Consider the following 144,179-nt stretch of genomic DNA (forward strand, 5'->3'; position numbering starts at 1 on the left):
TTGCGTTGAAATGATAATGAATACCTATTTTTCAATAATAATGTGATGCAAGTAAATAGACACAAGGGTGCTTCTAAAGTTATTTTTTGAGATACAGGAAATTGTTACCATATAGGGTGCTAGTTACGAATAGACATCCATTAACACATTAGATACTCGAATTTTAGAACCGGATATACTATCCATACTCGTAATGTTTACCATATATCGACAATACTAAACTATTAGACTATTTACTAGTTCATGATGGGTCGGAAATGTTTTAGGGTGTCTCAGTACTAATGAACGCCTAAAAGGAATCAGAATGGGTTCGGAATTATAAACATTATTGATAGTTATTAAACAAAGATCTCAAAATTTGTGAAAATAAAACGTTCACATACAAAACAATGTATGTCATTAAAGAGAACTCCAGTGACATTACGAAATGCAGTATCCTTGAAATGAGACGTCTTGAAAAAGTCTGTGACCAAGAATAATAAAAAGAACGGTTTCAAGTTGAACTTTGTTCTAATAAGCCAGTATTGTTAGGCGTCGTCAGAGACATTTCAGCACAGCTGGTTCTTAAATCCGAGATGTATAAATATAGAAGCGATACCGCTCTATCTTACTGCTTGTTTAAAATATAAATTTCTGTAAATTTTATTATTCAGATATAAAATTGAGCATAGTTGGATAACATATTTTTATCACATTCACTTATTTATTTCGCAGACTTCGTAATAAATATTCAACTAATTGCTATATTTATCAGTGGTTTTACAAAACATGCTAAAGAAGCAATATTATTTAATCACAAAGGTTCTTGCTCCATCAGGACTCGAACTTGGATCTCTCTCCTGCTGGGCGAGGCAAGTATGCTAACACTACACCACAGACCCCTTACATTTTCCTATTGAAATATTTTGTATTTCAGCATTTCTTTCACCAATCGTAAAAAGTAAACGCTCTGTGGTGTAGTGGTAGCACACTCGCCCGGCAAGTGAGAAATCCCGGTTCATAAGTGTAAGGATATTTTGTAATTCAATCTTTATTAAAATGAAATAAGACTATTGCTGTTCTTACAAATTTAATGAATGTTAAAAGTCGTTTTATAGGTATTTGCTTTTCCAATCTTATATTATTTGGATAATTGAAATACATGTGTGACAGAAACGGCCAAATACAATATAAATGAATCATAAAAGTAAGGGCTCTTTGGTGTAACGGTTTCTGCTCGTCCCGAAAGTAAGAACATTCGATTCAATCTTTATCGAAATTAAATAAGGCTGTTACTAATAATATAAACGTAATTAACAATATAACGCTATAGACGATGGAGGGTTTCATTATTGTAGCAGATTACAAATGTATCAATGGTACGTTACATCTCAGAATGTATAATTCATGTTTAATGATACACATGACGGACTCAAACATTAATTAATGACAGGTATGGCTGGTGTCGTATTAACGCATTGGTTTCTACATGATTAATGCTCCGATACGTCAGTGAGGAGGTCATATGTCTTGCTTTGTCAGACATTAAATCAATCACCACCGTCTCGTAATCACCGCTGTTGATAATCACTAATTATATTTTAACACATTTCAACAATGGTAATCACTTCAAGCTATGCTGTTTAATAAATTATAAAAATATACTAACTAATCTGTTAGTTAGAGATAACCGAAAATACAAAGAGATAATGTTCACAAGCTATGCATAGTGATGTATGATATACATGAGACTTACTTTGCTTATGTTACTCATTACTGAGCTGTAACTTGTCATAGCCAATAAATATCCGTGATTAGAAAAAAAGGTTTCATTATTATAACAAATAAATAATAAAAAAAGTAACAAATATTTTCAATAAATACTAAATTCATTAAATTTGTTTAAAAGGAAAAGTAACCTATAAGTTATTTTGAAGAAAACTTTAATCACAAAATCACTTGCAACACAGGAACTCGAACCAAGATCTATAACTTGTCATAGCCAATAAAGATCCGTGATTAGAAAAAGGTTTCATGGTTGGAACAAATAAATAATAAAAAAGTAACAAATATTTTCAATAAATACTAAATTTATTAAATTTGTTTAAAAGGAAAAAGTAGCCTATAAGTTATTTTGAAGAAAACTTTAATCACAAAATCACTTGCAACACAAGAACTCGAACCAAGATCTGTTACTTGCCGGGGAAGCATGCTACCACTACTATTAGGTTTAAGAAAATGTATACAAATTCAAAGAATGTTAAAAGACGTTTGATAAATATTATGATCGTATTTTAGTTTGGTTATTTAGAACATATGTGTCAGAAACGGTAAAAAACAAAATTGAAAAATCGTAAAAAAGTAAGAATTCTCTATTGTAGTACTAGCATGGTCTCCCAAAAAGTAAGACATAAGATTTCGAGTCACGATGGAGAAAAGGTTTTTTTTTATTCAATCTTTATCAAAATTACATATGGCTGTTGCCGATAATACATGTTCGTCAGGTAAATGAGTGATCGAGGTTCGATTCCCGGTGGAGCAAGCAGTTTTTGTGATTCAATCTTTATTTAATGCAATATAATATCAATAACGTCATTTAATCGGGAGAGGAGCCCTTGTTACATGTAATCTAACAATCACAGTTCTATGATGAAGTTTGTTCCATTCCTTGCAGTATCCTTCCGCATATTAGGGGCTTAATACACCACTGACTAGATCGTAAGTGCTATCGTGGTGTTTTAGTGTTGTTCCTTTAGAGATGCATCTAAATTGGAGAAGATTTGCATCCTGCATGAGTTGTCCGCTGATGTATATTTCACCGACTACGCGCAGGGCTCTCTGCGCATGTCTTTGAGAGCATGATGATAACGGTGTGCTCTCTGTTGTGGAAAAATTTTACAAATCACTACAGGCATAATGGGTTTTATTTCCATATTTACCATATTTACCATACCGATACCATATTTACCAAAGTTAAGATATTCGAAGAAGATCCTTTCACTTCTTATCTGGAGAGTTATTGCGTATTCCATAATTGGTTTGGATTACCTTGTTGAAATTAAGTCTTTTTCCGTCCGTTCACCCATTCGTGCGGGCTCTAGAAAGGTCCTCCAGTGTTGAAACTTTGTACAAAGATTTCTGTTGGTCCAACAAAGAACTCGATCAGTTTTGGGGTCTTGGAGTCAAAATCCAGTCACTGTGTCCATTTCACTGTCCTGCAATCCGTGCAAAAACCCTCGATAGAAATGTCCTAGATACTTGAAGTATATATTGGTCCAAGGAAGAAGCCAAGGAATTATGGACTTAAAGAGTTCTTCCCATGAAGGTCATTTCGTCTGTTTTTGTCCAACTGTGAGACTTATTCATTGTATTCTGCCTAATCCTTCGATACTCTCTCATATCGATTTATTTCAAAAAAAGTAATCTATAACAGGATAGAATCGATAATCCTATATCACCCTGAATTCGTGAGGAATGTAAATCAATAGACTTTTTTAATTTAAAAAGCTTGATATTCTATTGCAATAGAATGTTCAAGAATTTTTACGGATTTGCAATAACAAACTAAAAGATCATTAAAAAATAGCCCCCACACTGCTCTTAATACTAGGACGAGTCAACAGAACTCGCTAGTTGGCTTCTATCCAGCAAATGGTAATTATAGGTCTGACCGAAGGCTGGCGCTGTGATCTGTGTTACTGGAAGACTTTTGTGTTCAAATATTGAAATTATTACCATTAATACACTGGTGCAATTACTTTTCAGTTATCATACGAATTTATTCTAAATCGTATATATCTAGTCTTTTTATTCGCTGAGTGACAGCAAAACCTAATACTCTAGTGAATGGAATATTTCATTTCTATCTGTCTTACGAACTATGGACTTTATTTTATATGGGCAACATTGAATTTGACGATAGTGCATGTCCATCATAAAATTTGGCTGAGGGTCATTGAAGGCAGACACAGTGGGTTGACATTATTTCTCGTTTGGCTATCGAGAATGTCTTAGTTTCCATTCTGTTTGATTGTCTCTGGTACATCTTGTGAATGAAATTAGCTATAGATTTGACATTTTTCTTTCAACCTCAGTGAAACCTGTCAATCAACGCGTGTGGCGTACCTTGTTTTACAAAACTACAAATAATGTTATTTTCATAAACGTATGACTGGGAAATGTTTTTATGCGATGATTTTCAGAAAACATTATACTTCACTTTACTAACTCGTTCCAACACCTGTAAACCAAAGACTGTAACAGTCACTGAGTAACCATTTTGCAAAAGAACAAGTTCCCAAAGGAATCGGTTGCCAAACATTATCTATTAATTAAACTAAGAAATCGGTTACCCAATATTATACTTTAAATGCTACATATTTTAGTGATTCATTTGGAAAATCGAACATAAATTTAGGAAATGTTAGATATAAATACACAACCACGATATCTTGTTTATGCTTATTTTGACTTCGAGTATTGTGTAGCAGTGAAAGATTTCACTGACATTCTCTAGGTTATCTCTGGGTAGTAAAAGATTTTCTTTAACATGCATATTTGTAATTTATACATGAATACCAAAATCAAAATAAATAGTTGCATGACCTTTTATGTAATAGTTGTTATGTACCATGTATGTATGCTTATCTTTACATTATAGATTTATGATGTACATAAACATATTCATGTTTATATACATCATGTACATAAACATATGTACATGTTTACATATTCACCATAGTTATAATACAAAATTATCATAAAATTGTTATGTCATCGTGTAATTAGGATATACAGTAATGTTATCTTGAAATTCCTATTATTGTACAGCTGTCCTAATGTTGTAATATATTTTAATGCACAGGTTTCTTAACATAGATATATCATATATACAATCCACAATTCACAAGAAGCGTATGTTTTTTAGACCTTTATGCATAACAGAAATATTGATTGGCGGAAAACATTCTATAGACTCTAGTAACTTTACTTATAACAATTTCACGCTTTTTACTCAATTTACTGTGCAGGTTAGTTAAATTTTCATAAAGAGCCAATATAATTTTATTGAATGCAGATTTACGTTCAGATAATACATTGTTGAGTTGGGTACAAATTCACTTTATATAATATTTGAGCATGTCTTTCCCATAATTATGGCAATTAATTCAAGTTTCGTTTGTTTTTAAACTTTTTTGTATCAAAATTGGCTGTCCATAGCGTGATTCATACCCCCCACCTGACGAAGACCTTAGATTCTATTCCTCGAAACGTTGTGTTATACCTTTTGTCACATATAACGGTGACAAATATCCGAAGTTTTGTTGTTAGTTCAAACCTTCTATCACCAATAACAAACTTTAAACAAAGAAGAGGCGTGACTCAGTTGTGTTGGAGAAAATTGTGCGTAATAGAATGTCTAATATACGACACAATGCAAGAGAAACTTGTGTTAGTATACGACACCCCTTGTCTTGTGTGTAAGTTTCTCAACAGAGAAAGTTGAGAGAGTGAAACATATTGTTGAACCTCCACTTGCCAAGTTTCATTTACTGCCATGTTGTTGTTTCTGTACTTACCTTAGTCTAATTTGTCTTTATTAACTGTAACTTTTAGGCCTCAGTAAATGTACTCCTGTAAGGAAAATCGAACCGTGTAAGAAATGTTAAAGATTGAGTAACCGATTTAGTGTAAAATAAGAGTTACGCCGCTTACATAAAGTACTATTTATAAATATAACAGATATATACTGGTTTAGTTTATTTTTAACGACTGTATATTTTTAAACTGTTGGAGTTGAAATATTTAATTGTGAAATGAAATACCTTAATGTGTGCATACTAGATTATTTTCATTGTGTTTAAATTAAATAGAATTCAATTATTACTGGAACATTCTTGTAAATGTTCATAGCAATCATTAGTATTTCTTTATTTTTCTTTGAAATTGGCCATTTTAAAATTACAAATGTTTATAAATGATGGAAAACAAGTGAGCTTACAGGGATAAATATGTTAATAAAAAACATTTTGTTTCTTAGCTAATTTAATAGTACAGATCTATCTATAATAGTGTTATCTAAAAGGAGTAGTTTTTAGATTCTTTTTTAAGACAAAATAACGCACTTTTTATAAATATTTTTATATAGATATGCAAGAGTGATGTGGACGAACTGCTGACTATTGTTAATTAAAACGCGTGTTTCCCAAAAACTGAAAATTTTCAATGTTTTTTAACAATTTTCTTAGGAACTAATCACCATGGGACCAAACAGTTATTTCAGATAATAGTGTTCAGTATACTTTAACAGTAGGAAATTGCAATAAAAAGTATATAAAATAATAGTTTGATACGAACATGTTTTTTTACTATTAAAAACGTGTATTTGTGAAAGTTACTTTTTTGAAAATTTGTGTTAAAAACATATATTAAATATACATAACTTACATTCAAAATTAAAAAAAATCAAGTCTATATAAATATACTTTATGTACTTTTATATATATATATATATATATATATATGAATCCTAAGAAAAGTGCAATTTTGTCAAAATTACCTATATAAAATCCGTGACTCCGTTAAAAGCAATGCATTACTACCAATGGTCGATAATATTCGGCAACAAAGAATCATGTATTGTATGTACTTGAGTCAATGGAAAAAAATTTGGAAGGTGTTTTATCAACGCTGCGTTGAAGAAGAAAAGACTAAGTCCTGTGCGGGAGATGGGTTTTATTCGATTTCTTACTCATCCCAACCTCCGCTACGAGATTTCTTTATGGGGTACGGTCTCATTTTCAATGATTGGATAGACTGTAATGATTCCTCGTAAAGAGTCAAGATTTAGAGTGTAGTTCAGTTAGAAATAAATTAATGCTATTTAGGTAGCAAACCTATAATGAACTAGCTGTTTCTCGTACCTTCGCACGCTTTTCATAAGCTTTGCCTGTGTATGAGCACGTCTTGTCTAAGTGAATAATAATTCCAACACCGTTGTAGAGTTTACCTTGTTGCCACGATTAAGAAAATCTGTCAAAAGTGTTTTTTATAGCCAATGTACACTTACATGTACTTTATTAGAAAGTGGTCTAACACTCAAGCTTTAGGTTCAACCAGACATTTATTTTAAAGACAAATATACATAATAACTTAGCGCCTTCAAAGAGCGTTTGGCTATATAATATACGTAATTGTCTCGTAACTGCAGTTTATAATGATCAGGCGCTTTGATAAATTTTATATTTTCCAGCGTCGCCTGGTGGCGAGTTACATCAATGGGCATAGCGTGTAAACCTTCTATGAGGAAACATAGATATAAATACAAATTTTCATAATAATTGGTCAAGTAGTTTCTGAGTCTATAAATTACATACAGACAAACATTCATTTATATACATATACGTCTAAATACAGTTTATACCGGCGATGGGGTACAAATATTCAGAAAGTTTAGTCTATAATAACTCAGTAATTGATTGTACTTTTCAGAAGCATGCCCGATAAACTCCAAGTTATTTTAAGTAATACCCCCTCTCCACCACTATTTTCGGAGTAGTAGTCACTTTATATCGACCTATCGCAGCCTTTTATGTGCTTGGTTATTTCGCTTAACCAATGTTGGAATAATATAGAAATCAATGTCGTTTTAAATAAGAGAATAGTACTTTAGTGTGTGCATGTGTGAGTCTGGTTTTGTAATACGCCTGATTATTGATTAACTTCTAATATGTATCATTTTAATGATGATGCTATGTAAACACGTGCTGTATCCTAAATCAGAAACAGATTTTGATTGCTTGGACAAGTTAATTCAGCGCGATTGAAAGAACACAAACAGATAATTAATTTTCTTGTGTACCCTATTACAGTGTTGAACGTCCGCTTTGTAAGAGAAGATAAAACAAAATACCGGATCTGTTTTCTCTAGAGATGTCTGGCATGTCGGATAGACTCTTGATCAAGTACTCAAAGATTCTATCTGAGAGTTAATTAAAGAAGACAAGGCAGCTGTCACTGACTGATAAAAAATCACTGGAGAGTTTCGGCCAACCCTTCTCTAGAGTTTCTCCCTTTACAAGCTTAACAAATTCAGTAAATGTCCTGAATTATTTAATTAAGAACATCTTCGATTGGTAACCGTGGTGTTAATTATTATTATAACATCCTTTATATCATACTAAATTAATATTCATTGTTTTGTACTTTTATTAAAATCAAATTATTTATGATTATTGAAATTGCAAAATGCATATACGAACATAAATTTTAATAATTTAAGTTTAGAGAAGGATTTAAATAGATTATATTTGAGATATTTTAATAATAAAAAATAGTCAAATATACGGTAATGAGGGGGTACTGCGTCTGGACTTTTTTCCTCAATAATGATTATTGATAAAATGCTGTATCGTAGAAAAAACCCTTTTTAGAACACGAGTTATCTATAAGCTTAACTCAAGCCTGAGCTGGCTGGCATCGAATATTCTAAACTATTTTGAATTACAATTAGATAGATGAATATTTATACTACACTATGAATGTTTAGTACTATACTATAAATGAATATTTGGCAGCACAATAATATTATGTTTTCCTTTCAGTTTTAGTTCAGTACGTAAAAACGAACATTAATATAATACAACGGAACAAGTAATGGTACTATTAAATTTAAAATAGAATTAATTAAGTGAATCAATTTTATCGTTTAGACCTTTCGTAAAACCTCAATTAGGGGCCGAATTAAAATTTATAATTCAAATCAGACACCATAAGTATATAACAAAATAAAATATTCTACACAATTTTGAGTTACTTTTGTCTCATAGTTATTGGTTAACAAGTGCCCAAAATATAACAATATTTCAAACCCAGTTAAACTCACATAGGTGTTCATTTTAATATCGTAGTTTACTAGTTATATGTCAGGCTAGCCTTTATGAAGTGACAACTTCTTTGTGCGGACTGTGGATTTTTGACAGACAAAAAACGTCACACGTGTTTATCCTTTCCATTCAAAAAAGTAACCCCACCGTTATATAAACATATGATCTGAAACCAACACGCCGTTTAAAAGCATGTTTTACTAAAACCATCCAGCAGTCAAAAACTGCGCAAGGACAATTGTCTCGTATAAATAAATAAATAAATATATATATATATGTATATATATATATATATATATATATATATATATATATATAAGTAGATATGAATATGCCGATTCTAGACCACTTTTGGGACAGACAGAAAATCAAGGGAAAATACTGTTTAAAAGGACAATAAACGAATCTGTAAAATCAAACAGTAAGGGGTTCCTAGACCACTTTTGGGACAGACAGAAAATCAAGGGAAAATACTGTTTAAAAGGACAATAAACGAATCTGTAAAATCAAACAGTAAGGGGTTCCCTAGACCACTTTTGGGACAGCCCCAAAAATCAATACAAATACTGTTCAATACACCATAAATATGTAAAAACAATTCACAATACAATTTACTTAAATAAACTATGGTTAAACTGTATTTCAAGCAATTTTTCATGACAGTATGACAACATAAATTGTGGAATTTATAATACTCGAATGTTGAATTTAGAATATGTTGGCATTACCGTTGAGCGAGAAATGTTGGTAGCACTGCGCGGCACACAGGAGAACTTAGTTAAAAGATTTTTTCTATAATAAATAGAACAATCTGAAAACATTTGACCAGAAATTGTGCTGATTTTGTGTCAAGTTGTCACAAAAATCACCACTTCTCAAAATTTTAGTTTACAAATTTTTGCTCTTTAAATATGGAGCGGAAAAAGATAGAGTGCCCATACTGCAAAAAAGACATTTTTGAACATCACTATACTCGTCATTACAATTCGAAAAATCATTTGAAGAACAAAGATATTTATGAAAAAGAACTAAATTATTTGAGGACTTGGGCTAAAGAGAATCAAATCGATGGTCACGAAAAGATGTACAATATAGAAAAATTGCGTGAATTAAAGAAAAAGCTTTAAGGAAGATAAAAAAGATCTCAATCTATTTAATGATGAAAAAATTCAATCAATCGCTGAAAAAATTGTCCATAGAAACAAACGATAAAACTAAGTCTGAAATGATCGAAGAAATTGATAAAAACTCTTAACGAAAAAACCTGAAAATATCATAGATGTAGAAGTTTTATCCTCAATACACGGTCTTTTCAAGCAATACATTTTAACAAACTTGAACGACAATTCCATGTCAATTTACAAATATCTATCAATTATGAGGCCAGAAATTAAAAGTTTAATAGAAAAATTTCAAGAGAATGTTAAAAATATGAAGGGTTATCTCTCGTTGGAATGTGAATATGAAAGAACTTTAGTGAACGGTGAAACACAAACGTGTCCAATGTACTTTACTATAAAAGCAGATGAAATCTTCGATGTAAATGATTTTATCACCAAACAATTTAATAAATTAACACATCGTGAACAAACAAATCATCCAAATAAGGGTTTCTGGATGGACATTTAAAAGCTGCAAACAACTAGTTTTGAGCATTAATAAACACGAAATGATGAACGCAGGATCATATATCGATTTACCAAAGAAAATCAAAGATAAAAAAGCTTGTATAAATATCAAAAATAAAGATGATTTCTGTTTTATTTTATTCTATCCGATGTGCTATTGAAAAACCAGAAACTCATGTAGACAGAGCAAAACAATATGAAAAATTTGTAAATGACGAGATATTTTTCAGGTTTCGAGTATCCAATGTCCTTAAAAGATATACAATCATTTGAAAAACGAAGTTACAATTCCAAGTAATAAGTATCCTAAAATGTCTATCAATGTCTACAGTTTTGATGAAAATATTAAGGTTGTTCCGTTACAAATTTCTGAAAAATATGATGCCGAGTTAGAAATCGATTTATTGTATGTTAAACAAGAAGACAAATCTCATTATGTTTTGATCACGGATTTAAGTAGGTTAGTGAGTTCTCAAACATCCAAACATGGACATAAAAATTTTCTATGTAGAAGATGTTTAAGCCATTTCTACAAATCTGGAGATTTAACAGATCATTTAGAAATTTGCAAGCAACATGAAGTTTGTAAGCCAATTATGCCGTTTCCAGGTCAAACAACAACATTTACTAATTATCAAAAGAAATTTTCTCATCCTTACGTTATTTATATGGATTTTGAAAGCATATTAGAGAAGATTCCCACATGCAAAAACAATCCACAAAGATCGACTACAACCAAGGTTCAGAAGCATATTTCCTTATGGTTTTACTCTATATTTAGTTTCGAATGTGACCAATCGTATGTACAAGCCGATATGTTATCGAGCAAAAAATGAAGAAGATTTGCCAAATGTTCCTGCAAAATTGTTTGAAGAACTCAATAAATTATCGAAGTACATAGCTAAAAAATATAATTCAAAGAACATGAAGCCCATGAAATTGACTGACGAAGAAGAAATTTCGTATCAAAATTCAAATCTTTGCCACATTTGTGAAGAAATATCGTATCAAGACACTGAAAAAACTTTAGGGTTTTTTACCAGATAATTGGAGTTCTGCTTATGATGCATTCAAAAAATGCAGAGATCATTGTCATTTAACCGGCAAAGTTTCGAGGCGCAGCTCATGCATGTTGCAATCTAAATTTGAAATTTCCTCAGAATATTCCCGTTTTCTGCCACAATATGTCAAATTACGATACTCATTTGTACATAAAAGAATTGGCAAAACAATACGGTAATGTTGATTTGATTGCAAACACCGATGAAAAATATATAAATTATTCTGTAAATTCTGGGATATGGCTATGAATTCGAAGGTGATAAGCCAAGAAAATTCATCAAGTTTTCGTTTGTAGACACGTTCAGATTCATGGCCTCGTCTATAGAAAAGTTAGCTAAAAATCTAAAGAGAGAAGACTTCAAACATACAAATCATTTTATACAAGATGGACTGAATGAGATAATAGAAAGACAACCAAATGACGAAGAAGAAATCTTTAAAATTCTATCTGGGAAAGGTATATTTCCTTACGAATTTATCGATAGTATTGAAAAACTTGATTACACAGAAGAATTGAGAATTCAAGATTTCTATTCACTTTTGACAGATGAGAGCATATCTGAGAAAGATTTTCAACAACTACTTGAGTGTATAGAACAAATTAAAAGAGAAAAATCTAGGAAATTACTCTGATTTGTACAACATTCAAGATGTTTTATTGCTCGCTGATATCTTTGAAAATTTTAGGAATATTTGTTTGAATTGCTATAAGCTTGATCCAGCACACTATCTGACTGCTCCTAGTCTTTGCTTGGGATGCTATGTTAAAATTAACGAAAATTGAGCTTCAGCTAATTAACGATTATAACATGTATTTAATGATTGAAAAAGTATTCGCGGAGGCATTTTCTCAATGTATTAAACGATATGTGAAAGCAAATAACAAATATTTAAAAGATTTTGATAAGACAAAGCCCGAAAACTATTTACTCTATCTCGATGCTAATAACCTTTATGGGTATGGCCTAATGCAAAGTTTACCATACGGCGATATCAAGTGGATGGATCCTAAAACGTATACAAAAGAAGAGTGGCAAGAAACAATTTTAGAACTCACTGGCGACGAAGATTATGGCTATATTCTCGAAGTTGATCTTGGATATCCAACGAATTTAACACGAAACATCACAAGGATTTACCTCTTGCTCCAGAACATTTTAAAAACAAACTTTGCACAACTCTACTGGATAAAACTGAATACGTTGTTCATTCGAGAAATTTGAAATTCTATCTCGAAACAAGGAATGGTGTTAAAACATGTGAATAGAGTTATTGCATTCGATCAGAAGCCTTTTATGAAAAAGTACATTGATTTTAACACAAACATGAGAAACCAAAGCTACAAGTGACTTTGAAAAGGACTTTTATAAGCTGATGAACAACTCAGTTTTTGGAAAATCTATGGAAAATGTGAGAAACAGATGTGATATTAGACTAGGAAATGAAGAATTTTCAATGAAACAAGCTAAGAAAACGAATTTCAAATGTTTCAATATCTTTGACGACAACTGTATAGCGAGTCACATGTACAAACAAAAGGTTAAATTTAACAAACCGATTTACATAGGATTTTCAGTTCTCGACCTCTCAAAATTGCTAATGTACGAGTTTTATTACGATAAATTAAAGAAGTTTGATCCAGATTTGAATCTGTGTTACATGGATACAGACAGTTATTTCCTAGAATTGAAACGAGATCCCTTTAAAATTATTAAAGAAAATATAGATGATTTCGATACGAGCGACTATCCAAAAGATCATGAATGTTTCACTACTAAAAATAAGAAGGTAATAGGGAAATTCAAAGACGAAATTGAACGGCGAGATATTAGAAGAATTTTGTGGATTGAGATCAAAGATGTACTCGTACAAATATCTAGACAAAAATCCAGTAAGATGTAAAGGAATTAAGAGAAGCGTTGTAAATAAAACAATAAATATCGAAAACTTGAAGAAATGTTTGTTCGAAGATAAAGAAGAATTTAGGGAGATGACAGTAATCAAAAGCTATAAACATGATTTGTATACCATCACCATAAACAAGCTGGCACTGAACGCTAAAGATGATAAGAGAAATGTCCTAGAAAATAAGATCGATACAGTACCGTATGGCTATAAAGGCGAAGCAAAATCTGATATATTAGACGAATTAAATAAACTTGGAAACTTTGAAAATTGAGAAATAACCGGAAGTTTTTACGAATATGAATTGAAAAAGTCAAAGCTGTAATTTTTTCTATATAAATGGAGGCCCAAAAAAAATGTATAAAGTGTCAAGAATTTAAAGATTTGTCGAAGTTTTTTCAAGATAAGACTAGAAAAGATGGATTATGCTATTATTGTAAGGATTGTAATAAGAAATATAGAAAAGAATTATATGATAAAATGGAAAAAATTAACTTTAGAAGAGAAAGAGTGCACACGGTGTAAAAAGGTTAAGAATATTTCAGAATTTTATAATCTCCATTATAGTAAAGACAACAAACAAGCATATTGTAAAGATTGTGCTAAACAAATCTTTGCTAGACCAGTTCTTTGCGTATGCGGAAGAGAAATTCAACATTTCTATAGTCTTAAAAGACATTTACAAACAAACTATCATAATTCGAATGTTTAACATTTTCATCGTGTAATTTAGATATTCTATAAATCAGTCGAGATTCTGCCATATTTGTAGTAAAATGATTTCCGTTGTATAAAATAATTCAAAGATTCTTTCATTTGGTTATACAGATTGATAGAATTTGGTTCGTCATCAATGAACAAAATCTCTAATTCAGGATAATTTATTTTTAGATGTTTTAATCTTTTCGGTATTTCTCTCTTTTGAGCTCTGATAACGTAATAAGGATATTCCCACATGTGATTCTTCTTAATTAACACAAAAACATGGTGTTTTTTCTTATCAAAATCTTTACATACCATATCTCTCTTCATTAATTCCATTCGCAATTCTTGATTCTCTATTTTCAAGGATTTCATTTGACCTGAAATTTGTAACTGTTTTATTTCATCTTTTAACTGCTTATTTTCGTTTTTGAGTTTGTACTCACCATATTTTCTAATGGAAGGTAATACTTCTTCTAAAACCCAATTTTGAAAACGTTTCTGCAATCTTCATTTTAGATTTCAGTATTAAAGAATATATGCCTGGTTCATTGATGAAAATAGTGTCTGGATGTAATTTTTGTAAGAGTCGCGATTCGATACCCTTGTCAGAATCTATGTTTTCAAAGCTTTTTTGTATTTTTCTTTAACATGATCTATGATAGCTTGTCTCGTATTTTTAAATTCCAATATTTCTGCAACATCTTTAGCCTTAAACCAAAATTCATTATTTTCGTCAACAATTGTAAAGATATGTTTGCTTTTAAATCTAAGTTGATTATTGAGTAGGTCTACAACTGACTCCATTTAGATAGAAAAGAAATTTAACTAGTAATTTTTATTTTGAGAATGAAGGCCAGATTCATTGATTAAAAACAGTGTCAGGATGAAGATTGTTAAGGGGCCATTCGAATAGCCCCTTGTTTTTTAAGTAAAAATATTGAATTTTTGTCATCATCATCAACTCATTTTTATTCCTTTTGCAATCTTAAATATATTGTTGTTTTACTCTCATTATTTAATAGATTTCCTTCAGAGTCTTGAATAGTCAGAACGATTTTTTGAATTCTTTTAATATTTTGTCTAATTGGAATATAATCGATTTCATTCGGTTTTTTCACTGATTTTTGATCCATAAGCAACATTTGGGAAAAATGTGTACAAAATTTCAGATTCTTTGTGTAAATGTTCGGTATGATTTTCAAAACTAGGTTTCAACGAGATTACAATGTACTTCAATTACATCGAACGGTCTAAATTTTGGCGTTTTATTTCCTAAATATACCTGATTTGGCTCAATAGTTTCTTGAACAAACCCTAACAAATCTACAATAATTGCTGAAAACATTATTCTTACTGTGATTTTATTTGAATTTTATTAGAGAGATAATTTTTTTGCATTTCAAACTTGTTTTCGTCAAAGTTTAAAGATTTATCTGATTGTTTGAATGTTTTTCAGATAATTTTTAAGGGAATTTTTTATTTGATCGAAAGTATAATATCCTTTGTTTAAACCATAGTATTTTGTTATGTTCTTCTCACTAAATCCTATACAATAAGGAGAACTTTTCACTAATATTTATTACAAAATTGTCAGAATAAAAACCGCTTAAACCGATAAAATAATTTGATTCTTCCTCTAAGTGTATAGGATGTTCCAAGTTTAAAAATAATTGAGAGCTTTCTGAAGTCAACTTGAACAGCTTCATTTACGCAAGCGTTGCTTCAAGATGAAAATCTTCTATTTAAATGGAGAAATTTTTAAAGCAAAAAAGATCAGATATAAAACTTCAAACGTTTGAAGAAAATAAGAAAGATCAACCAATCAGATTGTTAATTGTTGGTTCAAGTGGATGTGGAAAAAAACAACTTTATTATTGAATTTTATCATACAATAGGTTGATTCCTTATTCCAATTTGTATGTTTTTAGTAAATCTTTAGAACAGGACGCCTATAAAAAATTACAAGAAAGATTTGAAAATATTGAGAAAAACTTAAACAAAAAAAATATCACATTTTTTATAATGCTTCCGAGGACATAGTTCCGTTAAGCGAAATGTAAACCCAATTCGTTAATCGTTTTTGATGATTGTATTTTAGAAAATCAAGACGTTATTAAGGAATAATTTCGTAATGTCTCGTCACAAAAACATATCTTGTATCTATCTTTCCCAATGCTTTTCAAAGGTTGATAAACAAGTTATTAGAAATAATTTGAATATGTTGTGTGTTTTTTAAGCAAGACGATCACTATTCGAGAAAGATTTTACAACAATTATGTGGGATCTGATATGAGTTTTAACCACTTTAATGAATTGTGTGATAAAATTTGGAAAGAAGACTATGGATTTTTAACTATTAATCTAACTTTGAAGCCTAAAAATGGTAAATATTTGAATAAATTTTCCAATATAAACGTGTGATAATCTAGTTGTTTTCATGTTTTTTACGTTTCACGTTTTACGTTTTCGTGTTCTCGTTTCGTGTTCACGTTTCCACGTTCCACGTTCACGTTCTCGTTTCGGTTTTACGTTTCCACGTTCCACGTTCCACGTTTACGTTTCAAAATTTTCCTAAATAAATGGCGAACGTAACTTCAGAAGAAGCAAAAAAAAACTTGATCAAAATAGAAAAGAAATTAATCAAAGAATTTAAAGAACAGATTCGAATTGATGAAAAAGAACAAGAATTTATTTCAAAAAATTAATCAACCTGTTAAAACATCTGCAAATAAAAAAATGTTGAGGGCAAAATTGAAAATGTTTTTAAGCGATAATCAAAATTTGATGAATTTGGTTCCAGTTGTACGACAATTTGCCGATATTTCGATACCAGAATCTGAGTTTGAATTGCCAAAATTACCATCTTCAACACCATTTAGACCTCGAATCATTGAAGACTTAGCTACCAATAGTTGAACCAATAAGTACCTGGAACAACGGATATATAATTAATTGGTGAAATTGGTTAAAAAATTTCTTCCTAGAGCAAAGGATGATAAATTTGGTTTGTATTGGGACAGAAAAAAGAAAAGTTTTATGATTGGAAATTTTGCCCGTGAATTTTGAGCATAATGATATCATTATTAATGAAAAAACATATGAAGGAACTCAGGGTTTATGGAGATTATTAACAGGCACTGATATTCCAAAAGACGGTTTATATTCTGAAGAAGACTTGAAAAAAAGTATACAGAAAATTTTATGGAAATCTGATTCAATTTACAAAAATAATGATCCATCAACTAAGAAACCAAAGTCAAGTAAAGGTAAAACAAAAATATCTCAATTTGATTAAACCAATTTGGGGAAAAACGAATCGAAGGATCTGGTATAAGAAAATACAGTGATAATAAGATTGAGTACAGATATATCGACGATTTGACAAAACTCGATGGAATTATAAATTATATTTATGCTCAAGAGAAGGCTGGAAATAACAATTTTTTGAATGAAAAGAAAGCAATTAAAGATTTTATTTCGAACAAACTTGACGAAATGATTGAAAAACCTGATGGAATTTAAATATTTAAAACGAATTTTGCCGACAATAAGTTCATCTATGATTGAGGGTAGTGGACTTTTGAATGATTTTATCAACAATTTACCTTTTGAATTACACGTACCAACTTATCAGTATCTGGGGCCTGGCACAAAACTCGAAAAAAGGCTAAAAAGAGGAGATCCTGGTGTGAATAAATTAGATCAAGCTGCTATGGAACACGATAGTTTTTTATGCAAAACATAGAGACACAAATTCCAGACATATAGCAGATAAAGTTTTGCAAGATAAAGCAATGGATAGATTTTTATCAAAAGATGCTAGTTTATAGGTGAAAGATTTGTTGCGCTTTCCAACAGCTGGAGCAATGTTTTTGGAAGTGAGAAAACTAGGAAATGGGAATCGAAGAGAGAACTTGAAATTTTAACTATATAAATGGAGGTGAGACGTAAACTTCAGCAAAAATCAGAAAGAAAAAATAAAATCCGCTTTTAAGAAGAGAATACCCGGTTAGTATTCAATTTTAAAATAGATCAACTAAAAAAATGGCGAAGATAAAGATATTTTTAACAAATAGACAATACAATAAACTCGAAAAACATAAGAAAAACAATAAAGGAACCAGAATAGAATTTTCTTATAATCAGTTAGAAAGAACTTAAAAATGGTGGGACTTTTGAAAGATTTATTAGATTTTGGAGAAAAATATTCCAGTTGTTAAAAATGTTGTTCCTTATGTTCGTAAAGCCTGCTCCAATCGTTAAAAAGGATGTGATTCCTATTGTTCGAAACATTTTAAATTGGTTAGATAAAGAGTTGGAAGATGTTACAGGATCTGGATTAGATGAAAAAACTTTGAATTACGTGAAAATCAAACATTGAAAAAAAAAAAATGTTAAAACCTTTAACATTCGGGGAATTGGAAGAAATCTGCAAAAATATTAAACATTTTAGAGGAATCTTCATGAGAGATACATTACCTGAAAAAGTTAAGAAATTTGAATGTGGAATTGTGAATTTAGACTCGATTATGGGAAGTGGAAACGCATTGGGTTTGTTATTATAAAAATTGATAAGAATGCCTGTTATTTTGATTCGTATGGAAGAATTGAGGACAAACCACCTATAGAATTGATTAAATATTTGAAAAAATCAAGCGTCTACTACAATGATTCTCAGATTCAAGACTATAAAGATTCCCCTCAATTTTGTGGTCATTTATGTGTTTTTTTTGTTTTGAATGAACTGAGTACTGGTAAAGATTTTAAAGAAGTTGTTAACAAATTATTACTTAATAAATATGGATTCACAAAATATTTTTGAGACGTATTTGGAACACAGAAATTTATTCAAAATGTAGATAATAGTTTGAATTTCGATAGTTTGAGAAATGAGTTTGATAACAAGTCTAGAAAATTTATTACAAAACCTTCCAGATTCAGATATGTTTGCTGTCGAGATTGAAGATTTTTAAAGCAGAATATGATAACAAACTTGCAAATTTCATGAGTTCAAATGAAGTTGCTGATAAAATAAAAACATTGGAAAAAGAAGTTGATGATGGTGTAAAAAAATTATATTTACCAATTTAATGTCTCATATCGAAAAAGCTGATAAAATTACTGAAGCGATCAAAGTTGAAAAGAATTATGTTAGTTTGGCTAATAAAAAAAAGAATTGTCGGTGTTCGACCTGTAGGTATTGACAAACATGATGTTGTTGTTAAAGAACAAAAATTTTAAAACCTCTAAAATTTATCAGAAAAACATCGATATTGTTGATTTACATGATCCGAATGTTAAAAATGCCTTAGATTTTAAAGGAAAAAGAATTAGCGGTGTTAGTAAAGGAATTAATCCATTTGATGTTGTTGTAATGATTCAATTAGAAGATCCCTATTAAAATGTTTAATGAACTAAAACAAAATTATGAGAATCATAAACAGCATGTTAAAGAGATTTTTACAACAGAAGTCTATGAAAAACTTGATGAAAGAAGTAAAAAGATCAGTAGACGATGTTGGTGAATTACTTGATAAAGTAAATAAACTAGAAGAAAACTTTAATACATATAAAAAATAGTGGTTTAATGTATTAGTTGGTGAAGTAATTAACAAAATTCTGGAAGATTTTGATACACATTTCAATGAGAAATAAACTTTTTTGAAGATTTTGGTACACGTTTAAATGAGGCAAATAACACATAATAATGAATTACTTAAAAGTATAGATGATCGATACTCTTTATATCTCGATAAAGTAAATAAACTAGAAGAAAACTTTAATAAATTTAAAGAAGATGTTAATAAAACTTTTGAAAATATTGATAACAGATTTAATGGAGTAGGCGGCTATGATGACTAATTTTCCTTATATAAATGGCGCTCATATACTGTGTGAGGTGCAAAGAGAAAAACTGCCACCAAACGATATAAAATACTATGCGAACATTAACGGAGTTAAGAGAATTTCTGGAAAATGTGCTGAATGTAACGCTAAAAAGAGCCAATTTATAAAAAACTTGAAATTTTTCCCTAATAAATAGAGATGGCGGGACATTACAGTGCTTTCGATCTTTTTATAATGCAACACGAAAGAGATTTGAAAAAGGAACATTGGGACGATATTTCTCAAAAATATGAACTATCCGAAGATATGATGCGATTATACGTAAACAAATTGAATTGGTATAACATTGCCAAATATCAAACTTTATCATCAGAGTTCATTCAAGAAAATATACATTATCAATTAAAAGATCATATGTCTGTTCTTTGTCTCTATCAACACTTGAGTATAAAGTTTTTGGATGAAAATAAAGATACAGTTGATTGGAACAATATTATAGATAGCGGTTACTATCCTGTGCAAATTTATTGAAATATGTGACCGAGATCGCAAAATTTAAGGAAGAGAATCCTGAATATGACGAAGTAGATCATTAAAAATATGACTCTAATCTTTTTAATTATTTTACTAAAATTTATATATCTTTTCTTATAAAAACGTACATTAGATCGATGAAAAAAATGATATCTTTCTTATACATGATGTTTAAAATTTGTCTTATTAAATGGCGGACTACAGAAAATATGCTAGTGATATTGAAAGGGCGGAGTTTAAAAATTTCTATCCAATTAGTAAACAACATTTGAATGAACCGAATAAAAAGAACTGAGTTTTAATATTGATTTTTGGAGATAACTTTTGCTCGTCTAACTTCCAGTTTTATATTTCTGGAACTTTAACAAACAACAGATGGTCAAGCATATCTTGGAACTGATAATGTTAGATTAATCGATAATTTTATACCGTTTTTTATTTTCTAAGATTGAGGTAAGAAAACACAATAAATTGATAGAAGAAGTCGAAAACTGTGGCCAATTAAGCACTATTAAAGGAACTATTTCGTATTCAAAAAGTGATGTTATTTCTCAAACTTCTAATGGCTTTGAATCAGATTTTAAATTTGGTGTTTTTGAAGCAGCTGGAAATTTATCTCATTTTGGATTAGGATTTTTTGAAAATGTTACTATTCCGATCTATAAAGGAGGATTTTATCTAAGTTTTTATAAGAGCAGAAGACGATGATGTGATTCTGAAGACTGCAACTGGAAATGTTATGCCTGTTGATGGAAAAATAACAATTACAGATTTTTTTATTAGAGTTCCAATGATTGATTATAAAACCACGAGTAAAATTAGGTCGATTGATGAAATTACAAAAAGTCAAAACATTATGTTTAATTTTCTAGATTGGCAATGTATTGAACAAAAAGGTATTTCCGGAACAACTTATTCGTTCGATATTACAAATATTTATAGAAATATCTTCAATCCCAAGTTCGTTATCATTGGTTTTCAAACAGGTAGACAGAATAATCAAGAAAAAAATCCTTCAAAGTTTGATAGTTTGGATGTAAAAAATATCAGAGTAAAATTGAACGGTTCTTATTATCTCCAGATGAATTACAAAATTTAAACATTTCAGGAGGTCTTTTCAGAATCATGTATCAGATGTATCAAGATTTTAAGAAAGTTTACTGTAATAATAAGGAAATGTATTACAATCCTAAAGAATTTTTAGCGAATAGACCTGTTTATGTAATTGATACAACGAAGAGTTTGACAAATATTTCTGGTTCAAAGAACGATATAATTATCAATATGGATTTTCAAAAATGCTATTACTAACTCGACATGTTATGTGGTTGTGGTTTCTGAGAAGAAATTTTTAGCCTATGATGTGATTAAGAACGATATTAGAGAAATTCAGTAAAATTTTTTGAAAAAATCGTCTTATTGCTCTATATTATTCATTGGATAATTCTACAACTTTACAGAATTGTTAAAGACATTGATATAAGTATTCATTTTTAATTTCAAAAGAATATCTTAAAAAATGGGGATGATATTAACAAAAAATTATTCCAAGGTCATCTTAAGGGTTGGACCGGAAGTTATTGATTTTAAAAAAATACTTTAATATTTACTGATCCTATATACCAAAATTTCAGCAAAAAAGCTCCAATAGTTCTCGAGATATAAGAGTATTAAGATAAGGGATGATTGGGGTAGATTTTGAAAATTTTGTTCTTTTCATGAAATTTTAAGTTGAACTCGCTTGTTTTTGTAAGTTTTCACATTTTTCCTGATTATTTTTATTTTATATTTTTTTATGAATATTAAGAAAATAGGGGATGATTTCACCCTCATGGATAAGTTAAGTCGAAAGAGTTACGTATTTACTATATGTGTACCAAATTTCATTAAAATCGGTTGAGTGGTTTTTGAAATATAAAATTATTAATAAATTTGTAAACTAGCACTCCTAATTGAACAACTTATATAGCAGAGATATAGCTTATAACTTTCGAGACTCTCCGTAGCTCAGTTGGTAAGACGCTTTCCTTCAAAGCCTGAGGTTCCTGGGTTCAAATCCCAGAGCTTCAGGCGCGCTTTTTATTGAGGAAGACATGGTTGTCGTTCCAGTGGTTGGGGACAAGTCTTTACACGAGTGGCCATAGTGTAATGACTATAGAACAAGCCGATTAATGACAACTGTGGATTGGCGCGCGCCATTTGCTTCCTCACCTTTCCACTTCATTCCTTAATTCCTTCTCTTCCTTAATTCGGTTCATTACATTCATCATTCAACATCGTTCATTAATACAACATTTACACTTACAAAACCACCCAACACAAATTCCCTAATTGTATCTCTCCATCAACTTCTACACACAGTAGTTACCAAAGAAAATTGAGACTTGGGAACAAAAAAATTCCAGAGTCTAAGACCCGAATTACAGCTCCTAGCCATTAACTTGGTTGGACAGTAGCAGTGCAGGGCCAAGTCTCTAAACAATAGACACCGTAGAAGTTGAATGTGATGTGATTCCCCATAGCGCAAACACGCACACTAAACAACACTACACCAAAGACACAATCATTCATTTTGTATGTCTTTCATTATATCGTAATGAATTGCTGAATGGCAAACGTTTCTCTTTTCTTCGTCAGAACCACACACACCACAATATATCTGTTTCGTAAATGTTTTTTTCCATATAATTTATCCCAATCTACAACAAAAGCGTGATCTCTTATAAATTCCTTTGATAAATCTTGTTGTTTTACAAAGACTTGTTAAAAAACTAGCTGTATGCATATTTCTTGTCCAGTATGGATATTGTCTTCTCAACATTTCAACAAATAAGCAATGAAATTTAGCATAAAAGCGATGAAAAATGTCAGATTGTTGGTGTTTTAGTTTATTTTGTAAAAATCGGAATATTTTTCTTATTTTTCTATTATTTAATTTAAAAATCTCCTATTACATTTAACATATTTATACTATCATAAGTTGTCTGTAATAAATTGCATTGAACACTTTTTAGTACTTAAAAGTTCTGCTGAATTCGTTTTCATTTAAGGATTCGTTTTCACTTAAGGAAAATATCAACATTTGTTTTAACATATTTAGGTAATTCAAAGAAGTCTTTATAACTATTTTCCTGTGGTAAGTTCTTTAAATGCTAGAAACTGAAGTGATTTTGGAGAGTTCATGTTGTTTGATGACTATTTAGTAGAATAGATTTTTTATTTAAGAAAAATAATTTGCTTAAATTCATATTATTTTCTTTCATTCCTTCGCCCTAATACTTCAATAAAATATACTCTCTCGCTGCGCTGAAAAAATCTCGATTTCTTCCGTAATAAATCTTTGTAATCATAGACAAAATATCCTAAATAGTTTGTACAATAGAATGAAATTATTTCTATTTATCTCTGTTGTAGAAATGTAAACATAAACATTTGTGCTGAAAAATTTATATCTTGGTAGACTTAGTTCCATAATCTCCATTTATAAAAAAATCTTTTTTGTTTTTTAAAATGGAAAGAGTACAATGCCAACTGTTACAAGTGTTATAATAGAGGAGAAAATTAATGATAAAAAATATTTAGTTTGTAGAGATTGTAATTTAATTTTGTACGAAAGACCTAAACCTAAGAAATTACGAAATAAACTAACACATTTGAATAATCTGCTTATAAAATTGCAATATGGAGACAAGAAGCAAACAAAATTTGTTACAGAATTTAGAAAACAGAATAAAAATTTTTACTTATCTCTTGGAACCATTGACAAAAATTATTTTCCTTTTCAAAGAAATACATTAGGTTTGTAGGTATCGATACACACGTTTATTATGAAAAGATATTACCTGTATTTTTTTTCATTATCTGGATGTTGAATTTGTCTACGATTTTAAGCCAGAAATCCTCGATGATTTTATAGTACATTTGGAGAAAGTAAATGAAGAACCCTCGTCAAACAATGAAGATGTTGGCAATTCCCTCGACTTCTCGAGTGATTGTTAGCAAAATTTCATTTTTTCCGTCTTTGAATTTTTTCTATTTAAATGGAGTTTCTTGAAAGAGTTAAATGGATATTGGAGAATGTAAGTTTAAAGAGTATAAGAAGTTAAATGAAATTGGAAGAAAATAAGAAATACAAAATTTTGAATTTGGAGAAAATGAAGGATAAATTCGGGTTTACAATAATTGCCGAGTTGGAAGATTATAAAGTAACACTTACCGAACAGACTTTTGAATGTTTTTGGATGAAACCCCCACCCCCCCCCCCCCCCACCCCCCCCCCCCCCCACCCCCCCCCCCCCCCACCCCCCCCCCCCCCCACCCCCCCCCCCCCCCACCCCCCCCCCCCCCAATGGTGTAATACCCTAAAATATGCTATGATATGGCTCTGGTGTTTGTGGTCCTGTGATAATTTTGAAATTTAGTTTATCTGCATTCGTCGACCAACCACTTACGACGATGGCACATGAACGATGGCAAATGTCTGGAAAAATCCTGTTTTTCTTTAAAATAGACTGCTGACACGTGTTTTCAATGCATGGTCTCATTGAAATAGGCCGCTGCTTCACATTTGCAGTCTGTGTTTCATTAAAATAGACTGCTGACAAGTATTTCAAATGCATGGTCTCATTAAAATAGAATGTCTCTGCACATTTGAAGCGTGTGTCTCATTAAAATAGATTGCTGGTATGTATTTCCAATGCATGGTCTCATTAAAAGACTGCTGCTGCACATTTTCAGCATGTGTCTCATTAAAATAGATTGCTGACACATATTTCCAATGCATGGTCACATTAAACTGGTGCTGCACATTTTGCAGTGTGTGATTTCGTTAAAGTAAACTGATGACACATATTTCTAATGCTTGGTCTCATTGGCTGCTACCACACATTTGCAATGCGTAATCTCTTTAAAATAGGTTGCCACCGCACATTTGCAGTACATGATCTTATTAAAATAAGCTGATACTGTACATTTGCAGTGCATGTTCGAATTAAAATATGTTGCTGCTGCACACTTGCAGTGCGCTACGATTGTTACCAAAAGTTACACGAGCATTGTGTGGTATGTGTGCCAAAACTAGACAATTTGCCGCTCTGTAGTTAAAATTTATATAAAAGACAACTAAAATAATAATGGTGTCTTAAGGGTTAATACTAATTTTATATCATGATATTAAAGACAACAGTTTATTTTATAATGTATTTTGAAAGAAATAGAAAGACAAATTGTTTAAAAATATTATAAACCTTTAAAAAAGTTATAATTATAGTTGTAATTTAATAATAACGCTACATGAACCTACAGTAGACTCCCCCTACTCCGGGTCCTTGATTGGACTATAAAATGGCCGGAATAACCGAAGGTATTCTGTAAATGTATAATAGCACTCTATAATCATAAGTCACTGTTCACTTACAAACTCTCAATTTAAATCCAGGACATAATGAAGAATTAACCAAACTATGATGTTTGTTGACCATGTTAACTGGAAGCTACATAGACAGGTTGAATCCTGTCAGTTTTTACGTTGTGGACCATCACGTGAGCGAAGTCTTATTTTCGTCGTTGAGTTATCCAAAGGCCGAACGAATGGGAGTCTACTGAATTAGAAATTTGTCAGACAGGCAATATTTGTGTCATCAAAGGGTCAAAGTACATGTTTAACTTGCTCACTGCCGTTGGCATATGTCCCTGGCAATCTCAAATTCGGCTCATCTTTACCTAACATGATACAATGTCCGGTGTGGAAAATTTATTTATGAATACGAACGCTGTAACATAGTGTCAAGTGAATGTGCTTAGATGGCTCAAGTTGTGAATCGTCTGCAGATCTCCCGGGCCGATGGAGGATCTGAGGAACAAACTACTGTCCTGCGGCGGGGAGAACGAACAGTACAAACTGATTCCTCCTGGTGGACTCAGGCAAGTACTGTGTATATTGTAAGTTTTGTGTTGGTGGGATTCGTATCTTAGAGAACTTGCCCAGATGGTGTGGCACCATCCACAGCTCTACGATCTTTTCATTCACCTCTGGCAACTATATATGTTGTAACTCTCACACATATAACAAGATTCTTGTCTTGTTTTACCCGCCAGACCCCCCTCTCCTCTTCCTACCAACCCTCCTCTTCCTAATAGCCCACCTCCACTTCCTACCAGCCCTCCTCTTCCTAACAGCCTCCCCTCCACTTCCTACCAGCCCCCGGTTTCCTAACAGCCTCCCCTCCACTTCCTACCAGCCCCCGTTTTCCTAAAAGCCTCCCCTCCTCTTCCTACCAGCCCCCTTTTTCCTAACAGCCTCCTCTCCACTTCCTACCAGCCCCCGTTTTCCTAAAAGCCTCCCCTCATCTTCCTACCAGCCCCCGTTTTCCTGACAGCCTCCCCTCCACTTCCTATTCAAAGTTACCTTTTCCAGATTGAAAAAGGACTTAACAATGTTTTCATTTTTGAAATTTATATTTTAACTAAATGTCCATGAAGCAAATAAAAATTCTCAGTTTTTGTCTACATTTTTGCTCTTTTTCCAATGATCAAATAATAGATAATTTTTCCTTGTGTTTTTTATTTTGTAAACTTTGAAATACTCTACAAGTCAATTTCGTATATACAGTATTTGTATTTGGAGCAAATGTAAGATTTAATGTACCCTTGCATTCTTTAGAACTTTTTGCGAACTATGAAATGCTTTACAAGTCAGTTTTTTCATTTAGTATATACAGTATTTGTATTTGGAGTGACATGTTTGTCTACCGCACACAAAGTGTTGATTGGGAAGTATCATTTTATATTGTTAAAAGATCCTATAATTCAGAAATGCTCTGTAAGTTTGCTTTGTCTATCTGGAACTGTTCATAAATTAGCAGAGAGGTAGAAGTTTTTATGTAGGCTGTATGTTGTACAAAACAAAAGAATTTCCATCTCATACTCTTAAACATTTAAGGGAAATATCAACTAGTTTTTAGATTATACACAGCTCTATCGTTTTATGGGTTTTAATTATAGCTATTGATGTTTTATTGCAGCCTGAGACAGTATTCATGCCATGGAAACTGCCGTCATGACAACACTGAAGAGGACTCTGACAGTTCCGATAGTGATGTGCAAATTTTGGAAATCAAACAAGGATCTTCGAACCTAAGGTTTTTTGAAGAACAAAAGTGAACCAAAGAGGCGAAAGGACAGGTTAAATTTGAAGAAGCGACTCCCAAGTTGACCCCACGGACATTGTTCTAAGTGCAGAAAAGACTCTTGATCCTAGAGACATTCCAAAGGAAGTGAAAACTTAACTTACACCTAAGAATTGGTTTATCGTGTGAAAATTTAGTATGTTAAGATTACAATAATAACTGTGTTCCTGTTCTTATTTAAGAGGCTAAATTTTGTTTTCAAAAATAATCTTGTGAGCTAAACAAGATCAGCCTGATAGACTCTTTGCTTATGTTTTAGTTGTTTTTGTTAGTGATACATTCTTTGTAAACAGGTGGCAGAAGGTCAGAAAGTGGCAAACAAATTGAAGCACAAACAAAAAATTTTTATAAATGTATCCTCAAAAAGTGTTTAATGTAACTACGAGTAATAAGAATACACCTTGAACACTTTTGTATTTTTTATTGGTACGATGTACATTTAGGATTCGAAGAATCCATCTTCAGTTACTTGTATTGGTTAAGGTAATAAGAGAAATAATATAAATAATTAGACCTAATTGACATATGTTTTAACTACGTAGGTGGCTAAATTTTGTCTTTAATTTGTATAGTTTAAAAGTCTATCAAATAATACATTTTTTGTTATGAAATCTTTGTCATTTAATAACACATTAGGGTTAATTTTGGCCCTTTTGTAAATTTCAAAATATTCTAAAGTTGACTATAGGGGACTTTTTTTGCATGTGTGTAAAATTTAAGATTGTTTTCGACGTTTGTGTATGTATGGCCGGTGTTATTGAAGTGGTCAGAATATTTTGAATTTGATGTCTTCAATGCTTTTATATGTTCATTAAATCTAATTTTGAAGGATCGGACTATATTAGACAAACCGGCCGATCCTTATTAGTTGAATAAAATCATATTGGTTTTTAATAATAACTTTGTTTTTGGATGTCTTCGAATGAACATGACAAGATTTCAGGAGTCAAATCTAAAACAGCATCCGATCCCAGACGATGCACTAAGAGGAAGGTGAACTAGAGTTAACTCAACATTTACATGAAATAAAGCCTTTCCACTGTGTAAAGCTACTTTATGTGTAGAAAACTTTATTTAGTTTGCTCAATAGCAGTAGTACAGTACCTCATTTATACTGATAATTGGGTCTACAACTGAAAATTCATTAAAAACACAATAAATTAGAGATAATTAGGAGTTTATTTTGTAAATACAACATTAAAAGAGAGCAAATTTGTTATTTTGTTTTACAAAGATCAACTATATAGAAAACAAATTAAATAACAAATGCAAAGAAATGTTGCTTATTATTTCATCAAAATCAAAACTCAGACAGTGTTTTTGTTTGACGTTGGTACACTGCTTCTAGGAATTCATCATCATCATCATCATCATCATCATCGTCAGACGTTTCCGTTCTCACGGGTCGTCATACACAGCCTCCTCCACTTTAGTCTATCGTTCCAGGTCTCCTCTTCATCCACCTGTATTTTCTGTAGTCCCCTTCTCTCTATGTCTTTCCACACTTGGTCCTCCCATCTTCCTCTCGGTCTTCCTCTTGGTCTTCTTCCTCCTTCCTCCTTCTCCAGTGCTATTCTAGGCATTCTATTATCTCCCATCCTCTTCACATGCCCCATCCACTGTATTCTTCTTCCTTCCAATTCCTTGCTTCTAGGAATTGCCACTCAAAATAAACCGGTCTGCCTATACCGTTACATCAGAATAAGTCATGATGTCTTCCTGTTGCTTCTTATAATTGTTTTCATTCTCCTTTATTACCGTACAAGAACATACTGCCAATACAAATTCTGTAGTGATCATCGGAACAATGCTGTTGTCGTTCTGAAGCCAATCATTTACATCTTACAAATTAACAGTCGTAAAGATTGGCCTATTACAAAAAACATTGTTCATTTGTTATTATATTGTACGCATTATTCTTATCACCAGGCAGAAAAAAATCTAAGTTAGAAATCCAACAAAAATAGTTTAATCTTAAAACAATGTATTTTTGCCACTCTGCAAAATTGATCCAGGTAACTTGATGATCCGGATAAATGAAGTTATACTGTACTTCTTATTTGGTTTTTGGCTGATTTTACTAATTATTTTTGTTTAACAGCGATTGTAAAATTTTCTCCATTTCACATAATTGTCTTCCGCCTTCCTATTGATTCTGCTAAACAACTTATTTTTGCCTTTCCCCACATGAGAATTGTATTTGCACCATTGATTCTTATCACTGTCTGCTCATTCGTTTTTTAAGTGGTACTCTTTGGTGATAGAATAAGAAATAAACACATAACTCTTATAGGAATCAAAGTAGAACATGTTTTGTTTTTCCATACAGTCACAAACTTATGTATAAATAATTGAGTTGTGGTATCAGCTTTTGTGTAAGAACTCAACAACCTTTCCTTTATTCATTCACGATTCGCTTTAAGCAAGAAAATCCTTAAACCTTCTCCTACGATACTGATAATTTGTAATACTTAATACCACCAGATTTTACAAATCATCTATTGTCTTGTATCCTGTAAAATAATATTGTGTGAAGTAGTTACTACACTTCTTAAAAGTCATAATCATAATAGTTTTTAAGATCATAAACCTTAAGACTGTACCAACCTCTAAATAAATCTGTAAATTTTGTTGTAAGTTACTAATTAATGTATTGGATTATTTAATTGCATTAAGTAGCACGCTTGATGAAATGACTATTCCATGTATATAATTTGTTTGAATGTAAATAGAAAAATGTTTTGGAAATAAAAATCTTGGCATTTATCTCTGTTTAGATTGTGCTCTTAACCTAGATTCTTCACTTTACTCGTGGATGTTTTGCTAAAACATCAAACACTGTTTTGATAAGAAATATTACAATCTTGTGTGTAGGCCAGAAATAGACCTAAAATAATAAAAAAATACATTATTGAATTTATAAATAATTTTAATGTTCATATTGCATACAGTTTGTTTTTTAAAAAAAAGAACTAGTTTAAGTTTTTTTATTAATTGGCTAAAAAAAGTGTTGGAAGTGTCACATGTCATCATATCTACTGCTGGATCTAGTTGATAATTGTAGTAATTTGTAATTATCCACAGTAATTAATACAGTGAGGCATCGTCCTTGTTTTTATGTCAACTTATCTCTGAAAAATAGCTACAAGTAAGATATAAAGTAAAAGATACCTGTAATTTACCAAAAAGAAATACTGCGATACAACGGAGTATCAAAGGACACAACAGAAAGTAACAAAGTGTTACCAACCAATCCAACACAGTAACTTCATCACGTGTGTTGCTCTCACATGATAAGAGCGTTATGTGATTGTACTCAGTTTGTTAACAAAATTTGTTTATTCTGTGAATTTATTGCTGCCATAATGGTTGCTATAAAACCAAGGTAAACCTAAGATAAAAACTTAAATTCAGCTACATTCACCCTGAGGTGCCTTTCTACATTTTCCTCAGAACAAGTTCTTAAACTGGGTTACTTAGGCTTATTTGAGTCAAAGTTGAGGCACGGAATAATATTTTTTGGGATTTTCTAGTGTCATCAACTTTAATAGAGTATTCACTCTTCAAAAGAGAGCATTGAGGGTCGTCTGGGGAATGAGATCAGATGAGAGCTGTAGAGAGCGTTTCCGATCTAGTGGGATCCTTACCTTGGCCTCCCTTCTCATTTTTCATTTGACAATGTTTGTTTATCAAAATAAAAATCATTTTCCAAATTTAAATCATGATCATAACACACGGCACAAAAATTACCTAATTTCAGACCGTTTCAGACTCAACCTTTTCAAAAACTCAATTTTTTATTTTGGTCCTAAACTGTACAATTTACTTCCAAATGTAATCAAAATTCAAACAAATTTAAACAGTTTCAAAAATTATTTAAAGACTTAATTGATCGGGAAGGCTTTCTCAGTCTCCACGAGGCTCTCATGATACCCATGTCTTGACTAGACCGATTTTTTTTGCAGTAGGAATAACTTAAAAATGTTACAAGAATTTATTGTTTTTTACCTTTAAATTGTATGCTGTTCTGTTGTTTTTTTAAACTTACTTTTGATACTGATGTTTTGACTTGCGCAGAAAACCTTTGAGTTCTATTGTGTGAATAAATTATTCTTATTCTTAGAATTTTATTTTTACATTTTTACTTCATGACCCCAAAAATCAGTTGAGGACCAAGAGAAACCGGTTTCAAGTCTGTGGGACCTGTGAAGAGGTGTCACTCAGACAGACAGACTGACAGACAAGACACAATTTTAAGAAAGCTGTGTTGTGTTCTTAATAAAGTACGATTTATTTTTAAATATTTCATTATTTTTTAAATAAAAAAATACATACACAGGTGTTTCACTCATCACATCATCGTAGTAAATTTAACAGTTTTTATATTAAAAGTTGACTGCATTTCATGTTTTGAGCATTCCGAAATGACGTTTCATCTCACAGTTGATAGAAGAGTGGACTTAAAACATTTTAAACTATTAAAATTCATAATAAATGTAATCTACTGATGTGCAAAGTAACGAATGTTAGCCACTATAATATAGAATCATTGGACAATAACAACATCGGGGTATGGTACTTTCCAAAATATACGTTTTAATTGTACTTGTCTTAAAAAAAAATTAAAATATTTTTGAAGATTTAAGTTACCTTATGTGTACTAATGCTCTAACTTTTCAAACACTAAAGGGTCTTTTAAAATTCTCCACAATATTTCTACAATAAAATTTAATAAATAAAAATGTGTTGTCTTAAATTCGACATGTAAAAATGTAACAAAAAACTGATTCATATTTTTCTCTTGAGTAATTAATTTTATTCTGATAGTAGGTTGATTTGATATTTTTTTCTTGAGTAATTAATTTTATTCTGATAGTAGGTTGATTAATAAGTAAGTAGTAACTAATTGTGTATTCCATATTTTTATTAAGACGGTTGACTTGAGTTAGCATTTTCAAATCTCCTATTGGAATGTTACGTTGTAAATTTAGTACCACACATTTATAAAGAACTCCAGTTTAATTCTTAAGTGTGGTACGATTTGGTAAATTTTACTCTGTCAGTACGGTCTTCAGGATGTACAAAAAACAGTAAGTATTTTTTAAATATTACTCCATGTCATGTTCCATTAATGCGTATAATATGTATTGTAGTTATAACGTATTTATTTGATTTTTGTCTTGTTAATGTTTGCTCTTGTTATTATTTCTTAAAAGCTAAGATTTATTCACTGGCACTTTACACTGTATACAGTACGTGGTGTTGAACTGATGTACAGATGTGCAGTAGGTAGGTACGTTTGTCTAATTATTTTACGTCATCTCGTTGTTACATCACATTATAAATTATTTATTGCTACAGTAACTGAAATGGCGAGGAATGGAGGAATGGCACGGCAAGAATGATGATGATGATGATGATGTCATGGCTAAAATAGTTATGGAAAACAATCCAGCAGATGTGAAGCATCAAATATTCTTTCCACTGTACAAATGCATGCTGAGTATATTTTACCCTCCTTATGCTACCAGACTCATACTCTAACCAGTTTTTTCAGAAAATTTTACTAGGGTCCGGGACCTCAGGAGACCTAGACCGGGCCTCGCTAAACCTCTGTTTGAAGGGACTATGTTGACGAACGGCGTGTCACGGTGACGGTGGCGGGGCCTGGCCAAATAACTTTTCCAGAGTCCGCCCACTGTATTATTTTTATATTTATGCGCAATTAATGTGTTTTACAATAGTATAAAATATAAAATTAAAATAAATGTTTTCGTGTAAAATATATATTGCACTCTATTTTCCTAATACAATGTAGATAACACCACCTACTTATAGATACCTGTAATTAATAAACTTTTACAAATTTAGAATCAGTTAGGCTCAACATTTTCATCATACTATTTGTTTGGTCAAATAGAATACCAGATATGTAGCGGTTAACTTTGAGTCTATTGTACTTTAATTACACATTAATTACTTTTGGCATGTCTATGTTTTAATGTAAGGGCTGCTTGTGGTATAGAAGGTAAAAATATTGTGATTCATGTAAACCCTTATTTTAATTGTACCTCAGTAATGCCTCTTAACAGCATGGCTTGTCTTTAATTCAGTTGCTTAGTTTTAAGGGTATAAACTTAAGAGATAATCTTTAAAAAATTTGTTTTACTACCTGACAAAATTCTGTAAAGCTAATTTTTGTATGGATTGTTGTATCTAGTTTACAGTTAAAAGTTATAAATATTGAATGGTGCTGTTTGTTTCCTGTAGTGCTGTGGTAACTGTTGTTTTTGTTTCCTGTTCATTATGTATTTTAATTGTGTGCACGCATAAATGTTCATGTTTGAACACGTTAATCCTCAGCAAGCTTACAATCGTGTTAAGATCAATAATAGTGGCCTACTTTATTTATTAAAGCCCCAAATTCAAAACTGGGTCTTTTTGGAATCGCAGTTAAGTTGGGAGATGACAATCTCTCATTTCTAAAAAATGTCATTTACTTCATGATGTTCGATTGCTACCGAATTGTCAGACAGTAGCTGAAGAGTTTCAGAATCTACTAGCAGAATGATCAGACACAGCTTGTATAGACAATGGCTCTCATCATTTTTCATTACTGCTGCTGTGCTTGCATGTAGAGAACAAAGTTTCTTTTTAAGAGTAACTTTACCTAGTAAAGAATCTACTAAAATGTTTGCTAAGAAAGCTCCCCAAATTTAATTTCAGAGTTGTTCCTTGTCATTATGATAAGATCTCCAACTTGGTAAGCCAAGAATATTAAGAGATGTACTTTAAACCAGAGTTAAAATATATTCATAATTTCTCTACATTTACCATTAACATGGTTGACATATGTGAGCAAAATTGCTAATACCGTGTTAAATGTTCTCCAGATATAAAGACAAGTGTCCCAGAAACGCTTAATTTGTTTTCAGTATATAGACCAACAAATTGTATTTCCAACATTGGATGGAATGGATCTTTTCCTGTGTTGGATCTTTTGCTGAAATGTGTTTTTGTTTATAGGGACTTCTGGTGAAGTAGTAGTTTGTTGGTCTATGGACAAAGGTCTTGTATTTTACATCTGTCTGTGAAACTGGCATTGAATGTTAATAAGAACATGTTAATGGTTAAAAGATGTTTCTGTACATATACATTCATGATTTAATTTTGTTGTAGAGACATGTGGCCTGAAACATTGGAAGATGGAAAAGGAGGAGAAACCGTTGTTGAAAATATTGGTCTTGCAACAGTATACAACAATGATCAAAGTACTTTGTATCAATCAAATTCAGGACTTCACTCGTCCACCTCTTATTTGGCTAATGGTATCGGAAGTGACAAAGAACTTCCTGAAGAATCTCCAGTAGATATTGCTAATGGTACCCTGACTATAGATTTCAATGCCAAGGATTCTGAAATTGATCATTTTTCTCCAACAGTTCATTTGATTGACAACAACGAACCAACTGGAAAAAATATCTCTGTCAAATTGAGTGGAAGAGATTCAAAGAGCACTTCACAAAGTGATTCGTACAATCCATCTGAAACAAGATGGGATGTTGTTAACCATTCCCAACCCATATCCTACGGTGGCATGACGGGACCACACCCTCAACCCATGGACTATAACGTTGGAGTCCAGCAATTTCATTATGGTGCTCCGATGGGCCCACATCCCCAACCTGTAGACTATATGTACCCTCAACCTCAACCGGGTAACTTTGTGCCTTTCTACCCACAGGGAATGTTAGGTCCCGCGGTTCAGGAGATGTCTTTTGGTCCTCCGCCTTTGTATATACCACCACCTCTCCCAATGCATGGAGATCTTCAAGAGATGCCATTACAATTTGGTCCACAGCCTTCTTCAATGGTACAATCGCAAATGCAAACGACAAACTTGTCTATTCAGGAAAACTTACCGGTACCCCCAGGTCTCACTCCAGTTGATGTCTATCAATCACCTGAGATTAGTAATAAAGAATCAGCTACATCTCAAAGAGATTCAAGGGATGAGTTGACCCACCAGAAAAGATCTGATAGTCAAGATTTGGCAAAGGACGACTCACGAAAGAAGATATCCGATGAAAAAACAGCTCACAAAACATCTCCAGGGAAAAGTCATCGAAGAGAATCATTAAAAGGAGGGAATAGGAAGGAATCACCTGTAGGGAATAGGACAGGCAGAGGTCGTCAAAGATCACCAGTAAGGAGAGATGTTAGAAGATTTTCGCCTGAAAGAGATCGCCGGAGAGTATCACCCAGAAGAAGAAGCTTCTCTCCGGAAAGACGTAGATCACCAGACAGAATGAGAGAAAGGAGATCTTTTAGATCTAGAGAGTCTCCAGTTAGAGAAAGATGTTCTGAATTTTCAAGAGACAGACAAGATGATTATCATAGGCAGAGAAGAAGGTCCATTTCAAGATCCCCAAGGAGATCACCATTACCTTACCGTAAGTAATTAGAGAAATTTATTTTCTTTGTCTTCTATCTTAATAATTTTACGTTAGATTACTTGGAAGGTAGCATAATTGTAATGAACTAACATTGCAAAAATTTTACGTTCAGTTCTGAAAAGATAACTCTAAACTTTCTTTTAGTCCTTAGGAAGTTTAACCCATTGGCCTACTAGTTTTTCTGGTGCTGCATGGACCTTAACTAGCAATTAATTTTGCTGAAAGTATAAAGGTTTCGTATAATTTTTATAGAAAACCTAACTAATTAAGTTATTACCATGGTTATTTTACCATCATGTTTCTAAGAAACTAGGCTACATTTTACAATTATAAAATTAATTTTTATTTAGTTTTAAATTTACTAATAATGTTAAATATAACAAAAATGTTGGGTTTTTATGTAAAAAAACTTTAGTTCTAATTTTTTCACTATTAAAATGATTTATTGTCTAAAAACTGAATATATATTATTGTTCAGTAACTCTTTGTTCATGAAAAAAAAACTATATTCAAATTTGTATTTGAACATTTATTATTTAAAAAAATTATATTTGAGTACTCATCAAGTGCAGTTTTCCCATCAGTTTGCACAGGTTGCAGATTTTGTAGCATTCACACACAATTTGCATATAAAAACACAGAACTACACTAAAAAATACACTGTAAAAAAAAAAAATAAAATAAAAAAAAAAAAAATAAATAAAAAAAAAATAAAACTTCACAAACAAACGGCAAACAACGTTGTTTCTATTTTGCAGGCTAGCCTTTAGCCTTGCAACAAAACAAAATTTTACAGAATATCACAAATAAATATTTAAATGGATTTTATAAAACTACTGTAATAAACTTTCGATAATATTGTCTGAAGTGCTAGCTGTAATTTTAGACGTAACATAATCCTAGTATCAACACAAAATAAGCAAGGTAATACATTACAATTATTGAAAAAAGTAATATTTTTCTGCCATAGTTGGCACACCTGAACTCACCAACAACTCAAAAGGTCTGCAGAAAGCGTATTGGCATACCATTTAACGGAAAAACTGTAAATACTTTAAATAGTACATCACAACTTCACCAGATCGTGCTGCGCACGTGAGTCCAGGTTTGGTCCGTGCATCACTGCACGTGGTATATACGTGAGTCTAGGCCAATGGGTTAAGAGTCTCAAGTTTTCGGATTCAGTGTAAAATATTTGAAATAGTGTTTCCACCAGGATATTTCAAATCAATTTCAGTGGGTTTATTTAACTCATAGACTAGCATTTAAATAGGGTTTTAACTCATATAATAGTCTGCTACTACTTTTTTTATCTATGGGGTGAGGAAATTTCTACCAGATTCTTATGGAGGGGGTGGGGGTGGGGGTGGTCACAAGCCCTTTGTGACTTCCACAGGCATGTAGGGCCCACTAAAACTTTTCCCCATGTTCCTATTGGCCAAAACTGGGACTGACTTTATTGCATTACTTCAGCATTACTGTATTTTTCCTGCTGATTTTTGTTACATTCTTTCTTCCTCTGTTATCCTTTTAAAGATCTCCAACACCATCTTTGTCATATCTCAGTGGCATTTTCCCTCCAGCATTCTATAAACTATATTGTTCCTTGTGAGATTCCAATAGCTGAAAACATTGTCTCCTAACTTCACCCAATATCTTTATCAGAAAAGCTATACAGAATGCTCAGGTGTGTCTTCCTCATGGCAGAAAATACATTCTGCTGTTTCTGCCTTCTGTATTTTGAACACGTATTTTTGAAATGCTCCATACTCCGATATAAACATGTGAGACTAACTTTTATAAGAGTTTCCAGTTGGGTGAAAGTCTTTATGGTTAGTACCCTATTAAATTCTATTGCTGAGTATTTTTTATTAAATTTTAATAATGCATGTTTAAACTAGCTCTTTTTAATTATTTGTGTGGTGTTATTATTGTTAATTTATTACTCTTGTAATCTTGTTATTTATTTACTTTACTTATTTATTGTATGTAATTTTAACCATACTTATAGTTTAATATTTTTAATGCAAATTTACTTATCTAGTCTAATTATCGTAGCACCTTACAATAGTTTTTATTATTGTATTCTACATTTGACGAGACTCATTGCATGTATTGTGTATGGTCAATAAATAATCTTGGATCTATACTTTCTTTAATTTTTAAACTTTGTGCTTGTTAACCTTTTTTTATACCAGTAGACGAGGATAAGTCTCAATCCTCAAAATGTAATGTTCTTCTATATTTGTAACATACCCTCATCAAAATCATCAGTTGATCCTTCTTTTTTTGCTTCCCTACCATACTGTCTTATTAATATCATCAAGCGAATTCACTCTTCTCCTTTGGAATGAGAAAGTCCCACAGTCATATAACTTTGGGATTTTAACTTTACCTTCTCCTCTTCAGCATTTTCTGTCGTGGTGGACTTGGCAGCATTTTGTATTCCTGCTGTTGTAGAAAGTAGCTGTTTGTTGTCGTCCCCCCTCCCCAGAATTCAAGGGGCAATCCTCGGAAAATATAGGGTGAGATACCCCAAAGGCATGTTTGGTTTGAAGTGAAGTTATCTCCCTTATCCCAATTATTAGTGTTTTATAACAAAGAGAATTTTTTTTCTTTTTCCTGAGAGAAAGAGCCGATTGTCCCCGCACTTAGTCCTCAAAGGACCTTTGCGCCTCCCTTACTTATATTTGTATCCTCAGAATCTGAGACTTTACAGAAGCTGATCAGATTTGAGGGCTCCTGTTCTCTGATGTCTTTGGGGCTGAGGAGATATGCGCCTAGGAGTCTTTTCCGAATTTTAGATATGGCAGGACAATTTAGCCAAATATGCTCCGCTGATTCCTCTTCTTCTCCGCAGAGTCTGCATCCTCATAAAATATAGGGTGAGATAACCCGAAGGCATGTTTGGTTTGAAGTTATCTCCCTTATCCCAAGTAGTAGTGTTTATGACAAGGAGAGAATACTTCAGGCCTCTTCTCCATTCCTCCTGACCGTGGTGGGGATAATAGTCTGTTACTGTAAACTCTTGTGTTAATCGTGTTAAATTATAGAAGGCCTGCTAATAATTGCTCAGCATGGGGAATTAAACCTGAACATTTTGGCACAACCATTGATCAATAATGCTTTATTTGAACTGAAGTTTAGACATTTTTAAGATAGACAGTAAAAGTGCCTTTAATCCGACAGAAGATATGTTTTGATCAGGTTAAAATTGTATAGGTTAAAGATTTTTATTTGGGATATTGTAAGGAATGCCTTTAAACAGTTTTGTATTTGAAGTCAATATTTTTTAAAGAGATTATTTCTGTTTTTACAATGCTGAAAATAAAAACTTCAGGTTTATTTCAACAGGCGCTGTACTTTTAGATAGAAATTTTCTAAGTGAAATATCCTCATGAGAAGTTTAACACACTATGATATATTGATATATTTTAAATTAAACCATTGGTATTTTTTAATCATATTTTATTGTTAACCTGGTAATTGTTATTGTCTGCTAAACAATATATACTTGTAACTGTTAGAGAGTATGAACACAATAAATACAAGCCTGTCATTTTTCCTGTTTGTGTTTAAAAACAATAAAACTTCTTGATTCTTGATTCCAGGTGATGAAATGCACGTACAACGCAGCATAAGTCCAACCCCGTACTTCCGAGATCTGTGGCAGAATATCGGTGGACTTGGCATGAACATCGTCATGTTCAGGTATGTTCGGCGGAATAGTAAGGTGGAGACTGACCCCATTGCCTTGTTGAATGCCACCCGTGCCCTCGACTTTGCTATCGACTTTGACTTCATCGTTGAGCAGATATCAATGTGAGTACCTCATTTTGTTGCTATAGTCAAACATTAGATCTCTGGTTTGGACTACTTTTACGGGTTAGTTTTGAAAAATTGAACATCAGTTTAACACTTTTTACCTTGGGCACTTATCCCTTCACAGTTTGTGATGTAATATTACATTCATAGATATATTATTACTAAACTAATCCTGTGTAAAGTAATAGCTGTAATTACTTATAACGATAATGATTGGCGTGCTCGATATATAATAATATCATTTGTGTGTTATTTTGATTGCGAATTAAATCCTAAGTACTTCTAACACCATTTAAAATATATTTGGATACAATAAGAATTAACAAAGATATGATGGTTTTAGTAAACTAATGTTTATTTATGCCTGATCAGGGGTTTCAGTACTTAAAGGGTTAGAGAATTAAATACTTCTACTTTGGCAATGAATATTTATTGTTGCCAATACAAATAGATCTTTGGTGACAAGATCCATGGATCGTTTCATGCCAGCCATAGAGTTAAATTCTAGCCTTAAAAGTATTTGTGCACAATTATAATTTCCATTATATTTAATGGAGTGAATATTAAATTTACTCTTGAGTTTTTGTCTTAAGAAATTTTGAGATTTAAATTAATTGTGAACATTTAGACAGTGGTTCTGCAAAGGGAATTTTTACTTTTGTCAATTTTTTTTGAGTAATGAACATTTTCTAAAGATCAGTCTGCGATAGTTCACTGATTCTAAACTTAGTAGAGAGAGTTGAAACCTTTTCCTTTATACAAGTTGTAGATGTATTTTGAAACCACTTACCATACCAAGCATCCGGGAGTTATTGTAGATTTTGACCTCTCTTGGAAGAACCATGTCGAAACCCCCTGTAAAAAACTCAGCAGTTCATTGTATGCAATGATTTTGACAATGGTTTCTCGCTATGTCCTGGCAGTGAGTTCGTCTTTTTATAGAAATGGACTTCAAAGACTTGCTGCTGTCAACCAAGACAATACCAGATTTGCAAATAACCACAATCTTCCACTCCAATGCACATCATTGTACACCAAGAAACCAGCATATGCCGGTGCCAAGTTTTACAACCTTGTCCCAGATGAGTTGAGGAACAACCATGATCTCAGATTCTGTTTCAAAAATAGCTTGTTAACGACCATTCTACACAGTACATGAGTTCTTGTCCTGGAGAAACTTTGACAAATACATTTAATTGTAGTAATAATACTTGTTTATTTAACCCATTGCGCTCGAAAGGCCAGCAGCACTGGCCACATCAAGGTTGCAGACAGCTTGTGTTAGTTTTGCTGTAGTTTGTCCTCACAACTCGTATGGCCAGTACAGATGGCTGCACTACTTTAACTGACAGCTTGGGGACCATATTAAATTTGTTGTTTACATCCCCAGATCGGAATTATTTTTCAATTTCCTCTGCGTTATTTGTATAGTGATTTACAATGTTTAAAGAAGAAATGAAAAATAATTTAAATCTCATTTTTAATGAATCTTTCTAATAAAAAGATAAACATACATTTGAGAAATTTAACTTTTATGCATATGTTGTTCACAAAGATATGTAAATAAAATGTTATAAGGTAGGCCATTACAGTTATGTTATACTCAGACATGAGCTATTTTACATTTTTATCAGTCTTTACATTTTTTTTACGGAATAAGATTTTTTTTAAATACATACCTATGTGCAGTCAAGAATAGTTAGCACATGTCTTCTAGTAAAGTGTTGTAGGTTTCTATCCCTTCTATCACTTCAGTGTATAGGCCCACTATGTGTCATTCGTCTTATTTGCACAGTCAATGTTTAGGGAAGAATTATAGGCTAATTAAAAATTTACTGCTTTACTTAAAAATTATGTTAAAATATAGGTGGTTGATAGGTTTCAGCGCCCACCATTCATTATAAAACAAAGTCAATATTAGAAAATAACTGCTATGTTTAGTGGTCAGTGGTGCTGGTTTCACGAGCTATGGACTTATTGTATCTTGGCCAGTACAGCTAGACATATGAGCTGAGGTAACATTACGGCAAATATTAATCTGCGCTTCCAACAAAATGGCGGCGGCCAGTACAGCTGGCCATATGAGCTCCAAGGACAAATTATAAATGCTGCCTTCGAGTGCTTAGGGTTAATATATTAATTGTAATAATATAACTTTGTTCATGTAAAAATGTGAAATGTAATGTAGCTTTTTTGACGTCTTTCAAATCATAATGATTTAGAATAAAGTTATTCTCTCTCTCACAATGAATCTGGTGTGGACAGAAAGGCGGCTTAGATTGGTGTTGAGAATTGTATTTATTCCAGAGACGAGTGGGGTGTGTCGGTCTATCTGATGACGGACACTGGCAGGCCACAGATCCTGGTGGGAGAAGGACGGGGAGTGACAGCACAAGAGGCCAGGATGAGAGCAGCCCACCACGCTGTAGACACAGTACAGAAGGCCTGCTATGTCATTGAGGTGAGTTTACTTACGATATAGTAACCTAATCTAAGTGGAAGAGGAAGTGAGTCATACGGCAGTGGCACTTTCAAGCATTTCACGGAAACAGCTGTAAGATTGCGTCTTCTGTGCAGTGGCGAACAAACATCAACTTGTTGAGTTAGCCGTTAGACTCTCGGGAAAAGTTCGTGGATAACCGAAACCTGCGGATACGGAGGGATCACTTTATTTTACATAGTGTAGACGATTTGTTGGATCAGTGTTTTTGAGTACTCAGATTTATATTAAGGATTTTTAAATTTATAAACAATGTTTAATTATTTTGAGATTGAAATGAAATGAAATGAAAGGAAATGAAATGAAATGAAAAATGCCTTTATTTACAGAGGCGAAGTTAGGACTTAAAAGTCCTCTCTACCACTTAACCTCCAAAAAAAAAAAACAAAACAAAGTAAAATATTATCATACCTATTACAACATTGTAATTGACACTTAAAACTAAATCACTTTAATAATTAATTACATAATTGGATGTAACATAATAATGTATATATATAAATTATAATTAAAATTAACCATTTAGATTAAACTCTAACATAAATCTCTTTACAGGCAACTAATAAAACTATCCTATCCTCATCAGCTTTCATTCCCCATCCACACAACTCACATACAGTTACCACAAGTGTGACCACAAGAACCACCAACAGTCACTCCCGCCGAGTCCGCAGCAGAAAGGCCCGAACCTCCGCCCCAAAGCGATCGCGCTTGTCAATAGTTCTGATGTTGTCTGGGAGAGCGTTCCACAATCGACATGCGGAAACAGTGAAAGATTTATTATATAAGGTTGTCCTATGAATTGGAGTTGATAATAAAGATGCACCCCTACGAGTTCTACGTGCACTAATATCAGACATAAAAACGAAACTTTGGGCCAAATAACTTGGACAACCATTGTGGATTAGTGCGTGCAACAGACTAAGTACATGAAGATCTCTAAGTTCTTTGGATTTTAATAGGGATAATTGCTCAAAAATAAGGAGATACGTGATCATCACGTCGTAAGTTGAAAATAAACCGAATACAATAATTCTGTGCACGCTGAATTTTACTAGAAAGGTCAACAGTCATGTCATTGATCACCACGTCACAGTAATTGAAGTGAGGTAAAACTAGAGTTTTCACCAACATCACTCTAACATCCAACGGCAAGTATTGTGCAAATCGCTTGAGGCCATGTATACAGGCAAAAACCCTATTACAAATTTGTGACACCTGATCAGCCCATCCCAGGTTTTTGTTGATAGTTATTCCCAGGTTTTTTACTTTTTCATTGTAAACTATTTCTTTATTGTTCAGTATCAGTCTTGGAGGCAGTATTAATGTCAATTTTAGTAATAAGCCTTTTATAGCCTATTAAAATACAGTTAGTCTTGGTTTCATTAAGTTTCAGTCCATGTCTGCAAGTCCTGTAAGCTATTGAATCAATATCAGAGTTCATTACCTGTACACAAGTGTCCATCTCATTAGGTGAAAAGTGGCGGTAAAATTTGTAAATCGTCAGCGTACAGATGGAACTTTGAGTGTCGGATGCTAGTAGTTATGTCATTAATGTAGAGTGTAAAAAGAAGTGGTCCAAGTACAGAACCCTGAGGCACCCCTCGGGTGACAGGTTTCCACTCGGAGCACCCATTGGTCAGTCTTGACACGCTGCTGTCGCTCGGAGAGGATATGACCCCACCCACCTGACACAACCATCAGAGAAACCATACCTCATCAATTTGATCAGTAAAAGAGGGTGATACACGCAGTCGAAGGCCTTGGAAAAAATCGAATAGAGTCAAAATTGTAGCTTGTCGCTTGTCCATAGCAAGTCTTATATCTTCTGTGATTTTTTAAAAGGGCTGTGGCAGTACTGTGGTGAGGGCGAAACCCAGATTGAAATACCGACAAAATATTGCCACTGTCAATAAAACGGGAGAAATTGTTGGTGGGACTATTCTTTCTAAACACTTGGATAGCGCAGGCAGTATACTAATAGGTCTTAAATCAGATGGAGCTTTAGGGGAAGAACACTTATTTAAGGGACGGATTTGAGCTCTCTTCCATATATCTGGAAAAGTTGAGGACATTAAAGATTTATTAAATATTGCAGTAATAACTGGGAGGGGTGACTGCAGAGTGCTCTTAATGAACTTGATTGGAATGTTGTCGGCCCCGACTGCATGGCTAGACATCCTCAATGACCGCCCTGAACACCTCAGCCTCAGTCACCGGAGTGAAAGAAAACTGATGAACAGGTCTGTCAAGCGGAGAAGAAGGCCTCTAGCTCTATGACATAATCACGAGCACGGGACAGATCAATGGGGACGTTAGCAAAAAAGTTATTGATTATATTTGGATTTAAATGGGTTTTGTTGGTCACCATCAGATTTGCCCACTCCCAGCTCTTTCAGTTTCGTCCATAGGGTTTTAGTTGTTTGTTTCTGAGAAAGAGAATTGTAGTAAAATCTAATTTTAGAATTTCTAATTTGTTGCTGTGTCTGATTTCTCAGTCTTTTATATCTAAGCTCCAATCGTGCTGATTCTTTGTTCGCTTAGCCTTGCGGAAAGCAGTGTCTCTCTGTCTTTGCAGATGGCGAATAAAGTCAGTAATCCAGGGAGCAGGCTTTTTTTGTTACACGTTTGAAGACTATTGGAGCATGTTAATCAAACAATTGAAGAATTAGGAAATTAAATTGAAAAAACCATATCATTCACGTCATCAGAAAATAGTATTTCATGCCAAGAAATATTGGAAGTATCGAAAAGCAGAAGGTCAAGATCAATGTTTTTGTAGTTTCTGTTATTTAATAAACTTTGGTTTGGGTTTGGGGAGAAGAAGTTTGTAGATGCAAAAATATCAAATCATGTTTTGAAAGTCCAGGGGCAGGCAGTTGTCCATGGTGCGCAATGAGGGTCGGGTCACCGACAGCAATTATGTCCAGCCAGGTGTCGGCAGCGGCAGTATGGTGAGTGGCATGAAGTGGTAGTATAGTCATGTTACAAGAAAAAAACAAGTCGGATAAAAAGGTTTGATCGTAGGTAACTGGTCCAAGTAAATCAGTGTTAAAGTCCCCCATCACAATAACATGACTGCAGCGAGCCAAGAGGTTTAAGAAGTTCATGTTCGAATTCAGCAAGATAGCCAAGGTTAGGAGCTCTGTAACAGACGGCAACTAAGATGTGTGATCTGTTAACACTGACATCTAGAAACATATATTCTGGGGCGTCCAGCTCTGGATGTGTCCAGATGATAGAAGAATAGAAGCAGGAAGGTGAGACTTGACATAAACGGCGACACACCTCCGCCACCCTTATGTAGACGGTCATTCCTGAACAAGGAGTATCCGTCAACTCAACAGCCCTGTCACTCAAAGAAGGTTTGAGCCAAGTCTCAGAAACTAGAATTAAATCAAAACTGTGAAGAGCAAAATATAGTTCTGAAATCGTCAATATGACAAAAAAGCGATTGAGCATTAACGTGATGCTGCCTTAAGAAAATTATCGTAGGGAGAAAGTGTTCGGCAGATAATTTGTGAGAGAGGGAGAGCGCTATCGCCCGGGGGCGGGACCATCAGCCGGGGACCCCAGCCCGACAGCGCGGGCAGTGAGCGGCAGGCGACTCCGACAGACACGAAATTGTGGGTAACCCTAGCATACAATATACATTCTCACATACATTCGTAAAACATTGTAAATTTACACAAGATGCACACTTAAACTTACGGCTAATCATGACACTGACAAGGTATCGGCAAGATACTTACTTGAATAACATATTAAATTTTGAAACAAATAAGCAATATGTAAACATAAAAATTTATTTCTACTTATAATAAAAAAAATTAAATAATAATAATCAGAACTGTAAAATATTTGAAGAAGAAATATACACATACCTACTCACATATACATACATACACATATATACACATATACATAAACACACATACGTACATGTGCACATAAACCTAAACTACAATATGTAGTAAAAGGAATTATGAAACACTTGTTTTCAAAAGAAACATGAAATGTACAATTATTTGCTAAAAAAGTAATAATAATAATAATTATTAAACAGCACTATGCTGTGTTTTATACGAAACTAAAAATATATATCTGAGCTTAAAACAAACTAAATTAAATCATTGGTAAATTAGTAATTGGAATATAAAACTGCATATTTAAGTAAATGATCATAAACAATATATAATATATATACACACACACACACACATACATATATACACATACATACATACACATACACATGTGCGCGCGCATACATACATCATAAAGTGTTGTAAATTGACAAAATAAGTGTATTACTATACTGTAGCTTGAATAAAATACTTGAGTATGGAATTTGTTTAAAGTAAGATAAAATTAGAAACTTTAGATTTAAATTGTAGTGCAAGCATTATTGGTGAAAAATTTATATTTACAGTCAAAGAACCTGAATTTAAGGCATTTAACATTAAAAAATAAAGATATATATAAATATTTATGTATACCTATGCTTTGTGAAAAAATAATAAACTGGAAAAAAATAAATAGTAATTTAGCATTTGTAACTAAAACTAAAACTTTATTGCCAAATTATAAATAAAAGCGGAAAAAGAAATAAAACTTACAACTAGTTAACGCTGGCGAGACGCCTGCGCCGAGGTCAGCTCTGCCAATCTTGTCGCCGCGCCTTTGTTGCCGTGTCGGTCGACCCACAGAACTCTCCCCGTCCAGGGTCCAAGTACTCCTCGGTCCATGTTGTGTGACTGCTGCTGGCCCTATAGACCTCCATCCGGCGCGCGCAGTCAGGTCTTCTCGGATGGAGATACCGGACCCTTTAAGGTTCTTCTTGGCCGAGAATGCTCGTTGACGCTGACGATAGCTGGTGAACCGCACTATGATAGGGCGGTGCCGTTTCACTCCGTCAGCCGCTGGACGGGGTTGCTGACCGACGCGGTGGCTTCTGCTGATGGACTCCGGTGGCAGCTCAACCCCCAACTTGTCCCGACACAACTCCTCCACCAACTTGTCCGTGTCCTCACCAACAGTCTCCTCGATTCCGAAAATCCGCAGGTTGTCGCGCCGCTGGTATTGTTCCAGATCGTCCGTCCTTTCCCCCCAACCTACTGTCCAGCTCAGTTACCACAGCTGTCAAGTTGGTCACCTCATCTCGCAGTTTTCTCACTTCTTCATTGACGGCCGTAAGGGCTTGCACGCACCGCCACTTCAACAACGGTCCTTATTTCTTCGGACATCCGCGAGACAAGTTTGCCGATAATATCCTCGCCCGACAGAAAGTTGTTTACACAACGCTCAACAAGCGCCGGGTCAAGCAGTTGGGTCGTCTTATCAGCTGGCATTGTTGGTGTGTTGACAGGACTAGATGCAGAACGACGTGTGGACAGCGATCGTTGGAGAACTGGCTTCCTATCAGATGTAGATAGCGCGACCGCCTTGCCCTTTGATCCCGATCGTAACTGCGGTGGAGACCGGAACATTAACCTTAAAATTAAACTGAACTAAAAAGGATATGATATTGAAAGTTAATAAATGCTGAATTGAAAGAAACTATTATGAACTGGATGAATATTGATTAAAATACCTCAAACTGATAAATTTTATATCTGATTAATTAAACAATACCAACTGAAATTAGACAAAACTAAGGAGCCGATCAAACGCGTGTGTTATCCTGTCAGTGTCATCCCCTCTTCCTGAGTGAGTAAGTAGCAGTGTGTAAATAAAAAAAATTCTTACAGTTTTAAAGAAACTCATATATAAAGAAACTCACTTAGTATATGTAAAAATACACTATTAAATATATAAGTTATACGTTTTCATTTGAATTGTTAATGTGTTTCAGCCAAATTATCGATACTTTGCTGAAGGAGATGTGCCCGAGTTCATATCAAGGAAATATCCTTTGAAAACTCATATATACGAGTAAGTAGTACGATACAATTAGAATACATGTATACTATTATGTAAAAATCTAATGGTATCTCTATGTGTGCTAGTGTGTGTGTTACTCAGTCATGTAAAAACTTTTAGACTGATTGTACTGAAATTTTACATGGACATTCTTAGGGTCTCTGGCTTATTCCAGGTAGGCTTATTCCTATTTCGAAAATTCCTTAGGGTTACATCCCACTGGTCTCTAAAGTTGAAAAAATCTCATAAAAGATACATAATAGCAAAAAAAATTGAAAGTCTGTTAAATGTAATTAACTGTTATGTTTAAACCTTGTTTTAAGACAGCACAACTATGTGTTCAATTAATTTCACTATTATTATAAATTTGTTTATATTTACTGTCTTGAAAGCAAAGAGTAGGTACGATAGTAACAAAACTTTATTTCTAGAATTCTGTTGAGCACAGTTTATCCAGATAAGAAAATTTTAGGTTTTAGGAAATATATACTTTCAACTGCAAGTTTTGGCAAATATTAAGAATGTAATGCTATTTCAGTACTGTAATTCAGTTATAAAAGACAAAGTTACAAACTTTTACTATAAATCTATAGAATATTATAAACCCCATTTTGGTTGTCTTTTGACAGGTGTAGGCTTCTTAGTCCTCTCAAGAATGTAGGCAGGAAAAAAAATTTTGTTGGGGGGGGGAGGTCCAGACAACTGACATTTTCCTACAGTGGACAGAGAGTAAAGCCCCATTTTGTTCCATAAAAAGTTCTTGACCCTCTTCTTTGTTGAGAACTATCTTTCAGCAGTACATGTTAGTACAGAAACAATTGAAAATTGGTGGGGGGGGGGGGGTCAGAACCCCTTCATAGACACTTCTCGCTTTGAAGTAGGCTTCTCAGACTGATATATTTATATATGTTTTCTTGATCGGGGAAACAAGGTAAAATAAAAAATGGTACAACAAAAATTCTCAGACCGGAGTAAATTGTACTGGCCATAAATATACACTTTTTGACAAATTTTCTTGATCGTGGCAACAAAGACTAGCATTGCGTGTGACGCCACGAGTAACTGAAACTTTTTATTAATTAATTTAATGCAACAGTTTCTTTTGGTAAAGTGAGGAAGTTCTATTTCAAAATTCTTAACCCTTTGGGAAAGACACTCCCATTGGTTATGTACCGAGCTGTCCCAGTCTGCCGAGCCACGTGCTGGTTAAGTCTTTCTACGTAGTTTCCTCTACTAAGAAGATAAATACATTTCAGTTTTTTTTTTTGTTACTGGCTGCACTAAATTGATCACCTGTATGTCGGAATGTTTTATCATGGTTTTCATTTGTCAGCTTCTAAATGCGAGAAGGTATATTTGTTTAGTTGTGAGATTGATCACAATGGATGTAAAAGACTGTGGGATTATGTTGTTGCTTTTTTATTAGACAGTGATGATGAGTGCAACTCTGATATCAGTGATAGTGGTGGAAGTGTGGAAGATGTAATTATTTTCCGTGATCAAAAATCATTTGCGGTTTGTGGGTGGAATGAGAACTTGAACATCAAGATGGAGGTTATTATTTGGATTACTTTCCAATTGTACAGTATATATAACTAAATGTAATGTACTTGTATGTACTGTTAATAAAATAATACAGAATTTCTTAGTAAACAAGGAGTTTCAGTAAATGTCCTTCAAAATTATAAAAATACATTCATTAATCATAATGTTTTTCTGTATTTTATTTTTGAGTTTATTATTGTAGATACATGCATGAAAATTGTTATTTATGTATCAAACATTGTCACATGTTAAAGTTAGTAAAAAGTAACTAAAAAATAATAAATGTTTTAAAAAATATAACAAATTTACTAAATTAAAAATGTTTTTAATTAATAATTTTATTAAAAATACGGCCTCTGGTATATTCAATGAAGATTTTAGTGCAAACAGTGGTAAAAAAATTAATACTCTATCTTTTATGAATTTTGTTTTAGAAAATTCTCACCAGTCTTTCACTTTTGTCCAATTTAATTTCTGCTATCGTTACTGCAGAGGCCTCAATAAATTGTTTTGTAATTGGTTATTATCTGGTATACAAAAAATTTTAATTCAAAGTTTACGTTAGGAATAATTTGCCTGATGATCTGCATGCTCCAGTTTTAGGACGTGGCTTCAACAGCTGTTCTGAGTGTTCTTTATGTCTTGCAGGATAATCCAGAACTTGGACCACAGTAAGTCATTGAACAGGTCTACGGTCCATTTGATTATGCGCATGTTTCGTTCGTCAGACTTGGAGGACATTTTCTTCCTTGCCACCGACTTCTCCTATAGAGAGAGAGCTCTTGTTATCGAGTAAGTTATGTTAGTGATCTGTAAGTACTCTGAAATAACGATTCTCAGGAGGAAACCCAGTTAGTTTTTGTAAATTTAAAGTTAGCCTGTACCCTCTTAACCTTATTTTGATGTAAAGCATGTGTATTAAAAGTATTGAAAATTCTTGTTGTAATAATTGATTTAATTTATTTGTTTAAATGTCATATATAGTAAATATGCTGTGAAACTAGTACAACTTCTTGCTCATAATGAGAGCTGTCTATATACTCATTTTATGATTCAAACTTCGAATCGTCTTAAATGTCAATGCATACCTCCAGTTTTTACGAGTTGATAAATATTGCAATTAAGAATTGGGTGCTGTTTTTGCTGAGAATTGAACCAAAGAAAAGTAGAATCAAGTAATGAATAAGTAGGGATAAAATAAATATTGAATTGAACTAGCATTGATGAATGATTTTTTTATAAAAAGTGATACTGGAGTAGCGAGAATGTATTATTAACATGTTCACGACGACGTGTACTCCAAAGGGTATACAGGATCTTTCACAACTGCCGTTGTGTACCCGATCTGGTACACACCAGGTTTTTGTAAAGTTATGCACGCGATGGAGTAGACAATAGACAATAGACAAATTCTTTATTAACATAACATCGAGAAATGCAATGGCGTCAATTTTATATAGGTATTTTCCTTCAGTGAATGTGTTCTTCATTCTTCCTCCAGTCCAGGAACTCATCAATGGAGTAAAATGGTCGGTCGATGAGCCAGTTGGTCAGGGCTGTCTTCAACTTCTTCACGTTCAGCATCTTTAGATCTTCTGGTAGGAGGTTAAAGAGTTTCCTCCCCATGTAGGATGGTTTCCTCTCATATGATGCAGTGTGATGTAGAGGGAGGTGAAAGTTTGATGCATGACGAGTGTTGTGTGTGTGTATATCAAGGCCTCGTTGAAGCTGTTCGATCGTTACATACAATATGACTTCTTTTATGTATAGGCCGATGATTGTTAACACATTTGTAGTTTTGAAGACCTTTCTGCAGCTCTCCCTTGGGCCAAGGCCGGCCATAATCCTGATTGCTCTCTTCTGGAGAAGTAGAATTCGATTAAGGTTTCCTGCTGTTGTGCCTCCCCAAACCGCAAGGCCATATCGTAAGTGAGACTCGAACAATGCATGGTAGGCAGTTTTTGTTGTGGCATCGTCACTGGCGAGGTTAACTCTTTTTAAAATGTACAAGCAGGAGTTCAATTTTTTGGAGAGTGCGTCAACATGATTGTTCCAGGATAGTGCATTGTCGATAGTCATTCCTAGGAATTTGGTCTGGCTTTCTATTGATACTTCTGGTAGTTCTGGGACTTCCTCCTGTCTTCTCCCAAAAGTACACGTTGCTATGCATTTCATTATTGCGTTTACTATTGTGTATCCCGTCAGGCACACAACTGCTTACTTTTTAAGGTTAATACATTTTTTTAGGTACCCCTCGGGGTGCACAGAGAAAAATTGAAAAAATCATAATGAAATAATTGTTTTTTGTAAAAATTGCAACCCCTACATACCTTTCTCGTCATACTTGTAAATCGTTGATGTGTAAAAACTGATTACGATTTTTTGCCATTACTATTAAAAAATTCAAAGGCAAATAAAAAATTCCGGAAAAAACGCTGACGTTGTGAACGTGTTAATTAATCCTATATCAGAATAATTTAGTATACTTTCAGGTAATTTAAGTCTCCATTTACAATGGTAGAATTATAATCGTAACAGGACCGTTAGAGGTTTTTGTTATTATTAAGTGCAACAGAATGTTTTTTATTTGCAATATGTTTTCCTCCAGAGAAAGAAACTGGAAATGTATAATAATAATTGAGTAGTATAAGAATATAAATTCTAATTTTGTTCTCAAAATTTTAATCTATAAATATTTATTAGTCAATTGAATTAATGGATAACTTATTAGCTGAGTGTTAGTAAAACCTGTCACTCTAAAGGCTGTGAAAATTTTATTTCAGCTATCTGTCTGTCTGCATGAAATCTCGAGAATAAATAACGTATAGACATGAAATCGTGCATGAAGCTTCATTTCTACATGAGCACATGAACAACATCATGTTCGATAATGGTGAATTTCACTCACTCCAGCAAAAAAAAAAAAAAAAAAAAAAAACATAAATATATTTGGGCATATATGGGTGGGTTTTTTTTTGGCTTTTTGGGGGTTAGGGGCAGGGGATTTCTGAATATTACCCATGCTTATCCATGGTCCTCATGGGTAATCATGATGGCAATGAAAATATTTGAGAGTAAATATAAATACTTTTAAAACAAACTGAGTACAAGAATATGAGATTTTATCATGTCTGTGATGTATTATTTTAAGAGGGAAAGAGACAAGAGTGTCCGTACGTAGTCCTGAAAGGACCTTGGCGCCTCCCTTACTTAATATTTAGGCCCTCAGAATCTAAGGCTTTTACAGGAGCCTGTAAGATTTGGGAGCTCCTGATCTCTAATATCCTTACAGCTGAGAAGATAAGCCCCTAGGAAGTCCCTCCTGATTTTTCATATGGCAGGGCAGGTTAGCCATACATGTTCCGCTAATTCTTCTGCTTCTCCTCGGAGTGTGCATTCATCAGTCTGGCTTAGACCCACCTTCATCAGATGTTTCTTAAGAGGGCCATGTCCTGTCAACATCCCTAATACTAGTCATATACCCTCTTTACTTTGTTCAAGGAGTGCTGACCATCCTTTTGCATAAGGATAGATACAAATTTTGGATTGCCTAAGTCTTGAGTCCTTTCTCCAGGTTAAGGATCTAATCCTCTGTTCCCAATCTTTTACTGGAGCTTTCCTGTAGGAGAAGGCTACTCCACTTATTATCTTCCCATTATTATCGATCAGGCTGTTTTGAACTTATTGGATCATTTATTACTCACTCAATTTCTTTTGAATCTACCTTTACCCATCAGGATAATCTCCTCTCATAAACCTGACTTAGTGATGGGATTATTGACTAGTGACTAGTCGACTATCTTCAAACATCGACTAGACTAGTTGTAAAAACTAGTCAACTAGTTTTGACATGCAATATTTTGTAAGAAGTCTGATATCTTGAATAAAACAAAACAGTCAGTCATCTGTTCCTTTTGATAGACTTTTTTCCTATTATTTAGCGAGTAACAAATGAAAGAAAAAGTAGACTTTTCCCAGAAAATGTTAATAACATCTTGTTTTTACATATTAATGTGAACTCAAATCTAATTCAAGCTAGAGAAGTGAGTAGTCCACTGGAATTGTTTTTAACTTTAAACTCACATTAAATATGTGTTCCTTAGTATATTGAAATAGTCTAGTTTTCTTTAAGTTACCAACTGTATAACTACATATTAGCTAAATAATATATTGCAAACTTATTAACAAAACATGATACTGAATTGAATTAAATTGAAAATCTCTTTATTCATTGAATATACATTTTGTGTACATTGAAAAGCGTCATAAAAATTACTTAACTAATATACCTTTAAACTAAGAGGTTATAATATAATAAAATACTCTAATCCTATAGTCAATCTAATTAAAAATGGCCCAATAATTGCAGTTTTAGCCATAACACAGGTTAATTAAAAAAAAAATACCTAAAAAATTGTTAACAATATTAAAAAAAAATTAAAAAGAGACATTTTAAAACTATGGAAATTTAACAATAACAATTAATAATAGTATATTTCAGTAATCAACAATAAGTTAGCAACAATAATTTAAATAAATAGACAAAACAATTCAAACAAATACATAAACAAAAATTGATATGTTGATGCAGTCGATTTGCGTAACAAGCACGTAGTAATTTTATGGGATGCTATGACGGTTTTTATGAATGAATACAATCACTATTAGCCAGTAATCAAGTTACTAGTTTTGTATATGGAATGTATAAATGACTAGTTGTCAATCAACTAATTTCAATACTTATCTTTTTATTACACTGTAATAGAGGAAAATAGTAAAATACTACTTTGCAAATCCGAAATCAACACACTAGCCAATCTATTACATTACTACGACTAGTCAAATCGACCGACTAGTCGACTACCTTGCATTAGACGAATAAACTAACTATTCGACTAGCCGATTATCCCATGACCAACCTGACTTCTACCGTACTTGATTTATTTCCCCCTGCTTTCATAGAAACACATATAGCCTAAAGAAATGAGCTGTATACTTAATATTTTACCTGGATCCTCTGTGAAGCCTGTCACACAGCACGTGATCTGGCGTACTCCTAACTTGTTAAATAACATATTGAGTGAGTTAGAACTCTTTTTTTTCTCTTAGGAGAAGAAGCTTTGAAATTGCACCTAGTCCTATAAAGACGTTTGCACTGCTTCTGAAGTGACAAGATATTAAGGATGGGTAAGGTTGGGGGTAGGGGCCCCTCTTATCGAGATCCATGAGGAAGAATTAAGGGCACTAATCTCAAAGTCATGTCCCCTCAGAAGTAGGGGAGGCCAGCTCTTAACCAGCCTCTCCAGTCAAAGCAGGCAGGGGGTGGCACACTCTTGTTGAGGCTAGCAAGAACCTCTGATACTGATCGCGAGAGAAAAGAAGAGACCTGGATTCTGGCCTATCTGAAATTTGCAGGCGCTACTACTAGTATGTTGCCGCGCCTTGTTTCGTAATTCCATTATTGTTTCACTGTTCCATTGCTATGATAATCAATTCGCAGGGTTGGCTGTGGGGCGAAGCGCCTGAAATTACCGCGCGGCAACACACTAGTACACAGCTGTGCGCCGGCACGGGCCAGGTCTCTTCATTTCTCTCGCCATCAGTACTTAGGGAACGAAGCCCACCAACTCCAACAGTCATCTCCTGTAGTAGACTAGACCTATCGAATTGCCCTTGCACCCCAGAATCTCTACATTTGCAGTTAGTGATGTGCCACTCCTGGACATCCATAGGGTTGCCCAGATTTAAGCGACATATCGGATTTGCTGTGCCCAGTGGTAGGTTCAACTGGAAGGTATAAACCAGCCAGAAGTGATCCCTTGCTGGGGGAGTTAGAACTTTAGATTAAGCTTATTCTCAGTGTTTTTGTTCATGGTGTTTTCTGCGATAGGGTTGCTGACGAGCTAGAGCTGTGGTGGCGACTGTTTGGATCAAGAGAACTGGAAGTGCCAGAAGATGATATTTCCATGCAGCACATATGTGTGTACAAGGAACGTGATGCTCTGTCCCTAGTCCATCAACTACAAGAGAATGGCGGCTCCAATCTCAAGTACACGCTGCTAGATCCACGGGAGTCGCGCATTACGGACAGACACGCAGCTCGTGGTTCGTTTACGGAAGAATTTTAATTTTCACAGTGGCTTGTTTCACAATACAGTTGGAATGTTTTTAGTTACTTTCATAGGTTATAATGAAAGTCCAAATTGAATAATAATTAAACATTTTATCGATTTATGTCTCCGTACAGACTTTGGATGGATTTGGCAGTGTTAATCAAGAAGACCAATTTTTTTTATATTAAACTGGGATTTTTAAAATTATTTTATGATTTTGCTATTTAAGACAAGAAACATTTGCACAAAACTAATCCATTTCACAAATTTATTTAAAACAATTTAAATTATAAATTACGCGAGTGATAAAACAACACTAACATAATAAGAAAAAAGTTAAAATAATACTGCTTAAAATGAGAAGTATTTCCTTCCAGCAGTTGTACAATTATGTGCCCAGGGATTACAAAACGGCATAAATTGAATTTGTGCTTCACACACCATTCTATGGATATAATTAAAAATGTTTCATTCAAAACTGAAAACAAGCTTTCATTAATTGCAGCCAGAGTGCACAGTGGGACCTTTCAAACGTATTGTTTCCTGTAGAATATTCCATTTTGTAAATAAAGCTATTGTGATAATTGTGTTTTAATTATCCGTAACTGCGGTCTTACAATTGTAATTGATAAATGTTATTAAATGTTTTATATTACTTTGTATTGTGTTCTCCTTTACGATTTTCTGTTAATCAACAAAAAATATAGTGTACATTTGAAGCACTTGGTTTTTGAACACACTTTGTTTAACTATTGAGAAGTACGTTAAGGATTTTTGTTTTAAGTTTGTTTCAAACAATGGAAGGATTGTGAAGGAAACATTTATTTTTTGCATCACTGAACGATCAGTTTACTGAAAATTACTTAAATTCAGATGAAGGATATTAAACAGTATCAGACTATTGGTATGGTAAATTGAATGGAAACTAATTTAGAAACAAAAACATTGTCATTGGCAGTTTTGAGGTGGTTGTAACTTTTAAGATAAAAATGTTCTTGCTAATGCAAAAAAAAACTAATTATGATCTTAAAACAAAATGTATTTACGTTTTAGAGTTTTTGAAGTTGTCACACAACATGGTGGTTGTGATTCCTGACTTAGGTGTGCTACAATTGGCTCTGGTATAATTAGTTTACGTATTTTAACCTAGTTTGTAATTATTTGTTGAGTTAGTTATTTACCTAAAGAAAAGATCAGATTGCAGATCTCGAAACATAGTGTTACTGATATTTTTTGTATCACTGAACAATGGAAAATGTCCAGAAAAATCCTGTTTCCAAACCTCAAACATACCTTTATTGCCTATAAAATTAGTTTTATAGGAGATAAAACAACCAATCTACACAAATAGGAAACGCTTTTTGATTGACAAATGTGAAGTTTAAAGATTTTTTTATTGTTGCAAGATTATTACAGATTTATGTTATATATATAAATCTAAAGAGGAAAGAACAAGGTTCAAATAAAAATAAAATTTTGAGTCAAGATTTAAGTGCTTGTTGAGAAAAAAGAATTTTTCAAACCTTATCAATACAAGGTCAGTATTCAGTGTGCTGATTATGTTGTTGAACATGGACACTTTTCAAAGGAAATAAATTATTCTAACTATTAAAATCAAATCATCAATTAATTTGCTTAACAACAGTGAAGCCTGGAAAAAATTTAATTTGTGTCAATCCCTCTGCCTGTCTGTCCACATGATATTTGGAAAACTAACTGACCTAAAGACTTGAAACTTTGCATAAAATTTAATTTCTTAGTAGGATTTCGGTTTAAAAAAATAAACACCAAGTACTGTACATGTTAATGCGTTAAAAGTCATATCACTAGGCTAAAGTTGTTTTATTACATCTAGTTCTTAAAAATATGGGAAAGGGTTATTGGAAAAGTAACATTTTAAGGTAGGACAGTAGTCAAATATTTTTTAAAATAGATTTTTTTATTTTTATTCTATTTTGTAGAGCAGTCTTTTCTGAACAAGTAGACACCAAATATTATGAAATAAAAAATATATTTATATAATTTATAGCCTTTTTTCTAAACCAATACATGTTCGTTTCGCGAATTCAATGCATTTTGCGTTTGCCTAAACATTGTTTATATATTCATTCATTTCCGGAACATGATAACTCTTTGCCTGCTCAGATTATGGATGCAATAAAACCTATTTACAGTGATCTATGTTCACCTATTTTGTTAAAAAAAATGCCTCCATTGGAAAACTCAAAATTGCAATGAGGCCTTCAATAATGTAATATGGACGCGACTCCCAAAAACTGACTTTGTAAATGAACAAAATATAAAAATTGGTGTCTTGGATGTAGTAGTGTGTTTTAATGATGGTGTTTTGGGTAAAGTAAAAGTCCTAGAAGAACTTTGTGGTAAGGCTGGTTCAAATAGTGTGATAGGTCTAAAGAAACTAGATTTGACTAGGGTTCAGAAGGCGGAAATAGCGTTCAAAGAAGTCGTAAAAAGAGCGAGGAAGGGGAAGAAAACCACAAAAAGAAGACTGGAAGATGTGGAAAATGAAGAAAATCCCTCCTATGGAGCTGGTCTTTATTGACAACAATGGGATATGTGAAATATAAGTATTGTTGGCTATACTGTTTTCTTTTCTTGTTTTCCGAAAATTAACTTTTTTTTTACTAAAGTACACTTTTTGTCCACAATTATTATCGTATTACCATAAAATTTGGTGTGTGTTCTCTTTATGCAGTAACAAGTAATAATAGGAGCCAGTTTATCCATACAATTACTACTTTTTTATTTATAAAATATATAAAAATTTTTCAATAAATTAAAATCCTCACAAAAAGTTTGTTTGAGCTTAAAAACCTTTTTTTCTTCCTATTATGTAAGGTAACAATGGGTAGAATAAGGGGAAAATCTTTCAGGCAAATTGATTATTATTTATAAAAGTTATGTGTACCGAAAAATGCCCATTTTAACATGGACGATATAGGGACTGCTGCCTCACCTTAAGCCAGAGACTTTGATAGCACATCGTCCTGAAGCAGTAGAATCATCCAAGGATGACTGTGAAATAAATATACAAATCACTCAGTCGAGATGGTTAGTGGTAAGAGCAAAAATGTAGCCAGAAAAAAAACTGGGGGTTCAAGACATCTGATATTTTCCCATAATGGACAGAAAGTAAGGCAAGTGCAGTTAACTATTTTGTGCCTAGGTTCGTTTCAATGTTGATAACGATCTCTCAGCTGTACATTTCAGTAATACTGAATTATTTAAATAATAATAATCATTTGATAAAAAATTAATTGAAAATTTGGGAGGTCCAGACCCCTTGGACCCCCTCATTAGCTGCGTTCTTGGGTAAGAGGGTTGTTGATGGAGGGGGATAATTTCTCTGGGACTTGGCCCCATAGGAGGGCCTAGACAGAATATTTCTGAAGTATTTATTGATTTAAAATTGTTTTGAACTTATTCATAAAAACAAAAATAGTAAGAGTAAGAATTGTATATTTACATTTATTAACACAGACAGATTTGTAAATGATTTTGTTTCGTAAATAATTAAAATAAAATAATTATTTTTATTTTTTTGATTTTGTCACCACACTTGGACAATGTATAACCATATATTTTTGTACTATTGGTTGGAAGGATATTATGATAATCAGTAATTAAGTGGGGTCCCACATGTTCTACACAGGAGACAAAATATCGGGATACTGCCCTGGGTTGGGAACATGCTACAGTTGCAGTCTTCAGTCAATAATTTAGAACCAAAAATATATTTCTTAAAATTCTGCAATACGAACATGAATAAATGGAGAGCTTATGTGATTGATTAATGTGATCCTCACACAAAATATTTTAAATCAAGACATGTGATTACATGTTAATATGAACTGTTGTAGGCTGGGAAAATCATAAAGTGACCTTGCCATTTCCTGTGTGTTAAATATTCCGATATTATCTGAACACTGGCTTGATGGTCTGATTACCGACCAGCTGTTGGGAAAACACTCCCAAATTTATATAACTCTGAATAAAAATTGAAATATGTTTGTTTTGTTTGCAATGAAACCAAATTCTTAGGTTATTAATTTTTTTCATTTTCCAGATTTATTTTCTAAATTCACTAAAAGTTCTTTATTCCACTTAATATATCTAACCTCAAAATTGGTTTACTTGTCAAAACTATGTAAATGTTTACTCAATGTTACACTGCTTGGTAACAAGTAGACCTTCTTATAATACTACCTTTTAAATACTTTTTCATCAATCTGTATTATGGCAATGGGCTACTTTCCAATACAGCTGAGATCTGGGAAAAAATCACAGTTTTCCTTGTAGGTAGGTCAGCTGATTCTCCCTCTCCCAAACATTACTTTCTCTATGTAAATACCTCTTACCCTGTATAAAATATGATTCCATGATTTATTTTGACAGTCCTATTAGTACGGGAGCTAGCAACGTTTCTAAAACAAGAATTCCAGGTCAGCTGATTTTTTGATATGCTGTCTTTCTTGCTCTTTCGGTTAGAGGTCCGGGCTATCTGGCTGGTGGAAGTGGTTGCGTTTATTAATGCGCATCTTGCCTGCACAGGTAAAAATCCTGGAGTTTAAAAGAATTTTATTATGCGTAATTTTAATTTTTTTCCCTTTAGATAGATCTACCAGACATTATTTTTTTATTGCCAGACATTTTTACTGTTGTTAATTATGTGCCATACGCGAAATTTTATTTTTTTTTTATAAAAAAATTCAAAAGTATTTTAGAATGTCTGTTATTTTTATATTATGTTATTTAAAACCTAAAATAATCTAAAATTAATTTGCCAGACGTTAATTCGATTGTTAATATTAAATATATATAAAAATGTAATGAAAAGTATTGCGGTATGTTGCTTGTGGTTGGAGAGAGACAGTTTTGAAGTGCAAGAGAGACAGAAAGCGACGGCAGCGCTTAGGCTAGTGTATAACATAATATTTTTAAGAATGAGACAGAAAATAATCGCAAAAATACATTACTTACGTTTGTTCTTGTAAATACAACTTGGGATGAAAAAATTTTAACATCAAAATTAAAATAAGTATAAATTGAAAAGAATGGAATTAAAAACATAGCATAGAAGGTTTAAAAAACTACATCTTTTATTCAAAAGCGATTATAACGATTTTCATTCTGTAATAGTGTCACAAAAAAAGGTGGCATCTTCATAATCATCATCATCATCATCTTCCCTGTCACTGTCAGAATTATTTAGATCATCGTCTTGGGAATTGTCATTGTCTTCCAATATTCTATCATCTGTAAAGAAGAAATTAAATTTTCTTTAATTCTTTTTGTTTTTTATACAAAAATTCAGTTTTTTATTGATAAAATTTCTATTTTATACTTACTTTGAATAATAACATCTGAAACTGTGGAAGGTAATTGCTCTCCGACAAACCAGATAAAATCATATTTATCATTGTTGATAGTCCAACCGGAATCAACTGGAGATAAAGATGTTGGATGTTTTAAGTGAGCATTCCTCCATAGCTTAGTCACATAGCGAACTCTTAATAAATGTTGAAGCAATTCTGCTTTACAGGGTGGCAAACTGGATGAGTCAAAGTTACGATATTTTTTTTCAAATTTCTCATCGGATTTTTTTGACTGAAAAGTGCTTGAGAATAGATGAAATCGAACATCATTAACATTCGAAGAATTTTTAACTCCATACATTTGACAAATAAACTTCTCAAGGCTTACAAAGGTAGTTTCAAGTATTTTCTTCGTCACCCGTAATAAATTTTGAAAAGCTAATTGATATTCGTTCGAATTTCTCTAATATTTTAAAGGGTCTAACTTTGCCTTTTCTAAAAAATGCTGGTGTGTAATCGCACCGGTGATTGCGTGGAAGCATGGCAAAGCTTTACATAAAGATACGCCAAGTATTTGGTATATTTCATTGACGTTTATGTATCGTTGATGATTTCCTACGCCCATATCCATCCAGATTTTTAAAGATGTGTTTAAGTGATCCATATTTCCCAGAAGTATAATTAAAAAATCAGAGTCAGAACAGCGTTTATAACAACTTCAGCGTCAAAAATCGATTTGACAAATATGAAAAATGATCCTAGAATCAGCTTCTTCGTGTGTTCTTCACAATGATAATGATTCTTCAGTTGTTTTAATCACTTTGTTATTTGAAACCTTGTAAGAATAACATTTATTGTAACTTTTACATAAATATTTTTATTAGCAATAAAAGGTACCCATGTCTTCACTATCCCAGTGATCTATAAAAAAAGTTTACTAGAGCTTCTTTAAATTGTATATTTTTAAGTTCTGCTGCAAAATTGTGTGGTCGAGCTTGATTTGGACCAATTGATAACTGGACTGGTTGCTTCTTCTCGACGTGAACGTTCGCAATCTTTGATAGACGGCGAGAAATACTGGTCAAAGACAATGTCAATACGAAATAGATTTCATTTGGGAGATAGTACTCATAAACTTTTTAGATATACCATCATACGTTTGTGGTACATCTTTCATGAGATTGCAACAAAAAAGAAACCATCAACAAGACAAACATCAAAAGATGACGGTTGTTGATATGTAGTGTGCCCAATTTTTTTTTCTATGAGCTTTGCTAATTGTGATTTATCAGTTTTTACAGATTGAACCATCTGGGTGACACATTGATGTTGGCATAGGGGTGAGTGGGAATGTCAAAACCTTCTCAATGTGAACCTTGTGAGCCAGAGAAATCCCCAGCATTCTACCAAATAGATCTCTTTGCATTCGCAACATCAACGACTTTATTTCCTAAAGTCAACTTCTTTTTCTTCGGCACTCAGCAAAATTAAAAACTTTATTTTTTGTTATGGGTTTATCAAATCTATTCCCATCTTCAATGCATTCACTGATAAATTGTTTTCTTAGAGTCTCACCATTCTCTTCAATATTTAGTAAAAAATCAGTAACGTCAGGAGAAGCAGGCTTTGAAGTAGCAATGTTGTATAGATTTTCTTTGTCTAATTTTGGATCAAATGGATTGCAATTTTTTATCGAGAATTTCAATTAAATCAGCAATTTGTTTTCCATAGATTTTAATTCTGTTCGGTTGTTAATTCTGCCGTAACATCTTGTAAGTATCTTAAGCCACAAACATCCAAGACATGTGATATTAACGCTGCTCTTATGCTGTGACTTTTGGTCCAGCGTTGACGTGCAGCTAAAGAATTAGTAAAGTGAGCAATTCCGCTCAGTCGTTTAGCTGCATCGGCCATTTATCGTTTGCTCCAGTGTAAGATCTATTGGTATTCGTGAAAATGGCTTATCAGTTCTTTTGACTCCAAACATCCTTTATTAAAATCATCTTGTAGTCCAGGGTGGGTTTTATCAACATTATTTAAAATAATCTGAATATTTTACACAATAACGAGCGTAGTTAGGTTTGATTTACAATAAAAAACAAGTTCGTCATTTTTGGAATTACGTGCGTAAACATTTGAAAGTTCACCCATACGTATACTTCTCGAAAGATTATGTAATAACTAATCAACTGAATGTAGATCATGTAGAACTGTGCTGTTTTTCCATGGGTACCTTGCCTGGTCTTTGCTACGTATTTCTTGTATGAATTGAGCAGTTGCGATAACATTTTCATTAGGTAATAAATCAGTGTTCCGTTGATGATGAGAAGGAAAATTTTTTCTCCTGATATTCTAAAAGATCTTCATAAATTTGTCCTTTTACAAAATCATATTCAGCATTCTTACTTTTCAAAAATTGATCAAAATGTAACATCTGTAAGCTTAATGCCATCAAAGGATGTAGACGTTTGCAACGATTAAAGTGTTTACCCTCAATTATATTCCATTTACAGACCCTGAAGCAATGATTTTACTCTCAATCATCATGTGGGATAATCAACACTCATCGATGAAAAGTACCGACAGCTTTAAAAAAAAGCCATCATTAAATGAAACGATCCAAGATGTATAAACAGATTACTAAACTTGAGACCTTCTGTTGCTTGAATTTTATAAGCTATTTTAGCAATTGCTAAATCGTATGTGACCTGTACATAAGTTTGACCACATTCTTTACCAACTGTTTGTGCTTGTTCCATTGTAAACGCGACCACTGATACATTTGTTGGTGATAAATTAATAGAAGTAAGATATGATACTTTTCTGTTTTGGAGTATTGTCTTCTATCATTCTGCCATTAAATCCTGTCCAAGATGGTGTATTTGGCACACGAAAAACATATGATAGCAAATGTAACAGATCAATGGTTTGTAAAGATGAAACATTTTCAGGTGATGGTGATGATCGATCAATTTCGACCGGTGTTAAGCGACCTGCCATCTTTAATCGCTTACCATAAGGAATTATGTCGGGAGTGAAGTCTGTCAACGATCGTTTTTCTTTTTTGTGATGGTTCTGTTGGTAATAAATCTTCTGAATTATCATTAGCTTGATTTAGTTGAGCATGTGAATTATTATCAATGTTTTGGTATATGATTCCCACAGTATCATGCAAAGTTTCTTTTCCATTCAAGGTATCAACGTATCTATCAAAATTATCAAAAGCTACACCAGTACATAGTGAGGGATTTAAAATGATGTCTGGAGGACAAACTTGTGTTCGATGTACTGATGAGATAGTTGCTTCTGTTTCCAATTCTTCTAGAGTAGTATAGTTACAGCAATGTCCAAATCTATTTAAAATATTTATTATTTTCTTACTACTTGTGAGACTTTTTATAGTCATGCCAAGAGTAATGTGTTTGGATGGTTTAACGGTACCATTACTAACACAAAAAATTGCATCAGCAGCCATTGAAGAACTCAATCTACTACAATTTAAACCATCTCTGCGTCTAATATCTTTACCTCCAATAAATGCTTTGAAGAATCAATCTAATTTATCAGGAATCACGCATTCACCAGTAATCAAGTCATTTGTTTTAATTTTTGATGGTAATTTTGATTTTTCAATTTTCAAAATTGAATTTCGTAATATTAACGCGACTTTATCAATAAGGTCGTTTTCTTCAAGTTTTGTTAGATCATCTTCTAATAAACTACAATCCTTATGAATAATAATTTTTTTCTTTTGCTTCGATATAATTTTGATATTTTTCTTGAAATATTTTTGTATTTTTTCTTCCAGATAATGATTAGTTATTAAACTTATATCTGTCTGAGGCTGAAATTTCTGCTCATAATTCAACTCATTATTGTACATATCACAAAGAGATGATAGCGATACACAATTTTTTTTCATTAAAACCTCTTCGTTTATTGCTGATACAATATGATTGAAAATTTCTTTATGGATATTACGATTTTTATGCCAAGATGTATATGGAGTGTCTGAAACTACTTTATTATACTCATTTAAATAATTTAGTTCACACAAATGATGATAAAAAATTGGTCTATTTGTAGATTTTAAACCGTTAATTTTTTGTAACAACACATCATTATTAAGTTTCTCCATCCACTCAGTAATTTTTTGATAAAGTTTTGCATCTTGTGATGAATGAAGATTTTGTTGTTTTCCTTTATTTTGTTTACGATCTTTCTCACAATAAAAACAAACATTTTTGAATTGTCGACCTGCCTCAACACATTCAATATTTGCGTCAGGATAATCATCACAAACGTTATTTTCGTTGATTCTCAAATTGCTAAGAGAGCTGGAAGCAATATCTCCAAGCATTCTCTGACTATCTAAACTTACAGCTGCATCCTCTGAAAGTACCTCATCGTTAAAACTTGGGTTAGGATGTCCTGACATACAATGATTATTTACATTTTCACGAGCATCTTCCGGTATTATTTTTTTATTTAAACTCAAGTCAAAATCATGGGATGTTGTCTGATGAATTAAACTTGAAGCAGCAATCTCACTTACTATTTCACTGTTTGTGTTACTCGTAATAGTATCACTGATATTTGCTGGAGTGTTTGATGACAAATTATGTGGAATAGATTTACTGGTACTATCTATTTCAGTCGATGAATCACGGTATTTTGCCATTAAAGCTGTAAAACTGCTATAACATTGTCTGTGGTATCCATCTGTCTCATTTATTTCAGTAGGCAGTTCAATGTCACTGTACTTTAATTTATATTTCAAACGTATATTCAAAACTTCCTGGCACTTCTTCAATTTATCAATCACGAAAAGAATTATTTTACCTTTATGTCCTTTACAGAAAACACATTTCATTGTACCACTGGCCATTGTAGCGAAGTTAATAAATAAACATCACAAATAAAACAAACACAACACAAACATGTGACTTTAGACTGACGCCATGTATTGTTGTCCATATGCCAAAGCGCTGCCGTCGCTTTCTGTCTCTCTTGCACTTCAAACTGTCTCTCTCCAACCACAAGCATCATACCGCAATACTTTTCATTACATTTTTATATATATTTAATATTTAACAATCGAATTAACATCTGGCAAATTAATTTTAGATTATTTTAGGTTTAAATAACATAATATAAAAATAACAGACATTCTAAAATACTTTGAATTTTTTATAAAAAAAAAATAAAATTTCGCGTATGGCACATAATTAACAACAGTAAAAATGTCTGGCAATAAAAAAATAATGTCTGGTAGATCTATCTAAAGGGAAAAAAATTAAAATTACGCATAATAAAATTCTTTTAAACTCCAGGATTTTTACCTGTGCAGGCAAGATGCGCATTAATAAACGCAACCACTACCGCCAGCCAGATAGCCCGGACTATAACCGAAAGAGCAAGAAAGACAGTATATCAAAAAATCAGCTGACCTGAAATTATCTCTAGAAAACGTTGCTAGCTCCTATACTATATGTTCCAACAGCTTATTTCATCCTTTGAGTGCCAAGTATTTATTGAGTGGGTGAACTGAAATGAAAAGTGCCAACCCTTTTGAAGGCAATTTGCAACGTTTCAGTAAAAAATTCACAGTTTGATTATTTAATGAGCTATCAACAACATTTTTTTTCTCTGAAAACTCTGCCTAATTAACAAAATAACAAAGTTGCCATAAAATTAAATTTAGGAATACTAAAAATGGACTTACCTAAAAAAAGTTCCAGAATTTATTTAAATTTCATTTTTCAACCAAATTATCATTACCAAAATATTTATATCATATTCTTTGTCTATATCACTAGAAAGGGTATTAAATTGTCTATAAATCTTGAAAAATTTATATCATCATCAATAATGAGTGAGCTATGCAACTTTTAAGAAACTAATTTCACATTGTTTCCGGTAGCCATGTCAACCACAAATGTTTATATGTGAGTTCTAGATTGATTTTCGTTAGTCAGTTGATCTGAAGTGTACTATAACAATTTATTTATTTTGAAAATAACAGTTCTTCACGAACAATTTCATATATTAGTTTAAAAATATAAAATTTTTTATTTTTAGTGATGTTTTTTCTGAAAGTCCGGTAAAATCTGAAGTTGGCATTTTTTGGCCAACTTCGTCCGGTAAAATCGACGTTGGCATTCAAAGGGTTAAATACCAAAATGAATTATAAAATAAGGTTATGTTTCCTTATAGAAGATTAGTTACTGTACTGGACTATGAAATGTCAGATTCTCTTTTAAAGGATTTTTTGTGCTTTCCGTATTGTGATGAAAAGAATAGTTCAATACTCATCCTGAAAGTCCTATTGCATGGCTCAATAGAATTTTGCACACCCTCAGCTTCGCCTCATATGTAAATGCAATTTCACGCTGCAATACGTTACTTTTTAGACTAGTAATGAAATGTGCCATTTGTTGTTACCATGGTAATAAATTTAGTTTAGTTAAATTCTTTATAAGAAACAGTTTCATCAAAATCTTTGCTTCATTAATAATTCAACATTTGGACATAATTTGGTGTTAATATTTAGTTTTGTGCGTTGACTGTAAATAATCTGTGAAGCATTTTTTTTTTTTTTTTGTGAATAGTTGAATATGTAATGTGTGACATAATAAGTGAACAATTATTTTCAAATATGTTTATTTATAAATTGTAAGATTCTGTGTTTGTAAAGAAACTTTACAAATCTAACCCAAGTTTGTGATATTTTTTTCCCAAGTCAAGTTTATATTGGATTTTTTTTTAGTAAACTCACTATCTCACCATGGACGTTTATCGGCTTTGAGGTAAGGATTGTGTACTTATCATAACATAAAAAAATGTTTAAAAAAATAGAAAACCAAAGTTTTTAAGTCTTTTGAAGTTGACCCATTAGAAGGACTGGAGAGATCTATCTACTCGCATGTTTCTGTGGAGGTTCCGTAAGATCACCTAAAAAAATCTAATAAGAAAAAGCAGGAAGACTGCATAATGATTACCCCACTACCAGTATTGTTCTTCTATACTCTATACTGAAGATGAAGGGGTTTAGATAATGTTGAGCACTACATCGAAAAGTTATCAATCGAATTAGAGAATACATAAGTCACTTCTACCGTACATATATATCTCATATTATCATTAAATATTGTCCAAGGCAAGCCTCTATCTACTATGTAGGATTAAACAAAACTGTACAATACCAAGTGTCTTTTTCCTAATCTTTATTATAAACTTATATAAGTGGTGGTTGCCTCCAAAACACTTCCAAATTTGTTTCCTTGAAGTCTAATAACAGTTTATGGACCTAAAAACATTCTAGATCCTTTTTAAGCAGGCAGTGAATTAAAACAGATTTCAATTAATTAACATTGTAAATTTTAAGTTTCACATATTTATGGTATACGGTAATTGGCGGGTGAATAAAAACAAGTAAAATGGCTCTGAAGGAGCTATATATTTATGAGTATATTGATGAGGCTACATTATGTATGATTAGTCTGATGCAATTGTCACGCTTCCATGCATGGGCCCATCGTGCGTGCAGTTCTCATGGCAGATTACATTCTGTTCTAACGATTGGGTGGAAATTAAACAAACTTCTACATTACGGTATTTGATTTTATTTGGATTTTAATATTGGAATGCACAAATCACATGAATTAATGTTGGAGTTTTATTAAAAAGTATTCAATTGTATATGAAACATTTTAAAATTTCTGTAAGAGTTTGGACCCTTAGTACTCCTCCATACCTTGGCCAAAGAAAGCCCTTTGAGTCTCTCTGCTTTGATACTAGATTTAACCCTTTAATGGTTTTCTTTTTGTACCTTTACTGTTTTTTTATTTTTTTTTATTTTTTTTTTACAGAGGCACTGCTGGTTTTTTACACAGGTAGAATTTTAGAGTTTAGATACGTACCTTTTATGTCAAAAAAGTTATTATTAGTGTCTTTCTTCCGATTTATATTTTTTTCTAAATATCGTCCACCATGACATTTTCACTATTCCTGTCCGTGTCATCATGCAACCGCAAAATGTAACCAATCGTCTACATGTTGGTAGAATATTTCCATGGTACAATGAACACTGGAATTAAAACCATAAAATAGTCTAGGACAGCTGGCATGCACCAACACGCAGCAGTTGTCTGCACTGTGTGACTACAACAGAACTACTTGCACAATGTGCGGCTATTATAGAAATTATAACAGTAAAAATAGAACTATGCTCAATATTATGTCAGAAGCGCACTTTTATGCAATTGCTATGAACGTAATATTACATTAAAAACCGTGAAGGCGTTAATGACATGATAGTGGAGCTTTGTAATAAACTCAGAACTTGTGCCTTTGATTTATTTTCAATCTCAGACGCATTTTGAACACGTAACGCCCTACTTCAAATAACTATCAATCATATTCATTCATGTATCAATCTTCGAAATTTATCACCAACTCACATTACTACAGTTTCAGCAATAATAAATATTTAGTTTTTTAATACTTATTTTTTACTGTGGTCTTTAATGGGAAAAGTGATAAGAAAACTAAACTCAAACATATAAAAAGTTTTATTAGAAGAAAATGATGGATAAATAACACTTCATTAACAGCAATTTATGTCTTTCTACTTTGGTTTTGATCTTATACTATGTTTACTTCTTATGAAATGGTCCAGTTTTCTTTCACAATGCCAAGCACGGGCCTCTTAAGAGTTATTTACAATCTCAAAAGTATTATTTCATCCATAGAATTAATACTTAAAAAATCACTGGAATCATTTGAATAACGTTTGTATGCACTCAAACTTCACACTCATTATGAGTTAAACATGTCCTGAGAGTTCACTTTTATCATCAACCTCTGTATCCAGAGTAACTGTAACCACTTCTGTACCCTCCGTATCCGTCGTAGCTGCCATAATTGCCGTATCCACCGTAACCGCTGTAGCCACCGGATCCATAGCGGTCATAGTATCGGTTGCCATAACCTCCATAGCCTCCTTGATCGTAACCACGGTTTCCATAACCATCATAACCCCCGTAGCCTCCATATCCTCCGTATCCACTGTTGCCGTATCCTCCATATCCACTGTTACCATATCCTCCGTATCCACTGTTACCATACCCTCCATTGCCTCCATATCCCCCATAGCCTCCATATCCTCCGTAGCCTCCATACCCTCCGTAGCCACTGTTACCATATCCTCTGTTGCCGTAACCTCCGTAGCCACCATATCCTCCATATCCACCTCTTACGGGATATCCACCTCCATAACCACCCCCATATCCACCTCCGTAACCACTTCCATAACCGCCCCCATAATACCCTCCGTCATATCCTCGGTTGCCATATCCACCATAGCCACCTGCAAACAGAGAAGAGTTTGAATATTTACAGTACGATTAAGAGATCAATTATATGAACATATTGTTTAATTTGTTTAATAATTGAATGATCAATCAAAGATACAATTATTGAACTATATAAACAGTGATATCTTATTTACTTGACCATGATAAAGATGGTGTTGATTAGTGTTGGTTGCATGTCCTTAAAACAACCATTAACTCAATAACATCTAAAAGTGCTTTTATCCTTTTTCTCTATCTAAAATGTACCCTTTTTATCCCGCCAACCTGTATTTCTAACCTTTTCCCGCACTCTTTCCTACCCAAACCAACTTAGTAAGGTGATTAGGCGGTTTACGCAACATGGGCTTCCATCAATATGGGCAAGAGAGGGCGGAACTTCCTCTATTGAAAAGGATTAAGTTTTAATTTCGTACATTTTGAACGCTCAAAAGTTTTTAGACACTTTTGTTAAGAAAATCTTATTCTCCGTATTACCAATTATACAAAATGCCAAACTTTTTCATGTTCCAATCAGAGTTATTTCCAAATTATTTTGTTTGTAAGTTCATTTTTCCTCAAAATACTCTTTCCTATTGTTACGTATTTGTGTAATTAGTAAAGTTCTATTTAAAAATATAAATAACTTTCTTGCAGATTAAATTTTAAATTTTGCATACTAGTATAAATGTGCTTTGACTATTTCTAATAATATAACAAATAATCTAATTCAAGAGGATGTTCCTCCAAATTAAACCCCTAGTTGAAGATGTATCAGCCCTCTCTCCCATGAAAAATTGAGATGGGCGCTCATGTACGTTCGTAAAAAAATCATCCACCACAGTTTAAAATCCCTTCCGCTCATCCATCATCAATGCAATACGATAATGCACCAAAAATTAGCTACAAATACCAACACGCAATGAACTGTGGTTTCCTTGAACGCAAAGTAATGCTTGAAAACGTCAGTTAAAACAAGTTATAACTTTAGTACAATTTTAATTGGAAAAAAAGTAAAACTATTTTATTGCATTGATGAGTTCAGAAAGAAAGGTTGACTAAGTGTCGGAGAAAGCCGAGTGACTGAGTTAGTTGTTATAAATTCTATATGTGTGGATACCATAATAGCCTGGTCTGCCGTATGGACCGTCATAATCGTAGTAACCTCCGTAACCTGAAAAAGTTAACAGATTGTTGACAGAAAAGTTACTTAAGGTGAAATGTTACTTAATAACAATATCTTACATCCTTTTCAAACTCAAATTCCAGGATCACTTTACATACATTGTAATTTACAACCTGAAATAATTTTATAATTGATTAAAATCAAAGTGATTTGTAATGCCACTGTTATAATGACCTTTAATAATTTTGAATATCTCAAAAACCGTGTGATGATTCATATATGCAAAAATCCTCATTTTTGTGTTATTTTTCTAGAATATACCACAAAAGGGGGCTCCTTCTCAACCAAGATTCGGAGGTTGAAGGATAGTCCATCATAACATAACATTTGTACTATGATTAAAATGTCCCTTAAGTGTCATTTTCCAACATGTAACAGTTCAAAAATGGGATTGGCAATACATATTTTTATTACTCTGTTTATTCTTATCCCGAGTTTGGAAAGTTCATGTACATTTCAAGAGTTTACTTTGAGAGTTTGTGAAGCATTACATTAATGCTCTAAGCATGAAAATTACTCATCAGGTGTACTGAATAATAAACAAAAATCATTTTAAAACATTTTAGCTACTCACTCAAGAAATCGAGCGGATATGTAAAGTTTGAAGAGGGAACAGAATTTTAAATTACAATATGCAATATTTATCGACTTAAATACACTTCTGAGTATTAATCCTCGTATAAATAGTACTACAAAGTTAGAAGCTCAATTTGTAAATATCCTCTAATTCACTGGACAGAAGTAATTAAGGATTAAAACATGTAAATGGCAGTAGCTATGCTATTACATTGTAAGTAAAGTATTAATTATTTGAGATTAATTTAAGTTGTAAAGTTGAACTCAAGTTTAGACAACTGTTAATAATTAATAGAACATAAGTTAACTAGTATTAGAGTTATAGAGACAAATCTAAAATAATTAAGTCAAATTTATCATTAGGTCAGTTATGTTTAAATGAACAAGTTTTCAATTCTACTGCCCATGAATTCAACTTGCAAATACCTGAAAATAACACCAAACAAACCCACCACAAAAACACTACAACACAACACACAAATTCCAAATTTTAATTCCTTGAGCAGGGATGTATCCAAAGTTTGGGAAAGGGGAAATAAGTGGAGGGAACCAAATAGATTTATAAGTAATATACTAGGCTGTAATATTTTTATTTTAGGAAGTAGTTGCTCACATTAAAATACATTTTATTGGCTGAGTGATAGTGAAGCTTTTTTCACTCGAGAGGTTATAGAAATTTAATTTCTGTCTGTCTGTCCGTATGATATCTCAAAAACGAGCTTTATTAGTTTGCATGGGGCTTCATTTCTATTTATAAACAACACTGAGAATTGTCACTCCACAGGATTTGGCTGAGTGTTAGCGAATACTTTTTCATAGGTCTTTTTGGGTAACCATGATGGCAACAAGCTAATAGCAGAATAAATAAATTTGTAAGTAGACTGAGGACAATGGACAAAAATGTAAAACTATAACATGGCAAGATACTTAAGAAATATTTTATCAAAGACTAAGGTAACCTTGCGGTTCCTATGCTTCACACATAAAATTGTAAATTTTTAGTTATACTTAAAAAAAGACTTAAAATTACACAATGATTTTTTCCTAAATACTCATACAATATTGTAACAACCTCTTTATTGGGGAAAAGAATATCACTCTTATCTAAAATTAATAGTGCCATTTATACTAAATTTACTGGAAATAGACAACAGCATATTTTTGTTAACTGTGGTAATAATAAAACATAAAACTAAAGTGGTAATTTTTGCATTTGTTGATTAAAATAATTACCTATTTTGCATAAACTTGATTTTTACCTAGATAAGAATTAGTTCTATGATGGTGCATGTCCAACCACACCAGAACATGTTTGGGCGAGTGTCTTTGAATAGTTCCTTTTCTGTATGATTGTCTGTCGGTCTATCATTCCGCAGGACATTTCGAGGATCAAATGAGCTGTAGATTTGAAATTTCGCGAACAACTTCAGCGAAGGCTGATACGTGACACGTGTGACACGTGTTTTGGCGTTCTACTGCCTTAATGATATAAAAATTAGAACTTTTCAAAAAGGAGTTTAGTCCCCTCATCCTCCTTCCCCCTTCCCTGTACTTGAGCACTCAAAATAAAATTCAAACTGTCTCAGTCCAACCCAAGCCCGACCCAACAACACCATGCGCTCTGAGTGAAAGTGGAAACCTCTGTTATAGGGTCGGCGATAAGGGGGGTACGGGCCAGGTCTGTATCCGCTGTACCCGTAATCTGGGTAGTCCGGGTACCTGTGGTAATCGGGTCCTGGAAAGGCCACAGAGAGTACAGGCTAAATAATTCCACCCCTATACAGTACAGGAAGAATTGCTACATACAGAATAAAAATGTAACCAAAACACTTAGCATATTGGACTGGAGATGTTAGAAATGGTGACAAATATAGTAATAAAGTAGTAAATGAAAGTTTGTTACTAAGCCAGTTCGGAGCACATTTGGTTGGATTGTCCTGCCATCGTAGACTTGGAAAAGATACTTGGGAGCATATCTCCTCAGCCCCAAGGGCATTAGAGAACAGGAGCCCTTAAATCTGATTGGTTTTTGCAAAAGCCTCGGTCTTTGAGTGCACAAATTAAAGTAAGAGGTGCAAAGGTCCTTTTTAGGACTAAGCGCGGGGACAAACTCTTCCCTCAGGAAGAAAAAAAAGCCAGTTCTTAACAAATTTGTTAGTTAAATTTTTATAAATACTTTAACAGGCTTTTTTGTAATGATATTTGATCACCAGAGTTTCATTTAAAAAAAAATTAATTACTCTGTCCCCTAACCTAAATAAAAATATATAACATAACTTTGTGACCTTTTAGAAACCTTGCATATAGCGTGAGTGTATTTGTCAGCACTTCACATACCCCTCATGTGGTGAAATTTAGCTTTTTATAAATTTTGTATCTGTAAACTCTTAAACACGTAGCAGTTTTAAATAATAAACATAATAAATAAATAATAAAATTATAACCCCGTGATACTAATTTTGAGGTATGCAATGTATGTATTTTCTTTTTTTTGTCTTTTGATGTTGATTGGCAATTCATTAGCTATTTTGGCTTCCAAAACCCTTTATCTGTCAATTTGCTGAAGGCCTGCTACACAATTGTTATAATTGTTCTAAAACTCTTACTCTTCCCGTAGCTCAAGTAAATAACTTTTTGATCTCTTCGTTCATAATATTTAATTAAACTTGTATTTGACCATGTAATTTAAAATTATGCAACCCATTGTGTTTTTTAATCCTACAGTGTTCCCTAAATTCACCTACATTTACTTTTTAACATCTTTGCATTGATGTAGTAAACGTATTCGAAAATTAATTATGATTTTAGTGAAGATTTTATTAAATTAGCTGTCTGTCTGACAAATGGAGATTATTGCGATTACAAATCTAGGAAGTAAATTACCTTACATTTTTATCTCTTTGTTCATACAAATATGTATATGTGTGTTCAAAATTAGATTAATCGTCCTTGATTTAACTACATAAATGTATACTGTGATGTTTCTAACAATGTAAGCAAGTGGAAGGCCAATATAAAATCTTTTAGTTTTTGAAACTTAATTTTAAATAATGGGAGGTATGACTGAAATTGTTAAATTTATGAAATAAAAATATTAATTTTTATCTGCTACTGTTTTTACAAACATGACAGAATCCTAAATTTTTAATACTTAAATACAATGATACTTATTTCATATATACTTAAAATGAAATAATTAATATTAATATTATTGTCGATAATTCTGTTTCAACATTTTGGACAATACAGTGCTAAGGTTAGTTCACTTTGCGGTGACCGTACTAATTAACATTATTCCGAATTAACATAATTAACATTAGCCTAAGTCAGTATTCTCCTTTGAATTAGGCTATGCAAATGGTTCATTGCAAAGTGGATAGAACAATAATATGTCAGTAATTATTGTATACTTTGTTCTAAAATAAAATATTCCTTTAAGTACAGTAGACACTGACTTTGACCTCAAACACATCATCACTTGCAACAGACATTATGAATGGTGATAACAATGAATCAAGAAAACATTTAAAAAAAACATCAGAGAATGTCTAATTTTGCCAGACAAAGTTAGAGTTAAGAAGCCCTCTCTAACACTTAACCTGGGGACCAACGGCTTAGAGGTGACTTCCGAACCACCACCAATGGCCGGGCAGGCGGGCTGCTTGCAAGGACAGGATCACTCAGCGGTCACCTATCCAAGCAGCAGCCACGCTCGACGTTGCTTGATTATGTTACCTTACGATAACTGCTGTACCCGCTACACTGTGCCAATGGCGAAACATTTTTATCTCTTACTGCGATATTGACAGCCCAGTCCCTGACAGTTGCAACTTGGTAAATTATGTAAAAACACTGTGGCAGGACTAGTAATATACCTTGATTGTATAATTCTTTTAGATAGATTATCATTTTATTTGTAAATACGCCAAATTAGAGGAAAAGCACTAACTCAAAATGTTTTAAAAGATAATTTAAATATGAAACATACTTTGTGATACCTACATTGAAGAGAAAAGCATGAACAACAAAAGTTGTTCCCCGTAAATTTACTGTTAGTTGGAATTTACGTTAACAATTCACAAGCGAACACTTTAGCATTTGTTTCTGTTAAATTTATAAGGAACATTAACAAAATTAAAAGGCCACAACTTGTTTAAAACGACTTAACAATTTAATTAAAATTGTAGAATGTGTCGTTATTACATTAAATTTGAAATAAATTAGTTAACATTTATAATGAATTTAAACTTACTTTCCTTGTACGTCTAATAGTCAGATTAATCGGTTTTAAAAATGTCATTTTCTTTCTAAATCCAAACGCTGTACGTGTGTGTGTTTATATTCTCTTCTATCAGATATGGAGTTGTTTATCTTTCTAACATGTACTAAATGTTTTTGTATATTATTAAATGACTAAATATTAGTAAATTTTGTATAGTACACAATTTATTGTAATAATTTATTAATAGTTTTTTGTTATACTTAACCTAAGTTGTATTTCTACTTCTTGTGTACAATAATGTTTTATTACCAGTATACAACAAGGAAAAGTATCTTTTAAAATTAGTACCACTAACTGTTTATTAGTTTATATTTTTCTAAAGCTGCGTAATGTTCCGGGAAATTGTAACTAATGCTCTTAAGTATTGGTCAGTATTTCCTCAATTTCTGCGACAAGATGACACGATTTTCGGCAAAGGCTAAAATTCACATAATTGAGTGAGGCCTTGGATAAGCTTAAAAATGACATCATCCAAGAAGATTCTGGCTAACTGTCAATCACAGAGCCACCTGATTTGTCTAAGGACATAATGAGAAGAGCCAGTGTCTGAATGGTCGTAAGGAGTTGTACTCTGAAAGATAACGTAATTCATTTTTGGTTTGGAGCTTTTTTATGTTACATTCGTAAGCATTTAAAAGTAACTTTCCGGAATATATAAAACGAAGAAATTATTTTGATCATTCCACGTAAAATTACATGCATTTAATTAAAAGTTATTTTTATGCATATTTTAAATTTTTGTCTTAACGAAAATAAGTTTTACGTTTTCATCCTGAACAGTTTTTATTTGAGCCTGATTACAAAGTATCTAAATTTCATTTTAAGTGACACAAGCAGTCTTTACTTTTTCTGTATTCAGGGAAGTTATTTTAAAAAGTTATGGATTTAACATAAAAAATATTTTTTCAAACATGAATGGAATGCACCACCTTTAAGATGCACAAGTTCAGAGTCTGTCTGTGACCGTTAGAAAACTCTGGACTGTCGACTTCTACTATATCAATCAATTTCCCTGATCGATGAGGAAGGTAATGATAAGACCAATCTACCCTTAAAACTAAAAAAATAAACAAATCAAGAATTGTGCTTGATGCACCTTACTATTCTTCTCTTGCGAACAGCCGTAGATCGTGACAATAAAATTAAAGATATCAACCCAACTAAAAATCTGACTGCACATATTACGTTAAATAATACCTCAAAACCAAACAACACCAAATTCCTTAAGTACATCTAAGATAAAAGTATAATGAAGGCTCTTATAAAGTACTGAAAATACACTCAATTTCCACATAAGTTAAATGGGTTTTACAAATACCAAAAAAACAAAAAATTAGTAAGTTACATTGTGTTACTCTCAGCTAATTAAACAAGATGGTAATGTGTGATGAAGTTAGTACACAAGCAGATGGTTCCCATCATTGGTTCATTTCACAAAGATTAGCAAAAATGTTAGAGACATGTTAAAAGACAACACAAAGTTTAATAAGATTGTTTACCTCCTCCGTATTTAGGGGAGAATATTCCAAAAGCTGAAAAGAATAAAAATTCAAAATTAGAACAGTTAAAACATATTTTGTAAGAAAGGTTATAATACAAATAAACTCTAAAGAAATCCTCCGTTTTTATAAAGTAGTGTAATAGGCCAATTATAATTCAGGCCCTAAATTCACAAGGTACATTACATACTAGATTCATTTCTGGCAAGTTTATACTTTCCAATTAAACTTCCACTGGGTACAGAAAAAACCGATGTTTCACTAAAATCTGAACAGCCCTATGGGTGTCCAGGAACGGTAGATCACTAACCCCAAATATTGAGATATTGAGATCTAAGGGTAGATCGATAGGTTTAGTCTAATTCCACAGATGGCTGTTAAAAGTTGGCGGAGCTCCCTAAATGTTAAATGGTATTAGTTGCTAGCCTAGACAGTGGGTTGTGCCACCCCTGCTTGCTTTGGAGGGAAAAGATGGTACAGAGCTGGCCTCCGCTATTGAAGTTAATGCCCAAAATCATTCCTCATGGATCTTGACAGGAGGTGCACCTATCCCCAACCTTACAGAATATCCTGTCACTCCGAAAGCAGAGCAAAGGTTCTTTTAGAACAAAGAGCAACTTCTAAGCTTTGTGTATTAACTGGAAAAAAGTGTGTAAATTCCAAAAATAAAATGGAGGATTTCGATAGCACTGTCGAGCGCCCGTGGATATAACCTACAGAATGGTGGTGGACGTACCTACGTCGCGATGTGTCGCGTCATGGAGAAAATAGGGTTTGATTATCCCTGAACTTAAGACATTTGGGAAGTTTCATAAAACACATGTTTTAATAGTTTTTTTTTTTTTTTTAAATAATGTGTTTTTTAAATTATAAAATGGTGAATTTACGTAAACGGTGTAGAAATAAAAAATATGTTCGTCTTTTTTCAGCTGTAAAAGACGGTATTGGATAGCTTACTAAGCTTTTTCGTTACCCCCTGTAGAGTTACAACAGTATAATTACAACTTGAGTTTTAGCTGCGATGTACATTTTAAGATTAAGAAAGACTAAAAAATTACATCAGTATTTTCTTTTTACAGCTCGGTAACAGCCGTATTATCCTAGTAAAGGTCAATGAACCAGGCAGCAAGGAGGTTAAAGTGTTTGTTTGGCAGCAGGTGGCGTGGTTGGCGTGGACGCTACCATCTACTTGGGTCAAGGTCGAAAGCTTTTCCATGTCTCAGAAGATATCACTATTCTAAAGCTTGTCATAATGACGTCATCTAACCTCGCTTCCTTTGTTTGGTTATATAACCGACCACAAATCTCCCTTTCTGAGTTTCCCATTTAGAACATTTATTACGAAACGATGTCAGTAGATACTTATAAGTTACTCCCACTTGTTTTTACTGGAACTCAGTTCCACAATAGCGCTTCAATTGATTTTGAGCTAGCAATTCTTATAGTGCTTGTTGCTATTTGACTATCATTCTCCTATGCCCAGCAGAGGTTTACATTACAATACATGTCTGTCTTCCTATATTTCAGATTTCCAATTTAAAAACGTATGGTGAACAATTAATAGTAATGGATAAGTTAATACTGGATTAGTTTTTAATAACGTTATGATTAATTTTACCTATTGTTTATAATATTTCCTAAACAAAATATTTTGAAATTCAGTTTTCAAACCTCTGTGATTTTTCTCATCTCTTTGTTACCTTTTTTGTTAGCTTTGAACGGCCATCTTGGATCCCTTCGAGATGTAGAAGAAAATGTAAAAATCAAATTAGTTTTAAATGATTAAAATTAAAAAATGTTTTGCCTTTATTAGTTTTTTTTTTGTTATTGGTTATTACCAAAATGAGGTTTTTGGACTGGTGTGAATGGACTCTATCAGGGACCTTTATAATAATTAATGAGGAAGACTATCCAAATTATTAAATACAACCTGGTTCGAAAACGTTACTCGTATATTTCCAAACAGAATTGCTTAGTAAACGGTGGCTATGTATTCATAAGCCAGCCCTATTTTGATTATAGCCTAATTTGAGAATTTCAAAGTAATATTTTTTCAGATATTTGTTGATTATGACCTCCATACCGAAAACCATCCATCGCTCCTTGTTTCTTTTGCGTTCTGTTATGATAGTGATTGTAATAGGAATACTTTGATGAATTCCACCTAAATAAAAAAATAATAAGTACTAATTTTGGATTGGATAGGACGCGTGCGCGCGTTTGTGTGTTCCTAAAACGTCTGTCAGTATGAAGAATTGCAAGCGCACGTGGACGGTAATATGTACATTTTAATTAGCTCTCAAGTACAAATACGTTTCTTAATATATATAAAACATATAAAATCAGTAAGTTAAACCTTCTTAAAGGTGGTTTCATTATAATGTGTTTCTTTAATGCGTATAAATATAAGATGTGGATAAAAAAATGTTATTGAGGTTAATTACAGCAAAGGTCTGTTTTTTTTATTTGACGATCAATCAATCGCTCTGAAAAATTCTGCAACCCACATTTAGAGTTTCCACTTTGTACTTTTCCTGCCTGGGTCCCGCTTAGTACTTTTACATCTTTGAGTAGGAATAGTTGAATTGGTGGGAATTCACTGTTAATTTACAAACCAAACCGGTCGCGGCGTGACACATCCGATACAGCGAGGTTAGTGACAATGGCGGGAACTGGCTGTTCACGGCCATCTGTATCTCGTTGCGATAATGGCCGTTTCTACTATAACAACTGTAATAACATTTCTTAGCCGTGGTAACGATCGTTGTGAGTAATGGCGTTGCCTGTCACGGCAGCTAATTATGACTTGTACTTTGCATAGGTAGTAATCATTCTCCAATAAAGGAGGGAATTATTATCACTTGTCAATTCAACGAAACGTCCCAACTTGCGGTAGTGTAGAGTGAAAAATTATAAACTTTCAGGTGTAAACATGTATCGAGTTGGGTTATTCATTAAAAACTGACTTACTTATTGACGTTATAACTGAAATATATAAATGTATTGTACTCGTACCGAATATAACCCCATTCTGTCAGTACAGCCAGTTTTTCGAAAAGGAAAAGAAAACGATCATTATTATTAGTTTTGAGGAAGATATGGAAAATAATACGATGTTTTAATTTTAAAAAGAGATGTGTTATGAAAAAGTGTGTACTTAAAATTCCCATTCCTCTACTTTTGTATACATAATTGTATATACTATTAAATGTGTTCCTAAATTTATAACATCTTTTTACTACAGTAATTTACAAATAGTAGGTCAGTATTAAAAAAAATACTACCTTTAGGTAGAATGAGTATTAAAGTCTTAAAAACACTATTAAAGCATATATACTTTAAACTGAAATTTATACTTTTGACGCAGGTCATCATCTATCCTGGAGAAAGGATTGAAAATATTACTATATTATAATAGTAATTTATTATTGTATATATGTATAACTATGTTACTTAATTTAAAACACGTTTTTCTTCAAATTGTCAGTACTTTTAAAATATACTACCTTTAGTGTAGATTGAGACTCCTGTATTAAAGTCCTAAAAACTAAGAATACTGCTGAAACTGAAATGTAGGCTTTTTATGATATTAGTTTGAATTTACTAGAAATGAATTAAGTTGAAAAAAATATCATACTGCACCTAGTTTTAGCTACGTTACTAGTGTTTTAGTTAGTGTTTTGATGTGTAAACAGTGTAATGTCTAATAACGTGTAATGACATTATAATAATACTTACATTTACAATACTATTTAATATAGTTATGTTTAAAGGTTTTCTTGTCTTCCAAACGTAAACGGATCGGATATCTCAGTTAATGAATGATTCTGTCAAATAAAAAATGTGCTAGGAACCTAATCTTAGATTTCTTGAAAACTACGCAATCCTGTTACTGATCAGGACTGAATCTTATAATCTTAGATGCTGGAATCATTTATTCTGCGCCTATTCATCGCCGAATACATAAAATAATAATAATAGGCCGGCTAATCTAAGCCTATTATGGCCAGCTAGTCAGTAGCGCCTATTGTATAAGGGAAATTTAAAACTAGCTAAAATCTACTGTCAAAGTAAGAAGGGTGAAAGAACCAATCAAGTAATTTGGCACAGACCCGTCAAACCTGTCTTATGACTCATGTAATTGAATGATTTGTTGTCGATTGGGGGCTTATTTCCAGGTAAATTACATTTTAATTCAGAATATTACGACAATGAGGCACTATTCTTATCACAAAATAGGCTCATTCGATCTCGGAAACTGCTGCTTTAAATGCTTTTTATAATTGCAACCGGCGATTTTAAAGTCGTCTTCAGTTGTCCACTAACAATATCAATCTTTTGTTTGGAAACATAATTGAACTATCAGAAAACCCATAACCGTATGTTTATAAAATTCCAAAGTCCTGACAATACCAGTAACCTAGAAACTTCTTAGATTATCCAACAATAGATTTCACACTACAGTAGGTACTTACTTCTCGCCGTAACCTCGGATGCTTCGGTTTTGAGGTCGGATTCAGAACTCCTGTCTTCGGCCTGCACCAGTTTCTCCTTGGTGAGGAGGTCTTCGGCACAGCTCGCTCCCAGGAGACACAGGGCTACCACCACCTGCAACCCAATTTTACAAGTAGAACCAATTTTTCGGGAAGGAAAACAAAACCGATCATTACCACAATATCAGTATTAATACACAAAGACAAAGACAGATTTTAATAATTTGGTTCATAACTGTTGGCAATTGTTTACTATTTAAAATTTGCCAACTACACTGTTCATCTTTTACATTTGCTTATTAGCAGAAGCATAAACGGAAATGATGAAAAAATATAATGTAGGAGAGGACGATAACGATATCGAGGACGTTGTTAAATCTTGTTATACATACAAAAAGATTTTGTATTGTTGTTCTCGTCTCCAACAATAGTGTACTACACGATGCCACACAGGTTGGGTAGTCATATTCTTCTACCTTCTAGTATTTAAGTTTTTTAGGATAACTCTAGTCTTGATTCTCCAAATAAACCTAATTTTAAGGCTAAAACCCACAAGAGCTTCATGATCTGAGGTGATCCAATCCCACAGTAATTAGAAATCTGCCATTGGGTCCAAAAGGTTTAAAGCTTTTTCAGGTTTTTACATTTGCAGGCTTAAAAGTTTTCCAATTACACTTTTATCTTTGAATTTGCTCGTATTAGCAGAAGCATAAACGGAAATGATGAAAAAAATATAATGTAGGAGAGGAAAAGAACGATATCGTGGACGTTGTTAAATCTTTTTATACTCTATTCTCATATCCAAGTGGCAGTGTTGATTAGACTACATGATGCCACACAGCTTGTCTAATCATATTCTTGGACCTTCTAATATTTATATCTCTTCATGATAACTCAAGCCTTGATACTCCAAAGAAACCTAATTTTAAGAATAAAATTTACAAGAGCTTCATGACCTGAGGTGGACCAATACCACGGAAATAAGCAATCTGTCATAAGATCCAAAAGGTTTAAAGATTTTACAGGTTTTTACACAATTCGGATCGTACACAATTCTTGTAAGAGATCAGGCGTAATTCTGTGAAAATAAAGGAGGTAGGTAAGGTCGCTTTGAATTTTTTGTTGTAAAAGATATGTCCTTCAATGTAAATTCAGTCAGGGTCCACTCCTTATGCCTACCACTCACTCTCTTTACGGTGTTTAAGCATTATTGCCTGTGCGTTGTTTGTTTGGAGTGATTAGACTTTGTAGGTTGTGCAGGCTATTCTTCCATGCCACTTTCAGACAATAACACGATTTAATTCTGTCAAGACAGTTAAAGAAAGGAAAGATTTTATAATTTTGAATGGGAAGAGTGTAGGCAGGTAAATTGAATCCGATCATACTGTTGTTATGTTTTGTGCGTAATTGGCTGAGCTTCAGCAAAGCCTACCATCCGAGAGACTGAAAAAACTCACTTCTGTCTGCCTGTCACACGATATCTTGAAAATCTTAATAATCTAGACTTGAAATTTTCCATGAGCTTCATTCTATATGAGGAACACTGAGTTCGATGATGGTGCATGCTACTCCATGGGATTTGGCTGAGCGTTAGCGAATATCTTTACATTGGTCTTATGGGTAACGATAAAATAGAAACAAATTTGTAAACAAACAGCATACAATCCATGTGTGATTTGAGCACGTGACATTTTTATTCAAAGAGTAAAATGAGTGGAAAGTCAATGTTAAAATTTGGTGACAAGATTAGGTTTTAGGGTACTCTTGCGTTGCAGTTGCCTCCGGAAACTTTATTACTTTGAACATTGCTATGAAACCCAACTTAATGGATTCAATGTGAATACATCACATGGCAAGATATTTCGAGAAATATTTCATTAGTAGACTTTAAATTTTGCATGAAACTTCATTTTGTACATAGACAAGAATTTGACCGGATATAATTTTTTGTCAATTTTAATTCTCTATGATTGTCTGTCTTCCTATTTGTTCGTAGGGTATCTCGAGAATTAAATGAGTTACAGATTATAAATTATACATGCTACCTTAGCGAAGCCTGCTATGCGACAGGTGGTGTGGCGTTCCTGTAGGCTACTACATGACAGCCTTGTTTGCTATTCGCATTTGGGATAATAATGCATGAATCTTGTGATGCAGCAAACAATCATCATGCACCACTGTCACTCATTCAGCCTTGAAATACAATTAGTTTGAATCCATCTTAAAATTATAGTATTGTAAATGTAATGACGTAATAAACAAAGCCTCTATGGTGGGAATAACTGAGGTAAATCCATCCTCTCTGGTGAAAATCCCTACAACACGGGTCTCTCTCTTCAAAACAGGCTCTTGAAGAGAGTCAAGCCTCAGCGGTATAACATTATTAGGGTTTTAAGAGATTGTTGGCTTGATACCATTAAACACTGGGGAAAAAATGTGTGACTTATTTTGAAAATTATTTTATTTAAGGAATTTATGAGCTATCTTACATAATGATAAGTTATTATGCAAGAGAAACGTGAAACTATGACTACATTCCATTTGAAAATTGCTTAGTAATGGCAAGAATTAATGTTTCTGCTTTGTCTAAGGCTTTTATAAATACTTTTGACTATCAATATTTTTTTTAATTGCAGGCATGAAATTGTAATATACAATGTAATGAAACAATAGACTATAGTTTCATTCCGTAATCATCTACCGAAAAATCTAACACCCCCTAAATTATTTCGTTTGTTTGAGAGTAAACAATCTTAGGAAAATATTTAACAAAACACCGCAAAAGGCATTTACTCTGTAATCGTGTTTTGATATTGTGCTTTGCTACAAATATGTTATTTACTTGTATACAACATTTTAACCTGAATATTATCGTCCGATAATATTATTACAATGATTTTTAAAGTTACTAGTTTTGATCATGATTTGGTAGGAACTCGGAATCCAGATAAAAATTTATTAGAATCGTTAATCAGTTAAATGCATTATCGTTAGTTTTCATACAGTATGTAAACGATAAATAATAAATTAATTAACAATTTTCTCAGTTACATAAATGATGTTCATAATTATGGAGAAAACTTACTAAACGTGTTAAACAGAACAAGTCTACTCACATGACTTTGCCATTTGTCACACCTCTTTGCTATATCCACAGTTAAAAAGTTCGTTACACAAGAAATACAAAATTGGATATTAGTTTTTTTTTAACCCATTGATATTTTACCACTGCTTCGTAATTGCATGCAGTGTGAACATAGAAAATTGTGTTTATCATACAGCTACATTAAAATTACTTTAAATGAAATAAACCAACAAGTACACAAGAAAGTTCAAATATATTCCGAATGTACAATAAAAGTTTCAAAAATAAATCAGCTTTGGAGTAATTATTAAGGCATTTTAAGAGTATAAATAAATCTATTTAAATACGAAGTTATTATTTATACAATATGCACTATCTAAACCGTGAAATCTCAACTGTGGTGGGAACATAATGATAATGGCCTACGAATCTCTTCCCAAGACTTATTTAAACTACTAGATTAGTTAGTGTCAAAATATCTTATAACACCAATGTTGTTGTAACTTGGTTAGAAACAAAATGTTAGTTTTAAATTTTAATTGTTTTTTATTTGTAACTCCCAATTTTGGTTTTGGAACCGTTACGTACTTTTTCGATTAGGTATTTGAACTTTTGTATTGGAGCTTAAAGTTTCTATAATTTCAGCCTGTTGCGAGACTAAATTAAATTTAAAAAACCGATAAGGATAGTATGTAGAAACTCAACCAGATTTAAAATGTAAAATAAGGTGCCCATAATGTTTAATGATTGGGAGAACGCATTTCGCAAAGTGCCCAAGGACGACCCGTCAATCCGCGAGGAGGGCTTCAGTACGCCAGCGCGTTGTAGTCTCCAGTGACCAGGTCAGGGCCGGCCGCGCCGGAGCCCACCCTCCGTGGGAGTTCCGGGCAAAATAAGGCACTTGCACTCTTACAAGACCTTGGGGAATGGGAGTAGCTCGATGGAGCAACCGTTCGATGACGCCTAGGTCGTTAACTGGAGTGTGAAGTGGTTGGGTGAGTTTTCCAATTACATCACATGTCATGCAGTATGAAAAAAACGAAACGGTACAAGTTCTTATTGTTGGGCTGTAGCGATATAATAATAATACTCTTTATTGCATCAACAATAGTTACAATTGCATTGCATACGTCATAAAATGGAATTTAGGTTAAAATTAAATTGAAACCACAACTTTAAAATAAAACCATCATAAATTAATAGGCCTATTTTGCATAAACACAGTATGTCATAAAGCACACAGCATAAAAATGTCATTCGGTCTTTATTTATCTATATCAGAACCAGGTTTTGTGTTAATACTCTTGAATAACTTCATTAATTTCTGATATTTTCATCCCAGCGGCCCATTATGAACTCATCAACAGAGTAAAATGCCTTTGACACCAGGAAGTGTTTTAGTCGAGCTTTAAATTGATTGGGATCGTTTAATTTTTTTAATACCCTCAGGCTGTGGATTAGCCGGACACCAACTTGGGACGGTAAGCGTCCATAAGCCGTCGTTCTGTGCTGATCGGGTCGGAAGTTGTCCCTGCCTCTAGTCCCTTACTGGTCATATCCCTGTCATATACGATCACAAATAATATTGCTCACTCTGATGTCGAAATGATGTAAAGATTTCGTTTTGGACGACTTCGTGTTCAAAATTTCTGGATCTTTGAAACAGACGGGGACTTAGATTTCAGTCATGCTGCACTAAAGTTGAAATGAAGCTAATTATTCTCACTGCTCAGTCGTTTTATTTTCTCTCTTTAGAAATTAGTCGATATTAGATTAATAGAATTAGGACCCAGCAAAGCTATAAATCACGTCTGTCTTGTGCAATATTTTGTGCAAACACCATAATATAAGAAATTCAGTCCTAAACATTTGAATACCTTAGCAGATGAGGAAAGTGTTTGTGTGAAAGATTGGATTTGTGTGGTAGGTCACTGGAATAAAACTGTTAGCTTCATCACTAACAATGTGTCAACCGATAATTCCAGCCTATTTCATGACTAAATTAAATAAAAACCGATAAGGCTAGATTTTAGAAACTCAACTAGATTTAAAATGTAAAATAAGGTGCCCATAATGTTTAATGATTGGGAGCTAAACTCAACACTCTCATTGCTTACTCGTTTAATTTCCTCTCTTAAGAAGTTGGTCGATAATAGATTCATGGAATTAGGACCCGGAAAAGCTATTAGCCACATCTGTCTTTTGGGATATTTTGTACAATCATCAGATAAGAGTTCTAAACATTGAGTACCTGAGGAGATGAGAAAAGTGTTGGTGTGAAAGGAAAGATTTGTGTGGTATGTCACTGGAACAAAAACGTTAGCCTCATCACTAACAATGTGTGCCAAACGACCCACTTGGCAGTGAATAAGAAGTCCCTTATATGCCAATGCAGTTTCCAACACAATACTTTGGCTTGACAAAGGAGACAGCAGTGAAGATAGATGGATAAGTAGCACGGTGTTGTTTGAAGGTAAGCTCTTAGAAGTTCCATTCGGTTCATAAAGGAATTATGGAGTTCTATAAATACCACTAAACATTCAATATTGATTATTAGCCAGATTGATGCCAGCTCGTTAATGAATAGACTTAATGTCTTTTAAATCACGAACAGGCTCGTCAAAAAAGGCCCACTCGCGAAGACAGTTGGAGAGGACTGAGGAATGAGAATGAACGTTGTTCAGCCCAAGTTTTACAAAACCTTTTTTACTGTAACCAGTATTTGTCACCAAGTGTGAGACCCAGTTAGAATCCAAATAGGGTCAACTGATTATTACAAAGGTGAAGGAAAGAGGATTTTTCCGGACATTTACCATCGTTCAATGAAACAAAAAATCAGTAACACTGAACGATGGCAAATGTCTGGAAAATCCTGTTTGATTTACAATCATTCCATCGTCAAAAATAAACTTCAAACAAAATATTACAAAGGGTCATCTATTGATAGGTCAGTATCACATTGACCAGGGTTCCTGAATCTGTAGCAAAGCTGGTGTTGGCGTGTACGGACCACTACACACCAGCAGCGTCCAAACGATGTCATAAAAGATAGCATGTTGAAGGTGAACACGCGAGCGAGTCGCACGGCAGGTGATCATGCGATACTGCAACATCAGGTCCTCCACCGGCAAACCGGTGACCGGTGACCGGTGTCAGTTTCACCGGCGGCCTGTCAATGTCAACGAGCTGGCCCTAACCACAATTCCGCTAATGATGGTCTCCCCCTGCCTTAATTTGTGAGTCAGCCCAAACCTGGAAAAGCCTTGAGTTTGAATCAAGACTTTTAAGTAATAAAATAATTTTAGACTACCCAAAGTAAATAAATTCATTTTCGCCATTCTTTTCAGTATTTGGGACCAAAGTGTTTTAGTCACATTCCATTACTCATTTAAAATATTCCAAATTAAAAAAAATTGTTGACAAGTAATTATTTGGCTTACTTTGCAGCAAGACATTGGCTATTTATGTACTGTGATGTCATAAGGTATAAGGTACTTTGATAGAGTTTCGTGGTCTTTGTATATACTATATATTGCCTCTTTCATTGTTTATTGGTATTTGTTGATATTTATTGTTAATTATATTTGTGTATGTATTTGTGACGTATGTATTTGTGTGTGTATTTGTTTATTGTATATAATTTATTTTATGAATTGTAATATTGCATACATATTTTTAGTAGATACCCAAATGGCGGCTCGAAGTAATCTAAGATACTAGACTCTCATAAATGTATATTTATTGTTTTTTTTTCAATTTAATAACTGACCACACTACTTGTAAAAGTGGTTAGTCAATTTCCAAAAATGATAATGTTTACAATTGTATTTATATTGATTGGAAATAAATTCATTTATTCTATATAATGTTTGGCATGAAAAAATCAAAAACCTTTTTATAGGTAATATTATAATAAATCTTTGGGATGTGCAATGCTTCATGAACGAGGATGATGGCGGGAAAATTAAAGATTGATTCGCTCCTGAAATCCGTTAAGGCCTTAAGATTTCTATAAAAGTTGAGACCTTAAAGTACCGCCAACCGTTAACATTCTAATATATGTTATTGATAAACTTGCGTTCACTATGACGATCCCGTTTCATAAGGTTTCAAAATTATATATATATATTGAGAAGGTCAAAGAATATTTTAAAATAAATATAATAAATGATTTCGTCATCAGCAGGGACAGAGCCATGTAAAATATGGGATTAAACCCTTGCCTACAAGCTTATTCAGGAAAACAAGTAGGCCAGTATGTAAAACAAATTATAAGATAATTATAACCATAATAGTCCAGGATCCGAGAGCCTATTTGCAGTTTATAAGCATACAACCTTGTTTTTCATGAAACCGATAGAGAACTTTCACCTAAGAAAAACTTCTGTCACCCGCCGTTTTAGTTTTGGCGGAGTTTGAAATGTGAGGATATCAGACGGGTTAAAATATGAAATGATAGTATTTTTCAAATAATATTTTTCTTAGGTTGACAAAACAACCGTCAGATAGGCAAATAAATGTTAAATTAGCGCCATTTAACCATGTACAGACCTTTAAAGTGACAACTTTCAGTCTTTTTATCAAGGTTTCCGACGGTGGCAAAGTATTATTTATGTGCATAACGGTCAGTTTTAAATGTATCAAGCCAGGAAGAAGTATAATTTAAAGAAAATTTCTTAACATTTTTGGTATCATCCAACTTTAACCTCCGCCAAAATTAGCGAAGAAAAATTCGTTTTTTTTTAGGAAAAATGTCTCTATTGTTTTTAGGAAAGCCCAGGTTTTGTGCTTATAAATTACAAATTGCATTCCGCTCCTACACTATAAATAACATCTTGACGCGTGACATTGTAACTTTATCATCCCCTAATCATCACTTTCTGTCTCATTAGTATCAACCAATACGAACTCAGAGTATATTTTTTACCACAAGTAAAGTATATACTCTTAGTGGCCCAAACAACTGTTACCTGGCCACTTTTAGAAACTCGTGTTTAAACATTTTTAATTATTGAAATTTATATTATCCCTTCAAATATTTATATGGCTATCCAAACAGAAATAGTTTGTAGATCCTTCATTATGTAATACACGCTACTGTACTGACATATTATTAGTGTTAAATTTATAGTTGATTTAACCATCAAATTGCAAGTAGACTGTACACTGTAAGATATAAAGTTTTATAGTTTATACTTTCATACTTTTGGTTTTATATAGGCTGTTGTTGTGAAACGTAATCATATTAATTTTTCATCTCATAACTTTGAGATATGACACTTGTATAGTACGAGATGGGCATTAAATGTATCTGCACAGTCGAATTATAATATTGAATGACCTATTTATTTAGTGGTTCGAAACACAATACGCACAAAACTTCTTAGAAAATGACACGAGATTTATGAATATAGCAATGAAAATTATTGTACTCTTTCATGACAAGCTGGATTTGAAGAAAAATGCATTTTGTCTTAAAACTAGCTCCAAACAAATATCTATACTCTCGACCTTTACAGTTAATTTGGATAAATAAAATAATAAAAAGAATAGATGCCTTAATATTTTACAGAGATTTTATTTTAATAACAGGAGGCCAAAAAACAACAGCCAAGCAAACCCAAACTTTGAGCCAAATCCCAGTTCGCACGGCCGAGGCGCTCATTGTAAATTCCTTGTACTCACCTGGAGAATGTCTTGGCATTCGTAAAGCATAAATATTTATAAACATGAAACATTTAAGTGACATTTAAATTTATTATACCGAGTGACGGACGACCACCATAACATAATTTAAATGTAAATTTACGCTTTTTTGAATTAGAAACAATGCTTATTTTTGAAAGGAAATTCCATTTCTGGGTCTAAAGCTGAATCAAAATGGTAATGCTAACAATCCTCAAAATATTTTTAATCCCTCCTCATTAATATTTTGTATGTTTTAGTGTATGATGGTAATCAGATGTTTTAAAAATTTGTATGGATTTTCTTTCGTTTAAAATTTGTTACTCTCGGCGCCAGACATCAAACTACATTGTCGTTATGCGTGTAATATTCAAAGCATGATAACCACTTTTCAGTGGTATTAGAGTGGGAATTCACCTTTTAGCTGATAGAAAATAAAATATAAAAAGTTAAATAAATACCAACACTAAACATTAACAATTAGAAAAAATATTAATTTCACATTTTAAACACAGTTTTTCTACATTTCGGAGTGCAAAATCCTATATTAAATCACTTTAAAATGTTTTCAATACATAACAATATTGTTTGGAATCGTAAACGCATTTATTCATTTTTTTCATAACTTTGTAAAAATTAGAAATGGGAGTTACAAAAAATACAGTTGAAATGAGACAAAAACCAATTTCATCTCCTGCCGATTGTATAACATTGGTGTTGTTAAATATTATGTTACTAAGACAGAAGGCCAATATAAGCATAACCAGTATTGTGAGTAAGTACGTGGGGAATTTATATTTCTGTTTTTATGACATCTTAAATAGTTTAATATGTATAAATTCATATATACTTTTAAAATAATTAACAATTTATATGAAGATCTATATTTTTTAATTTATTTATTTTTAATTCAAAACATATTTTTTACTTGTATAAACATGTATATGTGTTGGCGTCTTTCGTTTAGAGTAATTTTAATTCAGATTAATAATAAACTCATAATTTTTGTTTGTGTTCACAGTGCATGTGTATAGTAGAAAAAGTTCAATGAGTTTTAAAAAGGAATAATCATTCAGTATTCTTTCCGCATCAAGATTTAAAGTATAACAAATCGGTATACAAAACGAAAATAGGCATACTAACGCATCTGAGATGTCCTTTAAGTTGATTTTTATACACATTTTTTCTTTTATACATTTTTAAAATTTTCCTAAGTTTCCCCTATAACAATTAAGGAGGTAATTTATATTACGGAGATAATTATTATTGAAAAAAAGTTATCTATATAATTTTAAAGATATTTTATTCAATTGTAACGCGCTAATCAAATAAAGTTCAATTTATACGCGTTACTACCTAATCATGATCAAATCGACAAACTTTGAAAATCATCGCACTAATATTATCGGTCGATAATAACCAGTTCAATAGTACAAAAGTATACAGTATGTTTGTAACAACATTGAATTATTCGGTATTAACGTTGGTATTGTTAAAATAAAGCTTCCTAATTTATTGATCATAAATATATTTACATATTTATTATTCTATTATAATTTTTATTGCGAAAATTAAGCAGTTTCAGAAAAAACCGTTTCAAATGAAATACTTAAAATTTTGCTCGCGATACTCTGCTCGCGTACAATATAAACATACGATATGTGGTATACGAGGTACTCACGTAAAGAGGACCCATGTTGACGATATCCAAGAGGCCGTGGCAGTGCGGCCGCCAGCGCTCATCAATGTTATATAGGAGGCCGTGGCGCAACATGTCCAGCCTTGCCCCCTCTACCTCTTTGTTATCGTAAAAAAACCAAGCTAAAAGGTTACTAAACCATAGTAGTCATCGTGTTTAGGAGAAGTTAAAAGAAAATAAAAAGAGCATATACGAATATAATTTTTTTAATAGGATAAGATGTAAAAATATGTATTTAATACAAATGTTTTGCCGTACATAATTTACGTAGCTTATGACGGAATTTTAAATCAAAGTTGATTTTTAATAGACCTTATATAATTAAATCATAATTTCTTAAATTATTTTAAGAAAGCAATTTATTCCATTTATAACTAATTGAACAACTCCATGTTCATGAATAATTGCATTGTAACATTATATAAAGTCATAAGGACTGTTGATTACATTATTGCATTTTCAGTTTATTATTATTTGTACTCTATAATTGGGGTAAAAATAGTTGTGATAGTTTAAAACATGTTTTTATTTATACATTTTACATTGATATCGGTACTGGAAAATTTTGAAAGTTCATTCAATACATAAGATTACAATACGGGCTTTAAGATTTGTTTTGAAGGTTTCTAAATCAATGCGATTTGATCTAGAAGAAACTCTAGTTATACAATGAGCAGTTGCAATCATTACTTATGAAAGTTTCCTTCGGGTTCACTTTGTAATGACCAAGCAACTCATTTTCAGCTGTGTCTTCTCTGATTATTTAACCATCAAACTGAACTTTAACCCCCAAAAATATGATATCTACATGTACCTATATAAATATATAGGTACCTATATATAAAATATCGCAAATAAGTATTCAAATTTCCGATAAACCTCATCACTTATAACTTATAAAGCAGTTGCATAGTTAGCGCTAGTTACAAAGTTGCGAGAAGGGTATATAATAACTACCTATGTATCCATATACAAGTATAATACCGAATGAAGTTGTCATGTTGTATTGTATTTTAATGCATTTCAGTATAAAGTTTACATTCTAATCTATTTGAAATGAATTATTGAATTTCCAAAATTGTTTACAAACCAATACCAGCATTAATATAACTATTCTTTTCAAAGTTCCAAATTGATTCTACTTTTACCTTTTTTGCTATGACTTATAAATTTACATTCACCTAATTGCAAATAAATTTCGGATTGCTGTGATATATAATTTGCTGTGTTGTATATAAAGCAACATGTTTTACTGACCTACCAAATAAACCATTCTATTTTTGGTCAATTTGCTACTTTTGTGTAGGTATATGTTAAAATAGTATGTAAATATTACATATCTTAACACATTGTTTCATTAAAAGGTAAAGTCCGAAACCCGTAAGATAATTTAAAAAATTATGCTCTGTTTTTTATTTATTCATTACGTCCCCATGGGCCACTGGCCTATGAGAGGATCAAGAGGAAGATTCGGGACAGCTCTAACCTTCTAGTGCTGATAAAATTGTTCCGGTTTCAGGCAGAATTTGAACCTATGCTGTATCTAACCCATACACAAATCCGACATCTTAGGACATGTGGATATTGGCTGTTTATTACCATAGAGTAATATATTATTATATCATAAACTAATCTATTCCCTTTATGACCGATTGAGATTGGAAAGACCAATTAAATTTATCGTAAATGGTTAATAGTTTATTAATTTAAAAAAATCAATTATATATTAGGGGAAATTAATAAATCTTAAAATCAGCCGTACTCAATCATAATTACAAAATAACTGAACATTCAAAGTTATAACTAACCAATTAAAGGATATTTAACGTGTTTTTGCACGCTTATATATTATTTTAAATAAAACATGGTTCAATATGAAGATCCTCTGATTAAAATCATCTATTTGCGGTAGTAATATATTGTATTAATCTTAACTACTACATGCCGGTAATAATAATGAGTGGTCATAAATGTCTATATACTAAGGGATTTTGGAAAAGAATTTAAATTTCATTACTCTTAGATCAATGTATTATACAACTTATTGTTATTTTGCATAAAAAGCAAATTAATGTTATATCAATTGACAATTTTTATTAGTTGAGGAACATTTGATGCTGTGATGTGGATGATGGCTATGAGATAAATGCTCATCTGAACTTTTTTTGTGACCTACGTAATTCAATTTAAGAAACGAGAATATATAAATTTCCTGCAGGCCTTTAAAATAAATATTTTATTCCGTTATGTAAAAAGTTAATTTTAATTTCGTAGGGCATAAAGAGTTAAAATAATTATACTACCATGTGGGCTCGTTAATATTTTTCTTATCAGTCAATGAGTTAAAAACAAACTTCCACATTATATAAGTTCATGGTCGTTAAGCAAAATCGTTTTAAATACTTGGGCTTGTTTATTTCGTAAGTAAATCGATACAACTTTGTTGTTACATGATTACAAAAATCTTTACCCACAAGTGGAAATGATTCTATGCATCAGGAAAGCCTATCACTTAAAGGGTTAGATTAATTTCATTTTGTTTAGAATCTGTTTTTGCTTTTTTTTAAAATTATAAGACGGTTAAAAAAAATTAAAATTAAAAAATCCAGAAAAATATAACATAGGAGCAAAAACAATGATCAAAAATAGGATAAAAGTTGCTTCAACTGTTATTGAATGTACAAAGAGCAGCAATTAGGAATGCATGTTCTCCGTTATTGTCGTTTGATAAAAATGGACTATTACCAAACGTTTCGTTTTTTGTCTATACAAATTTTAAACTTCATTTATTTTGAAACGAGTGTGAACGCACCTCTCTAAGTTTTCTTGTAAAATTGGACTTAACATAAGAACAAATTTAAAAATAAGCAATAATGTATAGACATGTTTAAAATCTCGCATTCATAATTACCATTTTACTTATCGCATAATATTGTACTTTCTATGTGCTTGTCTTCAAAAAAAGTAAAAAGTAAAGAAGGTCTAATTTTACCAGGCGAAGTTAGGGCTAAGAAGCCCTCTCTAACACTTAACCTGGGGACCAACGGCTTAAAGGCGACTTCCGAACCACCACTAACGGCCGGGCAGGCGGGCTGCTTACAAGGACAGGATCGCTTAGCGATCACTCAACCAAGCAGCAGCCACGCTTTACGTTGCTTGATTCAGTTATCTAGCGATTTCCACTGTACCCGCTACACAGCGCCAATGGCTAAAATGTTTATGTGCCAATTCACTGTGCCATTTATAACTTCCTGTGTGATACATTAGTAATGAAACATAGCGTTACCTAACGTTTGTTATGTTGTGACGATTTCAAATCATTCAAGTTACCCTGGTTTTACTTACGAATAAATTTGAGAATGTGTAAATGTAAGTTAAAAGAAATTGGTTTCCTTTGCCATTGTGAGACGTTATACTGTATTAAAATTAGTAACTGAAGGAACGAACGTGATTCAACGAACCTTTCGCTTCGTGACTACAATTTGAGGAAACACGCGAGCGCAGTGAGCCCGAGATCGTAGCAATGGAATCATAAAGCAATAAACTAGACATTGGGTGCAATTTTTATGACAGAAAATCTTCGAGGGAACTTTGCCTTTGTTATTTTCTGATTGGGGGATAAACATATTGATATAATTCCTAGTTTGTACCAAGAAATAGGATGATGTAAAATGGATTAGGAAGCAAGATCATTTACTGTACTGTATTAGGCCTGCTGATGTGCATTCCTTTGAAAAACTAACACCAAGGGTACAAAGAAAGAAAGAAATATTTTATTCCAAACTTTGTACAATTTTACAATAAATGAAATGGTGGAAATACTAGCCATCTGAACAAGTAGCGATGGCTAGTGCAAAGAAAACTTAACTATGTGTTATACACTGACAGTCAGTCTGCATAACTATCTTCTCGTGTACCTGGTCGACACCACAGCACTCGCAATCTATGCTTGAAAAAATAACTCTTAAAAAAAATATATATATACTTTAAAAAATAATAAACGTACAATTAAATTAAAGTATTACACCACAGAACTGTTTCATCAACCACTTCTAAGTGAAAAAGATACTCTATTTTACATACAAATTAAAGTGTGGAAAATAACTCAATCTAATGATACCTGTTTCTATCTATTCTATATCTATATCTATTCTACCTGTTTTTATTTGCAGCTTATATTGCAGTTAAGAAAGGCAGAGAGCTTACGGGTAGGGTACGATCAGCGAATCCGGTTTTTATGTCGATATTAGGAAACATTATTACTTAAATATAACTTTCGATATAACCAACAGACTAATTTTTGAACAGTAACTAACTTGTATAAACTTTAACACTTTTCCATATAGTAAACGTATTTTCTTTTATAGGTAATAGCAGACAGTCGAAAGCTCGTAGAATACAGTGAAAGTTTAAAAAAGTGGTATATCAGCCGACCTGCTGCAGACCATCTCTGTGAGTATTTGTGCAGAAGATAAGTACGGTTTTGTAGAGAAGAGCTTCAACAACTTCTCGAAAGCGGTTAATCATTACTACCCAGGAGAAACACATAAATAATCACGCATATTTCGTAGTTCCTATTATAAATGGCTTTTATGTTGTTATAATTTCATTGTTACTTATGAGTTTTTCCTATGTCCAGTTCTAATCGATTGTTTGATCGTTAGAGCTCATTTATGATTTATAAGATTATCACTATGAGCATTATATTAATCATTTCAATTAAAAATATTACTGTTATTAACTATAGATATATTGATATGATTTATAAACGAGTATTCGATAAATTAATATGAAGTATCGATGACTAATCGATATTAAAACCTGGTCCACTTATCGTACTCTACTCGAGCAGAACATACTTTTAGAGAATGTAACTAATCGTAAATATTATTGAATGTTTGATAGATGTACAGTATACAAATCTTTAATATTAATGAAGACGGTTTGAGAAGTTCATGTATTTTCGTGTATGCCCGCCTAGGTTTGTTCACAAAATATTACGAAAACAGTTTGACGAACAGTGAAGAGATTTAATACCAATGTAGGAAACAGCTGAAAATTAGGATTTTCCCTCCCTCCCTTTGGAGATGCTTTTTGACTGTAGTATGCTACTCAGTTCAACTTATTTGTCAATTTTTTTACTAAAGACTATTTTGGCAAAACTATCTTTCCTTTGAGAATAAGAATAACTAATCATTGGTTTGATATTGTTCACAAATGTTCTTACAGTTCACTTGTTATGCGATTCAACATGACCAAAAACATCTAAAAAATTGCTTTAATCTAAAAAAAAATTATTACATAGATCCAAAACCTGAATCTCATTTTGCTTATCTTTATCATCTTATTGAAATCGCACATTACAATATGAATAAAGAGCCATTAGGGACGAATCCTGTTCATGAACCTAATTTAATTCCAATAAATTGAAGGAATGTTGAAATCTCATCTTAGCTAATTTTAAAATCTAGGCAACCAGACGGTCTAGATATAAGACAAATCTCTATTACTTATATTAAAATTGTATTTATTTGTCGAAACTTCAAACATCCTACATAACAGTTGATTGAAAAATGTTTGTTTCTGATATTCATTATTTATTGGTTAGCTACGTTCTAAAAAGATGGACTTTAGAAACTCGAAATATACACATTTTCACAGATATTTCTGTACTGTATAGAGTTTAATCTCAAGTAAAAAATCTACTTAGCTATATACGAGTATATTTTGAAGGAAACTGAATGTTTTCTGGACATTTGCCATCGTTCAGTGAAACAATAAAGCAGTAACACTACGTTTCGAGATCTGCAATCTGATCTCTTCTTCAGATAACAAGATCAGATTGCAGATCTCGAAACATGGTGTTGCTGATTTTTTGTTTTTACTGAACAATGGCAAATGTCCGGAAAATCCTGTTTCCTTCAGAATCCTTCCATCCTCATCTAACAAAGAAACGATATTGTTTATCAGAGCAAAACAACAAACTAAAATGTGGCACCAGACATAAAATGCAATTCGAACCAGAATCGCTCTTAAAAGCGCAAAATCTGAAATAAGAGCCACTCGCAATTTCGTAACCTCTGATCCTCTTAACATTGAAGAATCTGACAAGATATACTTCCATTTCAAAAATATCATATAACTTCATTGTATTACATTATAAATGCTTTTACTAAAAAAGATTCTAGACTTCGATTCTAGAATCTTCCACACTATTTAATTGTTACTGTAGTGGATGGAACTAATCAATGAAATACATGAAATATTGCAGAGAAATTCGATGTAGTGTTTAGATGGATTAATACAACTTGTTTAATTCTCTGTCTCCAGGCCTCCAAACACTGCTCTCCAAACTTAAAGTGCGACTATTCTTGTTTGGGTCAGTAGACTCGAGTAAAATATACCTATGACATCCTTACAAATTAGGGGAGGTAGTGTGGTAGTAATTGGTAGCACTAGTGACCATACTATAATTTAAAATGGTGGTAATTCAGAATAAGAATAATTCTTTTATTTTGTATTTTAAGAATTCAAGCATAATGGGAATATGGAAGAGCTGAAATTTACTCAAGCCGATTGTTATGCGTTCTAAGATTTCAATTTCCATCAAGACAAGATTATGCAAAGGCACCATAGCCATCATATTATCATCAGACGATGTCACATCTGTAAGCTTTTGGTGCTTACTACTGGTTACAGTTGGTTTGTTCAGAAGATTGGTCGCACGAGAAGTTTGCGAGAGTTTCGTTGAGACTCACGAATGATTTGCGAAACGCTAGCGATCAGTTTAATTCGTAGGTCTGCACGTACCTTATATGTCCTGTTCGTGGCAAAAACTAGTCGAATGCTCGGCTGAACCCTTTCCCTACCACGCCCGGTTGTAATAGTAGTCTAGACTTCTACAACTATCTTCTAGGCCAAGGATAGTATGGACGTAATCAGTGTATTCAATTATTGAAACTTCTAATCTGTTAATACTCTCAACTGTTAAATAGTGAAAAAACTGGCTAGGGTCTCTTATATTCTATGAGGAAGAATTAAACGCTGATTTCTACTACAAGCTTGTTAATTTTTATATGAATGCAGGGTTGTTGAATCATTCTTAATATTCCAAGCACCACGGTGAAAAATACTCAAATGTGTTATTATAAATAAGAGGTTTTAAACAGGTTTAGAAACACATGTATATGAGAAATTGGATTATTTGTTTGCCACACGAAAGATAATTTCGTTGTAAATTGATATCCAATCGACAGTAAATTCCTATTTACCTACCTACTCTTATTGTTACGTATTTAATTTCAAGGCTACGCTTATCTTGCGGGCGAAAAATAAACGAACGCACTAGTTAAATTTGATTTAGGGTTCAGTTAAATACCTTAGATAAACGTATTTTTGTAAGTAACCTATATCACGAACATAGGCATGGTTTGTTCACGTGGTAAACAACGTTTTTGCAACTCATATGATTGTCTGATAATATTTGAAAAACAAACATATCAGCTGTTAGCTCTGTAATTGTTGGTGCAGTGGGAGTCGTTTATATAACTGCAATAAATTTCAGAATTCTTATTCACAATAATCGAAGGTTCCTACCCTGTACCTTGCGCGTAGTCGTATGACCCTATTTCGTTTCTATAAATTTGTACGATTTCCAATCTCATCTCTTGAATCACAAAAGACATCTTAGCAAACTATTTTTATCTTAAGCATCAGAGTTATGGAATCATTTTAAACTCAAGAGATTTAAATATGCTCGTTTTGATGTAATTTTGAAACATTTCCAGTTTTGTTAAGGCCGTGATAGAATAAATAAACAAAAGAAAATTTAAATACTGCTGTGCATAAAACTTATTGTTTAATATGTTAAAAATATAAAATCTAGCTATTTTTATTGCCTCTAGAGAAAAAGTACCTAAATATAAAACTATGCAGGTTAAAAAAATTTAAAGATTGGTGAAATTAAAAAAGTATACTTTAGTTCATCCTAGATCGATAAGCAGGGTTCTTAACATTTTCCTCTCCTAGTCATAGATGACTCACAAGTCATCTGTGGTATTGTTGCCTTTCTACAACTTTTACTAATTTTGTTGGTTGACTACAGTTTTTTCAAGGCAGCTTTTACTTTGATTTTTTCTAACAATATTAGGCACCTGCTCTTTAGCATCTCCCAACCATTGCATTCCTGACCTATTTGTTCCAGATGGTATGCCGCGATACCACAGGAAGTGCCAATATTTAATTTCTCCCCAGTATTTCACCTTGTCTGATGCGTATGGTATGCGTTGTGTAGTGCGTGGTTCTGTGCATTGTCATGGTTTGGCTTTATACTCACTAATCTGTACTTCTGGTATATGCTTTGTTTTTTATGTACAATGTTTTTGTTCCTAAGTTAGGGATAGGTGAGTTCATTGCGATACTGTCCAGTTTTTAATTCTTATTGTATTTTTTAACTTTGTTTTTAATGTTTTTTGCACATAAAACAGACTTTAGATACAAATCCTCAAAACTGAGTGTTCTATTTTTATAACATATAACAATGTTAAATGTAAAAATGTTCTTATCCTTAGGGGAAGTTGTGTTTTTACATGGCAAGCACATTACAGAAAAGGGATAACAACAAGAGTAAACAAATGGCACGAAAGGTCGAGGTATATGCAATACATGTTAATACATATCATCACTATACGTGTTCCTCCCCACCCTCTTCACTCTCATCATTTTTAAAGTGATGCAATTGGTTTTCGGTGTGATTAGTTTTTATTTTAAATTTTCAGATAACTTCCATCCAAATATAAAGGATAAACAATAAAACACATTTTTATCTCGGTACCAGAAATTACAGTAATAAAAGTAAATAGTTTATAACCAGGCATATAAAAACGGGTGAAGACGAAAATGTATATATTTACTGAGTGTACATGAGGTCCATTTTCAGAGATAGCATGGTTTTCAATAATTTATGGTAGAGAAACAATGATTTTTCATGATTTGTAATTTAAGAAAATTAAAAAGATTCTTTGGGATATTTATATTTTATAAATGAAGTACTTTATATTCATTCTGTACATTAAGAAATATCATATCATTAACTTATCTTTAATACTTTTTCTTTGGGCCTGATCATGTAAGACGCTCAAAATTCTGCTTCATGTCCTCATGGAATTATCAAAACTCTTGTTCTAATATTTTGTCTTGTATACTGAAATTAGTTCAACTGTGAACCGATTACAATACCTGTGTCAGTAATGATGATTTTCATTCTAAATACCGTTATTAATTTCGAGGTTGCTTGGAAACTTGTAAAGTGTAATGTAAAACATTATACGAGATAATTTTTAATGTTTTTAGACATCTCTCATTCACAAACATAAACATTAATTTACACATTCATCAAGCACCTCATTTAATAACGTCCTTCAAAACCTCAAATTTGATATTCACGTAATATTTACGTGAATGTGTGTATAAATTAAAGTTTTTATACCTTTGTTACGCTTACTTATCTTTGGAAGCCTTAAAATTATAATAAACAGACATGACTATCAAAGATGGTAGTATGATGAAATTAGGAGTCGACTTCAACAATCAGATCAACCAACTAACTTAATCATTAAATAAATTAATAGGAGCCAAATGCATTACAGGAATCCAGATTTGAAATTGTTACACTTCATTTGAAGATGTAATACTCTACCAAACCCCAAAAGTCTTCTATGTATTCTTGTGGCGTGTTTTGACATAATACCAGTAAAAAGTGACATAAGTATCAATACCAGTAAAAACGACATAAGTGTTACGTTCGTCCTTGGGAGGTGAGATGTGGTATCCCGGTTAGAGTCGCGAGTTTTTATGTCCCCGCAAGCCGCAGAAGGGCTTGTGGGTAACGTGACGCCGCACTTTCACAAACTTTGAATCACTGGCGCAGCGAAGAAAAAAATCAGAAAATAATCAATTAATTATATATGTAGAAGTTAACGCAAGTAACATGACTACACAGGTCATCCGATCTCATCTTATAAGCCATTCATCGTACGCCAAGAGTTTTGACAGCAAATGAAGATGTTGAAATAAGGACCAAAAGTGCTTCTCTGGACGTTTTCATTTCGTCTTATTTCTTATTTCCCCGTTATACTACCGAAAACGATATACATTCGAGGAACCTAGAACCAATTTGCTCTGTATTTAAATGCAACCTGGTTTTTCTTGAAATCGGCAGGGAAAGATTTCATAAGAAAATAATCGATCTTAGCCATGCTAGTTTTGTTTTGTTTGTGGTCGAAATGGAAAGGTATCAAAAGGGTTAAAAATTAAACAATACATAATCATATCTCAGATTATACATTTTCTAGGTTAAAACCGACCGTCAGACAGATGTAAACAATATTTGTATTGCCGTCAGACAACAAGAGCCTAATAGATGTCACCTTAAGAGCTTGCATGTTAGCTGACGTTGATGAAGACTAGACTATAATAGCCTACATGCCGGAGTTCTCATACTGTGACGTCATAGGATTCATCCGATCGCTCCACTTCAAAGAACTTGCTGTAAGCGGATGATTTGAAGGTCTACCAGAAAACTTCTTCTGGATCAGGACCTTCTTGAAGAGTCTCGGAATGCGACTGTGGATTGGTGTCTTAGGAACCAAATGGGACTAAACGCTAAGAAATGGGCTTTTATCACTTTCCTCCACACCAAAGTTCCTTTCCGTCGAGACCATCAGATTAATTATGCAGTTCTCATTTGACTATCTGAAGTCAAAGAACTAGGAGACTCTCAATTGGGATGAAAAAGTTTAAGCAGTTTGCAACAAAGCTATCCGAAACCCTGGCATCATACATCGCATTGCCAGATTTTTCACCAGTCTGCATGCTCTAAGGATCCTCTTCTGCTCTCTGGGTAGGTCCATCTGGATTATTGTGCTGTCATCTTGTCACCACATCAAGCATACTTAAAAAATGAACTCGAAAGAGTTCAGCGTCGCTTCCTTCGTCAGGCTTTTACCTTTTTGAGACACAGATATCTGGATGTTCTACTTAATGACGTGCCTTACCTCAAACTTACCATCTCTTGATACAAGAAGTTTCATTCAGGATGTTTTGTTTCTACACCGTCTCGTCACATCGGAGCTTGACTATGCAGATCTGCTTAAGAGGGTCAAATTCAGGGTTCCATGTGGTACTAGATCTCTTTGCCAGAACAGCCGCTACACAAACTAGAAACAATGCCATCCTCAGGATTCAGCGGCACGGTAATACCATCCTAGCTCACCTAGACTATTTTAGTGGTAGTGGTGCAGCTCTTAAGCGCAGTCTATTACAACACCTTTGAAATAGTATTGCTGATTTCTCTGTTATATATTGTTGTTATTAAATTAACTTAGTTTATATTTATTCGTATTCGTATGATTAAGATTATAATTCTTTATTTATGTTCTTTTTTGACGATTATTTATGTTACTTGGCTTTGCTAATGCACACCAATCTCTACAATCTATTGTAAATACAACTTGTAGCCTAACTACCCCAACACATACAACATCATAAATTATCGAGAAATATTTCATCTGTAGGCTTTAAAGTTAGTATGTTACTTAGATGAGAAAGAGTTTTAAGATAGTGCATATCCATTTATGGGATAGTTGAACGTCATTGAGGCCTATTCAATAGACTCGCAAAATTGTGTTTTTGTCTACCTGCAGTTGTAAAAATTTCTTTCCTGTATGATTGTTAGACTGTCTAGCTATCCACAGATCATCTCTTCGCGAAGTCTATTACGCGATATGTGGTGTGACGTACTCCTATCTTGCATATTACAAGGACACAACTTCGTCATATATTGATTCCGATTGTACAATGGTAATTCCAAATGGAGTTGCTCAGGGATCGATCCTTGGCCCAATTTTTTTTTCTCATTTACGTCAACAACTTGAACTTGTCGGTCCTCGATGGAGTGTTTCATTATTACTTTGATATAGAATAACGACTCTTCACCTCTTCGTGACGTACAGAACGACACGAGGATACTGGCGACCAACAAAATCAATGACAATGTCAGAGTCAGTCACAGACCCTGTGGAGGAGCATCGTCCCCCTGTGCGTCTGTCACGCATGCGCTCACTGTCACAATAGACTGACAACAATGAATGGTTATCTTTAATTGCTCCGTGGAAGCAGTGAAAGTGACGGACCCTGCTCAAGTGGGTAAACAAAGAAGTTCATCGTTCCGTCGGTTTCCTTGGAGAGATAAAACAACTTGGGTTCAAATTTAAAACATAAGTTTGGTTGTATTGTTTGGGAGAGCAGGTTGCTCAATAGTCTATGGCGTAGGACTTTGGGTCTGAGTTAGCCCAGGATCAAACCCTGTCTGAGACCGTAACACTTTTGATCTGTACTGTTGACTTTGTACTGTACCGACTCTCCCTTTTGTTCTGTTTGATAAGATCCTCGCACAGGTCAGTAGCCCATGAGGACAGGCATAAAGAGGTTAAAAACGAAATTGGCTTTTTAAAATGGCCGACAACATGAACCGAGCACTTATACACGACTTCGGATCAAGAATTAGACCGTTTTAGCACCAAAGCCAATTAGATTTCCCGTCGTTGTTTAATACATCCGGGATGCTTATTATTTAGCTAGATACCAAATTGACAAGGTAGATTCACTAATGATTTTCTATGCTGTTGGGCTCCAAAGTTATCGCTATATCTATGCTCATAGTATTGGTTGTCCCGATCTTGGACCAAAAGCACATTTCGACCATCAAAATATGAAGTCCTCCAGGACATAGAGACATAGTAAAGTCAGCAATTCAAGCATCCTAAATGATCCCTGCATGACTCTATCCTGATGATGATGATCCTGACCGTTTAAACACTATCAAAATTATATTTAGCACATCCGCTCCAGAGTCTTAAGCCACATGAAATATCAGGAAATATGAAGCCAAACGAAATGGTATATTACGACCTCTAGAGAACAACGTTTTGGTAGTTTACGTAAAGCATAAATACCTGAAGTAACTTTAGCACAAACGTTGTCAACATGTTCACTCCAGGTCAACTCGTGATATGTTGACCTGTGGCAACTGTTTCCTCTAACAGATCACTGTCCACAAACACCAGAGGTTGTATTTGTTGTTCATGTTAAAATTTCACGTTCTGACGAAAGTTTATGAACGTGGATTGTGAATTTGTTACCTTAATATTCAGGCTCCCTAAGTGTTAGTTACTGGCATAGAGAGCGAGCTAACTCGCAGACATATTGAAATCGTGCATTAAGCTACATTTCTATATAAGAAACATAGAGTTTGATGGTGGTGCATGCCACTTCAAGGGGTTTGGCTGAGCGTTAGCGTTAATTTTTATATCATTGTTATGGGTAACCACGAAGGCTAACGAGAAAATTGCAGAATAAATAAGTGCTCGTATTTATTTATTTAAAATTGTGGCGTACTTTTTTTATACACTGATAATTTTAATGTTTGTTAAGGAATGGTCCTCTCTGACTGAGATGAGTCAGTAGAATAATAGTGTTGAACCACGTGGTTTTGGTACTTAGACCGTCTACTTGTCAGTAGGGCAATTAATTAGTAACCAATTAACCTGCGAAACTAATTAGGCGTGTCTACAGCATGCATGTTGATTGGAAACCAACCAACGTGAGACCTTGGCTCTCCTTGACGTCTAAAACTCCCTCAATTTTAGCCTTCCTAGGAGCAGAAATAAAACTAGAAGGTGAACAGCAGTTAAAGAAACTACGTTTAAAATTAAAAATTAATTTTTCGTAGTTTTGTGTTTCCCGGGATTGTTTAAGACACTAAATTCTATTATTCACCTTTATAAAAATGAATAAAATTAGAATAACATAGTCCGGGAGATGAAATAAGTTTTTGGTGCGTAATAACACTATTAAGATTTTAGTGTAATTTAAGGACGAACTACCCTTCTAAGTTGAATGGAAAAAGGGGTAATAAAGTACAGCAAAGGTTAAATACATAAAATGGCAAATTTTTTCGTTTGACACGTTTAAAAAAACTTTCAGACGCGTAAATATTTTTGTGACGGCTAGTGAGATAAAGTGGATTTTAATCCAGATTTGTTTCTGCGATAGATTATTATCTTAATACACAGTTAAAAAAGGATTTTTACTTTCATTTTTGAAATGTTTCATTTAAATAAGGAGAAACCAAGTCCTTCTGAAAATGTAATATACAATGTGGGGTACACTTGGCCCTCTTCTACATGTCCATACTCATATGGAAAAATGTACTACATAATTATGCTTAAAGAACAATACTGTCAAGCACGTTTTGTAGCTGTTATTATTAACGTTTCAAAATAAATAATTATAAAAAAACCAACACAAGTTAAAAAAAAAACTGTTTAAACTTAAATAATTGCGTTAATTATACGATTAAGTACATTGCGAAGTGCAAAAACTAGAACAGAGAGAAACCGGGTCACCAAAGACAGAGTTGGACAGTGATAATCACATGTTGTAAAGCCGCTAGCTTGATCGGTTACCGCCTACAGCGCCGTAAAGACAGTCATTACCATGCAAACAGCCCGGGATCATTTGCGGGTTTTGATCTTGGTCCTTATGGAATATAAAGAGGAAAGATCAAAGAGGACTTTATTTTCTCGGAAAACTGAATTTATAGTATGAAAGGTTCCTCTGTATCTCGTATTTTAGAGATTTCTGAATTCGTTAGATTTTTTTAATTGTTAGTACATAGAACAACAAGGTGTGGAGTCTGAACTTCTTCAAAGGTAGAATATGAGTGACTCATATTTTTTGTAGTTCCATTCTAATTGTGTTTGATTGGTTACGAAATTCTGTATTTATAGATGATATATATCTAAGAATGAATTCTCTCAGAAAACATTTTAAATTATCAAACACAATAATATGATCTTTTTCAAGACTAAGACATTGTGCAGGTTTCCATATGTTTGTAGATTATATACGAATCTAGATTTGTCTGTCAGATTTGAACAAAGGGCAATTTTTCAACCATTAAAAAGAAAGGTCAGTCAAGGATGGATTGGTCGGCACTCAAATATTTTTTTACACTTACTGGTTCGCATAGAAATTATCTTTTTTTGGCTGAGCATTAGTGAAGCCTATCACTTGAAGGGGCTGGACAAATTTATTTTCACTCTGTCTTCCTGTTTGTCCACACGATATCTCGAAAACTAACTGGCCTATAGACTTGAACGTTTGCAGGAAGCTTCATATTTATGTAGGTAATACTGAGTCCGATGATGGGGTGTGTCAATCCATGGAATTTTGCCAAGCGTTAGAGAATAGTTTTAGAATAATTTAGGAAAAGTCAATGTTAAAAATGGGAGTCATAAATTTTTCAATGTCCTTTTGCGCTGTAGTAGAGTCAGCGGAACCTTTATTATTTGAACAGTGCTATGAAACCTAACTTAATGAACAAAAATATGAGAAGGATTTCATCTGTTGACCTTAAATTTTGCATTGAACTTAATTTCTATACGGACAAGAATGAGTTCTATGATAGTGCATGGCCAACCATAGAGTTTGGCTGAGCGTCATTGAAGACTATGACTCAGTAAGGCGACAGAAGTTTTCTTTTGTAAAGTAAAAGTAAAGTAAAGAATGTATTATGTACCAGGCGAAGTTAGAGCTAAGAAATCCTTTCTGACACTTAACCAACGGCTTAAAGGTGTCATGGCTATGGCGGGGGAGGGAATGTTGGTATGGCAGGTGGTTTGCTGCCTTTGAAATAAAAAATGTATTTTCTGTATGATTTGTCAAATCTATAATGGAATGAGATAGGGCTTTGAAATTTTGCAAGCAAACTCATCGAAGTCTGTTACACGAACGTGTTGTGGCGTACTCCTACAGTCCACAGTGTCGTAGTAGTCTACAGTACCTGGACCAAAGAGTTCCCTGAACTTGAGAGTGGCCTGGCCGACCAGTGACCGAGGGGGAAGGTCATCGTGCAGAGTGTTGGTGGTAGTCTCGCTTGAGAGGATCTGAACCTTGGCCACTGGAGGCCGCTATTACGACTTCCGGCCATTGCGTCCACAGAAGAGTGTGCGGTGTTTGACGACTTGGGGAACTACGAATGTCACATGAATTTCACGTCTTCGTGACCTTGGGGCAGGGAATTTGGAGAATGGAGGAAACTGAGGTCTGAAAGAGCATTTGTAGACCAAAGTTGAGCTGAATGTTACTGAATGTACAGTGCTAATAATACTTGGGTAAAGCGAGTAAAAGTTCATGAGTAGGAATATTTCTAGACGCATTAATTATGTATCATTGATATCCTAGCTGAACTTCTACCAAGGAAAACCCAAACCGTACCCATATTTTACCTCTAGTGAAATACGAGTCGTTTATTGTTTGTGGATAAAGCAAAGAAGTCTTCATAAAACAACGACAAATATTATTTGGAAACTGATTGAGGCTTGAGTTTTTCGTATATAGCTATTGTTGACGATTGCTACATACATATAGTTTTAGATGAACAAGGGTAGTAGAATTGTTCATGAAGTTTTCTTTGCTATGTATTTAAATCTTCTGCAAATGTCCGAAATAACCATTTCTTGAGTTTTATGTATTATACACAACAGATCAATTAACCTTATGTTGATAAGTTAGAATATAATTGCATTATTGAGTTATAACAAAGTCGCAAAGAGATAGAACATGTGATGGCTATCGATCTTCTAAGCCAGGAAAGTTTCACTAGAGTTTAGTGTACACTGCTGCGAATGACGCAGTGTAGCGGGAACGGCGGTTAAAGCGAGATAACCAAGTCAAGTAACGTAGAGCGTGGATGCTGCTTGGATGGATGACTGCTGAGAGATCCTGTCCTTGCAAGCAGCTCGCCTGCCCGGCCGTTCTTGGTGGTTCGGAAGTCACCTTTAAGCCGTTGGTCACCAGGTTAAGTGCTAGAGAGGACTTCTTGGCCCTAACTTCGCCTGGTAAAATAAGACTTTACTTTAGTCTCCTACACTGTCTGAGAATGTACTCCAAGAGAGAACAAGCCTCAATCTTCATCTGAGTACGCTGTAGTGCCTGGGGAGAGTCACCTCCTATTTGATCGTGCTCGATATTACTTGTTTCACCACGAAAGGCTCTTTCTTCCAAGAGAATCCAAAATTGAGAGCTTGGTGCTATCTTTTGACTTTATCCAGTGTGAGTTTCCTTGGACCTTTCTTAATGTCTAAAAACGTAGGCTCCAACAACCAAATGGTCGCTAAGCCAGAAGGTAACCACCCTTAAAGGAAGTAGACACTCCGAACGTAGTGAGCGTAGTGTTTCAACGTTGTTCCAGCTGCCACTGTGTTACAGCGTACTCAGTTGAAGATCGAGAGCTTGCTCTCAAATCGAGTACGTTCTCAGCCAGTGTAGAAGGCTAAACTCGACTATTGATAGCAGTAATGCTAAACAAATATATCCCATAGAAAAAATTGTGACTGCAAATATAAATAGTAGGAAATCTAGTAAGGTAGTGACAAGATGGTTGATATTTTGGGCTATGGTGACCAATGTTGGAAAAAGAGAACAAAGAAACGAAAACTTAAATAAGAAGAAAGGGTGTTTAGAAGAATTAAATTGACATTGTACAACAAATGAGTACCAAGAGGTGCTATAAGATGATTCAAGGAATTGGAGATGAGTTATTGATGAAGCTGTACACTTAAATAAAAAAATATAGTGAGATACTATATTGAAAAGGAGAATCTGAAATAGACTAATTTCCAACAGGTCTCCGTGTGTTTGGGCACTTAAGTGCAGTTAAAACTGGCTCCACCAAGGACCAGAGGACTGATTTACTAACAGGCTAGAAGGATGTCAATGTTGGCGCTCAAATATTGGTTCCATCGACGAGCCCCGAGTGACGTAATGCGTCAAACATTGCGACGCGTCATCCTGTGTCATTGCCGTGACACAGTGTTACATGCCTAGCCTGGGTTCCACGTTAGGCTGGCAGTATTAATCTTACAGACTGTACGACTTGAAAATATATCTCTCAATCACCAGTATCAGGCAATGTCTCGCTACACCCCAGGATCTTACACACCTAAACACAAAAAAACATGTGTTTTATTTTTGTTTTCTACATAAAGCTTTCAATACATACTCAACAAAATAATTGACAGTTTATTAAGAAAAACAAAAGAATAATTTATCAAAAACATCAAGAACTACTTTAAAAAGTGAACAAGAAGAAAACGAAACTGGTTTCGTTGAGTTGTGGTCCATTTTATAATGAAATAAAAAAAGTATTTAGAAAGAATGTTACATACATGAACATAACATTTTACACAACGAATAAGATGAATAATGTAATTGGAAATCCAAAAGATAACATTTTAGATGAAAATAAAAGTGGAATTTACGAAATTAACTGGGAAGATTGTGATAAGATTTACATAAAAAACACCTGACAATGGCATCTTGTCGAAAGGCCTCGTGTGAAGATTCAAAACTCTTAGATAATTGTGAGTTTTATTTATAAAATTATATATATATATATATATATATATATATATATATATATATATATATACATATACATTACAATATAATTGTTTTAAAATAAATAGTTAAATTAAGATTGTAATTGAAAAATACTAAAATTAAAAATATGTTTTGAAACAAAAATTGTATTTTGACAGTTTTACGGAATTTTTGTTTTGAATAAAAATAATAAATCAACGATTTGCAAATGACTTGATTAGTCATTGCAAAACGATTTGTCAATGCTGTCCGTGTATCCAGAGCTTTAAAACAAAGGTTTCTTAGAAGAATGAAATTCCCTTGAGAGATGACTGTGACCTTATCCTAACAAGGAAGATGACCACCGCAGACTCCCACATTCAACCTTGGGGAGATCCACCCACCCAGACGGCGCGAGTCGGAAGAACCGGGAAATGTTTATGGTTCTGAAAAGGTTAGCCATGAATTATTGCACTATTGGCGAATTTTTTGCGGAATTTTTACCGTTTCACATCAATACTCCTTGCTAAATCCAGAAATATCGAAATTATTTAATTATTTCATAATTTCATAATTTCATAATTTCATAATTTCAGAAATATCGAAATTACGGGGAAATATTTTGTGAATTTCGATAAACTAAATTATGTAGTGAAGCGTATAAGTTAGTGATGAGAGGAGAGGATAACTCTAATGGGTGAATTTAATGGGTGGATAAGTGTAACAGATGAGTGTAATGGGTGAGAGTAGTGGGTAAGTGTAGTGTGTAGCGTATAAGTTAGTGATGAGAGTAGAGGACTCTAATGGGTGGATGAGTGTAACAGGTGAGTGTAATGGGTGAGAGTAGTGGGTAAGTGTAGTGTAGCGTATAAGTTAGTGATGAGAGTAGAGGATGCCTCTAATGGGTGAATTTAATGGGTGCATGAGTGTAATGGGTGAGAGTAGTGGGTAAGTGTAGTGTAGCGTATAAGTTAGTGATGAGAGTAGAGGATGCCTCTAATGGGTGAATTTAATGGGTGGGTGAGAGTGACAGATGAACGTAATGGGTGAGTCTAGTGGGTATATGTAGTGATTGAGTGTATTTTAGGATATAGGGTAGTGCATGAGGGTAGAGGATGAGTCTAATGGGTTTATTTAATGGTGGGTGATTGTGACAGATCAGTGTAATTCGTGAGCGTAATAGGTGAGTCTAATTGGGTAGTAGGTGTATGTGTTTAGTAGGTGTCTAATGGGTAACTGTGATATCTGAAGAGCAAGTAATAGCTCTGTTAATACGTATTATAAGACCTATAACAAATTACATTACAGTTAATCATACAATTAATTTTGCTTGAAGACCCAACCACAAGGATTTTACTCGTATCTTTGCTACAGTGATGGGCTGTTGGAGTCTGCATCCAAAGGCAAATTCTATCCCTTACTTAAGAAAATAGGCACCTTTACCAAGTTTCATGTAATCTGAAGGGTGGTATAGACCTATCTGACACAGAAATACCGACATCTAAACTTGAAATCATCCTCAAATCACACCTTCAAGTAATTGGATTGCAGGATGCGCTTCTAGCTCATCTCAACTCAAGGAATTCCCATACAACAATATGCAAGCTTAAGCTGTTTCCTGATCCTGCAGCAGATTGCAGATGACCCAGAGATCTCCTCGGGCCTCACACAATGATGACTCTGAAGAGCCGGTCATTTCGCGCCAAGGTCTGGCATTCTGCCGCGGACTGTCTAGACTACCAAATCTGCACCTGGTAGCCCATACTATATATTCTCTGGTGACATTAAGATTGTTGGGAATTCGTCGTTGACGCGCTTTCTTGGGCAATTTTATTCGTTGAGAATGCTGATGTTGGACCTTCTAAGCAAGTTTGGGCCAAAATGTTTGAATTCACTTTCTATTGTGAATGATCAAGTCAAGCAGTATAAATGACACTAACTATCAATCCATGAAAATTATTTTGTTTGTCGGTCTTTTCTTTAAGTTCAAATTTTACATTTACTAAGTTTTTAACATATTGAAATTGCCCGTACAGTGTTTGAAAAATACAGGACAAAAACGTACGTAATCTGTGATAAATATGATGTAGGTATCTGAAAACTAAAATTAAATATAATATGGCAGATATTCATTGAGGATGAATATATCAATGGTGAGATCATTTTGAGTTTAAAGACTACTGAATACTGACACAACGTTTTCAAATGTGTTTATTATTGGTTTAATTAGTTACATAAAATAGTTATGTACTGTTATTTTAGGACTTTAAGTAAGTCCGATCCGACTTGGGGATGTTTCAAAATTATGCAGACCTACACTGTTAATTTGTCTTTCGTTATAAATTAAACTGGATTAGTCAGTAAAGGTACGTTATTTTACCAGGCGAAGTTAGGAGTAAAAGGCACTCCCTAACACTTAACCTGGGCACCAACGGCTTAAAGGTGACTTCCGAACCATCACCAACGGCCGGGCAGGCGGGCTGCTTGCAAGGACAGGATCGCTCAGCGGTCACCCATCCAAGCAGTAGCCACGCTCGACGTTGCTTGATCTGGTTATCTTGCGATAACAGTTGTCAGTCTTACATAAGATACTTAGAAGGCTGCCTTTCATCCTTAACTTGAAGGATATCGTCATGGTTGAAATCTAAGAATTATAAAACAATCTAGATATTTTTGAGAGAACTAAGAGGCAGAAGAGAAATATATCTTTTCCAACGAAAATTGTGCAAAAAAAACGTGATAAATCCATAACATTCTATAAACTTGTGTATTTTATTAAAGTACCATGTGGGTTTCATAGACAAATTGCACGAGTTACTAAGGTTATGCTTGTAACCTATCAGTTAAAAAATAAAATCTGAAGGTAACTGTTTTGGAAGAAAAGAAAGAGATGTTCCCGATTATATTTATAATTGACCATTTACTATTAAGCTGGTTGCTTTTACGAAACGCTAGATCTTAGAATAAATCCAACAGTTAAACTTTTATTGTCATTGTTTTTAGTGGCAGAACTCTAGAGAGTATTGTTCATGTGAACAAATGCAGTACCAAGCGCGACGTGACAAAAATACACTAGTGAACTCTTGCGGCATCGAACAGAGTTAGTGCTAAACCGTTACTTTTCCTAGCCAACACTAGCGCTATCTTGATTCTTGTTGAAACTATTCGTCTGCTGCCAAAACAGTGAGTCACCTCCGCCCTAGTAAACTCTACATGCAAAGTATATATTATTATCTAAGGTTTCAGATACTACTAAATGTAAATAATACAATACTCTCCCAAATTATTTATTTTTGGACAAGGCCTTTCGAAGCCAAAGGTTTCATCATCAGGCGACTCCACAAATAAATATTTACATCATTTTTAATACAATTCAAATACCATATGTGTAAATATGCAAATACAATCATTTTGGAAATATTTCAGCCAGTATGTTATTATTATTATTTACATTTAGTAGTATTTATGTTTTTCCACTTTTAAAAATATTTAGGGATATATTTTTCCTAGAACAATCTAACTACAGCAATTACTAAAAGTTGTAAGATTCATGCCAATATTAATGTATTTTCAAATTCCAAAACTGAACTAAAACTCTATATTAAGAAATATCAAAGATTAAACTAAATTAGAAAGAGAAATCTGGAATTTATCAAATTAATTGTGACAACTGTGATTTAAAATACATTGGCCAAACAATGCAACAGAAAAAAACTGTTAAGGAACATAGAGTATGTTTAAAATATCAACAAGAAGAATGATCGAATGTGGCAAAACATGGATTTCAAACTAGAGATTTTTCAAAAGCGAGATTATTAAAAGAAATCAATAATAAAAAAATTCTTGATCCTTAGGAAACGTTTTGTTATATAGCTGAACCAATTTAATTAAATAAATAATGAACCTAGGGCTTCAAAAACTTACCATTACCGTATTTGGTTTAATTAATTATCAATTTCGATTTCTTACATATAAATGAATTTACTTTCCTGGTTTTAGAATTTTTTATTATAGTACATGTGTTTATATTTTATAAAATGGTTTATATTGTTATTGTAACTACTTCGTGTTATATATCAGTTATGAAGGTATGATGATGTTTTCATTGAAAATGAAAGGCCTAACGTAAATAGCATTTTATTATTACCGTAGTGTTTACTTTTCAATTAATAAAATACTTTTTTATTTATAACAAGAAATAGTCTATATATATATATATATATATATATATATATATATATATATATATATATATATAAATGAATGTTTGCGTGTTTGTCCTTTATAGACTCAGAAACTATCTGGCCGATCATTATGAAAATTTGTATGTGTATGTATTTTTTCCACGTAGAAGGTTTATATGCTATGCCCATTGATGTAACTCACCACCAGGAGGCGCTGCAAAATATATAAGGTATCAAAGCGCCTGCACATTGTAAACTACAATTACGAGATAGTTGTGTATAATAACCACACACACTATGTGAAGGCGCTAAGTTTTTATGGATATTTGTCTTTCAAATGAATTTCTGTTTGGCCTTATAGCTTGAATGTTAGACTTCTTTATTATTAAGTACATGTACGTGTACAATGGCTATAAACATACACTTTTGGCAGATTTTCTTGATAGTGTCAACAAGGCAAACTCTACATCGGCGTTGACAATATAATTCACTTGAACCAGAAGTCCTCATAAACGAGCGAAGCTTACAAAAAGCGTGCGAAGCCGCGGGGAACAGCTAGTTCGAAACCTAGGGCACCAACGATTATATTTACAAATAAAGTTTCATGTAGTAATAATTAGGTAATGGAGTTGAATGGATTGTGGGATTTCGGAAATTTTTTAGTTTATGTTACAAAAATAGAACACTACGTTTCGAGTATTAAAACCTATTCTCTTCTTCAGGTGTAAAAACCTAAGGCATAAAATCAAACATACATGAAATCTTACAGACTAAATAATATGACGATGAACACACCACAGTCTAAATTTGACAACAAGATATGTCAAAACCCAAGCATAAACCGGTAAGGCCACTGTTGAGAATAAACCCAAGCGATGCCACTGCAAACTACACAACAATCTCATCACATACACCGGTGATTGAGGAGGACTGGAGAGACAATTTCAGCATTTCCTGCAGTATCACCTGAAAAAAAAAAAAAAAAAAAAAAAAAAAAAAAAAAAAAACAGAATCATAAGCTTTAACTAATTTTACAAGAAGAAGTAGGAAATTTCTGCAGTTTCGTTAAATCTATTAGTGGGCATATTATTGCCCATATATTCAAATTTGATTGCACTACTGTCTAACTTATGTGCAATCTCTCCTGTCAGCTTGAAGCTAGAAACAGAACATCCATTTTGTAGAATTTACAGAATGATATCTTTTATTACCGTTAACTTTCTTCAAACAAAATTATATTTCTGAAAATATTCAGTGTAGGCATTATTACGATATATTGAATTCCTACTGTTATACAGTTGTAAGGTAGTTTGGTATTATATGAAAGCTAATCTGTCCCTGCCTACTATTCGAAATTACGCATTATATACGAGTAAGTAAGTAAATAAATACGTACGTTTTATACATAGAACACGGTAAAATTAACCTTTACGAGTGGTCACGTGATCTGAGCTAGAATTTAGGTACTATCTCTAGGAATTTTTTATTTTTCGCCAGAAGTGGGGATCTGGTACTTGGTCTGAGGTTGACCACGTTGGACGATCTGGTACTTGGTCTGAGGTTGATCACGTTGGACGATCTGGTACTTGGTCTGAGGTTGATCACGTTGGACGATCTGGTACTAGGTCTGAGGTTAATCACGTTGGACAACCTGGTACTTGGTCTGAGGTTGATCACGTTGGACGATCTGGTACTTGGTCTGAGGTTGATCACGTTGGACGGGATGGTACGCAACTTGAGGTTGGAAAAGTACTCATCGGAAAAGCCCCTGGCCATCAGTGCGGGCTCAGAACATCCTCAAAATAGAAACCAAATTCAAGTTCAGATCCGTAAGCGCTCGTAAAGATTAACTTAACTTTGGTACTACTGGTAACTATCTAAACCTAATTATATTGCAAAAATAACATTTAGTAGATAGGGACAGAGTGGCCTCCGTATAATTTCAGAGCCTCATTTAAATTCTGAGTAAACATCACGTGGCTTTCACACTGTATGGCTTTTAAACAGAGGTTAATAATACACGACCATCCATTTGCATCCTTAATGCTCCTAGTGAATGAGAAATGTGGAATTGAGTGATGATCCTTGGAGAAATTCTATTCAGAACAACATTCACACAAAATTATTATTGAGGTTTCCTTATTCTTCTTCCGCATCAAACAAGTAAAATTAATTGTCAAGCGCTGCTAATAGTTTCAGTACATTAATACAAATATTATTTCATATATAGACTGCCTGGAGATGAGTGACCAAGGAAGATGTATTTTTTTAGTCTGATACAATTTTGATCTTTATTATAGAGCAACATAAAAGATATCACGCATAGAGCATAGACATTTTCATGCATACGAAATTAATATGTCATTCGCTTTTATTTTGGAAACCAGTTTATCTTTTCTTAAGATATTTCAATATTTATTATTTAAAACAGACTAGTAATTACTGAGCTTACTATACTTCTAGTTTATCGTCCATAGGACTATTGAATTCTGAGGTAGTCCTAGCTGGTGTGTCAATATTGTATAATAAAGTCAAAGTTTCCGAGTGACAGATTATTTTAAAAGATTTAGAAATGGTGAAAATAAATTGTTAAATTTAGCTAACCTACGGTCAAATACATTTAGTTCAAACATAAAATGGGCGAAGGGCTTTTGCTTGTATATTAATCTATTTTCTTTAAATAATTTTACTTAGGTATACATTTAGGAACATTCTATTTACAGCACTTGATGATCAGACGATGGCAACTCGATGATTTTACATAAATTAGGATTGTAATTGGTGATGATACACACTTTGCTCAAGCTTTTGTTGATCGTATTTGTTGCAATAATGTTATATTCCAGCCAAATAAAATTGAAGGGATTTTAAAGATTTTGTGATGTGTAGTTTTTATAAGAATATCAGCTACAAAGTGTGCAGCTATAACAACGTGTAGTGGAGCGCTTCCTTGGCATTGGCTTAAAATCTTGGATTCTACACTCTGGATTTCTACACAAAGACATTGTTATACGACGAATGATTTACCTAACTAACCGAAGCAAAGATTTACCCAAGCGTTCCCTCAAGCATTCAACCTGATTCGGTAATTTTACTGAGAATTATAGTGAGAGTTCTCCTGCCAATTGTTCTGAGCGGATATTAAATACGGAAAATAATATACAGACACAGTATTTAATAATCTGTTATTGACTTGGTATGTTCTGTTGATGTTTGTTCCTAACAGCTCTGCGCGTTTTTCAAGGTTCAACAAATAAAGCACAATATTGGTTCCGACTATCTTTATTGTGTAATGCTGATGCATACGATGAGCCTTGAAAGTTAGACAAACCCTTAACACAAGTAATCACTAACTAACAAGTATCAACTTTCAACACTCAAAATGAGTTATCCGCATCGTCTCTTCATGATCATCTCTCGCCAAGTTAGACTTGTTCATTGACACATGCCTCAGCAAAGAACATCCCAAAGTTATTACACATTAAATCTAACCCTTAAGTGAAGGCATTAGTACTCTGTAAGTAAACCACATAACAGTACACTAGTCTAGACGAATTCAGCCATTTCTTTGTTCACTAGGACAAGAATCTGAGGAAACCTCTCATTGTGAATACTCCAAAAGAACCTTTACGATGTTGGAGTGATAGGATGTTCAAGAAGAGTAAAGTTGGTGATATGGCCCACCTCCTGTTGGGATCCCATGTTACTCCCAGCATGTAAAGTGATAGCGACATATCTCAGTCATGTCATCTTGGAAGAAGGAGATGCTAGTTCTTTGCCAGTCTCTTCCAGTCCAAGGATACAGGAGACAGTACAAGGTATAGCCTTGAAAAACCCTTTAACGCCAAAATAGCTCCATCCACTCCAATAACCTTTGTTGAAACTAGACCCATTGATCAACCTTTTACCCCAATCTCGGCCTTTGGGATCAAATGCGTGAAACTCTTGGACCTCGATGGCGTTGTCATCAAGAAAAGTGACACGTCGGAATTTGCTGTGCCCAGTGTAGGTTCAACTGGATGGTGTAAACTATCCGGTAATAGACCTTATTAGAAAATTCAGTATCAGTGATGTGCTTTCTTGTGCCATACTCCACAAATCTGCTTTAGTTATGTTATTATTTTCTTTTAAGGAGAGGCCAATCACCTATTATACTAATTGAGCCTTATTGGCCTGTGCGAGGATGTCATCCAACAGAACAAGGGCTAGAATCAGTACAGTACAAGGTCGATGGTGCTGCTGCTACAGACAAATTGTGAACCTGCGCTATCTTTAACTTAGATCCAAAGTCCGACGTCCATCGGCTATCCCCTAAACCCAGGGCCACTTCAGGGGAATGCTTTCTTCCTACACATCAAAAGAGGAAGACCAACGCTGTACGGTATGCAGTTAGGTCTATCCTGCGAATTTGTGTCAGATGATTTTAAAAAATGGCTTAGTGCAGTAAGCATCAGTCCAGGGACGTAGCCAGTGGGGGGAGAGGGTGTAAGGGGTCCGGACCTCCTAATTTTTCAATTTTTTTTTTAAAACGATTATTATTATTTAAATAATTCAGTATTACTGAAATGTGCTGCTGAAAGATAGTTCTCAACAAAGAAACAGGTCAAGAAATTTTTAAGGAACAAAATGGGGTCTCATTCGCTGTCAACTACGAGAATATATGTTATCTGGACCCCCCCCCCAAACTTTTCCCTGCCTATGGGTTTGCCTCAGTCCTTTCTTATTTCGGTCTTTTAACTTTATTGTTTGTAGTGTCTATAATCCTATTTATCTATTTCTATCCTAAGCCCCGTTTGTTTCTAGTTGCGTTGTTATGAGTAAGAAAACTTCTGGTGACAACGAGGACGTCATCAGTTGGTCAGTCGAGCCGATAGGAAGCGCGGATCTGCGAAGTAAGCCAAGGTCGGCGATCGTGTACGTTGCCTGGATACCGCGTTGTTTACCAACATTGCCCCTAGGGGCACTTCCGGTTACAAATCTTTGTTGGCAGTGACGTCACCAGGTGACTCCTCTTACCTTATCGCTTCCTCAGACCGGATACGGATGCGTGCCAGGGAAAGTGACAAGAATTGCCCAACTGGAACATATGGTCTTACTCAGTGCCGGAGTTGTTATTGCCGGTAACTCACGCCTTACAATGGAAATTGGAAATGGGAAGTACTTTGTTGTGAGTACTGTGTTTGGTAGTGCTAGTGGAATAGTGTTTTAAAAGTACTGTACTTGACTCTTACAACATGTAATATTCTGGAAACTATTCTCCACTTCCTGAGCAGGACTAATATTCAGTGGCAAATTTTAAGTGTAGAACTATCTTTAACATTTCTTAAGAAACAAGATCAATTATGTCGAAAGGTGAATGGAACAGGATTCTTCTGGAGATTTGCCATAGTTCAATGATTCAAAAAACGTTTCGAGACCTGCAATCTGATCTCTTCCTGAAGTGGATGGATAAGTAACCTAACACATAGTTACCAAGAAAAGTTTAGACCCAGTGTGATCCTGTTTTCGTTCTTTCGGAACTCATCAGCATGGAGGGGAAAGCCATGGAATTTGGAAAAAAGTCGTTTACATCTGGTACTGCTCTACGTCATCGTACTTGAAAGATGTTTGGCAAAATGAACCATCGGTTTTTGGCAAAGGTGTTTTCTTACTTTCTCCATCCTGCCATAAGGTAAACTTTTCCCACTTTGCCTTGACGTAAGTCGTTCGCGGAAAAGTCTTTTCCACAAAGAGGTCGGTTACCCTGTTGGGATCGTTGCTCAGGTGAATTAGACCAAACCGCGTTTTGGCAACTGTCCTTACACATAAAACAAGAGCGCAAGCTCTTTTTGCGTTATGATCTGTTTCGGTTTTACTTCGCCTCTTCAGCTGAGGAGTTTGTGTAAAAGCAGAAGCTGCAACACAGTCCACCCTAGAACAGCATGGAGGTGGTAAAAAGATACCTTTGCCAGAAACGGACAATCCGTTTAGCCAAACATCTTGTTTGATGAGTTAAAATCTTTTAAATATGATCACATAACTACAATCAATGTTGATATGAACAAATCATACCAGAGCGTTGTGACCCGCATTAGTCAAGTACCCCAGCAGCAATCTCTAAAGCACGCCTTCATAAATACAAAAACTAATTATTAAAAATGAACTAAAGAACACAGGACAAAATCATCACACGATCTATCAGGATTTGTGTTTCATTCAAAATTATTTCATCGTCAAAAACAAATTTTAAACAATATATGGGCCAGTAGAAAGTAATGAACCAGTATTTGTGTTTTGTTTTATTTCTATGATAAACGTCTCCATTATAAGATAAACAGCAACTTATCTGTCTCTCAGTGGGCTTTTGTCAATCCGAACTGTCCAAACTCGACTAAAGTACACTTTTGAGATCACAATTTTGGAGATTGGTCAAGCCTGATGTGTAATAGAGAGAAAGTAACGGTGGGCTCGGGATATTTGACACCTGAGCATGTTAACATCACGACCAATAGAAACCGTTGATGACACTGATATGCCCGAAATTATTCAGCCTCCAGAGGACTCGACAGATCTGCGTGGCTTTGATTTCTTCCAAACTTTCTCTTGTGTAGAGACGCACTGGTCTTGTCGATTTAAAAACACGGAATTATCGGAACTTGAGTCCTAAATTAATCGTGGGAATGATTTAAATAGTTCATTAAATGTTCACACGACACCAAAATATTATTGCAACTAATAAGTCTTTGTTTAAACGTCATCTCAGAAAAAAACCAATGAAAGTTGACATTAATTACATGTCTTAAAACGGATTTGAATGCACAAAGAACGATTATCCAATGTGGTTATCCGAAGTAAATTATAAGATTTGTACATACTATTATGCTGTTACCTTACTTACCGTTAGAAATTGATTAAATATAAGGTTAAAAATAACAAACTTAGACCCTCGCAGTGGCGCGTGCGTAAGCATGATGTCGCTGGCCTGTTTTTTTTATTTTTTTTTTATTTCAGTACCGTCTGAAAGCAAGTTTTAAAAGGCGGGATTTTTGTATCCAATATCTTGAGTATCCGAAATAGGCTTGTTCTCATCAACTTTGGATAGTCGCGTCCCTTGTACGAGTATACTACGGCCATCTAATATTTTGCAAGCGAGTTCATTGATTCATTTCTTAAATTTATATCAAGGAAGAATCAGCCTAAATAAAGAAAGTAAATATAAATTCGGCTATTGCCATTTATACAAATTTAATTCAGGTAAATAAAAGTCGTTTGACAGGTATTTGGTCTTCCGATCATATGTTAGTTTGGTTATTTAAACGCGTATGTGACAGATACGGCCAAATACAAAATAATCGAATCGAAAAAGTAAGGGCTCTGTGGTGTAACGGTAGCACATTCACCCGGCAAGTGAGAGATCCGGGTTCGAGTCCCGGCGGAGCAAGCACTTTTTTTATTCAATGTTTATTGAAAAAATTAAATTGCCATCTATACAAATTTAATTCAGGTAAAGAAAGTAAATATTAGCTTTAGTAAATCATGGACTGATTGACTTAAAATAAACTATAAAATAGTATTGAAGATTTCAAAGGTCGCTTAAAAGATTATAACACAAATATTCGATAATTTTCATAAGAGTGATTGACAATTGAGGAAAATAGATGTGATCTATTAATAATAGATATCATAATAGATATTAATATGATATAGATAATGATATAGATATTATTTTTATTAATATATATTATTATAGATATAAAATCTATTTGATTTGTTGATAATATTTGATTAATTTGATCTCATTTGATCTTCATTTGATCTATTGATAATATTTGATCACATTTCATCTGTTTGATCTTATTTGATTCATAAGATAATAATTTAATCCCTTTTAAATACTACTTTATTTTGATAAAGATCATGTTTCATTACTTAAAAGAGAAATTTTAATTACGATTTTCATTTAACCTATAACCGTCGACTGGTGTAATTACGATACTACTGACTCATGTTCAAGAGATGGGTGGGTCCACTTAATCCGATAACTTTTACAAGTGACGCAACCCAGGCAGTGGGATTACAGGTCGTTCCCGCCAAACCGGGTCAGCTTCCCGCCAACGCTTGCAGTTTCCCGCCAAGGACGCCGTTCGACCTTGGGCATTGCGCCTCACTGACCCCTGCGCATTGCGAGATCCAGCTCCTACAAGAGAGGATGGGTCGGTGGCACTTCCGAGTTTCCTGACAGGAGTAGGCCACAAGGACGTAAACAGGATGTGAAGGAGTTTTCCTCAATTTGATAATTATATTGTATGTATCCTAGAGCGATTCTTCATCATATCAAAGGACTGTTAGAAACGTCTTATTATTTGGCCAGTGTGATATCCCATTTTAAATGTATTCATAAAAATATGCGATAAAAACTTGAAAACTTGAAATCTTTAAGGCAGTTTAAAGGTGAAAATTGGATATAACAAGGATGTGTATCGTTTGAATTTAAAAACAATAATAAAAAACACTTTAGTGTGCTCAGTTTGATAATTAAATTGTATGTACGCTCGTATCCTAGAGCGATTCTTCATCATATCAAAGGACTGTTAGGAAAGTCTTATTATTTGGCCAGTGTATATCCCATTTTAAATGTATTCATAAAAACACCGATAAAAACTTGACAATTTTAAATCTTTAAGGCAGTTTAAAGGTGAAAATTGGATATAACAAGGATGTGTATCGTTTGAATTTAGAAAAAAAATAATAAAAAACACTTTAGTGTGCTCAAATTGATAATTAAATTGTATGTATCCTAGAGCGATTCTTCATCATATCAAAGGACTGTTAGGAAAGTCTTATTATTTGGCCAGTGTATATCCCATTTTAAATGTATTCATAAAAACAGCGATAAAAACTTGAAAATTTTAAATCTTTAAGGCAGTTTAAAGGTGAAAATTGGATATAACAAGGATGTGTATCGTTTGAATTTAGAAAAAATAATAAAAAACACTTTAGTGTGCTCAAATTGATAATTAAATTGTATGTATCCTAGAGCGATTCTTCATCATATCAAAGGACTGTTAGGAAAGTCTTATTATTTGGCCAGTGTATATCCCATTTTAAATGTATTCATAAAAACAGCGAAAATTTGAAAATTTTAAATCTTTAGGGCAGTTTAAAGGTGAAAATTGGATACCGGAAGGATGTGTATCATTTGAATTTAGGAAAAATAATAAAAATACTTTAGTGTGGTCAATTTGATAATTAAATTGTATGTATCCTAAAGCGATTCTTCATCATATCAAAGGACTGTTAGGAAAGTCTTATTATTTGGCCAGTGTTATATCCCATTTTAAATGTATTCATAAAAACAGCGATAAAAACTTGACAATTTTAAATCTTTAAGGCAGTTTAAAGGTGAAAATTGGATACAAGAAGGATGTGTATCGTTTGAATTTAGAAAAAATAATAAAAAACACTTTAGTGTGCTCAATTTGATAATTTATTATACTGTATGTATCCAAGAGCGATTCTTCATCATATCAAAGGACTGTTAGAAAAATCTTATTATTTGCCCAGTGTGACATCCCATTTTAAATGTATTCATAAAAACAGCGAAAATTTGAAAATTTTAAATCTTTAGGGCAGTTTAAAGGTGAAAATTGGATACACGAAGGATTGTGTATCATTTGAATTTAGGAAAAATAATAAAAACACTTTAGTGTGCTCAATTAATACACCATTGGTGTTGACAGCCCCAAAATAATGTATGTGAAGAGCCAGAATATTGTGAATAAAACAGACTATATCGTATTTACTTTAGTAGGCTGACTCAGTAACCTGAATTTAACGTTGGAAGGATTGCTTCGGAGATGGGCATTGAACTCTTCTTATTATTAATATTTATGTTTTTAATAATTTATGTAACAATAGTGAACGTAGGGTAAAAGAGATTGTATTTTAAATAATTACGGTACATGTACACGTACACAGGATTAAAAAAAATTGAAAATGTTAAATCCTTAAAGCAGTTTAAAGTTGAAAATTGGATACAAGAAGACTGTGTAATTCTTCATTTAAATTTAGGAAACAAAATAACAAACTTTAGTGTGCTTAATTATGCCATTGATTTTGACATAACCCCAAAATAAAGTATGTGAAGAGTCAGAATATTGTGATTAAACAGCTTATGACGTATTTACTTTCGGAGGCTGACTCACTAGCCTGTATTTAAAGTTAGAAAGATGGCGTGGGACCTTTCTTATTATTTTCAATTGTGTTTTTATTCATTTATGTAACAATAATGAACTTGGGGTAAAAGAGATTGTATTTAAATAACTACGGTACATGTTCACATGATTTATTAGGCGAACGCTTTAGTATTGCAAATGTATAATGAAAAAGGAACATAAATATTATATGAGGATATTGTTAAAATTTGTACGTAGTGTTAATTAAATTGGGTTGGAAGAGTAGAAAATGGGGCTTTGTTAATTTATATCGAGAGATTGCGATGCGTGGAATTCGTTAACACATTGTGCTAGGCTTAAATATGTTGGATTTTATCACAATATCATTATGTTTTGAAATATTTATTGGATGGGAAGCCATAAAAAGGATTACGCCTACAGTAGACATAAAATTACTAATTATAGATTCGTTGCTGGATATGTTTTATTGATGATCCTGAATGCGTTGAAGACTATTGACTCTTCTGGTAATGATACTATGCAAGTAAATTAGTAGTACGTCGTGTCTGCGATCGAAAGAAATCGCAAAAAACTTTAAAATCAGTAGTTACAAGTTTTTTGTAACACTTAAGTACATATTCGAATACTCTTACATAAATTAAGTTAGGACATGTCTAATATAAAGAATACATTAATAAAATATGGTGAAATTAAATCAATCGTAATACTTTGCAAATTAAATAAACAATAATTTTCAATAATATCTTTAATATATATTTATAATTGCTCCGTAAATGATGCATATTAAAATTTGTTAAGATTTTAAAGAAAACAATCATAGCTTTTACTAAGTATTGTAGAATCATAATTATTATGCTATTTTTAAATATGTAAATTTTTTAATCAAATATAATTTGTATTTTATTAACTAACCATTTTTTGAACGGTTTATTGTTAATGTTATATATCTAAAAAAAACTACTGTCGAAAATTATATAGTAAATATTTTTTATGTGTTTTTGATATTAACTATGTTAGAAATTTTTAATAAATCTAATAAAAAGGCAACACATCAGGTGATATTTATGATCTTTTAAGAAATATACAAAAATATTAAAACTCATTTCAATACAAGATAAATTTTCTGTGTAGTTTCTCCTTTGTCATAGGTACCAGAAATATATAATTTGTAAAATTAATCGAATATAAATTGTAATACTGCACAACAGAAACTATGTAGGCGGTGGTTGGAAGCGGGGGGGTAATAGTCGATTCGGGACCCCCCCCTTAACACTGGCGACTATAAATAATAATGTTCCTCGTCTTTATCACACGCGTTCACGGGTGTAGTAACTTAGTATTCAAATGCAAGCCCCCCCCCTCCGGGGGGGGGGGGGTGTTGACTAAACTAAGCTCTCTCTCCGAGAGCTCAAGCTCAATTTGAAAGCCATACACTCAAATTTGCACCCAAAAATTTGTTTTAAGATAGAACACATTATGCGGTCTTAAAGCTCAACAATTGTCAATGGGAAGATTCTGGAGCCCCAAGTTTTGGAGGGTATTTAACAGCCTTAAGCCCCCCCGGGAATAATTTTCTATATACGCCACTGAGAGTGGCTAGAGGCGAGTGAGACAATATAATGTGAGCGATTATGTGACTTTCAATCAGTTATTCAAACAGTTAAGATTAGCAGTAATATTTTTTCTCTGGAAATATTTTGCAAATTATAAAAACGTACATAAAGGTTGAAGATTGTAAGATTACCCTTATGCTACGAGGTACAAACTCTTATTCTCTTTCCTAATGCGTAATATCTTCAAATATCTTTCCTCTAGAGTGAATGGTGAGTTTAACTCAAGTTAACCTTCCCGATATTGGAGGCATCTGGAATCAGAAACCGCTACAGGATTCCTGAAATCTGGAGTCATGTTCGTCTGAAGAGATCCAAAAAAGGTCGGCGACGAAGAAGCTCAAGTTGAACTCTTTACACGGTTTCGACATCAGAGATAACTAGCTTTGATTTTAGTATTTTTAAGTATATGAAAATCGATTAACTTTCCAAGTCCAAGTTAAAAAACAATCGTGCTCCATTAAGTTATTTAAAAAATACCAAAATAAGCTTTAAAGATGGTCTAATGTTTAATTCTCAAACCTCAAAGGGTAATGTTTGGGAGAGGACTAAGAAATCTAGAATTGCCTACGTAGATTTTTCAATTTTTCCCCCGTAATATCATTTTACGGAAAATGATAGATGACGGAATTGCTAACTGGTGTATGGCGGTGAGTCAGCTTTGGTTATTCCAGAATTTCAAAAAGAAAATTTTGATTAAACTATCATTTGCAAGAAATTGACATTGGTCCACATCAATGCTATTGCTTGTAATAAATACAGTTCCGGAACATCTTAGAACAATCAAATTCCAGACTTTTATTGCACTTAAGAGCAGTTTTGTACTGCAAGAGAGCTGTGGACCTTGGCGTAACGCTCGGTTGCGTAGTCACTTAGGCGTGTAGTAGTTTCCTAATTACAAGCCTACTTGATCAGGTACTTCGGTCGACTAGGTAACCAGAAGTGAAGAAGTCCTTCTGCCATGTGCTCTTTTTGTGTATTTTCAAGTACTTTAGAAGAAGGGAGCTCATTTTATTTCCTAGAGATACATTTCAGTTGTAATTCCAAATTTAGCTGTGTCAGTATGCCACAGTTTAATGATTTTCTGTACTGTCAGGGTTAATCAAGGCCCAGTGCACAATTCTTCTCCAACCGTGAAGTACTCATGAAGGTCGAGGTGGCAATGTAGGAAAAGCACAGATTCGTGGTAAAAGAAGGCAGAAAGACACTAATATTACGTTTTCGTAATGGGATTCATTCAGGGCTACGAGGTAGGTCACGTGACATGCTTTATGCCTCCTAATTGTCCAGTCCTAACGGTGGAAACTCCTCTCAATCTAATCCATATTTGTGCCTTAAAAAGTTTTCCAGATAACATCATTGTTTGAATAAATTCTGTTCCGGAGCAATGTTTAAGTTCAGAAACTTTTCTGTAGCTGGTGATTTGCAAGAACAAATTTTATTCTATTTGTCTTTGTTTTTGAATATAGTCAATATTTCATCATTGTGCGAGTTCTTTATACCTTCAGCAATTTCATATAACCCAGCAGGGATCACTTCTGGCTGGTTTATAACTTCCAATTGAACCCACCACTGGGCACAGCAAAAACCGATGTGTCACTTCAATCTGGGCAACCTTATGGATGTCCAGGAGTGGCACATCACTAACTGCAAATGTCGAGATTCTGAGGTTCGTGGGTAATTCGATAGGTCTAGTCTACTGTGGGAGATGACTGTAGGAGTTGGTGGGGTTTGTTCCCTAACCTCAGAGGTTCTTGCTGGCCTCAACAAGGGTGTACCATCCCCTGCCTACTTTGACTACAGAGGCTGGTTCAGAGCTGGCCTCCCCTTCTTCCGGGGAGACATGACTTTGAGATGTAGTGTCCTGATTCTTCCTCATGGATCTCAATAGGAGGCGGACCCTATTCCCTAACCTTGCCCACCCTGAATATCCTATCACTCCGGGAGCAACGCAAAGGTTCTTACAGGACTAAGTGCAATTTATAAGCTTCTTGTCCTAAGAGAACAATAAAAATTCAACGTGCCAAAAAATATCATAGTCCATAATTTTTTCCGAAGATTTACTCTTAACAGTGTGCTAATAACAACTGTATTGTAAAGTTGACGGAATCTTCTCGATATGGATTTAAAACATAAATTTAATGGTCTACTTAACGAGTGAAGAGCTTCACTAGCGCTCAGCCAATAATCTGTCACAAGGTCGTTAGTCTTCTAACAGGCTTCACCAAGAAAGAACGAGGCTTCCTCGGAGAGAACGAGGAGCATCCCGTAGAGGGAGGCACATGTACCATTATCGAACTCTATCTTGCTTCGTGGAAATCAAGCTACGTGCAAACTTCCAATTATGTTGGCCGATTTGTTCTCGAGATAACCTGCGGGCTGACAGACAGAAGAAAAATTTTGCTTTTCCTCTTGGCATCTCCTCGCTAAATTTCAGTTAATAAAACAGATCACACCAAAGCGATAAAAATCTTTGAATCACTGAAAAGAGATTAAGATAAAACACTTAACGTAACTATATGGTGGGAAGAGTTGATCAGATAAGTATGATAAGGTCAGCTCCATTTTACCTTCCGCTCAGTGCAGCGTCTGGAATCTGACGCTGTCACAGACTTGACTCCTGGAGTCCAAAGGTGCATCAACTCTTGTGCAATTGTGTCTCAGTTGTGCACCTGATGAGACAATGAGAACATCTTTTCATCTAGATTACATTTCTGTAGTCTAGGTATCTCTGATGTCGAAACGACGAAAAAAGTTCGTTTTATCACGACGTTTGAATCTCTTCAGACGGATGTTGACTCCAGATTCCTGGATTCCCAAAAGACACTGAAGGTGAAACGCGAGAAGATGAAATAGAGCTAACCCTAACAAACGTATTGAACATATTGTTACCAGATTTAACGGTACCTACTGATCTATTTCAGCACCTACAGGCATTCAACAATTCAGAAGGCATAATGGAAATGGGGTATCTCCTAATGGCCAGCACATACTTCAAGGGATGCTCGGTATGCGATTTCAGGAAAATGTGCCTATCGTATCCTTGTTGTACGGTAGGATATTGCGTGCGTTGCAATGGGAAACTGATAGTCAATAAAATTTAATTGAAAACTTTCCTCATCGAAGTTTTACCTAAGGATTTTGCTGATTGTTCAAATGCTAACCAATTTTGGACTAATGTAGAAGTAAAATATATGACCAATGTGAATTTAAAAATGTATGTCTCATTTCACTTAACCTAAAAATCAACCATTTTCAACACGCTATCTAATTACTTCTTGTTAGACTAATGCTTTTTATTCTTAAGGATGTGTTTGCTTTAATAAATTTCGATAAACCTCAAAACTAACAAGTAATTTGTATTGTAAGTGGTATTGAGCTAGTTAAGAAAAATTATTAGTTTACTCAGCTGAAATTTCTTAAAGTTATTTTTAATGGAAACAGCCAATTATACGCAAGTACCAAATATGCAACCAATTATGAGTACAGTGCACCCTCGTTGGTTCGGACCCCTTTATGACGAATCTCAGAGTAACCCGGATCAGTTCATGAAAATTTAAAATTAGGTTTTTAAATTTTCATAAATCCAGACTGTCGAGCCTGGGACGGATTTTTTTATCAGTTAATTCAATAATAACATGTATTGCGATAAAGTTGCCAATAAAAGGGAGGATATTGATGAAGAAGGCACTGAAAATATCTCAGTTATAAAGCCATGCAGAAGCAACATCTCATTTGGGCAAGTTAATGGTTTATTTTGAGCAACAAGAAGATACAACATCTACCTAGCTTTTGATGTTGAAAAGGATGCGTGACCGTATGAGACGGAAACCGCATTCATAGCTGCCGCGTCTAAAATTAACGGAATTCTTTCAGAAACATTAAACTGTACATACTGTATTATACTTTTATCGTGATGTGTGTTTTAAGTGTTTTTCGCAATAAAACACAAATGTATTGTTTGCAAATGCTGTTCCTTATTTTTTCAACGTTTTCCGGATTATCGTTATGTCGGATCGGCCGTGGTCCGGAATAGTCCGATTTAACGAGGTTGATCTGTAGCTGGGAAAGTTGGGTAGGATGATTACCAGAATTCTTTTTTTTTCTGTATTTTGTATATGACGTGGCTTTCGCAATAGATTCCGTCTTACATAATGAGGGGAAATCCGCTTTAATGCGGTCTGCAGTGCAAGCATTAATGGTAGTGGAAATGATGGCCTACCACACCACCCAATTGCAGTACAAAAGATGACGCAACTCCCCAATTGGTTTCTTAATCGTTAGGTAATTAAGTTTTTTCTCTCGTATAGTTGTCTGTAAAGAAAATAGCCTACTAATATACATTCATTTTATGAATCCTTAAAATTAAGTTGCTTAATCAAGGATTGTTTATCCTGTGTACGTGTTTCTTGTGGATTGAACCTGTCCATAGGTAGACGAAAAGTTATTTATAGTAGTTTACGGCTTTTGCTACTTTTTTAAAATTTAAAATTAATTTTACTCTGTTTTGCTCATCATTACAAAACAATTCATCATTTACAATTTTCTTCAATCACAATAAACAAACCTATTACTTGTGAAGGTACATTACAGCTTAATTGAGGTTATGCATAATAAAAAAAGTAGTTTATCTTCAATCCATCCTTTAGACTTAAAAACAAAATACGATAAACGTATAAATTATTGAAGAACGGAATAACAATGGCTGTTTAGGTAACGCCTCCTATATTACTCCATACATGTTGTGTACACATTTGCATTTGTATCACGTCTCTAAACTGCAGGCGCTAGTTCTTAAAATTTAGGTGTGCATAAACGGGTTTTTGAGCAATTTTTTATTTAGTATTTAAAAGAGGATAAAGTAATTAATTTTAACTATTATTTTATATCATATGAACAGAAATCGAAAGATAAAAATGGTGATTTACCAAAAAAGTTTAGATCACTTATATTAATTAATATATTCAACAATATTTTTAATAAAGTAATTTCAAAAAATTATTGATTGATGTGTTTCAATTCTACGACAATTCACAGCTTATTCACCAAGCTATGAAGTATTAGATTTAAAGAGATTTTAGTTAACAGCATTTTATAACAATAATACAAGTACCTAAAAAAATCAAGTATTCCTAACAAAATTGATAGATTTACGCAGCTAACTATGACGGCTGTAATAGTGCATAGGAGGTTCATCGCAGAGTCTATTGGTGAAATGAGCACAGAAATTGATAGATTTATTGTGCTGAACAAAGGTTTGACTGAAGTAAGTAAGAATGCAAGTTTATCATTCCTAAATAAGGATTTTTGTTTTATTTGGGTTTATAAAACTAATAAACTGTAAGGAGGTATAACATTCAAAGTAATAGGCGTCTTTTTAAAATTCGTTTCTTTGATCCCTTTAGTTTAAAAGAATTCAGTTTTCCGTCAATAATTGGTAATCTATTTCGGTAAGGAAAATTAAAGTTGCCTGAGTGAATTTTGAGGATTATAGTCTTAGAACCTAGCTCTACTCAGGGTGACTTTTATATTTTGCAAAATATAAATCTGACAGTAATCTTTGAATGGGGAATCATTCCTTGTTTCTGGAGACAGTAAAATAATACATTTAAAACTTTTAAACAATTCTACCATTTTCAACATGGCGGTGAACTTTTTTAGCCCCTTACACGTATTTTATTACTATTTTGTATAGTTAAAGTGATGTTAATGCATTTATTTTTGGCAAATTAAATTTCTCTTAATAAAGGAGATATTATATTTCAAAGTGTTGGGATTCCTTATGTAGTTTAACATTGAGAATACACCTTTATAAATATTAATGAATGCATTTGAATGGATTTGAATATTATAAATTTGTCTAAAAATATAAAGTTTGTAATTTATACCGTGTATTTAAGATATTTTTAAATGTGCATTCAGAAATTAATTTATTTTTTTAATAAACCGTGTAGTAGCTGGATTCGAGTAAAGTATAAAATAAATAAATAAATACATTAAGCAGGACGTCGGTTTCTTTTCAGACAGTTTGAAAAACAGAAACGCTCTTAACGCTAATAAATCTCATTTCCAGTTAACAAACTTACAAGTATGTTAAAAGCAAAGAATACTTTTCAAATTCAAGGTGTTACATTTACCAGTGGACGCTTGTTTAAAAAAAAATTTCTTATTGTTGAAATTTGAGTCCCCATATCTCCGTTGTTAAAGAAAACATAAAAAGAGAAGAATACTAAAGTCATTAAATTACTTTTCCTACATAAAAATAAGACCATATAGGATGTTTTAAAAGAAATAAAACAGAGTTGACCGTCATGTTGAAAATGGTGACAGTTTTAAAAAAACTTGAAATACATATTTTAAAACAAGACTCCAAAAACATGGAACAGTTTCCTGTTTAAAGGTCCTGCCAGATTTATAGTTTCCAAGTTCGCAGTTTTGACCTATTGAAAAAACAACCTGCGTAGAATAAGCTCTTCGAATAGACTGTTGATTTTGTAGATTAAGGGTCTTAAAACGTTATTAGAGAGAACTTTTAAGACGATCACTTTCCAAATATCACTGATTGACTTAATGATCAGCTACTTCCCTGCACTCTCCATTCTCTAAACCCTCCTCAGGATAAATATGTTACCCACCGTGAGCAACAGTAGTAACAACAGTGATTGTAAATAGTTTGTAGTGTTAACGAAAACGATGAATTAACGCCCACTTGACATTGTCCTCTTATCAATATTGCATCTCGCCTATCAACATAATAGCTCTCTCTGTACTGCGAATGCTATGCTCTCCAGTCTCGCCACACTGTTTGCAATATGACTAACAAATCATTTGTCAAGGTGTTGGAATTCCTCTTGCGCACTGTGGATTTGGGGTATGAGAGTGTCGTTGGTGGTGACAGTGGTGATGTGTCTATTGCACAACAGAGCCAGATTGAGTACTTCTATTACGGCTCTTCCCTCCAGCTTGATTCCATTGCTGTCCGTGACTTCTTCGACAGGGTCTTCTGAAATCAGGCTGACCTCTACGGCGAAGGAGCGGAAAGAGGGGTTTCAACAAAATGGGCGATGTTGATACTGACACCAAGCAGAGGATAGTGGTGGAGTTCTTGACCGGGGAGGGTGTCTCTCCAGAAGACATCAAGAGGAGGCTGAAGGTGGTCTATGGGAATCAGACCGTTGATGGTGACAGGGTTCGCCGATGGGCGAAGAAGCCTGGGGACAGCGAGTTCCGCCTGGGGGGACGCCTCATGCAGCGCAGCGTCATCCAGTTCCTGACCGCCGAAGGAGAACGACCCCTGGAGATCGTGGAGAGGATCAGGGCCGTCTACAGGACCCTGCCCTACAGCAGGTGTACAGTGTGGCGCTGGGCGACAAGGTACCGGCAAGGCGACAAGGGAGTAGGAGACCGACTGAGACAGGGACGTCTCCCCGACAGACTTCGCTACAACCGTACCACTAGCTCCATCGACGAAGTGGAAGCTACTGTCGTGTAATGTACCGAAAGAATGTACTATACAGTGTATCCATTTTTAATGTGTTAATTTTAAGTATCTCAAAAACGACAAAACTTACAGGAAAGTTACATATAGAACTTCACTCATTTCCCAACATGGCGATCACCTTCAAAATTTCTTATAGAAAACTATTTTTTCTTGAAATTTATATTAAAATAAGAGGTTTAACTCGTAGTGATTATCTTTTTTCCTTAATCGTTTAAGGGTTACAGACTTACTGAAGATTTAAAAATTACACGTTTTGACATGTTTAGGAACCATCGTGTGAGTATTATAGAGTAAAATAATTTCAGATGGCATGATCGTTTAATGAAACATTAGTTTCACATCAGTATCCACTTTCACCTTAGTTTAAATACATACATTGCCAACACGAGTATACAAATAGAACACCACTGAATGGGATGGATATTTTGAAACTCTAAAATCATATTTTTAATTGCTCTAAAAGTCAGGTGAAGTTCCTCATTATAAATTTCCTGAAAGGTCAATCGTTTTTGAGATACAAGTGGGTGGCACAGATAAAATGAACACTCTGTACAGGGAAGAGGGAGGTGCAAATTTAAATAATTTATATAGTTACAGATAAAGAATAAATTTTGATTCTAAAATAATATCAACTATATTTAATAATAATAAATCATATATTTATAGAATTCGTTGCACACTACGTATTTTTAAAATAAGATAACGTTAGTAATTAACGCATTCAGGGCCGGCCCTAGCTTGTGCGGGACCCCTTCAAGTTGGCACCCGTCTTGCACCCCCATTCCCACCCACTTTTATTAGAAGTTTGTATCGCGTTAACACAGTATGACACGTAAACAACGAGGAAAACTGCATAATATTAATAGTATCATTTGATGTATAATTGTGTGTTTATTGATATATATTATTTATATTTGTACATTGGGTTTCCGTTAAAGGGGAAATAAATACTTGATTATTAAATAAACATAGTAAACAAATAACGTTATTAATACACGAAAACGGGGAATATTTCCACTTTGATAATTTTTATATTTGAGCTTATATTATTTAAAGTATTTTTTTAATTACTGTAAACGAGTACCAATGATTCATAACTGAAAGTTATATGTTTATTGGTTTATACTGCCAAATTTAAAGTTTCTATATTATATAATTAAAAAAATTAGTGAACACTATCCACAAATTCTTCTGACAATTTTTTCAGCGAGTACTTAATAATGTACTTTCCCAATGCCGTAGAGAATAAAAACTTAAGTATTTTTATACAGGCTTTGGGGGTATACTATCAACATTAGTATAGTAAATACTATACTAATGTAAATATTATAGTAATAACACAACTGTTAAAGTGGCAGTTGTGTTATTAAAACCTATCTTTAATAATATTTTGTAATTTATATCATACTTAACTATCAAACATCATACTTCTATGTAGCGGGGACGCCCTAACAGCGGATTTAGACCTGCCTAAGATCGGCCCTGTTACCTTTAACTCTTCGAATATTTTGTAATTTATTGACAAGGAATATAGATTATTCCTTTAAATTAAATTCTTTAAAGGAAATTAATTAATTAGGGGGGATTATTCTTTTTTAAAGTAAGGTGACATTTTATTTAATTAAAAACAGATAGTGAAATTTACAAAATCTTTGGTTGCATTAGTTACACAGAAGATAAATCATTCATACGGACGTGGTGTGCTGGGACCCGGATTATTTCAATTAGTTCTCAAGTCCGCCGCTAGGGCTGCGCCACGTAACTGATTGTTACCATTCAAATATTTGCTACTTGACCTCTCACTCCACAGATAGCAGTCGAAGCGCTCACCACGCGTTGCGTTGGATGAATTATCTCTTGTGTAACTAATGCAATCTATGGTATTAGTTACACAATAAATAATAGTTAAACGTTGGTGCCAATAAATTAATGATTAACACATTTTTTCAGGACGATTAATATAAACCCCTCATGAGTGAAGGGGTTGAAGCTTTTATAGGAGCTTGCCCATTCATCGATCAATCTGACCAATCAGCGATCAGTATGGATCCCATATCATAGGCTGCCAAGTTTCCAAACATCTTATCTATCTTCTTTGCTAAAGTTATTTTCCTCTATGTGTAATTTTAAGAGTTCCCTTATTATCCTTGGACAACTAGCTGAGCGTTAGCGAAGCCTATACTCAAGGGACTGGAAGAATTTCATTTGCCTATCTGTCTACCTTTCCGCACGATATTTTAAGATCGAATTGACCTATAGACTTAAATATATGTAGCTTAATTTTTTATGTAGGCAACGTTGAGTTCTACGATGGTGCATATCACTCCTTGAGATTTGGCTGAGCGTTAGCGAACATTTTTTTACAACTGTCTGATAGGTAACCATGGTGGCAACGAAAAATTTCAGAATAAATACAATTTGTAAAAACTGAGTACACAATAAAACAAGGAGTATAATGAAATAAATTATAAACTTGAAATTTTTCCTATACAACCTAATCGAACATTGTTATGCGGCACATACAAAGGCCTATTCTTACCTTTAAATAATAATAGATGAGCCTATAGTACGCGTAATGAAATTTTTAAATTTGATGATTATTATTTTAAGCGAATAACTTTGAACACATTCTGATTGTTTAGATTGGTTATTTTACTGACTTTATACGTTTTGTGTAGGAAAGTCCATATACATTTTTACTAACAATGAAATACGTTTATTAATCTGTAATTTAAAGCTATTTACTTTAATAACAATTCAGAAATCTTTTGAAATTTAAAAAATGAATAGACAACTGACGTTGCTAATGTTATTGTTACAGAATCAAAATAATAAACTGAGTTTAAAATGTTATAAAATGGTAAAATTAAAATTTTATACTGAGAACATTGATTATAAATTGAAATACTGGTTTGGATATTGCATTATTCTTACACGTTTTTCAGAATTTTGAATACTGCATTAAGTTTTTGAAACATTGCTTATTTAAATTTACAACATTGTAAAATGGTATACAAACGTATTTCACAACTTATTTCTCAATATCAAGAATACAGTAAGAAATATAATCTTTGGGACAATTTTTAAGGATATAAAAGTAATACATAACTAAAAGTATTACATAAACTGGCGTTAATAATTTTCAATTTTCTATAATCTCTCCAATCGATTACGGAGGACTTTGTTAATAACCAATTAACATTTTAATAACACCTCAACCCGAGAATCACTTATATCAAAGAAACTGCTAGAAAATTAAACGTCAGAAGAGAGTTGTTTTGAATTTTGTAAAATAATTGTAACAACTAGTTAGGCTGAAAACATTACAAAACCGAAATGCAACCAAAACTGGTTTATTACGTACACTTGATGTTTGGACATAGAAACACATCTGTGAAAAAGGGAACTTATAATGAAGTGGACTCACCTCTGGGTTTAGTGCCATAAACGTTTTGATGATGTCATCATGTGGACAATCCATGCCGTTTATGGCCTCTCGCGGTCAATGGCTGCCATAAACGGGCCATTGGATCGTCAACGACGGAGGCTTCGGCACTTGTCGTTTAATTTCCATGTTGTCACTCAACCTGGGTCCGGAGGACTTTTCTTCATCGTTTTAGCGAATTGTTTGGACAGTTTAATGCTAGTCAATATTGCAATTAAAATAATTAAGCCTACTTTATTGAATTTGCCCTTGGGAAACAGCTTTTTCAGGATGAAAGCCAGGCTTCAATTATTTATAAGGCAATGGACCAACTCACAAACGTGTCTTATATTAATCCAACTAAGAAGAAAGAAATTGAAAAAAACTACAAATGGCGACAAAATAACAATAGAAATTAACAAAATACCTAAAACTAATGTAACCTATCAACAACAACCACAAGTGTACATAAATAAATGTGTGTAACAATAATAAAAATAATGATAGCTAAGTAATAACAACGGTGGAAACAATTGAAAAACGATTAAACTAATTAATAATAGCGACTAAGGTAATAATAACATTAATTTTGTAACAATAATAATAAAAAAGAAGGTAAAAAATATAGTAACAATGATAATGGACGTGACAATAAATAATGACAAAAGAATGATCGTAATAACAATGACACTACTTTGTAACATAAATAAACATTATCATTATCACTAACAAAAGTTACTAGATAGTACTTTTTATCGGTCAGAGGAAAAGGATAATTTTTGAGTAGTGACAGCTATTTTTATTTTGTCTCATAAAACAATTGTAAACCTTCTCGAGACATCTTGTCATATAACGCATTCCCATTTTTGTTTATTGAATTACTAAACTAACAAAATCTACTACCAGTTACTTAGTTTCTGGAAGAAATTCTATCTATAAATACATTTTCTTCCACTATAAAGCTGTTCCGGAACGGTGTGTGTTCCAGCACCGAAACACCCCCTGGCCTAAAAATTGGTTAGAAATCACTTTATAATAGCGTACATTGAGTACGTACTCAAAATGCTATATTTTTATTGCTTCATTATGAGAAAATTGAAACATTTATTTGCCATGGTTTAAAATTATATTACACAGTTTTCAGGCATTTTAAACACCCTTACTAATTTACATACTAAATTGTTTTTTGACATATAAGGAATTATAAAAGGATGTTTTGATTATAAATCGTAATTATACTTCAAGGCGGCAATTGGCTAAGTAAAGCCGACGGATATAACAAAGTATCTTTTTTACTAATGCAATTTTGATATTTATTAACTAGAGTCAGCACACGCAGGCTTTGCTCATATGTCATATGCAAATATCATATCACAAACTAATCAAACATTTTGACTGGTGTTGCTATAAGTGGATACGGTTAAACACGTTGCTATAATATTGTGAAGTAAATATATATTTTTGCACATACTTGTACAATTTTTGGAATATATATTTGCCATATAAATACACTGCCAAGTAAAAAATAATTAGCGCTAGAACAACTGAACACGAAATGTACGCATTAAGGATCGAAGAAAACACAATTTGCGAGGAGAATGTACAGACGCAGTGTTGGGTCGTAAAATGGCAGTAACTTGTGTTGCTAGGGGGGGGGGGGGAGAGGTGGGAACGTTCATCACCTTTAGAGGAACTCAGAAAAGTCGATTTGGAGTTATTACTTTACAAACAACAGGCGGCTGGGAAGAAGCTGTTCTTTGATGGAAAATTATTGTAATATAGAGAGAAAAGCGCGTGTTTGACTGTACGAGTTAGTAACGTCACAACAATGCCGGAGTTTAATTTGTCACATTCAACTCTTAATGGTGATATTAATAATTTTGTGACAACAACGAGTTCCTTTTTGCTAGGTAAAAAGATATAAGCGACAACGGTAGCTCGGCATGCCTCTGCAGGTTTGTGTATAAATAAGGTATGTGCAATTTCCACCTTGAGAATTGTAAAACTGATATATGCCTGTAATTTGAAATTAGCATATTATGTAATTTTCTCGACCGTTTGAATACTTTTTTTAGAGCAGAGCACTGTATCAATCATTAAAATTCCTCTATGGATGATTCATACAATTTTGACGAACATATTTATTTTTGAGAAATAGTACTATGTAAGTAGTACGCATGAAAGTACTAGCTGTTACCCGCGGCATTGTAAGAAATCCTTTAAAAATAACGATGCCTCAATGGAATCTTATTTTTGAAATAAAATGAAATATTTCTATACTTGAGGCAAAAATTGGATCCATGTTCCATCATTACATTTAACCTCATATAAAAAACAAAAAACTATTTAAAAATAATAATAACACTAAATATTCTACTGATAACAGTTTTCAATCAACAACTAAAAGAGCAACTTTATTGAGGAATATAAACTAAAAAAATGTTATAATGATACAAACAGGTGTATAAATACATTCATAAACACGAACTCACACACAAAGCAATAATTATGTACTAGTATATAATTTCATATTAGAAACATACTCTCCTCACACATACTACTCGTGCCAGTGCACCGCACTGAAGACCTTTGCCCACCCCGCCCAAACCATCCGCCCCAGGTATTGCTCCCTCAGCAACGCCACGAACCGAGGACGACTCTCTAAGGATGTTGTTATTCCACGAGGAAGCGAATTCCATAGACGACATGCCGTTGTAACAAAAGTCTTTGCCATATACAGCAGTTCTGTTCAATGGCATGCGAAGCAATGACTAAGTTGAACGGGTTCAATCCACACTACTTGAGAGACAAGTCAAAAATTGTTCACGAAATTTGAAAACCAGAATTTAAAATTTAATGAACCAGTGTTAACATTCCTACTGATCTGAGGTAATTCAACTTCAAAGTCATTGAAATAATATAGTAAGGTGTTATAACCTCATCTCTCCTGAGATCAAATGCGTATGTTATACAATACTTTTGCGTTCTCTGAAGTTTTTCACCCAGAGCCACAGTGGCATAATTATTTAATGTGAAAATGAAGGTTATTGAAAGATATTCCATGGATATTTGAATGATTGTAGGAAGTACAGCGTACAGTCTTGAAGCAAAATGTTAGAATTATAATATATACAATTATGAAAATTTCGTAACTAGGAACGCTGTTTTCATTAGGATGTTACATTTTAAAAGTTTGCAAGTATTGGGGAACTGTAAAAATTCATCTTCCTGCAGTGTTTTAGACCTTAAAATACCTGGCGACTGGCCTTAATTGTCAAGAAATCCAATTAAAGTTCTATACTTAAACCTTCACAATTGTTCATTACATTATAAATAAGAATTTTTGTATAATATTTCTAAATCCATAGTAAATGAAACTCACGCAATCTGAAGTGTAAGTTATGGTCGTACCATACTTACGCAATACACTATTAACAAAACATTTGGTACTTAATATATTTTTATTCCTTATCTGCGACAACTCTGCTGAACAATTATGGCAGGATGGCTTGTAATAACAAGTCTCATCACTCTCAGGACCTAAATATAAATAAATTGTTCAACCTTTGCCGCCATCCTCCACATCTCCATGCATTTAAATGGTCCGATTAACCTTAGTGGAATGGTGTCCTTCAGTAATTCCACACATAAATAGAACTATATGTTATTCCAGAGTTTAAAATGAGTCCATAAAGAATTTAACTCAATCGGTCCTACAGTTTTTGCGTGATATTTCAACAAACTTACATAAACCTACACATTTAGGTTTAATATACTAGTCGGAAAAATTTTCAAAGCGCACACTATAATAAAGCAGACGGTTTACAAATTTTTTTAATTACTACGAAATTTCAAATAGGGTATATTTAATAAAGTAGCAACCATCGTTTTTATCTATTTTGTGTGTCTCTGATACTCTTTAGACGATTTATTTTACGAATTCTGTATTTTGCTCTGGTAGAGTCAAGGCTTTTCAATACGGAGTTGTTTTCTGGGAAGGGATGTATAAATATTTAATACAGAGGTTAAGAGTCATACAAAATCATTTCTTGAGAATAATTGCGCACAAAAGAATACAAGAGAGCTCCTTTCCTATTTCCATTAAATTAAAAATTCTACTATTGCAGCATCTGTTTATTTTTAAAACTCTTATGCTGTTTTAACACTAGAAGTGGTAATTTAGGAACAACGGGTTTAAATTATCGTATCAAAAGTATAAACCGGCGAATGTTCCGAACACCTAAAGTCAACAAGTCTATACTAAAGCATTCTTTTCTTTACAATGGCCCAAATGTTTTTAATAAATTGTCTTATAACGTTAAAATATCTATTAATGTTAGAGAATTTCGTAGTAAATTAAAGAACAATATTTTTATTACAAGAGAATTTTAACTCATTTTACAATTAAATAATTTCCCCTATATTATTATTTTTAGTTATTATTTAGCCGTTTATTTTGAAATAAAATGAAATATTTCTGTACTTGAGGCAAAAATTAAATCCATGTCCCATCATTATATTTAACCTCATATCAAAAAGAAAAACTATTTAAAAATAATAATAACACTAAATATTCTACTGATAACAGTTTTCAATCAACAACTAAAAGAGCAACTTTATTGAGGAATATAAACTAAAAAATCCTAATTGAGGAATAAAACTAAAAAATCCTGTATAAAATGAGAATGAAACTGAGTCCATATACAAGATTGGTCTCGAATATGTTTGCTTGTATGCCTCTTATTTGAGTACGTATATACGTTTGCATTGTAATTTAACATCAGAGTTACGAAAAACATTTGTAAAAGGAGAAAATATGATTTTATATAATACGTAAATACGAAAAGTGCATGTTTATATCTTTTGAATAATCATGTGTATAAATAAATTAGGATTAAATTAACATGAAGAGATATGTGAATTGCAAAGAATCATGTGTTTTACTCCTTAGCATAAATTGTAGTTTCTGGTTGAGAATGAAGGGTTATTGAGATATGTGTTTTTGTTTGTAAGATAAAGATTGTAACAAGGAAAGTATTTTAGTTCTGTTGGTGACTCATGCAGTGTTATCTATTATTAATCTGTAGTGCAGGGGGCGTCACGGGGAGCAGCCCGGTTGATATCATCAAGAATCCATAGATTAGACTCTGATAAGAAACCTGTTTTATTTTGTTGTCCACTAACCCCACTACTTGCAAAAGTGTTCAGTCAATCCTGAGTTCTTATAATTTTGTATTGACGTACATTTGACGTTGGAATAAATTCATTTATTCAATTTAAAATATGGGATACCACAAATTGAAAAAAAACGAATACAACATTGTATCGACAGTCCTGACAGAACATAAGGAAAGCATAACAGACCGACTGCGATTCTGTCTCAGTTATTACGAGCGCCTTTCATCCGCTGCCCGCAATACCACAGGTCTGCTGTACGGCGGAATATTGCATACCAACTAGGCGTCTGGTCCTTCATTCTTTTGACTCCAAAACCTTTAAGTTCTTCCTTTGATCA

The 144,179-nt window shown here is 33.4% G+C and overlaps 2 protein-coding genes across 5 annotated transcripts; one reads left to right on the plus strand and one right to left on the minus strand.

The window, feature by feature from the left end:
• The first annotated feature begins 33,898 nt into the window (after positions 1 to 33,898).
• On the plus strand, positions 33,899 to 56,677 carry LOC124366247. Its single transcript, XM_046822641.1, has 6 exons — positions 33,899 to 36,185; positions 39,800 to 40,010; positions 42,321 to 42,474; positions 48,368 to 48,447; positions 50,629 to 50,772; positions 55,871 to 56,677. The coding sequence occupies exons 1-6, from the start codon at positions 34,916 to 34,918 to the stop codon at positions 56,106 to 56,108; spliced, it is 2,097 nt and encodes a 698-aa protein (XP_046678597.1). The 5' UTR covers positions 33,899 to 34,915; the 3' UTR covers positions 56,109 to 56,677.
• Positions 56,678 to 69,984: 13,307 nt separating this feature from the next.
• Positions 69,985 to 93,341, minus strand: LOC124366248 (keratin-associated protein 19-2-like). 4 transcript variants are annotated; one of them, XM_046822642.1, is made up of 5 exons: positions 93,270 to 93,341; positions 82,801 to 82,933; positions 78,326 to 78,358; positions 71,903 to 71,956; positions 69,985 to 70,799 (listed from the first exon to the last, which is right to left on the minus strand). In XM_046822642.1, exons 1-5 carry the CDS (start codon positions 93,282 to 93,284, stop codon positions 70,288 to 70,290), a joined length of 747 nt encoding a protein of 248 aa, XP_046678598.1. In that variant the 5' UTR covers positions 93,285 to 93,341; the 3' UTR covers positions 69,985 to 70,287. The 4 variants fall into 4 exon arrangements, with proteins under 4 accessions (XP_046678598.1, XP_046678599.1, XP_046678600.1 ...); XM_046822643.1 differs by lacking the exon at positions 78,326 to 78,358; XM_046822644.1 differs by lacking the exon at positions 71,903 to 71,956.
• Between the last annotated feature and the right edge of the window lie 50,838 nt (positions 93,342 to 144,179).

The sequence above is a fragment of the Homalodisca vitripennis genome, chromosome 7 (assembly GCF_021130785.1).
Source record: "Homalodisca vitripennis isolate AUS2020 chromosome 7, UT_GWSS_2.1, whole genome shotgun sequence".
Taxonomy (NCBI): domain Eukaryota; kingdom Metazoa; phylum Arthropoda; class Insecta; order Hemiptera; family Cicadellidae; genus Homalodisca; species Homalodisca vitripennis.

Coding starts and splice junctions, on each gene's coding strand:
- LOC124366248 (XM_046822642.1), bottom strand. Junction 78,359..82,800: donor ATCCGAGGTTACGGCGAGAA/GTAAGTACCTAC, acceptor TATTCTTTTCAG/CTTTTGGAATATTCTCCCCT. Junction 70,800..71,902: donor CGGCAGACCAGGCTATTATG/GTATCCACACAT, acceptor CTCTGTTTGCAG/GTGGCTATGGTGGATATGGC.
- LOC124366247 (XM_046822641.1), top strand. CDS start 34,916: ATGTGGCCTGAAACATTGGAAGATGGAAAAGGAGGAGAAACCGTTGTT. Junction 36,186..39,799: donor GAGATCACCATTACCTTACC/GTAAGTAATTAG, acceptor TCTTGATTCCAG/GTGATGAAATGCACGTACAA. Junction 42,475..48,367: donor AGGCCTGCTATGTCATTGAG/GTGAGTTTACTT, acceptor AATGTGTTTCAG/CCAAATTATCGATACTTTGC.